Consider the following 144,179-nt stretch of genomic DNA (forward strand, 5'->3'; position numbering starts at 1 on the left):
TATGCAAATCAGGGGGTTGGGCTGATACAAAAAAAACAAGAGAGAGAGAAAATGAGACTTGAAATACAATTTAAATATCAAAACCATGATGCTTTATCTAAGACTCTTTCTTGTAGGGAGCAAATGGACAACACATTTCAAATGTGGCCCAAAAGAGCATAATTCTAAATGTTATGATTTATTTTTTATTGTTGGATTTGCCCTAATTCTTGCCTAAGTGTTTGGGGGAGGTAGGCTCAAGAGCAGCTCAAGAAGTAGAGGAAACTCAAAAAGAGGTTTTTGATTGTTTACGTATTGCCTATGAAATTCATAAAACCTCGGTTATTTAGCCCCTTCAGGGCTGCCTTTGACAAATCCCCTCTAGGCCTCAGGCCTCCTGGGGGTGGGCCCGGCTCTGAGCTTCAGGGGAGGTCCTACTGTGGTGTCTAAAGAATGTTCTCATAGGAAAGTGCAGGTCCCTAGAAGGCACAGTCCCTCCCCACCTCTGGGCAGTTCTCCAGCTCTGACTCTCACCGAGGCAACACCCACCGGGTGGCTCCTTGATGCCAGGGCTCCAGGCACCAAAAGGCTCTGGAGGAAGTGGCCATGGCAAGGTCTGCAATAGGGTATCAGATGCTGTCCTGGTTCTCTGGGGCCTCAGAGTGAACAGCACTTCCATTCTCCAGTCCTCACACTGTCCTGCTCTTGGCCTCAAGTCCAGGAGGTGAGAGCTGCTGTCTCCCTAAAGACCCAGCACCCCCACTTGCAGCTCTGTGAGACTGGTTTGGGAACTCCAAAAAGGCCCCTATGCTGTTTCACTCCCACTCTTGAGTTAGCCAGAACTGCAGGGAGATGGATTTATTAGTCCCATACAAAACATCCCCACAACTAACTATTCTTCCCGAGGCATTTATGACTTCCCTTAAAAAATTAGTTAGCTCAACAGAGTTGCCTGATGCTTGATTTTCAGTCTGATTTGCATATGAGACAATGACTCATCTTAAAACCAACCTTTTAAAGCCACATGGAATCCTTCATATCACTGGAAAGAGGAAAGGGACACTTTGTGAGAAATTAGTAAAGTCCTTTCTTCCCTTTGCCTGTAAGAGTCAACACTTTACATCTTTAACCTTCACTTGTAATTGCCCCTCAGGTGCAGTATCGGCTCCTGCTGTCTTTCTAATACTTGGGGATGCTCTGTGACCTAAAAAGACCCCTCACAAGGTGAGATGACATGTCATTACAGACTGTAATTTCTACTGAGAACTAACAGACATCTGGAAGGAAGTAACTTTATGAGCCAGAAAATTAAAGAACTCATTTCCAGCCTTGTCTATGCTTTCCCAGAGCCAGGATCCATGCCACTATTTTCTGCAAAGTCAAAAAGCAAATAAGGTATTGATTAAACATAAGAGAAAAGAGACTCTGGTAGTAAATACTTACCAAGAAAGTTTGAACGCTTAGTCTGGAGGGTGAAAATGAAATCGCTTTTCCCATAATTATTGCTTTCCCACCCTGTGCTCTTGTATATTGGTGCAAGAAGTTCATTCAGTGGTTTTTAAAACAAGGGCAGTGTTACAACCCTAGGCAGAGCATTGTTCTAGAACAGTGAAATATATGAAGAGAAGCATGCCACGGGAAAGAATTCCTTACAACCAATTAATTCATCCTGGTAAATTGTTTCCTACTAAATGAAAGACCTTTTGGATTCTCACTCAGAAATTAGGCGGACATTTTCATTTTGCATAGACAGACAATTAATTCATAGATTATTTAATATTAATTTACACCAACAATTGCCTGTAAGCTTCAATTAAAATATCCTGAAAAACTCATTACCCATCAACCTATCTTATAATGAATATGTCATATCTTATTTAGAAAGAATAAATGAACATCAGTACAAAAGGTAATTGCTTTTTCTAAGCATCAGAATTCAGCTTGGGTCGTAACAATCGTGTTCTTGAGGGTTGTAGAAACTGAAGGCTCGTCAAGATAGGCACCCAAAAAAGTCTCCTATAGTCATGTGATAAATATTTGTGTTTCTGGCATAATAATAAAATCCATATTCTTATTTCTGGCGTGAATTGTTTGTTTGTGACAAACCTCATTCTGACCCAATGGCTAAAGGAAAAGATAGAATGGGGGACAGGGATTAAACTAACTCAAAGAGGTCCATAAACTGAAAAATAGTAAGTCACTGACCTAGAGAAGATGTTTTAGAGGAAAAAGGTAGGACCTCTAGAAGCATTGTGGCATGGTGGTTAAGAACACAGGGTTTGTCTTCAGAGGCCTGGGTTTGTATTCTACTTCTTTCTTACAGAACTATAGCTTTTCTTGTTAAGGACCTGCATCATTTATGGTAATGCTAGCTGTGTAACAAAAATATTTGATACAATATAATTGCTCTAACATAATCATGGTTTATTTCTCACTCCTGTAACTGTCTGAGGCAAATCCTGCTGGATAGCAGGCTGATCTCCTCATGCAGTAGCCTCGGGGACCCAGACTCCTTCCATATTGTGGCTCTGCCATCCTCAAGTTCTCCTGATTGCAGCTGATATAAGGAGAAAGCATGGAGAAGGCAAACACCTTCTTCAAAGGCTTGGCTGGAATTAAGGCATGTCACCCCCCCTCACGTTCTATTTATGAAAATCAGTCATGAGTCACATCTAAATTCAAGGGGATGGTGGGAGAAAAATATAGTACCTGTTTAGCCACTTCCCAGGGACAACTCAATAACTGTGAACATGGTGGGGAGGCATGGATTTTAGCAGATGGCTAGCCATATCTGTTATAGGGCTGTTTAATTAGAGATGGTGTGAAAAGAAAGTCTTTGGACTGTAGATAAAAAATTTGAAGAGACATGGGACCTAAGGAAGAGTCAACAAGTCATGGGGGATCAAACTTGAGAACAGCGAGATTAAACCTGAGGGAATATCAGGCTGAGAGGCTCATCCCTCATCTGTGAGGAGCTGCATAAAGAGTGCCACCTGTTAACAGAAGTGTCAAAAAGGCAGGTCCCAATGATTACAGAGTTTTTCTTCAGGAGAAGACTGCCTGGTTCTGCGCTGAGGGCTATGGTTACAAAGGTAGCTGCTTAGGTTTGCCTCTCCCCTCAAACAGGAAACAGAGAAAAATCTGTATTCAACAGACAGTTGCATCAAGGAAGTGACATCATACTCTTTAAAGATGAAAATGAGTTTGTGTGTCAGATGGGGGGAGGGGGTTGGGTCCAATATTTTTGCAAAGAAATAGAACTTCCTGGCAATGCCTTCACCTGGTCTTCCCTACCTTAATTAGCTCTCTGTACTCTGAAGTATCTAAATATAATTCCAAGTGAGGATTAAAGAAGAAATGAGGTTATCATAGAATAAAATCCCAAGTAGATGTAAGTACAAGCATATTTATTGCATCACTGTTTCATGGCAGAAATCTGGAAAGACCCTTAATGCCCATCATTAAAGGAAACAGCTGAATAAAGTATGTTCCATCATACTGGGGATGATTTTACAGCTGTTAAAAAATGACTCAGATCAGTATGGACTCCCCTGGAAGGGTGTCCATGGACAGAGCAGGTTGCAAAGCACTGTGTTTTATGTGATCCTGTCTTTGTATAAACAAATTGAAACACAAAACCTTATTGGCTGCATCTGTTTGTAAAAGCATGAAGAAAGGTGTGTGAGAATACATTCTGAGTTTTAATGTTGATATTTGGAAGAGTGATAGGACTTGAAGATTGATGTTATTTTTTCCTTAAGCATCTGTTTTGTAAATTAATGATTAATAAACAAGAAAAAACCCTATGAGTTAAATCTCAGAAACTGTTAAAATACAGAATCCTTCCTTCACCCAAATCCTGATCATTTATTTATTTCAACAATTATTTAGTGAGGATCTGCTGGGTGCCAGCTGCTTTCATGGGCACTATTTTATTCAATCTTTAGAATAATTTCTGAACAGCTTGTTTTCAGGTGGTAAAATACAGCTGTAGTAACTTGCTCAAAGTCATTTCACTAGGAAGATTGTGGAGTTAGCTTTTGTGCCCATCCCTTCTGCCCAGAGCCTGTCACTCTCTCACCTCATTCTCTTCAAACCTGGAATCGAGGAGGCCCTGTTTTTTAGGCCAGGCAGTCTAGCATTCTAACTAAGCCTGGTTAAGGGTCTTAGTTTGTGTGGAAGGGTGGTCTAGTGCAGATGGGAATCCTGCTGTGAATAATCCCAGTCCTCGCCAAAGAACCTAAGCAATAGGACCAGAAAGACCCAATTTTGAAAGAATTCCCTTGGAGGTGAGTCACATCTCTGCTGGGGCAGAGGACTATGAAAGGGACATCGGACACCGAATAATCTCCTTTGAGGGTCTCGGGGTGTGGGAGAACTGCTCTACTTTCAGCTGGCTCTGACCCGGAGATGTTTCCAGGCGCCCTTGTGGCTCTAGTTATGATTTTGGGCTTCAAACAACTGAAGAGTTTAGAGGCCATGGATTTCTTCAGAACACATTTCCCACATTTCTAGCCAGAGAGATTGCATTACTGAAGACAAAGAGAAAACTCATTTCTAAATTTTTGTCAAAATTCGCAATTCTAACAAGGATTTATACAATTAAGTCTTATTGAGCTGAGATTTAGCGTCAGAACTCCAGGTTGTGGATGTCACTGGAGGAGGTTTTCAGGTTACACCACTACTCATAGTTGGGCACAAGCATTTTTCATAGCACTCTCCCCAGAAGTCCAAATTAATTAGAAAAAAACTAGATACATCTTAATTAGAAAAAAACTAGATACTGAAAAAATGGTTAAAGAATAGCTAAAAAGGAAGAAAGTCTAAGGTCGTTCTCAGCATTAGTATTACCTAAGGACCTTAAAAAAAATCCCGATGCCCAGGCCATATCCTGGACCAATTAAATCAGTATCTGTGGGGGTGGGCCCCAGGCCCCCAGGGGTTACTAAGTTGCTCAGGTGATTCCACTGCGCAGCTAACGATGAAAATCACCAACCAATGTTCTCACCGAGCTGAAGCAGCACAGCTCCAGGAGCGGGGTCTGGATTCTCGGCTGGGATCCATCCAGATGACTCACAGCTGGTGTAGGACTTACGGCTCAGTTAGAGATCTCTGGGTGGAGAGGACTGTGGGCCCCACCCTTTAGCTCCCGCACAATAGCCAACTCATAAAATCGAAAATGTATTTATGAGCTGCTTTATTTTTTTCCATATGAAGATAACTTGATTGAGGCCCATAAAAATATTAGTGTTACAATTAAGATTGTAGAAGACTATGAAAATTGGCAACTCTTTATTACGATTACTTAAAATATCTAGCCGGGTGTTTTTAAGAAAGGGAAGTGTAGACAGTTGTCTCAGCTTCTATTTTCAGGCTACACCAGGTGGTCTGTGGGTGGTTCTCAATGTTGATCACTCATCTCAGCTTTAGTTTATGTTCCTTAACACCTGCATGGATGTTGTTGCATTAAATTGATTTTCTGAAGCTCTATGTATTGGGGAATCATCTGTAATCTATTTCCTTAGACCTGGCATTTTTCCTGAGACCAATAGAAGTGGTTAAAATTTGCACAAAATTCCCGGCGGGGAATTGAGTTGAGGAAGCGTGACAAGGGAAGAAATACAGCCCGTGTGAGGCTTGCTAGTGAGAAAAAAGACGTATCATATGAAACAAAGTTTTAATTTTTATTTTACATATTTATACATAAAACTTTCAAAGAACCCTCTGAATCCAACAGAATGTTAATAACACATCTAAAAATGAACTTCAGGTAGTCAACATTCACAAAATGTTGAAAACTGATTAAAATATACATTATTACGGAGAGCTACTTCACTACGAGGCAGGCATGTATTTCTGACTTTATAGCACCGTCACAGTTCTTTAAAACTACAGTGAAGAATGAAAGTAGTTGATGGTAAATACTGCTCCAACTTAAAACCTCTAAACAAAAAACCAAAAACCCTCTTTGAATAACCACGAGTTGTGATGGTGTAAGTACAGCACTGTACATTTTTGTAACAATATTTTATTAAAATGCCTGATATTTAGTGGCACAGTAAAAAAATTAAAATAAATTAAGAAGCTAAGGCCAGAAAACTGCCCTGCTTGAATGCTGTGGCGTGAGGTGGCCGGCTTATCTAGAGTACTGGGCTCAGGAGTCACGAAAAGCGGGGGTGGGGGGTGAGGCTTCTCTGAAGCTCGTGGGCTCTCTATGAAGATGTTTCCCTTTCCGAGGAGGCTGGACGTGTTGCCCTTGGGCTCCTCCACCAGCCCAGGGACGAGTGGCGTGGGACACCGAGGGCCACGGTACCACATTCCAGACAAAGCCACAGGAAAGATCAACAAAGCTGTCAGTCTGAGCAATGTAGGGGGAGTGAAAATTTCTATTTTTCAGGTTAAATGGCTTGGACAGAGACACGATGAACAGGACTGCTCTACATGTGGCCTGTGCCAATGGCTGTCCAGGGGCGGTCACTCTCCCTCCTAGCTGACAGAAAATGCCTGTTGAACCCGTGGCCAGGGAAACGGCAGCTCTGGTTAAGGCCGCAACGGCAGGAAGAGGAATGGGCAGCTGCCCTGCTAGACCACGGGCTGGTCCAAGAGTGATGGGCATCGACGGCGGCACTGCCCTCCACGAGGCTGCCACTGGTCAAAATACAGCTCTGGTGGCAAAGCTGCTTTCACACGAGGCAAATATTGAAGCGAGAAACAAGGATGACCTCACACCGCTTTCACTTGCTGTAGAGGAACAGAGAGCAAGCGGTGGAGTTTTTATTAACTAGAGGTGCAAAAGTCGATCAGATGGAAAGCAGCGACCAACTAACTTATAATGAAGGCTTAAAAAGTGTCCAGAAAGTAGCAATCTTGATCTATAGGTACCTATCTAACGCGAGTATCAAGAAAAACAAAGTCAAGGACAGTGAATTTGAACAGCAGGATGCTGAAGACTCTGAGAACATGCTGCCGTTTCTGGGATTTCCAGCAACCCTGGAAATGATTCATGGCCTATATCAGGCAAGGAGGGCTCCAAGATGAAGGGCTCTCTTATGAAATTAATTCTCCTGCTCGGAGTTTAACTTTGTGTAGCACTTACTCTTAAAATTTAGTAGTGATCTACCTATCGTGTTATGTTTGTAACGGAAAATTTGTCTCTTTTATTGTATGACTCCTTTTACATGAAATTTCCAGAATAAGTGAATCCGTAGAGACAGAAATCAGACAGTTGGTTGCCAGGGACTGCGGCAGGGGGAATGGGGTTGCCTTTTGGGGTGATGCAATGTTTTGGAACTAGATAGAGGTGATCACTGCACAACCTTGTAAATGTACCAAATGCTACTGAATTTTTCACTTTAAAATGGTTAATTTTATGTTTGGTGAGCTTTACTCACTAAAAAAAGAATACTGTCAAAACAATCAATCAACCAATCAATCAAATTAAGATCATGTTTTAAAACAATCCAATGGGCTCATTTAAAACATGTCTCCTGGTAAAGGTTACATTGTTGGCTTGGGATTTTTCTTGTTTCTTGAGATGGGCCTGTGCTGCTGTGGGTTTCCCTCTTGGGACTGTTTTCACTGTGTCTCATGGATTTTGGGTTGTCGTGTTCTTATTTTCATTTGTCTTGAGGTATCTTTTTTAAAAAAAAAAATGTTTTTATTGATTTTAGAGAGAGGGGGAAGAGACAGGGAGAGAGAGACATCAATTGGCCACCTCCTGCACTGCACACCCTTGGGATTAAGTCCGCAACCCGGGCATGTGTCCTGACCAGGAATTGAACTCTGCAACCTCTTGATTGATGGGATGACACTCAACCAACTGAGCCACACTAGCCAGGGCTCAAGGCACCGTTTGATTTCTTCCTTGATCTCACTGTTAGCCCATTCACTGTTTGGAAGCGTGTTATTTAGCCTCCACGTGTTTGTGTGTTTTTCAGTTTTGGTTTTTTTTAAAATTGATTTCTAGTTTCATGCCATTGTGTTGGGGGGGAGCACGGGGTGTGGAATGATTTCAATCTTTTTAAATTTACTGAAGCTTGTTTTGTGGCCTAACATGTGTTCTGTCTTGAGGGGCCTTCCCTGTGAACTTGAGGGGAATATGTGCCCTGCAATTTTGGGGTGATGCTTTGAAAATGTCAATTAAATTCATCTGGTAAAATATGAAAAAAAAAAAGAAGCAAAGGCTAATCACTGGACATTAAGCTTCAGACATTATCAATGACTAACACTGACATTTGTTTGTTTCTGCGCCACCTTGAGCAACAGCATTTTTACAACCACAGAAGCAAAACGAAGTCTAGCTTGTCCTCTGGCTGGATGGCTTCTGTTTACTTCGCAGGCATTTTCTCTGCCATGTGCTTCTGCTGACTTTCGGCATGTCTGCAAAATTAACAATACAACTGTTCAGTGCTAAGAATATCCAAGCTGTTCCAATCAACAGCTAAAACATCCTCCAAACTGAGGTCCAGTTACTCACAGTAAAATCAAGAGAACCAAGAAACAGTTCTTAATTCAAATGGATTTGCCTTCTTCAATTTTTATATTCTATGCATGATTCCTTTTATTTAATGAGTCACTAGATTAACTTGAGACTGGTTACAGCGCTGTGTTTAAAAATGAGGAGAGATAAGTCTCTGAGATCATTTATTCAACAAATATTCACTATGTCCCAGGCACTGCTCCTCACCCGAGGGGTGTGGTGGTGAGTAGACAGTGAGGTCTTTGTTCTCATGGAGCATACATTCCAAAGGAGAGAGGCAGGAAAGGAACAAATAGCTGACAAAGAGTGAGTAGACAGAAAATAAGTGCTAAGCAAAGAGTCAAAACAAGGGGGGTGTGACAGAAAGTAACTTCATGACTTTATCTAAACACACAGGCGCACACACAGACACACATATTAGCAAGGCTCCCAACAGAAATCGGAAGCCAGTAATCTACCGCCATTCTTACAAAAGTTAATGTCTTCCTAGCAAATGGCAGGCTTTTGTGAATGTAAACAACTTCCACATGTACATACTTCCCCCCTTCCAACAGTCCTGAGGGCATGGTCATGGCAGGAGGGTGGGGTAGGGTGCAGTGGCCCTTCATATTCATCCAGCCCTATTACAGCCTGTGAGCCCGAAGTCTGGCCATCCCAGCGCAGGGCCGGTGGAAGGGGGGAGGAATGGCCAAGCTGCTTCTATCACTTGAATGGGCACTAATTAAATATCCTCTCAGAAGATGGTAGGGTCTGAAGGCTGCAAGAGACAACTGCTTTGAAGAAAGACACTAGGAAATTATGGATTTGGCAAGAGAAAAGCATCTAAGGGTGTGACTTCCAGCTGTAGTCACAGGATGGGGCAGTCTGGTGTGCTGCCCTCATTTGGGTGCTCAGTGACGTCAAGCTGAACTCACTGGTTTTGTGCAGAATGTCTCATATCTATGGTACAGAAGACAAACCACAAATACTTTCAAAAATAGGGAAGTGACAATAGTGTCCTTGCCACATTCAACAGCCCACAAATAATTGGTGATATTCATTTAACACTAAAGGAACTCAAGAAAAAGATATCCTCTTTTCCTTAAAAAAAATAAAAAATAAAAATTAATGCTATTTAGCAGACCATCTCATGGCCTATTCATGTGTAGAAAAGAATCTTGATCATATTCATAAAGTAGCTCCTCGGCCTCTCTTAAACAAATTCAGTTCAAGAAATATTTTGATGCCTAGTGAGCTAAGATTCCACTACAGCTAATTAAATTCTAGTTCTTATAGCAGTTTTAAAATATGTATGTGTGTGTGCATGCGTGTGAACACGCATGTGTCTGCACACACAGAGCAAGGGTTTTTTTCTGAGAGAGAAAGAAAGAACAGACAGGATATTGTTTTGGGAAATACTGAAAACTGGGTATTATTTTGAGACATACATACAAGGGTGAAAATATACTATACAACCCAGCAATCCCACTTCTGAGTATTTATCTGAAGAAAATGAGAACATTAATTCAAAAAGATATATGCACCCCTATGTTCACTGCGGCATTACTTACAATAGCCAAGATCTGGAAGCAACCTAGGTGTCCATCAATAGATGAATGGATAAAGATGTGGTATATGCATGTGCGCACGAAAGTGCACGCGCACACACACACATACGCGCGCACACACACATACACAGAGGAATATTATGCAGCAATAAAAAAGAATAAAATCTTGCCATATGTGACAACATGGATGAATCGAGAGGCTAATATGCTAAGTGAAATAAGCCAGACAGAGAAAGACAAATACCATATGGTTTCATTTACATGTGGAATCTAAAAACGAAACGAAACAAACAAATAAAACAAAAATAGACGAATAGAAACAGAGACCAAAGGGATGGTTACCAGAAGGGATGGGGTTGGGTGGATGGAGAAAAGAGGAAGGGGAGTGTAGTTAACGATATTTTGATAAGTTTACACGGCGACAGACGATTACTAGAATTAGTGGGGTTATCACATTGTAAGGTATAAAAATGTCAAATCACTACATTGTACACATGAAACTAATATAACCAATATAAGATTGTATACCAACTCTACCTACATAATAATCAATTTTAAAAAGGGTGAATTTCATTAAAATTTTAAATGAAGGAGGGAAAAGGGTTTCTGTCCATACGACTAAAAGATCCTCATCAACTATTTATATGAAAGCCTCACAAAGACTCCTTTTTACTAACAATCATTATCGAGGACCTACTATGTACCTGGCAGTCCCTGTCTTGAGCTATGGGGATACGGCAATGAATGAGCATGGCGCCGTCTCTGCTTTCAGGGGCTTTACAGTCAGGTCGGGACAGACAGCAGAGGACGCAGCACGTGATGAGGCTCCACGCGCGAGGGGTGCCATACTGCCAGGAACACGGGGAAAAGCGTCCTGCCTCATCGCTGGGGAGTCAGGGCGCCCCTCCCCAAAGAGGCATCATACAAACCAGTGGTCCTCATTTGGCTGCACACTGAAATCATCTGGGAGCTTTAAAAACTCCTAATGCCCAGGCCACTCCATGGAATAATTAAATTAGAATCTCGGGGGGTGAGACCCAGGCATCAATGCTTTATAAAGGTCCCCGGGGGTTCCAGGGTGCAGCCAAATCTGAGAACCGCTGATCTGCACTGCCCTCTGGATGGGAGGAGTTGGACAGGTGAGGGGAAGAGGTGACAAGACTTCAGCAGCCCTTCAGCCACACTCTCAGCCCACTCGGATCTGGCTGCAAAGCTCTGGGACTGCTACCTTTAGGGACGCTTAAGCATCCTCCCTTTTCCCCATGAGCAAAATTAAAATTCTGCAGCCAGGAATGGACATAGAAACTTCTCCCTACCTCCTCCAATTTATAGGGTGCCTCCAACACCTTTAAATTAGTGACTCCTCTCCTTTTAACCCCATGGTTCCATCTGCCCTGTTTCCCATGATTACCATCAGAAAGGTATAGACAAAAAATACACTACTATCCTAAGTAATAACTTAATCCTTTGAGAGAAGGGAGGAGCCTCGCAATATCCTCCTTGCGAGTAAAGCCATTGCTGCTTTGAGGGGCAGAGCAGATCATAGAATTCATCAGAAAGTTCACATCTTTTTCAAGGATGCAGGTCCTGGCTGTATATTTCACTACTCATTTCCCGTAATCTTAATACCTGTATGCAAATATCTTAGACTAACAAAAAGCGATGTATCTTATACTTGGTGTAGTGCCTAAATACATCTGTAGATGGCAATAATAATATTTGAGTGTTATTGAGATTTGAGTGTTATTGAGATCTGAGTGTTATTTCAGATGTAGGCAAATATGCTAAGAAGGTGTGAGAAGGCCTCCTGGTTTTCTGTTTTGTCTTTCTGTTAGGGGTGAGGCAGTGTAATATTCAAAGCATACAAAACAGAGCGCTGCCCATAGGTAGGTCTTTAAAAAAAAGCCTAAACGTAGTTCTGTGACATTTATTTAGTTATCAAAACTATTTTATAACATTTGCATTTAGAAAAGTATTTTTCCCAGCATTCCACAATGAGAAGGGGTCCTGAGAGCATTTTCACCACATACGTTTTCTAGCTTCTTTAGGATGGTTGTGGATCACATGTTTAATGCCTTATGTTATTGTGACAAATAGTGTTCTTTCCTTCCTCGGGGAACCTCCTGCTCTCTGAATGCCGTTTCTGGGATTAATAGTAATTGTTGTCTCCTGGTTTAAAGACTTCAAATAAACTGTCTCTGAAAAGGTGCCAAAGTAAATGCGAGATACTAGGAATGCTTGTAGTATTTCATGTACTTTCTGTCCTTATGGTGAGAGGCTTTTCTACAAGGAAAACTAACAAATGCAAGATCTTGACCAGCATTAGCCTAGTTTCCTTGTTCCCTAGGGAAGAACTCTTTACCTCTTCACAGAGAGGCACTTGGAGCCAGGCCTGGCTGGATATTCAAGTCCTGGTAGAGTTTCCCTCTGGTGAGAGCAATCTGGTGGCACTGGTACTGTGGAAAGATGCCAGTGTTCCTGCCTTCTGGGCACAGCAGATGCGATCAAAAGTCGGGTCACGTAACAGCGAGTGCCATTCTGTGGCACCCACCACGTGGTGGCTCATCAGCTGGAAACCCGCCAGCATGGAATGGCTTTGAGCCAACCCCCTGGGGCCAGTCCCTCAGGATAAGGTCTTCCTGGGCCAGAATGGCTGAGCTGAGTTGGGTGCCCTGTAAGATGTTTGAATGCCCTGACGACCCATTACGAGAGGGTGGTTGTAAGAAGCAATGCGTTTGGAAAGGAGTTTTGGCCACTTCCCCTCCATTTAAACGGCAGGGTTTAGGTGAACAACTCATGGAAGGAAAGGAGGGAGTTCTCTAGAGTTCGCGCTTGCCCTAATTATTAAACTTCAGACCACCCCGGGTTTCTAGGGTTCTTTGGAAAGGGTGAAACATCACCAACCTGGTCAAGTCTTCGATGTCCACCAGCATGGCATCTTGTTCTGTGTGCAGCTCATCTCGGATAAGCAGCAGCTGGACCAGCTCTTCATTCAAGCCTGGGGGGGAGTGAAGAGAGCACTTAGAAATAGAAAAGACTGCATCCAAGTCAGCATGGGTAACTATTTCTGGGCATATGTACCACAGATATCTATCTATCTATCTATCTATCTATCTATCTATCTATCTATCTATCTATCTATCTATCTATCTATCATCTATCATCTATCTAATCATCTATCATCTATCATCATCTATCATCTATCTATCAATCATTTTTTGTTAAAATTTAAAATTCTTGTATTAGCTTCTCATAAGCTTAGAGGAAGCCATCAATTTGAGAACATGACCACTCTGCATAATTATAAGAGCACTGGAAGGAAAGGAGTGAAGTACAGAGGATTTCCAAATACTGTACATTCACATCAGAGTGGGAAAAGAAATTGCTCACGATTAGGGAAACAGTTTGTTAGAAAAAGCGGGGTTTTGTTTTGAAGAGGTGTGAACAAAAATGTCTGGGGTTTATTAAGTTTTCCACCGTCCCTGCCACTCTGAGAGTCGGAGGGGCTGTGGCGCCTGACAGGCCCCATTAGACGCCCAGCTAAGGAGGAAGGCGCCTCGGGGATGCTCCGAACCTTCCCAAGGCCCAGGGAAGGAGCAGCCCTGAGTGCAGGCTGTTCTAGGAAAAAGTATTAGCTCCAGACACTGGAAAGCCAGGCTGTAAGCCCTGAAGAAATAGCCCCTGAAGTCTCTGGACAACAGGTGCCAAGGCAAATATTCCTGAGGACTTGTCTTGGGAATGAAACAGACACATTTCTCATCTTCTTGAAATCAGCGCACTGGGTCAGTATGGCTTCTGCCTCAAAAATGATGAACAAGCAAAGGGCTCTCTCTTGCGTTTTCCCCTCGGTTCAGCTACGAATTAAAGCTTTTAAATCTGGACACATGCAGGAGAACACTCAGTTAGCGAGAGCTCTGGACCCGGGAACCAAAGAAAGGAAGTGGGCAAGTACTCAGCCAGGTCCCCCTTGGGAATGCTTCCAGAGATCCTGACTTCAAATGATGCATTTGTCTGCCTTTTCTTCAGGCTAGTTTCCAATTTAAAAAAGGGGGGGGGGGGACCATACAAAGAGGTCTAAAACATCATCTACCCCTGAAAAGGACGAGATGGCAATTTTATTATTTAAAAATCGAAGCAAGATGTTTTGGTGGTAAAATATCACTTGACAGAATAAACACTCCTAGTAGTTTATTCTCAACTAAATGAAAATGTAGTATAATTTTTAGAAATCCACTGAATCTGTGGTTTCTTAATTAAATGTTAAATTCTTTCTCTTTATTTTTATTAAAATTTTATTATTAAAATTTTTTAATATTGACATTATTGCAGACTTCCCCCATTCCCACCACCCCTTTGCCTACCTCCCCCTCCCTCCCCCTCCCCTGGCCTTCACCACACTACTGTCCGTGTCTATACGGTATGCATATGTGTTCATTAGCTAATCCTTTCACCTACTTCTTCCAGTCACCCCAACCCCCGCGCCTCTGGCTCCTGACAGTCTGTTCCATGTATCCATGCTTCCTGTTCCATTTTGTTCATCAGTTTATTTTGCTCATTGGATTCCACATATTATATTAGTGAGATCATATGGTATTTGTCTTCCTCTGGCTAGCTTATTTTGCAGAGAAAAGAATTCTTTATCGCTTTTGGATTTTAAAACAACATTGAATGTATTAACTTGACATTAAAGATGTCCAATTCTATTTTCTCCAGTGTGTTCTAGGGGTAGCTTTTTATATGAGTACTCAGTAGAGTGCCTGCAGCATGCATAGGAATCTTCCCCCCATATGAAGTTTTTAACTTTTTATTACGGAAAATTTCACACTGATACAAAAGCACAAAGCACGGTTTAAGAATGTCCCATGCTTCCAAACAGCTTCAACTAGCCAATTCTGACTCACCTATCTCCCCTTCTCCTTCTGGATTATGTTAAAGCAAATTCTAGGCACTATACTATTTCATCTGTCAGTGCTTCAGTATGTTTTTCTAAAGATAGGGCTCCTTTAAAAAAATTACCATAACCACAATACCCTCCATCGTATCTGAATAAATAAATAAATCTTTAATAAAACATTTAGTCAGTGTTCCAATTTTCCCACTTGGCTCCTAAAAATGCTTCTTATAGTTGGTTTGTCTGAATGTATTTGGTTGGCATATCTCTTAGGTGGCTTTATCTTTAAGTGATATGATTTTAACAAATCACGTGTGCCAGAGGGCTGGTGAGCCCATCTGGCCTAACCACACTGCCCAAGTGGGCACGCTCTCTCTTTCACCGGGCTGACCTCCTCTGTACCTGCAATTGAGGCGAGTGAGTGCCACTCACTCACTGCCCCTCTGCACTGCACTTATTCCGGGGCAAACAGGTCTGTATTTCCTCACCCGGTAATTTTCACATACTGGTCCTATCTACTCTCACCACCTGGAGTACCATAAATAAGTCAAATTTGATCTGATGACCTAAAATGAATGTATGTACCAATAAAATTGAGGGTATAATTGTATAACAAATGACCTGTAACTACTAAATTGCATTCTAGAAACAAGCCAAATACATTCCAAGCACTTGCTAATTAAAATAAATATAAAGGAACTAATTTTGAAAAATTCTTAAAGTTTCTGAGTTTTTCAAAGTAATAAGAGAGACAGAGAGATTTCGATTCTCCTCTTTTCCTTGCAAGTACAAAGGAGGAGCCCAATGAAACGCTGTACGGAGAACTGAGTCAAGGAAATGGTGCTACCCATTGCATTTCCCATTTATTATTCCATTTCAAGCACGCCTTATACTTACTTTCTATCTGCGAATGGAGATCATTGACTATCACTTGTAGCTGCCCAATAGTCATGTCCCTCAGGTCAGCGGGCTTTAAACTCCTTTTCATCAAGCATTCGCTTATATGAGGCATGTGTGGCAGCTGTGAATACAGAGGGGAAGAGATGGAGGTGTGAGCAGAGCAGCAAGTACACTGAGCCTAAGAACCAATTTCCCCTTACAAGACTCCCCTCATTCGCCCACTTTCTGGGTTTAAAAGCTTCCCTAGTCTGACTTTCCCACTGCGAGGCCCTACACGCCACACTGTCTAAAACACTATCGGCATCAAAATGCTACACTACTCAAATCAAAAGCTTTCAGGCTGGTTCTTAGCACAGGCTGTGACAACCATGAGTCAATTGTTATATCTGCAAATGAATTACCAGGGAACTCAAATAATATTGAAGCCATGGATGAAATTAACAATATCAGCTATTTATTCATTTATGCCATGCTACAAGCACTGTGCTATGTGCTTCCAGTGCTTTGTTCACGGAATTCTCACAATCATGCTCTGACACAGGTGTTATTGTTTATTCCCATTTTATAGATGAGAAAACTGAGATTTATGCAACTTGTCCAGAAACCCGCAGTAGGTCAGTGGCAGAGCTAGACTTAAACTCCAAAGTGCTAGGCTCTTAACCCACTATGCGAGACTGTCTTCGTTGAAAGGTGGGAATGAGAGCTACAGCAGTAGTGAGTTTGCCACAACCAACAGGTTCTTAAACTGAGATTGCTTTAAAGGAATTTAAACACTCCCATGACGGCTAATATTGCCTCTAAGAAACACAGCAGATACGAATCAAGAGCAAAGTTTACTTTTGTGAAATCTGTTGCTTATGTATCTTTCAGTGATACAACAGAAAGGAAAAAGAAACACGTATTTCTCAATGACAGTACTTCTTACGAACTGCCTTGGAGAAACCCAAGTTTGCATAACTCTGGTAAAGGACAGGGACAGCGTCAACCATGCGCAGCCACTAGGCACACCGCTTGCATTTCAGCGTTTGCTGCTTACGAGATCAGCGACGGGAGACTTTTTCCTGTTCTGTTTTTCCACTTCTACTTGCATTTTGGCCATGGGTTTGGCCATGGCGAGGGCCATTTTGGCTTCAGCTTGCAATTTCTTTTGCCTCGTGAGGAAATCCATATCATCTAGGGATTCAGACTCCTCTTCAGTAGTGTCTCTATCGGAATAGGAAGAGCTCTGTTTGCTCTGCAAAGACAAAAAGAGTGGCCCTGAGCTTTGTGTGCCCGGTACCATAGGGGAGAGGGGCTAGAACATTCCCCGAGCCCCCCGACACTCCCCTCCACCAACTCAGCTCATCGTCTGATCTGACCTGTACCAGTCTCAGACTGTGATTTTAGCACAAAGAGTAGCAGAAAAAATAAATAATAGGAAGCACAGATTTATGACAAACTTGAGACAGTTCTTTGATTCTTGTTCTCAAAAGACCAGACACAGCAAAATATTTAACCCAGAGCTAAGGCAGCGTGCTGCTCTCTGGAGTGGACAGGATCTCAGGGATCCAGTGACCAACAGTTTCCTTGGTAAGAAAACATGATTGGTTGGTGAGAAAAGTGATGCACAGACCTCACCAAGTGGCAAGAACTCCAGCCACAAGCTCCCACAATCAGAAAGCCATCTTTTATAATATGTGCGCAAGGAATGGGCGAGGAACACTGCACACGCTTGATCTTGTTGGTTTGTCTGAGCGACACCTCCACGCGCGAGCTTTCCCCTCGGCCCTGCCCCCATCCTTTTAAAATGTGTCCTGCTGTCTAAACCCAGCGGGGAAGGATTGGTATTTAGTATATTTCCCTTTAAAAATTTTTTTAGAGCACATGTGATTTCTCTTATGGTTTAATATGAAAATAGCTGCTAACTCTAACAGAGCTTAGGTATCCTTGCTGTATCACAGCTTTGATTTTTCAGTCACTGTCAAATTTTAGGAGAATGCCACGTCAAGAAATGCAGAGAGACTTCTCTCTTTAAATCTCTGTAATGTTTGTTCCTGATAACAACAGAAAAGAAGCCAAATGGCCAGGAAAGCACATACACTGAGCTTCAGCGGCAGCTTGTGGACTCACCATGGGCGACAAGGGGGTGTCCAAGCTGGTTTCAGTCTTACTGTCATCCGCATCGCTGTCCTTGTCACTGCCGCTGTCGTTGACAAAGCAGATCTGCAGGTTCATCCCACTCTGCAGGCTGGGCAGAAGCAAAGAGAACACGCGTCCGCTCACTATGTGTGATCTGGCCGCACCCAATAGAACTGTCTGGTTTTGCTAGTGAAAAGCAGTTTTATGTATCTTTCACATGGAGAAGTGAGTGACCAGGATTACTCCTAACTCATCAGTGATAACACACTAGAGGATAACAGTGATCACTTGATAACTTGATAAAGATAAAATCATAATTTTTACTAATATTGCATTAGTTTTTCCCCATACTAATTTCATGTTAAGTGAACAATAATTTAAGGCCATATGTTATAGCACCCAGCACAACACCAAACACATAGTTGATGCTCAATAGAAATGTACTGAGCCTGGCCGGGTGTGGCTCAGTGGTTGAGCATCGACTTAGGATCCAGGAGATCGTGGTTCGATTCGTGGTCAGGGCACACACCCGGGCTGTGGGCTCGATCTCCAGTCCGGGGCGTGCAGGAGGCAGCCGATCAATGACTCTCTCGTCATTGATGTTTCTATCTCTCCCTCTCTTCCTCTCCCTTCCTCTCTCTGAAATCAATAAAGATATATTTATTAAAAAAAATGTGTTGAGTCATTGACTGTATATTCCTGTCAATGATGAATGGGGTCCTCAGCAAATGAAGCTGTATAGTGTCATTTGGTGTCCTGTCCCATGGGACAGTCCAGGGACCCCAGACCATGGCTCTCTGAAGACTCCCTTTCCCCCTCAAATAGACAGAATAGGGTCATCTGAAGGAAAATTTTATTTAAAGCAGTTGCCAATAGCCAACCAAGGGAGCTCATTTATATCATTTAAGAAAAAAACACACCATGGGTTCACCCTAGAGAAATGTAAGGTAACCCCAAACCCAGTCAGACAGGGACAACCTGTGGACACAGTGTGGTTCTGCAGGCCACCTTGTGCACTCAGAGCCTCAGGTGGAGCTTTCTTGGGAGCTCATTGTGTTTGTGGCAGATCCTGAAGCTCCAGGAGTGATGCTGCTAGAAATGGGGTCACAAAGGGTCACCCAGTGGTGTATGTGCTGTATACCAGGACAGACAGGGAACCTAGTTCTTTGTTCTGACCTCTCTTGAAGTTAAACACATTTCACTGCTGTTTGGTGATGGAGAGTTTTTAAAGAAGTCTTAGCATCCCTAGTAACCCTGGCCTGTGTGTAATAGTAGAGAAAAAAAAGGTATTAGGGGCTCCTAAGCAGCACGGATCGTGGGCTTATCTAAACCAGGTTTAGGAGAGTAGATACCAATGGCTCAGCATTATTACTTCACAGGGAGAAAGGCAAAGAACAACTCCCCTGACAGCAGACATTTGAATTTTGAGTTTTTAGAAATTCCAATGGATAGGGATGCTTTCTACACAATTACTCAGATGACTCATATAAAGCGCTTCTTTGAAAATTATACAGAACCTAGAAAAAGAAATCTACTGATTTAACACAGGCACCAGCATTGTTACGTGTATCTACTGCCACCTATTGCTCACTTCTGTAATCAGTGAAAATCCAGCTTATTTCCCCAGTAAGAAAACTCTGCCTTTCCCTCAGGAGGCCCAGTTCTGTTCCCTTCCTGCCCTCGAGTGCCCCAAGGACAGCCAGGCCTAGGGCTGGGTGCAGAAGCCAACAGGTGCTGTGTGATGAGCTCAGGGTGCTTGCATGCAGTCGGACTTGGGTTCTGAATCCTCACTTATCCCTAGGCACATTACTCTATGACCCTCAGTTTCCTCATCTGTAAAATGGGGTGAATAAGTCAGTGTTTTGTAGGAAGAATGAAAAGAGCTGAGAGCTGGGCACAGGGCAGGCGCTCTGTGCATGTTAATTACCCTCCTTCCTCTACTTTCTGAAGGCCTAGACAAAGGAACACAGAATTTTAATAGGGATGTGACTTTGCAAAGGGCGCTCTAGAGCGTGGTACAGCAACTCTCTGATGCATGCTCAGCTCTGACAGGGTCTGTGAGCTGTCCTAACTCTGTTAGGCAGCTTCTTCCACTGGAATTTTTTTCCTGGAGACATCTAATATGTTTAAGTTACCCTTAATCCCATATAAATTATTTTAAAACTTATTATCTGTAGTTGGTCAGAAGAACACCCCAGTATCAACCCATGATGAATAATACAACTCAAGGTCAATGGATTGGAAGATAATGGGAAATAAAATTGTAAATTAAAAAGACATATTTTAAAGACATATTTAAAAATAAAAAGACATTTTTAATTAAACCTAATTCAAATTTAAGATTATGTAGCATTTTCTATTTATTGAATAACTAAAGCTTTGAAAAGAAGAGTCTGGCCACTGGGTACACAGATTATAAAAATATAAAATAACCCATGATATGGCTGGAAAATAAGATTTAAAACATCTGAAGATATATATTCTGAAGAAAGTCTGATCATAAATTCTATTGTTCTGCCCCCAAACTGAACTTTGCCATAGGATCAACTCAGACCTAAATCAACCATCCCAAACAATGTTTCTAACTCAGGAAAGGCAAAGGGAAAGAAGGGGGGAGGGTTAGCAATCAGAGTGAAATGAAAAAACACCTCAGGCAGAAATTCAGAAAATCGCCTTAGCACCACATTATCACCGTGGGAAACCAAACCGAGCTTCTTATAGGGTGAGACTTATAATTCCTTATAGCGGTAATCACAAGAATGTTGCTCTCAGGAAAAGGAAATTATATGACATAACAGCTAATAGTTCACAGGGGATTTTTGAAAAGACATCTTAAAACGGACTCAAGTTTCAAAAAGGATTTGTTTGCCTTTAGCCTTTAAGCAGGTTTTAAGATGAAGGTGGCTTTGGGGGAAATCCAATCATAGCTTCCGAGCGGCGGCCTGGCTGTGGGGTGAGCAGGGCCACCCGGTGCTGCTGAAGGCCTGTGTCCAGGGTCAAGTTCGATAACCGCCGTCCTGGCCCCTTCTGGCCTGGGGAGGCATGGCCGAACTGAGGCTCACTCCTGGAACCTGGGGTCCCTGGTCTCTGTCCCTCACACCATGGTGCATCCACCCAGCCTCACTCACAACCAGGCTACACAGCCTTATGGAATCCAAGCTGCTGGGGGTCTAATTTGTCTGGATCTCCTAAGCAGCCTGAGGTGAAAACAAAACACAACCCTCATCCTGTTAATTAGCCATATAATTTAAGGTACCCAAGTCAAGGTTACGTGATGTTTCCAGTGGCATTTGGCAGAGCATTGCCTGCAGAAGGCTGCTGGGCTCCTGCCTCGCCCGTGGACTTTTTGTTTAGAAAGGTCTGAGTCCTGGTTCTCCCAGAAACCTCTTCTTATGCACCACGAGGCAGTGAAAAACCACAGTGTCGACCAGGATTTGTCATGAAGAAAGAATGTGAGAACACGAGCTCTGGACAAGTTCTAGATGTCCCATGTGTGACGGCATCTCTGTGGAATGTGCTGAGGTGGGTTGATAAACTATAAAATACCCTCTCCACCCCCCAAACCTGCATCTTCCTCTTCTTTTCCCTACTGACTGTTCCATATTGACTTTTATCACGAGTTACAGAGATACCAATGACTATTTTTTTTAAAAAAAGGCAAAGATTTTGCTTCCTAATATTTGTTATTGTGAAAATACAGTTATTTCTCACTTTACTTTAGTGGGGTTGTGTTAACTTTCTTTGCTACGGGCTGTGTGATGCATAAGGTTATAATCTGACTTTTTAAAAAGGGGTGGCATTCATATAACAGGTGAGACTATTGCTGGTCCAACACATATCATCACACACACACGAAAGACCTGTAATGACTTTTATAGCTATATTAAGAGAGAAAGGGATGTTTAACTGTTCATTCATTCGATGATCAGGCAATAACATCTCTGCAAACGCCATGGCTCCAATAGACTAGTGCAGAGTAGCTACTGTCCCCTTGGCCAGGGCACACTCTTCCTAGCTTGCTACAGTCCCGCTTATGGCCTTTTATCTGGGCTACTCGACTCATTTATGTTTACATCTGGCTCCTGAAGACATTTTATAGCTCACGACCCCTGTACTAAGTGGATGCACAGTAGTAGTGGAACTAAGAGCAACAGAAACTAGGTCTTCTAACAGGTACCAATGCCTGGGTCACTAGATCACAATGTGCAAATAGAAGGGTGGAATATACAGGGCACTGGAAGACAACTGAAAAACCCCCCAGCGCTTAGTAGACACTCCCCCTTACATATGAGAAAAGACATACTTTAGTAACCTGGGCATGAATGATAAGGCGTTAGCCAGAAGAGTGCGTGAGCAGGGCGGTGCAGGAAAGGAGGGCCTGGTGAAGTGGGGGTGGGGGGGTAAATGCAGGGGAGGGGCGGAAAGCCAAGCCCCAAGCAGTCATGTGCCCAGAGTCATTAAGGGTAGTTTCAAACTATGTGCTAAAGAGAGGAGCAGGGGAAAGGGGAACGGCATGTCTCTTTGTGGCCCGTCCTGACCCCACATCTTACGAGGCTCAGGCTTCCTCTGCAGAAGCTGAGAGGCGGCTGCAGTGGTGCTGACCCGTGGATGGCCCTCTCCGGTGTTCTCCTCCTGGTCCCGCACATACTCGCTTTTTCTGCTCCGTTTCTGAAGGTTAGCTCTGGATCCTTCCATCTGCACATGTTCACATGGTGGCGGGTAGGCATCCAACACCACATGCCACAGAACCTCTCCTTAAGAGACTACAGGGACAGGGGAACTAGCAGTCACCAGCTTCTCTCCAGTGAAGCACCAGCCCGTCTCCTAACCCGCTTCTCCAGAGAACTATAAATATCGCATTCCTCAGACAGCTGCTGGGTCTAATTCCACATCAGTGTCCGGTTCCTTCACGAATCGCTACTTGCACGTAATTGAATTTGGAATGATAGGATCTTAATGTTGGAAAAATGCATTTTCACCAGAACTGGTTTTTTTCGCATTAACTGAAAACCAGAATGCATGAGGCTTCTTCTTCTAGGCACCAAACGTGGCCTACTCTCATCCCGATGGAAGCCTACCAATTCCTAAGCAACCTACATTCTGAAATAAAGAACGACCATTTTTGAGCATCTACTGTGTCAGGCACTTTACAGTTACCTCTGATGCTCAGATACACATAAAGTAAGTATTCCGACCTCCATCTTACATACGAGAAAACTAAAGCTCAGAGGTTCAATTATACAGGGTCACAAAACTCGTATTTTACTCTGGAACTAAAGTCTTTCTTGGGAGGGTGGGGCACTTTAAGAAGAACAGAATAAATTCATGAATGGAAGGGAAAATGAGAAGATGAAAAAAGCAAGCAAAACAAAAAACTGGAAACAACTCCAAAGTCTAAGAGATGAATTAAGCACACTCTGGTGAAATATATGAAGGGCCATTATGCAGCTGGTAAAAATATATGACAGTAGAAAATTATGAATATGGGCCAATGCTCATGATATGCTAAAAGAACAGTCTATACAGTAGCTCTAGTATGGTGTCAACTTTGTAAACAAAAATGTGGAGATGTATGCACCGAAAAGTAAATATACCTAGGTATTTCTGGGTTGAAGTAATTGAATTGATTTAAAGTTTTTCTCTTTTGAGTGCTTCTGAGTTGCCAAGGGTGGGCATTTAGCAGGAATTAAAAAAAGAAAAAGGGAGAAAACGGGTGGGTTGATTAGAGCTTATGTGTCAGAGAAAAGGTGAGTGGGGCTGAATGTGTGACAGCTGGGACAGGATGGCTGTCTCTCTGATTCAGATGGTGTCTTTGCAGGGACCATGACTCACAGATGAGTCAGGCCGGGCCTTTGTTTCTGGTAGGGTGCTGGGTGCTGGGAGATTGTCTTGGAGGGCAGCAAGAAACACGATTTCTTTCTTATAAGTGAACGTTTCTGTGGATGGGCTCTTTGATTTAACTGCTGACACCCTTCTCAATCCCAATCTCCTGCCTGGACCTGCAGGAGATAGCAGATTCTAGGGTAACTGATATACATTTACCTGTTTGTCTTTTTCAAGCCAGCCCACCTATTTATTCCCCTCAGCCCAGCCAGAGCTGGAGAAATGCTTGTCCCCTCCAGACCTGGGATACTGTTCCCGTGGCTGGGGTAAACTTATGGCAGTCGGACAGTCAGTGCCCAGGTTTTGTGAAAATGGCAACGTCCTTCAATCTCACGAGCTGAACACTGCCTCCACCACTTCTTATGCTCATGTTTAAAAAAGTGTTGGGGCTGCCATTGAGGCTTGGCTGCACAGTAGGCTTTCTCTCCAAGGCACTCTCTTTCGTGATTTCATTTGTGGCCATTCGAATTCTCCGCGGTCATCACATCATCACAAAGAAGGCGGCGGAGGAACTGAACCGCCTGCTTCTGAGGAGCGCGGTTATGCACGTTCTGTCATCTTTAAAATCAGGATGCGCCTCACGATCTCGGCCGCCCAGGCAGCTGGTGGCAGTTCTGCTCCACTGAACTGTAACCCCGCCGGCCAACAAACCAGTTAAGGACCGGTGAGGAAGAGGCCGGCCCTGGGAGTTGACCGAATGTCTTCTGATGGGAACAACAAAGCTCCAGCACCACAACCTGCCGACCGAAGACAGTGGCTCAGAAGGTGAGGCCCAGTGCCCTGACCGTACACGGTGACAGTGAGGCGAGGGACAAAGACAGACAACTCTGACGGAACATGCTTCAATGAGAATTGGACCCCGAATGTGAAAAGGGTTTTGGACTAACACAACCAAGAGATTTCACTTTCTTCTTTTTTTGTATGCATAAAAGTATACATCCAAATGAATCTAAAAAGACTCTTTCAATAACAAAAATAAAAATTCCAAGTGTAAGGAGGCATGTGTCATCAGTTAACTGGCAGTGGTTTTTAATGCGTGTGATAATCTGAATAGGACTAACCTGAGGGGCACAGGACACTTTATAGGATTGAAGGAGGAGATTATGTTAAACCTCCAGATGACACGGCTCACCCAAAGTCAGCAAGTGCTTTTGTAGACTCTCAAAGGAGCCCAGGCTTGACGTGAGCAGCGTATGTCCAGACACATGTGTGGGAGCATGTCCAAGGGGAGTGCAAACTGCAGAAATAAAGTCGTGACAACTTGTCAAAGATGATGCACCAATGAAAAATCATTCCCGGAAGCTCTTTTAATTAAACATTCAGCTGTCCGCTGGAGCCATTTTTTAAATACGAAATGCAGCCCTGTGGCCTTTTTCTTCCTGCCTCCCACCCTTTCCCAATAGCTCCGATGATGAGTTCTCACTGGTGGTTTAAAAAAAAATTCATCAGACAGGGTACAGCTGGTTGTGCCTCTAGCAAGATGTCAAATTTCGCTTGCACAAAATTAATTGCACCTAATTAAACTGGGGTCACTGGCATTATTATAAAGCGAGGCTATTTATTAGACAAAGAAAATTTCTTAAATACCAATTTGCTTTTCTTTCAGGTTTGGGAAAGAGAAGAATTGGTTATATAATTAAATTTGTTTTGCCATTTTAATCTTATTGATCCTCAAAAGATCCACTTCAAATCTTGCTTCGCTTATAAAATTGTGTAACATTTTAGATTACTAGAGGTAATCCTTGGAGGAAAACATAAAAAAATGTCAGGTTTTCTGTAGATTACCCGATGACTTTTCAAATAATGTTAAAAAAAGAATCTGCAAACTTCCATTTGCAAAGACGCGTACCTTGGGATTACTAATACAAAGGGTTTCGAAGCAAATTATTAGTATACATGTGTGAGATCAATATGAAATTTAAAACATATGTTGCATGTAATAAATAGGCTGCTATAGTATGCAACTATTACTGCAAGAAAGATGCCACAGAAAGCAAATCTCCTTGCGACAAAACAGGACAACCTCTTTCCTCACCCATGCTGGGTCTACATGACCATTCTGCCTACTTCTTCCAGAAGTTATGCAAAGATTATTACAATTAGAGACAGAAGGATGATTCATTTTCCTGGCAAAATGATGGTGGTTGGACCTGTAAATCAGTGGCAGATTATATACACATTCCCAGCTCCTCACAGTCAAGGTTCCTGTGAATCTAATTTCTTTAAAGGCCTCTAGATCAGTGTTATCTGTCCAGTTGATACAACTCCCTAGGCTACGGTGTCCCTGTCCCCCAACCCAAACACCAAAGGAGGTGCTGGGTACCTATTATTGGTGGTGTCTCACTTTTTACCAGTAAACCTGTAAGAATAAGAACGGTATGTGTTTTGTTTTGATTTGGGGATGCTGGAATGGTTGAGATAAATAAACAGTAATCACTATTCAAACCAGCTGCTCAAAAGCTCTCTGGGGAATTTCTGCTTTTCATAATATTCACAGTATTTGGAGAGAAGAGTATAGCCTATTCTAGGTGACACCATCCCATCACACACTTCACGAAAAAGGCGGTTATTAGAGAATATTTATATGTGTATGCATGGAAATAAAATGTCTTGGGGTGAGGTAAGGAGAGAGGTGAGAGCTGGGTTAGTCTGCAGTTGCTCTGAGATGGAGAGTGAGGACGGGGGAGAGTTTTCCATGAATGTCAGAGGAGGTAGTAATGTGTGACCAGTGAAGGATTCCCTAGATGTCTCTCACCGGCGGCCACTCTGCCTAGTGTTCTCGTAGCAGCCTAGCCAGACTCCATTCCTTTCACAACATGAAGCTTTATAAACCCAGAATCCAAAATATAATGCTGATTCAAGATTAATGTGTCCAATAAAAATATTTTACAGAAAATTATATTCATAATAAAAGGAATATTTACTTTTTAAGAACATAATTATACCTAATATTTCTTTGAAACCTTATTTCAAACATAGGTAATTCATTTTTCTCATTTCCTTCTAAGCTTTTAAAAGCTTTTTGATGAAACATTTTTAAATAGAAAAAAATGACAAAGGTCATACAGTCTCAGTTTGAAAAGCTGATTGTGTGCGAATGAGCGAATTTTGAAGGAAAAAGTGGCACTTCCTGTATTTGCCACATTTCAGTATAAGTCAAATTTAATTAGTTATGAAGCAACATCAAAAATTCTTTTGCTACAGTATTAGGCATGAAATATCTTTATGGGATTACTGTAAGCCTAGCTTACATTTAACAGCGTGTCACTCTTAAAAAGTGCTTTAGGAGATACCAATTAGAAAAATTCAGTGGGGTTAACGGAGAAGGACTTCTACTCACAGGAACAGCTTAAACACACCTTCCTGGAAGACCCTCAGGCCACTTCATAATTTCTCACATAATGTGTGTATGAAGTTAATTTTTACAGGTGAATGCACATCCTTTAAAATATGTAAACGGAACTCCATTCTTTTGCCAAAGACCCCACTTACTTGGGTAGTTAGTTCCTGCCTTAAAAGTAAGCTCAGCACTTCAGAGTTCACTATTCAGCCAATTAATTTGAAGTCCTCAGCCTCTTTAAAACTGAGCACTGAGCTCTTCACAGTACATTCATATGAGATTTACCTGGTTCTGATTATTTAGCTAATTCAACACATGTGCCCTGGTACACTTTTTGAGCACTATGGTAACCTCCAAGTTCTAATATCCCTCAAGTATTTTTGTAAGTAAGAGGTGAGGTATTTCTAGCTCAATGGAGACTTTCAGGGATTATAATACATTAGAAAAAAATTAATTCTAACAGGGATGGGGAATGTGGGTTACACAAATGCAAGTGAACATTTCCTAGGGCTTTTCTCCTACATTACGACTGATGAGGGGAAATGATAGTCTTTGCAGACTTTAAATTTACAGCAATAAAGAGATATTTCTTAGAAACACTGTCATTATTAATCATCATCCTAAGAGGTATCCAAAAAGTCATCATGTTCTCACAGAGGATGATCTCATCCCAGCATGTGGAGATGAAAACATCTCAAAGAACAGGATATAAATAATCTTCCTTATGGCGAGTCAACAAGTGTAGCTTGTTCTGAGCTACTGTGACATACATGTGTTTAGATATCTGTGCCTCCAAAGGGGGTAGATGACTCAGTGATTGCCAAGTTTTGCTCGGCCAGAAGAGTTTCAGGTGGGCTCTGGGGGCTTGTAGGGGAGGGAGGGAGAAGGGCAGTGCAGGGGAAGTGATGGGGGAGGCACTTTCCAGGCAGGTTATCCCAGTCCCCCTCCTTCAGTCCCCCAGAACCAGACAAGGACCACTTTGTTTTACAGAGTTTCCGCGCAGGCTTTTATTGGAGAAGATATTTCTTTTATCATTTCACTTATATGTGGAATCTAAAGAACAAAATAAACAAAATAGAAACAGACTCATAGGTACAGAGAACTGACTGACAGCTGACAGGGGAGAAGTGTTGGGGGGGCTGGGTGAAAAAGGTGAAGGGATTAAGAAGTACAAACGTGCAGTTACGGAATAGTCACAGAGACGTAAATTATAGCATAGGAAATGCAGTCAATAATATTGTAATAACTATGTATGGGCCAGGTGGGCACTAGAAATACCGGGGATCACTCTGTAAAGTGCAGGACGGACTAACCACTATGCTATACATCTGAAACTGATACAGAATAACACTGAATGTAAACTGTGATTGAAAAATTAAAAAAATAAAAAATAAAAACCTTCATCAGACTTCTACTTCAACATGGCATACTGAACACAGCTATTTATCTCATCTCTCTTTTGAAATCCTACTAAAATAATACTGAAGGAAGAAAAAAGGTATAAGCCCACACAAAGAAATTGGAAGAGAAGACACATAAGAGAGTTTGAAAAAATTTTGGAAGGTAAAATGTAGATGGATGAGAGGTATTTGACAATACCTGACAGGACTATCTAGACCCTCTATTTGCCCTGCTCATCTGTGGCCCTACGGCCCCCAGGATTAGGAAGTTCATCATCTTCAGAGGTTGAATTAGAGGAGCTCTGGACTGGGGCACAGTCAGGCACAGCTGAGGGGCAATAAAGGGCCTTTCTGACACAAGAGAATTAAGTGAAATTCTACATGCTGAACCTTCGATTATTCTTTGCTAAAGTCTACTTTTTTTTTTGGTAGATGATATTGTTTAAAAATCTCAAGAATGTACAGGCAACTTTATCAGAAATAACAGGAGAGTAGAGAAATAACAGGAGTGACGATAACGAAGTGACTGGATATAAGACCACTCTACAAAGTTAGTTGCACGCATTTCTGTTCACCAGCAGCAAACGAGAAAGCATTATCAAAGAGAATTTAAGATAAAACCAGAATATCAAATATCTAGAAATAAATATAATAAAAAAATGTACATTGCTCATAGGCATGGAACTTGTTGCAACCACTTTGGAAAAACAGATTGGCCTTATCTTCTAAATGAACATTCACCTATTTTCGTAGTAATTCCATTCCTAGGTCTACACAAAAGAGAAACTCTTGCATACAGAGAGCAAAAGACACGTACAAGCACGTTTATCAGCAGCCTTGTTACAAGAGTGAGCCTTTGGAACAACCCAATGACACCATCAGAAGACTGGCAGAATAAACTGATTATATTCACACAGTGAGATATTACATAGCAGTCAAAATCATGGACCAGGGAAAAGAAAATGGGACAATTTTAAATTCAGGACAAACAACATAACTTTTCAAGTAATCGTAGTTTACAACATGGTTCAGTATGAATAATATATGACCTGTAAACATTGAATAGTTATTTAACCCCAAATTGTGAAATAACTATGAGGAGAAGAGGGTTTGGAATATATAGATATGTCTGTGAGAGGGCTATAAAAGAGAGTTAAATCCCAAATTTCTACAGTAGGTGGTCAAAAGATGGTTATTTAAAAGTAAATGCTAAGAAGATATGCATTTTACTTAGAGATATGTAAGGTATATACCAGAGGAAACAGCCAAAGAATTAAAAATTTTCTGGCGCATGAGACAAGGATAGAGAGAGATGGGACGAGACGGTTACTTTTATTTCATGCTGTTCCATACCTTGCAGTTTTTATTAATTCCATTTCACTCTCACGGCCATATGTGTGCATGAGTATGTGTATGTATCCATCTCTATCTCTATCTATCTAACTAACTTTGATTTAAAAAAATAAAAATCTCTCACTTGGACTAGATAGATTCGACATTGCTGAGCAGAGAAATGCAGTTTCTAGAAGAAAACTTTTCGGTGCTTTGGGGAACATTAGAGAGCAGTAGCAGAAACCTATAAGGCTACATGGTCCAATCCCTTCATTTTACGAAAGTGAGGAAACTGAGGCATAACAGAACTAAGTAAATTGTTACAGTCTCAAAATTCGAAGCTCACTGAGATTAATCCTCAGGTCTCCTGGTGCCTAGCCTCTTCCTGCCACACCCCACTGTGGGGAAACAGGCGCTTCTACAGCAAAGGGAAAGGCTGGCCTCCAGTTCTGGCACGGCAGACACATGAAGAGAGCAAGGGAATGAGCTGATGCCTTAACTCTGCATGGCCGAGCTGCGGCTCCTGCCCCGACGGGCCAACTCACCCGCAGTGCCCCCAAATGGGCATGGCACGTGAGCGTGTGTGCTTTCTGATTGTTGCTGATTTAGACGAATCTCTAAGGATCAGACTGACGTACAAGGTGTACTGAAAGCCAGATAGATATAAATATATATTAAAGTGCCTAATTCCAAGCCTCACATGAAGGCGAGAGTGGAAATCTATTGGTTGAATAAGTGTGTAAGTGCTATCATGTGTCTCCCATACCTGGCCTAACATGGTAAATATACCTAGTATTTATACAGGGAGTATTTATTCTTAGAGAGCCCAGAGGAAGACACAGCCATTCTGACCAGAAATAGACATTTGGGGAGGCATCAAGGCAATGCTGATGGGGCTTCAGTTATTACCACCGTTATTAAAACAAAGTTCTATGTGTTTAATCACTTGGAATACCTATATTCATAATAGTTAATTTTTGAGACTGTCTATACCCGCAGTAAGCAAAGTGTACACCTATGGACAGGTAGCCCAGGCATTAGCTGGGAGCCTGTTAGAAATGTGGCATCTTGAGCCCCACCCAGGCCTAAGGACTCAGAATCAGCACCAGCATTTTAACAAAATCCCCAGGTGTTTCACATGCATACTAAAGTTTGAGAAGTTCTGGTCAACAGCCTTATTTTCCAGGTAAAATTATAATTTTAATATATTTTAATTGGACTTGGAAGCTATGCAAATAGCTGAAGATATCCTCAAATACCAATAAATGAGCAATGATACCTTGAAATAAATTAAGATAAAGAAAAACCACCCAGAGGACAGGTTCAGCTGTGTAATAAACATCAAATGATCAAAGTGGGAACTGTATTTCTCAGTTACGGAATCCACTGCCATCAAATGGAACAGAGGGGTGATGCTGGATGCTTTGGGACTGCTTAATGGGAAACCTGGTGGTCTGCCACACTTCTCTTAGCATCAGCCAGCTTGCTGTGGGGTGTGCCTTGATTCCCCCATCACAGTACAAAATCAGAACTGTGTCTAGAAAAAATATGAAATATAGAAATCTGACCTCAGGTGGCTGGGCACTTGGGCCAAAAAAAACCCCAAAACTAAAACCCAAAAAAACAAACCCAACAAATGGGGAGAGGTCTGTCCAGAATCCAAATAAAGTTGATAGTATTATGAACAAGAAAAATACTCAAGTATTTAAAGGATATCTTTTATTAAACGTGTAGTCAGATGACAAAACCCATTAGGTACACATATCAGAAAATCAATTCAAAAGAGCACTCACCGAGAGGAAAGGCTTGGCTTCCCACTTTTGCTGCAGCTGGTATAAATTCCTGGGCCATCATCAAAGAAGCTCCCGAGTGCCAACTTCTGTCGGATAGATTCTCTCTCATTTTTCTGTGCCTAAAATTTCAGGAAAATAAAAAATGCCGATAAGCGGGCAGATAGATCACAACCATAGGCAGTCTAACTGCTAAATTTCTTAGAACTGTAACATTAGATGAAAAATAAATACATAGGCCACAGAAACGAGCATCTGAATTATTAAGAGCTGGAATTAAACCAGTCTCTCCTGGTTCCACCTCTGTGAGCAATTTCAGCTCTTCAGAGCCCTTTATAATCGTTAGTCTAGGAAATCACCATTGTAGTACTAAACTATTTTCACCAGCATAGAACTAGATTCCCTGGAGCTGTAATCTTTCTTCTTACCTGCTAGATATGACAAAGTAAAGCTGTGGAGGGCAAGCATTTTGTCCTAAATCAAATTGCTTTTATTCCAAATGTGGTCTTTCCCTAGATCCTGTCTTCTCTCTTCCTTGCATCAGCCCTTCAGCCCACTTTCTCTATGGCAAGAACATTAATTCATTCAATCCATGTGCACTGAACCTCTATGAGATGGCAGGTGCCACACTATAACATGGGAACAGAACTCTGGACGGATGGACAGACATAGCCTTTGCTGCCACCATGCTCTCAAGTCTTGATGGGGACCACTGTTTCTGTTCAAGAGTTGTCCTGATCTCACCAGGTTTAGAATATGAGATACCCTAACATACTGTGTGGGAGAGCTGGGGAATTCTAACTGAACCCATCTGTTTCATATTTTGAAGGGAAGTCGGGCCGGTGTGCATAGCAAAGGGTCTGGTAAACGACACTACTGAGATAATTTGGGTATGTTTACAACACTTGGCTTCCCATAAAAGTCCCATAAAAACTCACCATGCTGAACTTTTAAATCCTTTAAACAACAGGAGAGAAGATTAGGAATGATTTCTTTAGTTAAAAATAAAACAACTACAAAAACAAACATCATGAGCTGGAAATCCTGGGGTGAGGATGAGATTCTGGTTTTCTGTTTTGTGGGGTGACGACGCCTGTGAGCAGCATCATTTTATGTTCTGAGCAGGGGGCTGAAGACTATGCTGAGCAAATTAGGTTACAAAACCCAGCTCACAAGACTGTGTGTGGCTACAGAAGGCACAGTGGCCCACTGATGCTTCCAGTAGGAGGTTCTGGAGCCACGTCTGCTGCCACCACACAGGACCCAGGAGTTGCAGTGAAAGGTCTGAGGCATCATCTGAGCATCAGTGTGTCAGAGTGACGGCCTACACAACCTGTTGGGAGGGAGGGCTAAAAATGGCTTCATTTCACCCCTAGTGGAGGGCAGTGCACTACAGGTTAAGGCTGCTCTAACATGGTAGTTACTAGTCACACATGGCTATTTACATTCAATTAAAAATTAATTAAAATAAAAATTTCATTTCCTCCGTCATGCTGGCTACATCTGAAGAGCCCCACAGCCACAGGTGGAGAGCACAGAATAAATACACGACAGAGCAGTACCGCTAAGCCAGTGCTCCCAACTGCCAGCCTCAACAGGCTGCGTCAGAATTTCCCGCAGAGGCTAAAATACACACTCCTCAGCCTTTTGGCTAAGATTGCGTGTAAAACACACATCCCTGGGCTCTAGGACCAGATATATCACTTCAATAGGTTTGAGAAGTTCTAATTCAAGGAAAGCTCATATTTATTCTCTATTTTTCTAATCTTTTTAAATCCTTGAACACTATAGGCATTATTTCAACATTCACACTTAGTGACTACAAATACAAATCTATCATCCATCCATCCATCCATCCATCCATCCATCCATCCATCCATCCATCCCCCCATTTTGGCATATAGTAAGGGAACCACGTCATACTAAAATATACAGTGTGTGTGTGTGATATTATAATTTATAAGAAATATATATGTGGTCTTTGTCCACAGTTCCTGACTCACAGCTCCTGAAACTCTTGCAGTTTCCTAAGTGATGAGAAAGATACAGGTGTATAGTTATGTGAATGAGGTGACTTTTGCAAAGTACCTAAGGATGGGGGCTGGTTGCCAGGAGAACCGACAATGTGACTGGAGTGTTGGAGCTTTCAGTCTCCATGCCCCACCTCCGGGGATGGGGGCTGGAGAGCTTCTGGGCTGGTGAACACGTGGAGATGTGGGGAGAGTGGGGCACCTAGAGAGGACATTGAAGCTCTGTGCCCCTTCCCGCATACCTTGCCCTACGTCTCCCTTCATCCAGCTGTTCCTGAGTCATCTCCTCTCCCAGTAAACTAGTGTTGTAATATGTAACATGTTCCTCTGAATCCTGTGAGCCATTCTAGGAAATTAATTGAACCCAAGGAGGGGGCTGTGGGAACCTTTGATTTATGACCATTCGGTCAACACCTGGACTTGCAATTGGCATTCTGAGTTGGGCTTGCAACTGGCATCTGAAGTGTGTGTGGGGGTGGGGTGGGGGTGGGGTGTCTTGTGGGACTGAACCCATATCCTATAGAATCTGATGCTATCTCCAGGCAGACAGGATGGAATTGAGTTAAATTCTTGGCACCCTGCTGGTGTCCAGAATCACTTGTTGGTGCAGGAGGACTCCCCCACACTGGAATTGCTGGGAACCTTAATTTAGTGTATAATACAGCCACAAAGTGAAAGGCTACTTCTGCATAATTACAGCTGTGATGCTGATTTCATGTGGCTTACTGGGCCCTGAGCCCTGAGAAAGTAACCATGAGGCTGTAGGGGGAAGCCAGAATGCCTTTAATTTCATTAAGCACTTGTGACTGCACTGCTGGGAACCTTACTTAAAGAAGCCTGCTTTCCCAAACATGCAGGATCCTATCACTTGACATCTTTATTTAAAATAAATTCATTTCAAAACCCCAAAATCTGCCTCGCAGACTGAAATCTAGTCAGTGAGCCTATTTCTTAATCCACAATAGACGATGTCCTCCAGTCAGAAAACTGCTGAATGGAATTGAGTACTCAAATATAAAATGGGCAGGTAACAACAGGGGCATTAATGACTAATGTTCGACGTTAGCCTGGGTTCTGGAAGAGGTTTCATTTAAAGAAGACACCTATCCCAGGTGTGAATGTGTGAACATACCCTTGATTCCATGTCCATCTTTTCTGATCTACTTGGCACACCAGAGCTATAGATGTTGGAGAAGGCCTTAAGAAAAATTCTATTTACACAAATTGCAATTTCCTATACTTAAATACCGCATTAACAGCTGGAAGAGGGCTGTTCCGTAACACACAGTCTTCTACCCTTCTCTCTCTCTCTCTCTCGATCCCACTGAACGAGTCGAGAGGAGTATAAGGAATATAAAGGTCACCCAAGGGCCACCGCTTAGACACACATCACTGCTAACATCCTGGCATATTGCTTTCGAGTTTTCCATCTGATGTGTGTATTTTTTTCTTTTTATAAAACTGAGATCATATTGTTCACTATATTTTGAGAATTCCCCTCATATCACTTAGAATCCTTTAAAAACAATTTTTAAGGGCTGTCTATCATTCTATCCTATGTTATCCAGGTAGGCTGCATCCAATTAAAAGCAACATAAGTTAGCATTTTTACATAAATCCCTGCCCACATGTCTGATTATTTCCTCAGGATAAGTTTCTGGAAGTGGAATTACCAGATCAGCTGGGTGTGAACATTTGCTGAGGCTCCTGACACATTCTGTCACATTGCTCCAGAGAAAGCTGTTCCAATTTACATGCCCACCAGGAACGGAAAAGGGCACAGCTTTCTCTACATCCTGCTAACACTGAGTCTTTTCACTTAAAAAACTGCTGTCACTTTAAATTTGATAGGATTCTTTCAAAAAGTATTCTTTTTGTTTTCTTTACCAGTGAGATTAAATATTTAAATATTTTTAGTTACAGTACTTGCTTTTCTCTGAGTTTACTTACTCCTAGCTTTCCGTATTTTTCTATAAAGGCCTGAGAGTTTTGAAAATTTTACATAAAGGTACTAGCCCTTTTGAGTTTTAAGTCTATTATGAAGTTTAAGTCTATAGCTTGCTCCCTCTGTCCTGTCTTGGATGGCTTTGTGCTTGCAACGTCCCGTCCAGTCCAGAGGTAAAGGACCTCATTTGATATTGGAGGAATAAATGAGCGAATTTATGTAAACTCCTTAGCAGCTGTACCTGGCCCATGCTAATGTAAATCTGCCATAAACGGGAGTTACTGTGACCAAGGCCTCATCACAACCACAGATATTTATAACGCAGACACCCTCTCATCAGAGCTGGTCTCCTTGACACCACTGCTCACTCTTCCTTCTGGAACAAATGTGACTCCCCTTTCAAGTAATTATGATTCAACTGACTAGTAAATAGTTTTTCTCTTAAAATTCACCCACTGGAACCTAATTTCCTTTTGGTTGCCCATGTGCTGTGTGTGTGTGGTTCCAAAGTTCATTTGTTCTCTAAGGAATTACACCTGCAAGGAAATTATGTCTTCCAACACCCCCAAAGCCCAAAGATGCCCCAGGGTGAGGGACAGCGAGGTATCGGATATGGGAGAGGCTGGCTCAAAACTACACTGTTTGGCTGTGTTTATGACAAGGGGAGCCCCGTCCACTCCTACAGCGGCCTTGGGAAGTACCCTCGTGAAACACCTGAAATTGGTTATCGCCAGCAAAAGAGCAACTGAGGAACAGTGGCTCATCATTACGAGACAGAAAAGCCATTCAAGACCAAGATGAGAACAAAAATGTGCTTAGAAAGGCAGTTTTTGTCCTCGCCTGTCGCTGAATTCCCTCCTGCCACCCCCTGTGCCTGGGCAGATAAGGCTCACAATGGCTTTCGGGGGCGCCACGTGGGCCACTATCTCAGGACACAGACGTGGAACACTTTCAGACCCCAGCACCAGGCCCAGCCTTCCCCGTGGCATCATTCTCTGCCGCGATTCCCCAAACTTGACAAGAACAATGAGAGGTGTTTGGTAAAGAAATAAAGAGCAAAAGGTTCTGCTCTGGGTAGATATCGTCCATTGCCAAATGTAGTGTGTCCCCAAGTCCCTTCCACCCTTTCTTCAGGATGTGCATGTACCCACCCCTTTCCCTTACACACGAATACTGTTCCCAAGCCCCTCGTCTGGTCCTCCCTTCATCCCTCTGCCCAGCTCACCTTGCTAGCAGCATCTCAGTGACTCTGGTCTCTGGGGAGGGACAGCCTAGTCTTTCACATGCTAATCTGCACATATACTTACAGTCTGACTATTGAGTATCTTCTGCCTTCTAAAATTTATTTGACAATCTGTATAGTTTTGTGGGGACAGCTGCGGGGCCACTAGGGTTCTCAGGAACACAGTCCAGGAAATAACATTCTAAACCTAAACCTAAAGCCAGCTGGTGCTCAGGACACTGCAAACAGCTGCTTCCTTCTGGCTCCTGCACAGATGACGAAGCCCATGTAGCCGGAAAGGGCGTGTCTGACCAAGAGGAAGAGGGTCCCTAAACCACCCAAAGGAGGAAGAAGCTTGGCCCAGAACATCAGGGGATCTGACTGATGCAAATGGCACCGAGGTGCTGCAGCACTAAAGCAGATGAAAGCTTCGGAGCAACAACACTCAGCCTGGACGGGATGGGGTGTTGGAAAGGGGAGTAGGAGAAAGGAAACCGTTTCTTCCAATCTCCTGCCTTCCATCCCTTCCCTGGGTTGATCTCCCCCTCCTCCCAGCTCCATTTGTTTCTTACTTTTACTGGTTATTGGATGTACTTGCTTTTCAATGTTGTCTCAGTACTCAATCCATCACTAACCCTGGAAGACATCACTTCTAGCATTCTCCCTTCTGCACTGCTAAACTGTTACCTGGTCAGTGCTTGTCACACATCAGGATGCATATCAACGACATGGGGGTAACACTTTCCACCAATGGGAAAAAGGACAACAACGTGCCATTGAGGAAAATCTTCCTAACGACTGGGCTGCATTATTCCACAAGCCGATAAATACTCGGGTCTCCCACAGCCCATAAAGCAACTCAGGACGCTAGGAGGTTGCTGTGACACAGGTGTGCCAGGTAGAGAACGGCACAGGTGGGCACACACACAAAGTGGCTCTCTCTTTTTAAAATTTTTAAAATCTGTAGTTCTCAAACTCTGTTAAGCATGAGAATTGCTGGAGGGCTTGTACAAACATAGACTATTTTTCTGACTCAGAAGATCTGGGGTGGTGCTGTGAGAGTGCATTTCAAACAAGTTCCCAGATGCTGCTCATGCTGCTGGTCCAGACACTTTGAGAGCCACGGCTTTGACCAACTGAACAGACCAAGCAGCTAGATAAAACAGAGCTGGTTCTTATTCAACTGAGCACGAATCGTTCCATGTGGAATGGCCAGACTCTGCATCCAGGTGGGTTTCATTTGAAGCCGTCTGGCCTCTGCCAAGGCCTTGCCAGGATGCCCGTTTTGAAGCAATTAATGATCCCCTGGCTTCAGTGCAATCCACTGCCTAGTGATATCTGCCATCATCACCATTAGCAGCACCCACTGGGGAATGCAGCTGGGATTCTGGAGCCCCCTGTGGAAAAGTACTCTCTTTCTCCAGAAAAATGACAGTCACTCTCTCCACAGCTTGTAAGAAAGGCAACTTGACTCTAACATTCAGAGGTCACGTTCCGGCATGGAGGAGGCCTTTTAAACATGAGGAACAGGAAGCACACAACTCATTTGTTCATGAGGCAAATATTCTTTAAAACAGAAAACTCAAAAAGAAAACCCAAATATACTGGAGGTACTTTCTCATTGTTTTCTCACTTGAAACCACCATGGGTTTGTCACAAGATCAAGATATAAAAAGAGCATTTTATAAGAAAGTAAGTCCTATGCTTTAGAATGGCACATGCATAATTATTTGCATTGTGCAGGTTATATTTCAAGTTCTTGCACCTTATTTTATCCCTTGGGAAGATTTTGATGACTAGCGGAAACGTAAGTTGAATAACCTAGAATCTTCCCAGGCAAACACTGAATGGATAGTAATCCTGGACACTCTTTTCAGTTTGTGTTTCTGCTGTTTTCCATTTAACACACTAAACAGCCCAGAAAGGTTTCCTGAAACGCTCCTGAAATCGTTCAGCTTTGCATCCTTGAACCGATGTGCCCAAACAAGTCCTCGGGACCAGAAGTCAGGCCGGACTGCTGGCCAGCGCTGAGACCTGGCTTCGGCTCGCTCGGCATCAGTGCTCAAGGGAGACCTGGCTTTGGAAACCCAAAGTTCAGGATGGGCGCCCAAGGGGAAGGACTCTAGGACATGTTTTACCTGAGAACGGGCTGACACCAAAAGTGCTGGGATGCCAGTGAAGGGAATGGAGATGTTTGCTTACAATTATTCATTAACCCTGAGGATGGTTTTGCCTATTGGATGCGTTCCCTGTCCTCATGCTCCAGGGACCATGTGAACAGAGGCAGGCAGATAGAAGTGCTGTTGTACAGGGTCCCTAAGACTTGAATACTCTAATTGTTAAGGACCAGAGCAAAGGCGTTTAACAAACACCCAAGCCAGGGCTGAAGTTTCAGTAGCCACTTACTGGCTGAATGGGGACTCTGGTGAGGGTAAAGGAGCCTGAGGCACAGTCCACAAAGATGATTATTGTAGTGCCAGTGTTTCAATGCTCAATCCTAAAGGGACGCCACTGAAAACTCAAGTTTTCCTCCTTGTGAGCAGCAGGTCCCAAACGTGAACTGCTGGGAGCACCTTGGGCTCTTTCTAGTCCTCACATGACCGCCTACAGAGGCTGCTTTTTCCAACAGCACACTGTTATCTGAGAACTCTATTTTTAACAGGTGCACTTCAGAGGTCTGCAAAACCATCGCAGTCATTCAGTGTCACTGTCAGAACACAACAGTCTAAAACACCTACTGGATGGTTATGAAACAGCCAAACCATCAACCGCCAGGAAGCTGGTGTCCCCAATTTCCCATGTCAGGGTGGACTCAGGGTCTGGGAGAGCAAGGCACAGGCATGGGACCAGAAAGGAGAGCAGGAGGCTGGAGCAGGGGAATTGGGGTCAAGAAAACCCAAGATCGCATCTTGACTCTGACGTTTCCTAGTGTAAGTTACAGAAACTCTTTAAGCCCCTTTTCTTTTTCTGAAAAAAGGGATGACACTACTACCTACCTTTTAGGTTGTGTTAAGGATCAAATAAAATGCCATACAGAAAGCAGTTGGCATGGTACCTGGCCCAGAGAGAAACTTATTCAACAGTGGCTGTTAATATTAAAGGGAGGGATGGCAAAGCGGGTGAGAAGAGTGGAGAAGGGACTAAGGAGAGCCAGAAATATCCAGAACAGGCAAATCCATAAAGACAGGAAATAGATCAATGAGTGTACAGGGAGGGGAGAATTGGGAATAACTGCCGATGGATACAGTCTTTCTTTGGGGGTGATGAAAATATTTTGGAATTAGATAGCAGTAGTTTGCACAACCTTATAAAATCTCCAACCCATCTAAATTTGAAATGGTGAATTTTATCGTCTGTGAATTGTATCTCATATATTACGGTAGATGAATTCTATATCAATTGAACAATATACCACACACACATTTTTTGTTATGTGTGTGGTTTATTATTTTTATTGAGATATAATTCACATACCACATACCCAGAAAGTCTAGTTACTTGAAACAACCCATTCCCTGACCATGCTGGCGGACCGAGGTGCACAGGGTGATGTGATGGGAAGAACCCTGAAGGAGGGGCCCAGGCCTCATATTTATATCATCTAAGACCCACCAGGTCAGTTGCTCCCTTGAAAGAAAAGGAGAGCCTGGCTCAGAAAACAGTCCCCAGATGGCCGAGGGGGGGTAGGCTCAGGGTTCAGTAACGAAGCAGGGTCCTTCCAGTGCGTTCAGCCCTCAGACAGGAAGACGGGAGGGTTAACGGAGGTCGACGGCTGCTTTTCCTCAGTAATTGAGTGGGGAGGGCACAGCTCTTGTCTGGAATGGCAGCTGGCATTCTGTGTTCCTGTTTATTGCAGTTTATCTCAAGCAGTCATTGCCATTCACCTTTTAAAAAAAACATGAGGCGCAGCTGTGGCTTCATGTTAAATATTGTTCCTTCCAGCCTTTTAATTTTTTCACGGGCTCCCCCCTAATCTTTCACTATAATTGGATGCACAACACTAGAGACAGCGCCTCGGAGGAAGGAGCGCCAGCCTTCCCATCCTGGACCACACACGGCCTGTCCACAGCTCCATTCTTTACGCGAGACGCTTCCCTGGGTTTGCTCTGCTCTGGGACACAGTGGGAGCCAGCCTTCTCCGGAATTCTATGAAATTTTCTTGATTTCGTTTCTTTCTATCAGTGTAATTTGGATCTTTCCAGGCCCTGAGATGGCACAGGCTGCATGTTTTCTGGACTCACACTAGCTATCCGAACATCCATTCTTCCAGGCAGCAATGTCCACATCAGCTTATTTTGTTTGCATGCCCCTTTCCCCCATTCAGACTGTAAGCTCCTTGAGGGAAAGCCCAATCTCCCTTGGCGAGCTTGGCCGTGCACACAATGCCAGGGACACCGAGGGCTCTTGCTGGAGGAGTCAGGACCTAGACTTGCTCAGTGTGCTGTGTGGGTCTTTACCAGAGGGTCAGGGGTTGCTCAGAGCAAGGCAGGGCAATGATGACTGAACATTCACACCTCAGATTCTGCCAAGGTACAGGCCTTCCTTCCTAAATCTAAGATCTGTGTTGCTGAGTATAGTTTTACTACTGAATAAACCAGGGGCCCTTAATGAGACATCTTGCTTACCATCGGGACCTTCCCCAAGGAAAAGAAAGAGATGCCCACTCTCTTCCTTCCTCTGCCTGGGTAGAATCTACTTTTAGTTATTGGTAAATCACCTTTCCCCAATGGCTGTTTGCCTGACTTTATAACAATCTTGTAAAATAATCCCTACATGCATGTGGTATAGTGCAACTGGTACAGGAAATTCTGTTGTATCTAGGTAGGGGTATACCAATTTTCCAATTGCTTTTGATAACTAACTGACCTCATAGTCACAGGAGGTGAAAGAGCAATTATTAAAACTTTTTAAAAAATTTTAAACATTTAAAAAATAATCTATTTGTATATGTTTTCTGCATACACAATATATTTTTACAGTGATATGTGCATGTAACTTATGAGTAAAATACATGTATATTAGAGGCATGTGCTCAAAAACATTTTACTGATGGGTACAAGGTCAAAAAAGCCTGCAGACCACTGCCTGTGGCATCTAATTTAATTTTCTACTTAGTCAACCAAACAACAAAAACAAAACATTCGAGGAAAAAACTTAGAAATTAGAAGATTCCAATTAGGAAAAGCGATTTTTATACTAGGTAATTCTTTTCCTGGTCTTTGTGTTTTAAAGAAAACATATGTTGCCTTGTTTCAGTAGAAGTTCCTAATGAAATTACGACTAGTATTTTTTTTCAGCATAATGAAGCCTTCATAGTAAACATGATATGCATAAATTTGAAAGCATTTGCCGGAGAAGGTAGTTAAAAAGCTGAAACAAGAAGAGAACAACTCTCACGTTTAGGGTCCAGAACAACATAAACAGGCCTCTGGCATCCTCCTCATCTAGAGGTTTCATCTAGTGGTCCTTTGTACCTGACCTACTGGACACCAAGTCTCCTGAAATCGCAGGTGGCATTCCACTGCCTTAGTTAGATAAAAGCTCTCACAATGCAACTCTGTATTGTTGTTGTTGATGTTTTAAAGCTACTGGAGCCTTTCAAGTTTGTGGCTTTAGTCCGTGCTGTATCAGGTTGCCGCGTATCATCACTCACTCATTCCAGGCATCTGGGCTCTCACAGGTTCTAAGTAGAATAAAACTACAGTGGCCATTGCTTTGTTGTTATTGCCTGAGCAATGGTATGTCTTTCATTTTTCCTAAGTGCAAACTGACCTACGCTTTTCTATCTGAGAAACGGTTTGACAAAGAAAACCGAGAGCTGTCTTTTGGCCCTGGATGTAGGAGGCAGTGTGAGAGCTGTGCACTTGTTCCGGCTGGGTGACTGACCGGCTCTGATTGCTGTGTCCCAGGAGTCTGCTGCACTGCCACTTCCAGCAAGAGGGGACAGCTGAGAGGTGTTAGGGTTTCAGGACTCTGTGCACTTGCCACCTTGGGCACACTTCCCTCTTTGGGGATCACAAGGGACCAAACACACAGGGCAATATGGCAGGTCATTTAAATCTCTTTTACATATCTAAGTTTCAGCTTCTGGAGAAAGAACATAAATTATTCCGGACTGCTCTAAGAAATAAAGTATATACTCAAAATAACCCCTAAACTCACACACAATTATGCATATAAGATACAAACTGCCACATTTTACATTATTATATGTAAGGATCTATCAAGACAGAAACTTCTTTCTGTATCTCACTCTGGGGGAAAAAAGTTAGTGACACATTTGATCAAATTAAAAGTTTAGCAGCAAGTTTTACTGTTTTAGGTCCATGATAGAAGGCCCCTTATTTTTCGTCCTGTGCTGTGCTGTGACCTACATCTGACTTAGAGAATAGTAAGGGGGACAGACGTAGCATGTGTTTAGCCTTCTGCGGACAGACAAGCATATACTTGTCGTTTAATTTCATGACCTCACCCATATAACTAAAGCTATTTTTACTTGGGCCTCTTATTACTGGACAATTACCATATAAAACATTCCAAAAATATATCTATCGATTCAAAAGAAAAGGCAAGCAAAGAAGTAGTAGATACTGTACCAATTTTTTTAAACCCCACACTTCCCTTAGTAAAACTTAATTATTTTTCATTGTTGAAAAAGGCAAAATTAGAAAGATAGGTTAAACATCCTAGTAATTTTTAAGTGTAGGCAAACTGTTAACATGTCAATAATTTAAAAAAATTCCTCCTTTACATAAAAAGCCTGCCTAGCAACTAAATGTATAATAGAATTTTTTCAACTTCAGTGTAACAACATGTGTATTCCACTTAGTGCTAAAATATATTAATGAATACAAGCTGGGGAAAGCAGAAAGAAGAACTCTCCCAGCTCATGCATTCAATTCTGTGCATTTCAGCTTTCCTGAATATATTCCGGCAATGGCCACTGAGTGTGGAATTTGGCTACTACTCAACGGTGATCTTTCTCCCAGTTAGAAAAATGGTCCGATTGTTCACAAACAAAAGAACTCTCACCCCCTTACCTTTTTATAATTCCCCTCCATATCCAATGGGGATTCTTGACTGATGATGTCATCCATTCCATCACTGTCCAAATTCATCCTTTGACTCTTTAGAATTTTACTTGAGAAAGAACCTCTCATGAATTCTGATAGGCCGGGGTGCCAGTGGCTCAGGACCCCGATCACTGCTCATGCTGACGTGCAGAGCCAGCTCAGAGTCTGTGCCCGGCTGTGCCTGTCCTTGTCCTGCTCTGTCTCAGAGACACCACCCTGCCTGGCCTCCCTGGTCTGTCCTGTGCTCTGGCCCAGGGGCAGCTGCCGTTCTCCGAGGCCCACTCCGCACACTGTCGCTTGGTTTATTGAAAGTGCAGCCTTCCCACCATCTGCTGTCGCCTTCCCCGAAGGGTCCCGCTTGGATTCCTCTCCACGGTATCTCTCCTGTTCCCAACCAAGGAAGAGCTGATTCAACCGCCCAGCTCCCCAGGTCAGGGCTGGTCGTGGAGAGGAGCCCGGGGAGGAAACCGGCAACCTCACTCTGAACCCGGGGCAGAGTGGAGGGGATAAAAATAGCTGCAAACAACCGCGCCTCGCAGACCTCGCCAGTGAGTTAAAAGCCGGGTATCCCATGACAAAAAGAAAACAGTGTAATTTAAAGGCTAACCTGTAAGACAGATGTTTGCTTTTTCTTTTTTCTTTTTCCCATAACCAATCATTTCTTAGAATCAGATGGAAATGTCTCATCTTGTGGTAGAAGCCCCAGCACAAAGATGAAATTTATTTCCAACACAGGGAAGGACCCCTCCGCCCAAGGATCAGTGCTTTGTTCTATTAACGCAGTCAAGAGAAAGAGATCCATCAACTTTCCTCTAAAATTCAGCCAGTGGCGGGCTTTTTCACAAAAGAGAATGTTCCTTTCGGCTGCTCTCTTCAACCTTTTCCCAGGGCTTTTGGTTTCGTTTGCTGGCTTTACATGCAGGGAAGACCCACAGCTGGAGGGTGTTTGGGTGCAAGAAGCAGACAAACAACACACACACACACACACACACACACACACACACACACACGCTGAACAACTACCGCCAGACTAAAAAATATAGTCTCTGTTCACTTCTAAAAAATGAAGTTTCTGTTTGCAGAAGTGGGCGAAAGAGCTCAGAGGGCAAGCCTCCGCTTAACAACTCCAGCTCATCCTCTGACTCGCGCAGACAGAAAGCAGCAGATGTACTAGTTAATACGTCTTCCAATGTGAGTTCCTGACCAAGTTCAATGCTGTTACCAACACACTAGTCAAGCAAAAATGTCATTCAAGGTAGCCTTTTGGCATCTCGTCCTCTGTTGACACGCTAAAATTCTGTTGTCTATTTCTCTCCACAGTTTTTTTAAAAAATTCAGTTTGTTCAAGACTGGTGGCATGAGCCCGGCCGGGCGTGGCTCAGCGGTTGAGCATCGACCTAGGATCTAGGAGATCGGGGTTCGACTCCCGGTCAGGGCACATGCCCGGGTTGTGGGCTCGATCAATGACTCATCATTGATGTTTCTCTCTCTCTCCCTCTCCTTTCCTCTCTGAAATCAATAAAGATATATTTAAAAAAAAAGACTGGTGGCATGAATGTGTCTCGTATAGTGGAGTACAGCCCTACTTCTGCAAAGCAAATAATTTCCTCTGCAGCCCCTGTCCCAAATCCAAATCCTCCCGGAACTCCAGCGTCAGACCCCCTGCTGCCCACCACCACAGTGCCCGGGAGTGACTTGTATTTTTGTAGGCAGTACAATGACTAGTTGTGTCTCAAGAGCCACACTCGCACTTGGGCAGGGCTTCTCCCTAGCAGAGTTCTCCCTTGTCTTCCTCTCTTCCAGACCCCAGGACCTTCATGCTAAACATGGTTCCCACTATCTGCAAGCAAGGAACCCAAAACACCTCCCAGGGCTGAGAGGCAATGCTGGGTGCTGCCCCAATGTGGCTGTCCCAACACCGGAGAATTCGCCAATTGGGGTTACAATGAAGTATCTCTACCGTAGAGCATCATGTGTATATTAAATTCTGCCAAAGGAGGTGTCACTTAAAATGAAGGAAGCATGCATCTTATTACACGACATATATTAAAAACAATAATTACCCTTTACTGAGGGGTTGCTATGTGCCAGGCACTTTACATATGTGTCTCACACATGTCTTCAATCCTTACAATAACCCTTTAGATCAGATACTATCATCAACTGCATTTTATAGCCGAGTAAGAGCTCAGTGAAAGGAAGTAACTTGCCCACAGTGTGGCTGCTTGTGCATGGTCAGGCCAGAATTTGAACCTGGGCCCTCTGCTTCTGTGGCCCACAATCTAAAAGGGGGTGGGCGTGCCAGACCTCCTCCCACTGGCTGCCTTGGTAAGAAACAACTGCCCACACAAAAATAATCAGGCAGAGCTTTTAAAAATTACGATTTAATACAGAGAGAATTCTGGCAGCACTCCTGTAACAACATCCCATACTGAATGTCAATCGCGTATCTGGAGCACCCAGCATGTATCACCACTATCCTCTGCCAATTAGACGTCAAGAAAGAAAACGAGAGCGTCTTCCCGGACGATCGTGACCTAACATGCTGTGGAGTGACTCTTCTCTTCGAGTTCCCCACGGTGCGTTCAGCGCCACCACGGCTCCTTCCCAATGCCGTGGGGCTTCAAGGCTGCTTCCAGGGGCAGGCTTGGGTTTACTCATCTCGCTCCCCCCAGCAGCCTTAGTCACGCTAAGGGGACAGTGAAGAGCTGCTGAACAAATACGCGAATGCAGGAGAGAGGTGTGTGTTGCTTAAAATGTTTCCTTAAATGCTGTCCATGGTAGGAAATGTGGAGTTCACATTGCAGCTTCTCAACCGAGATTTTCTGTGGAAATCATGCACGTTCGAAGTTAAAAATGGGTCTGCTCTGGTGGAAGGAGGGGCGCTGGATTGCAGTCTCTGACCTCGGTTAGCATCCTAGTCCACCACTTAGCAGTCTACCACCCAGAGCTAACACGGATGACATTACACAAACCCAGAGATTACAGACTTTGTAAGATACATAGCACTGTAAGCCTAATTACTAATGCAGTTTTCCTTTCATTTTAACAGAGTGGGCTTAAATATATAGTTAAAATGACTGAACTCTATTAGCTACATGTATGTATACACATATTCAAATTCATATATGCAGTGATAATATATTGACTGTACACACACACACACACACACACACACACACACACACACACACTCTTTAATAATATATTATCTTTTGGAGAAGGGGACCTCGAAATTCAAGATGAAACTTCCCAGCTAACCAACTAAGAGAGTGCTGAAAACCATTCCCCTCCTCTACCCGCTATGCCTATTCTGGTCATAAGTGATTCTCTAACAAGCACTATATGGAGACAAGTGACAGGATATCCCCTCCTGAAACACGGACTCGAGAGCATGCAGGGTGGTCCCCAGCAGTGACGAATTTTCTCTGCACCCTCCCTTAAGAAGTGCTCAGCACACAGACAGGCTCAGCCCAGACCCTTTCCAGAAGGAGCCGTACCACGACTGTCTGGATGGCTTGTACCAGCTAAAATGTCGGATAATTTCCTATCATGTGGACTGACCTTCGATGCATTCTAGAGACTTGCTACTCAAAGCGTGTCCTCTGACAAGAGCATACACATGACCTGGGTGCTTACTGGAAATGAAAACTCTGAAGGTTCCCCTGCCCAGCCTATGGAACCAGAAAACGCAATTTTAAAAGAGCTCTTGGATTTTTGAATGCACCTTAAGTTTGAGAAGCACAGATCCAAGCCTTGAAAAAAATTACTATAAACCATTACCCTTTTACTTTAGATGTTTGGGATCAACACTGTAACTGATTTCACTCCCAAGAGGTCCAAATGGATACAGGAAAGGAAAAAGCAAGCACCTCACTGGAGATGAGCTGAAGGTTTTGCAGTAAGTAGCTACGTAACAAGGGGTAAGAGCCACTCATGTCCTTTCCACAGAGAATTCTCTCCGGTTCCTTCTCCACTGCCACCCTTTCCAAATGGACTCTGCTGGCTTAACATGGGCCCAGAGACTGACGCTATCCCTTAGAAAACATACACACGGCCATTTACAATCCCGAGGGCGAAAGGGCCTCTTCTCAAGCCCTCCCCTCCCCACCCCTGAAATTCAAGGACTAGAACAGAGCGCTTCAGTTTCCTGTCAAGCCATGACCTGAACGGCAAGGTGCATTGATCACGTGCGCTGATGCTTTTAAATCATCATTATCGGGCACTGGTGGAAATTATTGACTCTGAGAACACTGACCACATTACTGGGAAATCATTTACGCATTGCCAGAAGATATTCCTGTTCACAGATGGGAACTCTGGGTCATCCTGACTACGAAGCCTTCAGCATCCCACCGCCTTCCCTTTCGCCTGAGCATCCAAATTTCACTGCTATACAAACTGATACTTGAGTTGTAATCTTTTTTTCAAATTAATTTTTTTTTCTTCTGTGCCAAGTTCATTTACATTTGCTTTGCTTTCCAATTAAGGTACAATGGCAGCTAGATAAGCCATGAATATATGCAGGCGTTTATTAAATGGACTTTTCAGTGTATGTTAAAAAATTAAAATAATGGCATTGGGAGTGTGGGGTAGAGGAGATGGAAGTGTTGGGAGCAAACAGAGTGCCAAACATTCACCCATATTAAAAAGGTGAGGACCACAGACATAAATCTTTCCGCTCAACTGAAAACCTGAGTACAAGAAACTCAACTGCAGTCACTGTGGGGGCCACAGCATGGCTTCCAAAGGGGGCCGGTATGAAAGCCCTCATTACATTTCTCTGTGTTCTTAGCCTTCTTTCCCCATTAATGGCTCTCCTCTGCTGTCATTAGGCCTTTCTGAGAGTTGTTTTCTTCTGTATTCAAGCAGTCTTGTCAAAGTGCTTTCTATTTCAGGAAGCTCGGTAATTTCTGATGCTTTTAGATAGTGCACAGGAGAATTCTAAGTACACCAAGATTTCAAAGTTTCCCTTGGCATAGAGAATATAATAGGATATGGTTGTATTAATGCTGAGCTTCATGTGAAATTGTGTTTAGTTACCCAAGACTGTGTGTGTGTGTGTTTGTGTATGAGGTCTCTACTCTCCGAAAATCATGAATGCACTCATATGTACCAGGGAGATGTTCCCATTTCCTGTCCTCCCCCCAATCACCATCCTCTTTCCAAGAAAAAACACTAGATGTTTGGCTTAAAATAGGTGTTGCATATTTATTTCTTAAAGTCACTTGATGTCTGAATCCTGATGTCTGAGGCACCAAGCTCTACTTTAAATAGCAATGTCTGTGCTTCTACTAAATTTCTATTTCAGATCAGGTGTGTACTATAGCTCTGTTGAAAGGATTTTCTGCTTGTTTTCATTTGGGTACTTATGGCTATGCTCTCTTTGTGTTAAAACATATCAATCAGATTTTCAGATATTTTTCTTGGCTCAAAAGAAGTGCAGAATTATACATCCAGAATTATTTTCTTAATTTTTAAGGTGATGCGTCACTGCCTCCTCAGAAAAAAAGACTATCTCAGCAAGGCCAATGAAAACAAAGTATTCTCCAACACTACTGACTATGGGGGAAATGTTTCCAATAAAAAAACACACTATAGAATAAGACAGAAGATTGTTTCAATGAACTTAAATGTAAATGCCTATATCAAATAGTGCACTAAAATGCTTTGAAATTCCCTTTTCCATTAGGTCAATATATTTCTCCCTGCTATAAATTAAACCAGGCTTAAATTGGGCGGAATCTTAAATGAATTCAAATTTCATACCTTGTTTTCTCGTTCACAGGAAGAAGGGGTTGGGAAATGAACCCTTGCTTGGCCTGGTATCAATAGGGATAGAATACATTTCCTTTCCTTTGTTAACCATTAAATAATCCACTAGAATCTGGGCATGAAGGCTGTTTACTACTTTTTCTAGCAAGAATTTTGAAAACATCTTGGCGTACTACTTTAATTGAGACACTCCCTAATATTACCATTGCATGTCCATGTTCTGGGTATAACACTTTCACTGGGCTAAAACATCTTGCCCAAGAAAAATTTGGTGTTTCAGGAGGCAGTTAAGTTATCCCTCCCTACGGTGAAAAGATGTATTATAACTTTGCAAAATTCAACATATTAAAAAAGGCAGCTTGGATATGAGTGCTTGCCTCAACCTACCACAGGTATTTTGAAAAAGCGCTTGGGGACAGAGCAGGAGGGTCACCTTGGGAAAACTCTTGGGTGAAGGATTAGTAGGTATGGAGGGAGGTATATTCTTAACACAGTGCCTGCGGGAGGACTGGGATGTCTGTCTCATTCATTTTGCTCCTTGCACTATGCGCACTCCCTTCCCATTTTGGCAGGTGGGATGTTCGAAACGCTGGCACCTGGCCGAGAGGCTCACAAGCCAGGCCCGGGCGGCTGGGGTCAGCTCCACCAACTCCCTGCTGCAACGCACAGCAGCTTCTCTCTGGTAATATGACGGGAGACCCCGATCATGAGATCTCAGAACATCACCAACCGCAGAAAATGCAATTCAACCCAACAAACGTCTCTTGAACACATGCTCTGCGTGCAGGGCAGGAAACGGAAATAAGGCTCTTGTCTTCCAAGAAGTCTGTTGTCTCATGGGGGAGACAGACTTACACGTCACTAGCTGCAGATGGATTGTCACAGAGGTTAAAACCAAAGTGCCCCGAGGAGAACTTCAGACTGGGGACGAGAGGGGACGTTTCCCGACGAAGGTGACCTTTGAGCCTTGAAAGCTGCCTCAGCCTGCAATGGGTCTAAGCAGGTGGAGCGGGAGTGGGACACATTCCAGGCTGAGGCACTAAAGCAAAGAAACAGGAGTGATGGCCACGAGGGGCAGGAGTGTGGGATCTGGAGGCAGGACTGTTCCCGCCCAGGGTTCAGGCCACCGTTAGGCCTTCAAGGCCGCGCAAAGGGGCGGGGGCTGCATCCTAAGGAAATGGGGCAGCCGTCTAGATTTCTCCCCGCCTTCCTCAGGACCAGGTGTGTGGGGGAGGAAGCGTCTCTTTAAGCTCCCGACGGAGAAAAGAGATGAGAGTCATTCACGTATCACTTTACTTTTTTCCTTTCAAGTCTCCATTCCCACAGTAGCAAAGAATGTGAGGGAGTGATCTGTATCTGAGGGGGTCGCGAGAAAATTTAGGCAACGGAAAGAGCGGGATGAAAGCATGTCATTGTTTTTTATATACACACGAGTCCCCAAAACACCAACAGCTGGGAGAGAGGAGGAAATATTTGGGAGCTTTGAAGCAAAATGGACCCTCTGACCCCAACTTGCGCTGTCATGTTGACAACGTGTCCAAGCTCTCTCTCGGAGGCCGTTTAGAAGGGTTTGGTCTAAGGAGGCCGCCAGGCCCGAAGCTGCGGGCGAGGCTCTTTCCCGAAGAGGCTGGCTGCCGCCCAAGTCTGGAAAATGGAGGTCGGCGGCTCTGGCTCTCAGCACGGCTACAACTACAACGGAACGTGACAACACGCCTCAGCCATCCCCTCGCTAATGTGAATCCTGAGGGAGAAGAGTCCACGCGCGTAAGGCCAGCGTGAGAACCGCAAGAAACAGAAACACCGCAGAAGCACTGCCTGAGAATGTCTCTCTGATCAGCCCTCCTTGGGTTCGGTTGTTCTAAGCACAGGGCCTGCAAAGCATGTGCAACCGAGGTTTTCAGGCCCCTAGAAGCAGTGAAACTCTCTCCCAAAACAATCACCTCTTTGGAAAAGCAATATACAAGAATCAGTTGTCGTTCCCTATATTAGCAGCAAACCACGGCCGGCGAAGTAGGGCATGGTTTTCCTGGGCTGCTGCTCAACCTTCACTGAGCCCCTGGCTCTGCACCAGAGAAGAACCAGCTCGTAATTCACGGTGACTGGCTTGGTTATGCAGAAAGGCGGCCTCCAGCGGGGCCACACCAACTTTCATGCCAGGATGTTAACTAGGAAAAACCCCATTTCGCAGATGGGAAGAGTAACAAGAAATAAGGGGATAATTTGACCCACAATGAGAACTTGCAGGTTGATGGGGGGCGTGGGGAGAGAGAAGATGACTATCAAAACATAAGAAGCCATGATGCTATACCCTGGCCACGCAGCTCGGTTGGTTAAAGCATCATCCTGATACATAAAGGTTGCGGGTTCGATTCCCAGTCGGGGCACACACAAGACTCAACCAGTGAATGTATAAGTGGGAGGAACAGCAAATCAATATTTCACTCCTGTGCTCTCTCTCTCAAATCAATAAATAAAATTAAAAATAAACAAACCACAACACTACAGTAGTTTATATATAGTAGGCATATCCACCCATATTACTTGAGGGTTTGTTCTAAACCCTGGGAAAGCAGATGGATACAAATATGAAAATCACTGCCCTCGTAGAACTTCCATGGAGTGAGGGAAACAGCAAATATGCAAATAAATATGTACTCTGATAGATGGTAATGAGTGCCAACTATAAAAATAAATTACAGAAGTGTAACAGAAATGTTGGGACAGAATTGGGGGGTTGGAAGTTGACATAATGTCTAAAGAAGGCCTCCCTGAAGGTAACATCTGAGCAAAGACCTGAAGAAGGTGAGAATAAGCCATGGGGGATACTAACAGGAAAAACACAGAATGCCCAGCTGAACTTGAATATCCAATAAACAGTGAACAACTTTTTAGTATAATCGTGTCTCAAACACTGTAGGTGACTTGCTAAATCTGGCAACCCTACTCGGGGAAGCATATGCCAGTAGAAGGGACCAGACAGCTGGAGGGAGGGGAGTGATGGGAAGGGGGGAGGTGGGAGAGGACTCCAAGAGGAAACAGGGCCCTGGGAGGCCCAGACTTTTATTATGAGCAGAATTTTTAGAGAGATGACATACTCTGACTTGGGTTTTTAAAGATCCTTCGAGAGCAGGAAAAGCAAGACCAGTTAAAATGCCATTATTGCCCTAGCTGGTTTGGCTCAGCAGTTAAGAGCATTGGCCCGTGGACTGAGGGTTCTATTCTGGCCAAGGGCATGTACCTCGGCTGTGGGCTCAATCCCTGGCCCTGGTTGGTGCGAGAGTGGGAGGCAACCAATCGATGTGTCTCTCTCACATCGATGTTTCTATATCTCTCCCTCCCCTTCCACTTTCTCTGAACAGCAATGGAAAAAATATCCTTCGGTGAGGATTGGAAAAAAAAAAGAGGCCATTATTGCTGAAATGAAAATGACAACAATAACAACATAATGATAATATACATCCAGACATATACACCAAAATGAGAATGTAATCTTGGGGGGAATCACCCCTGAAGCCCCACTTATGACTCTCCATAAAGAAACGTTGGTATACAATTACGGGAGGAAAGGAATCAGTCCTAGAAATAATTCTATCTACTCACTAACAATGCTAACCTAGGGAAGTTGCTTTAACCCAAGATATAATCATCCTTAAAATAAAATAAAATAAAATAAATAAATAAATAAATAAATATGCCCTCATCCCAAAAGGGGAAGTTTCTGAAAAACATCAAACTGTTGACCTGATATCCTAACTGTGATAACATCAGGCCAAGGACTCAGAGAAACTGCCCTTTTTGAATCCAACCTCCTGTGGTGCCAGTTGGATTCTAAGACTGAGGATTCTAAGGGGGATTGAGGCCTTGCTTCCAGGTTCATGTTTTTGTCTTTGCCGAGTTAAGGATAAAAAAGGGAGAGCTTTCAAAAGAAGATACAGATGAAGGTATTTCTACCACAAAACCCATGGAGATGCAGAATCTATCAACTATGACTATGTGCCCAATACACTGAATTTATTGTGAATATGAGCCACAAATACTTTAAAACTATGAAACACACAGTGACAGTGTTACACGTTGTAGTCCATATAAAAGAAAATCAATCTCTCTTTCTTTGGAAAAGGCAGTAGGCTAACAACATCTCTCCTCTCCAGATGAAACTGCTGACATTTGACCAATTTTTGACCTATAAAAACAGTGATTTCGTGGTCAACCTAATGAAGAGATATAGGGGATAATCTTGGGAGTAGCTTGCCTTTCAAAAATTAAATTACATAGTTTCTCTGAAAAGAGAGAAGAAAAATTATCTTAATTACGATAGTCATGTAACCATCTGGAGCCTTGCCAGAAGTAGACTGGCTCTGCATAGATGTTGACACTCTCCACTCCCAAGCTCTGTATTATGTGTGAGGATTTAGTTGTTTCCTCAGCATCTTGACCCCTTTCTCTTTGGAAAGATTTCTGTGAATCACAAATCTTGATATGTGGGATCTACGGACCTAAATGTGCTATAAAGTGAAATACTCTAAAACAAGCCTACAGTTACAAAACTGCAATTATTAAGCAGAGAAAAAAGTGTATGAATATATTATACAGGACACTTGACTTACCCGAGAAACCACTGCCTTAAGTCTTGTGAAATGCACTGTTCTGCCTGCATACATTTACCACTGTGAAATCTGACCTCAGGAGAAACACCTGCTTGTCTCAGGTAACCTACCTCACACAAGGAAGAGGCATTGTTAAGTTAGAGAATTGGTCTCTCAGAGCTTCTAAACTCGGTCAGTTGAGAAAAACCTCAATATTAACTATCCAGGCCTTGGTTAGCCATGTCTGCTGCTGCAAGAAGCAATTTCTCTGAGAACATTCTCCCTGTCTGTTTACAGCGAGGATACTTTCCATGTTGCCTTGACAGCTGAAGTCGCGCAGGAAGGAGTTATTAACACTCTTGAACTGGTCTTTTGAAATCATCTAAGTGTTTAATGCAAAATTCCAGACAGCAAATTAGCACATGGATGAATATGCATTGCAAAACATTTCCTATTTGGAGTTTTTTATGCATGATGGTTGGTACCTTAATTCTTATTTACTAACCATTTAAAATAATTTATTAGTAAAAATAAGTTTGGAAAGACAAGCGCAACTTTAAACATCAAGCGTATGCTGGCGGATATTTGAAAATTTTTAGGCTCATCCATTACTTCCTATTTACATAATTTCCTTCAAGACCATCCTAAAAACTGGATGGGAAGCAACTCACATCCTATGCAATGAGCAAACCTCATATTCTTCGATGTGATCTACGAAAATCTGACCAGATTTTCCTCCTCTGAAGCCCCTTCAATTCAATTACAGTTCAAAACAGTTCCTCCTACTTGCAGACATACAGAACATGCAAAAGCAAAGATCGCCTCGGTGGATTTCACACAGGCTTTCAAAGGCCAAGGAAGCAGTGTTTTCTGCCCCATTAGTCCCAGAAAACCTAATTACAATTCAGGCAGTGCCTGCGATGAAGGCCGGGGGCGGAGAGGATGGCGTACCCCTAACGCCCGGGCAGAGGCAACCTGCTGCTCCGCGAGGGGAAGGCCGCCCTGCCGGGGATGCGGCCCGCGAGGGGCTCGCCTCCTACCTGGTAGCAGCAGCTCTCCTGATGCACCATCGCGGCGCATCCTAGGGCGCAGACCCCGACGCCGGGCTGCGGGGCGGCGCTCCCCGCGGGGGGGGATGGATGCTGCGGCGGGGCCAACCTGCGCGGCCGCACCGCCGGCCCGGGCGCGGCGAGCGAGCGAGAGCGCGGCGGGCTCGGCTCCCTCGGCGGAAAGCGGCGGCGAGGCTCCCAAACATGGAGCTGCAGCCGGCTGGGGGCGGGGAGCGCATCACCCGCACGATCAGCCAATTATAGGCGAGGCACAAAGAGAGGGCTCGTCGGGGGCTGGGTGACCTTCTGCGGCTGCAGGAAGGCAGTTAACGGCTGGGGGAACGTTGGAGCCCCCGCTCGCGGGGAAAGGCCCGCGAGGGAGCGGGACGGACACGCGAGTCAAGGCTGCAGGTGGACACTGCCGAGCCCCGGCATCACCCTTCCCGCCCGGCCCGCAGAGGCTGCCTGCAGGCTGCCCATGGAAAAGGGCCTCAGGATCAGCGCAGAACTTCTCCCCTGCGCCAGGGAAAGCGACCCCTCTGCACGCTGACGCCGAAAGGACGCCTGCTGGGCTGGCTTTTTTGAACTGTTTGGTCAACTTCATAGCTAAAGGAAGGGTCTTCGTTCTTCAAAAAATATTATTTTGTAATTCTGGAGATTCCCCACTGATTACTGGCTCTTACCTGCTTTTTAAGTCAAACAGAAATAAGATGAAATAATCCTATAGCTTTTTGTTTTGGGGGGCCAGAGCTTATTAAAGTCAGTATCATTCACTAAATGAAAATAAAACTAAATTGCAAGTTTTTTAAAGTAAGGCTTTGGGTGTGTGTTTGTGTATATCTCGATGGCTGGCTGTCTGTCTCTATATTCTACATAGTACCAATGCTGTGACTTCAATATATAGACTCCCCCAATATAACACATATGCTCCTAGAAGCCAACCACTGTACTTAACACACAGTAATGGAAAGAACTCTGGACTTGCGGATAGTAAGCAAAGGAAATACGAGTTGGACCATACATGTCTCTGGGTAATAAAAGATCCAATTTCTGAACTGCTTCAGGGCCTTCCTAGGGTTTTAGGATTTATAAAAAGCAATAAATAGGCCTGCAAAGTTTTGAAGCTAATTTAATGATGGAAAATTAAGAAAATAAACGCAAATAAAATAAAATTTCCTTACTATTTTCCTCAGTGGCCATGGGCAATTTGTTTTGTCGTTTCCCAATAAAATGGCCCTGACCACATAACAGTACTCAATAAAAACTTGACTGAACTTAAATCAATCAATTTTGTAAAAAATTCAATAGGGATATTTTAAAAAATATATGTTTTTATTGATTTCAGAGAGAGGAAGGGAGAGGGAGAAAGAGGTAGAAACATCAATGATGAGAATCATCAGCAGGCTGCCTCCTGCATGCCCCCTACTGGGGATTGAGTCCGCAACCTGGGCATGTGCCCTGACGGGGTTTCGAACCGTGTGACCTCCAGGTTCATGGGTGGACCGATGCTCAACCACTGAACCACCCCGGGGGGAGGGATATTATTTTTAAGTGATGTTAATATATCTATCTATTTATCTTCTCAAAAACTCTTACTAATAACCACACAGTCTTCATTATGCTACTGATAGAGTAAAACAAGTACTTTTTGCCTGAGGAATGGAATCTACATGTTTGACAAGCTTTCATATCACGCTGTATCATCAGGGATGGTGAGAGTTTGTGTTAGGAATATTTGGTGATATATTTCTAGTGTATAACAATACCTCTGTTGCCTGGAAAGAGAAAAACCTATTTTTATAAATATTCTTAATTTTTTCTATTTGCGATTCAAACAGGAGGAAAATTGGCTACCTCAGTTCAAGTCCACTGACACGCTCACATGCATGGCGTCAGCCTTCCTGGTCAGGGGAGTGAAAGGTGGCAGGGAGGGCCCCAATGATGATCTCACAGGCTCGCGTTTCAGCACTGGCTGCACGGGGTTAAAGCAAAGTGCTCTGGAGATGTACCCAGCCGCTCCCAGCTCCTCTCCCTGGAACGCAGGAGAAAGGGCCCATAACATGTGCAGGACTTTGTAGGCCTGCTCGTTGGCCGTTGGCACAATGAAGACGCCTGAGTTAGATCATGAGGCTACTTAGATACAGGATGAAGAAAAGTGGACGGAAACTTTACAGAGAAAGGAAACAATACGCAATACACCCCCATCCCAACCTCCATGCTTTCCTATCGAGCTGTCCACACAGGACAGAGAGGGGCAGAGACGTCTGTGTGGAGTGCCTTGTTACACAACCACCTAGACGCAGGTTCTGGAATCCTAAGTATGTGCAAAGAAAAGTAGGCCAAGGCAAAGGCTTCTTTTGCAAGGTAGCAAATAAGATGAAATGGAAATCTTATGCCTAACGTAAAAGGCATAGTCCCAGCTTTCCAAGACAGAACAGCTTAACTTCAAAGGCCGTTCAAGCTTTACTCCAGTTACTACTTTGACAGTCTATGACCTTAAGACTCAGGAACATGCTTTCAATAGCCATACAAGGCCACTTCCTGGACTCTGTTCTCTTCTGAAAACTGAAGGCTCTGGGATATATTACATAAGCTCCTGAAGACATTTATCATGTGTTGTTTAAAAAAAAAAGCCTAAACATGATCCCACTCTTCACAGTTGCTGTTCCATAAATAGTGGAAGTGACTCAGAGGTGGCTCTGGGGAGAACAGATTTCTGATGATTGTATCCCAAATCCTGTCAAAAAAATCTTCTTAAGTCGTAATAAACAAGATTAAAAAAAGAAAGAAATATATCAAGCGAACTTCTTTTTGTAGTCATTCATTGGAAAGGACTTTGTGTTACAATTTAAGTTATGATTTGCTAGTACAAAAAACTTTAAACAGAGACCAGCTGTTCCAAGAACATTTAAGCTAGAATAATTTATTGAACTACAGTAATGTTTGTTATTTTTGAACTAAAAAATATTGATGAACTGTTTAAGTATGGCCTATGTAGCATGGAGATTCTTTTTTCTTCCCAAGTCCTCACAACTTCCCTTCCCATAAAAACTACTGGATTTCAGATTTAGGCAGGAACTCAAGAGAATAATTCTGGCAGTAGCATGTTAGGGGTGGAAGCCAGGTTATAAGTGGTTAAGAAGCTGAGGGACTGAGTAGAGAGTAGTTTGCAAAGTTTGTGGATGAATTAGAGTATTTGGGTGATAGCTTGAGCATGTGACAATTACAGAGTTTGTGGTTGTTACTGATTTTTAAGACAGGGGAGATCCAATGTATTTGTGGGCAGCAGGGAGGGAGCCAGCAAGAAGGAAGAAACTACCGATAGTGGGTGGAAAATAACTGAAAAGGCCAGATCCTGGCAAAGTGAGATTAGGAGCACATGATAGGAGCTCATTCAGCCTTAACTGGAATATGATAATCAAGTTAGAAGCCAATGTTGGGTAAGGAGGAGGTCACAGGGGAGAGGGGGAAGATGCAGGAGCACACATGGGTGACTACCCTTGATTGGGTCTTTGAAGGAGCAGTGATGCTATCAACCTCAAGGACAGGGATCAGAGAGGCTGGACCAGTGTGGGGGAAGCTTTTCCAGAGGTTTTATAGGGGATGTTGCTGTATTACTTGAGACTATTCAATTAATGCTATAGAAGAACAAGATAAACAAATGGGACGGATAAAACTTACAAGATGTGTTAAGTATAGGTGATGAATATATGGTAGCTTGTCAGACACAGGTAAAATGCATAGATGTGTTAGATTTAGACAATGAGGCGCAAGTAGACAGAGGCAGAATTCCTAAGATGTGTTAAGTATTGCAAAGTTAGTAACCTGGAGGCGTCAGACCTAGATCAAGCATGTGTATTGTGCATAAGAGCACGGAAAGTGATAGGAAGACTCAAGAATCCCCTAATGTTCATGGTACACTAAACAACCTGAAGCACACGAAGCACTCCACATTCATTAGACTATACTGCCTGCCCATTGGTGATACTTGTTCTAGCTCTCCGTGTCCTCTGCCCCCCAAAATATCCATAGCTGGTCATCAGGTGAGGGGGTAAGCTACAGAGGAAGCCAGAGGGATGTACCCCTGTGTCTCTGATAGAGCAAGTTGTGTGTCATTAGCAGACCCCTTCTGTCTAACTGGGCCTCCTTCCTCAAGCCTCAGCTCTCAGCAGGGAAGGTGGTTGGCACAAAGGCTGGCCAAATAAATACAAGATTCTACACTCCTGTACCATATCCTTAGTAGACTCTGGTGAGGGGGGGCAGGAAGAAGTTAGGGAAAAATCCCAACAAGTGGAATGAGGAGTAGGAGCCCACATCACAGGCCCATAAGCCACTAGGTCCTCTCACCAGAGCCCCCACCTCCACGCATGATCAAAGGGAAATAGTTTATGGCAAGAAACCCCCGTGGTGGCCACAGAAGTGAACGACAAGGACTGGCTAAAACCAGATCATTCCAAGACGGAGGAAAAATTGACCCAAAGCTCATCATACCATCATTATAATGAAAACTGACACAAGTAGGAGGGGGACCCAGTGGGACAACCACCGTGATACTTCCGGAATGGACCATGTAAGGAACAAGGCCTCCTCTCAACCAGAAGGCAAAGTCAGAATTGAGCACCACAAAGCTTAGAAACAACCCACCCTTGCGAACACATAAAAATCCCAAGAGCTGCCGACCATGGTGTGCAACTCGCTCGTGAGTTGGCCGGGCCCACTGGCCACAGACCTTTGCTTCTTTCACAGCAGCGCCTGTCCTGGCCCTCTTACTCCACCTGAGTAAAACCTGCTTCCGTTCTCACGCTGACTCATTCTTGAAATCTTTACTGCAGGAGTCAAGAGCCTGGAGGTTCCTGACACTCAAAAGGTCTGGACCCTGCTGGTTCAGGCCACCTCCGGGCACAGAACCGGTCCAGTGACACTGGGACCAACTCCAATTCCTGTGGAGTAGGGGTTTGCCTACACCACCAACCAATTCTTGGACACCAGCTGGGCGTCCTACAATTCAACTCAGTTCTGAGACTACCCGGAGAAGGCTCAGATTCCAGAGTCCACAGGGGAAGGGCTCAGGCTCAGGCCACAAGACTGTCCTCCCTCCCCACTTCAGATGCCAACTGCAAGTCCAGGTTGTCACCTGTGCTTCTATAACTCAGGACAAGCCAGATGAAAGAGATGCACAGGGCAAGGTGTGGGGGAAAGGGCACACGGTTTCTATGCTTCCTCTCCCAGCGTGCCACCCTTCCCAAATCTCCAACCCAGACGCTCTCTGAACCCCATCCTTCAGTTTTGACGGAGACTTCATTTCATGGGCACAACTGATTAAATCACTGGCTATGGGTGACAGATGCAACCTCCAGGCCCTCTCCTCTCCCCAGAGGTCTGGGGGGTGGGAATAAAAGTTCTCACCCTCTGATCATGTGGTTGGTTCCCTTGGCAACTAGCCCCCAAATTTAGGTGCCTCCCTAGAGTCACTTCATTAACATAACAAGTGACACTCTCACCAAGGAAATTCGGAGGGTTTTAGGAGCTCAGTGCCAGAAATATGGAGGAAGACCAAATCAGAATATCACACTCAGAATGCAGCTCGCTCCATCTCCTACCCTGGCCTCTTGATTTGCACTGACCTAATGAACTAGGACTTGAGCATCTTGATCTGGTCTGAGACTTCTGGGACAGTGCCTGGTAGTGAGCGTGGAAGCTACTATTGCTTCAAGGTCATTTCCCACAGAAAATGATGCTTGGTGTCAGGATATTCCCACAACTTCTCCCCACACACTCTGAGCCCCCAAAATGGGAAGTGAGAGACGGAAAAAAATAAGTTGTAATATTTTATCCTTATAATTATAAATAAGAAACTTACCTGAGAGTCTTATAAACTATGTAAATGGACTATTCTAACCCTGGTTATATTTGTGCTTATTAATTCAGATATTAAAATAACAGTTTCCTGAGCAAATTATTAGTGTGAATCAATTGGTTGTCACTCTTTCTTTTCTTTTCCTTTAAGGAGTAGAATCTGCTGTTAAAATGAAAACCAATATGCAAAACAACCAAAATTGTTTTTAATCAATATAAAATTATACTTAGTTCGATATACTATTTGCTTATTATATATCCTTTAATGAGAACATGAGGCTGTTTTGTTAAACACCAACAGTTGAAAATAGAACTTACAGAAGTCAGTTACAACCTTATTCCAACTGTACTTTTACATTTCTTTTTTTATTTTGTTTGTGCCACATCAAGAGAATCCTGTTTCACACAGATGAGTAGTTGGAAATGGTAACAGTCCTTTTGAATAGCTTATGCTGCAGTCTCCGGATATTCTTCATTAAGTATATCCAGAAGCTTGAAGACAAAGTAATAAGACATTTATTTCAAAATAGATTTACTAACATTATGTATCACTTGCTCACATTTCTTACTGTAAACAAGATAAGACAGAGTACCCCAGCCTACAATAGGCCACCCATCTAGAACCAGACCTTCTCACTTGATATGTTGGGCATTTACCCGTCACTGCAGGATCCACCTCTTAGGCTTGATGAGAAAATCTGCCAAACAGATGTGCCCAACCCTAACCTGGCATGGCACCGAGCTGGGGCTCCTGGACAACTCAGATCATTGGTCCTGCTGGGACATGCACCTGCCATGGTTTTCAGCAAGGCCAGTACAGAGCTCTCATGGTCCATGACACATTTACAAGATCAGTTTTGAGGGCTGTAAGAAACTTCTTAACCTGGCCAGACAAATAAATATGCCGATATCAAAAAGGGGGTGGAGAAAAATACTTTGCATAGATATGAGGGAATAAATCACTACAAACTGGACTGAAGTGGTATCTTCTTATCACAGCTTGACAGGACAGTTTCCCAAACGCCTAAAGTCTCCCAGGCAATCTTAGTTGTATCTATGTTCTGAATTATTTTCACCTCTCAGAACTTTTAATTTCCAATTTGATTTTGGGGGGTGGGGATTGAGGCCATGATGTTTAGCAGCTCATATAATAGGTGCAAATGAGCCTCTAAAAATACCTCCTGCAACCTTGGTTTCTACAGACACAGCCTGAAACCTGATGCGTCGGGCAGTGCTATAGCGGGCAGCCTCCCTCTCCCAGAATAATGAGATGGTTTATATTTCAATAGGATCTGCCAAAGTGCTTGTTTATTGGACACCGTCCTAGTCCTCTCCCCATAGTATTTTCTGGCCAATGCTGACTGAAATTCGCACACTGTAGAAAAATAGTAACTGACTGAAAGATAAAACCTGACTCATGGTTTCATCCCAAATTTATGTCAATATTTAAGGACCATTTCTTTTAGTCTCCATTTAGTCTCTGACTTTCGAGTCTGAGAGAGCAGTGGCAGAAAAAGTGAGGGTAGTATAACCTGCCAGGGTGAACAGGAGTCCAAATAAAAATGATCTGTCAAGAGAGGTCAAGCCAGAGCTAGCACAAGGGTGTGTGTGTGTGTGTGTAGAGGAAGAAGGGGGCACACCTCCCCTTCATTCCTCCAGGTTTTTTAGTAGCCCAGAAAGCCTCACCTGCCAATACAAATGCATTTAGCTAAAGCGATACTGGAATCCCCACGGGCAAAAAACACTATGTTCATTTCTCTGAGGTGGTGGTGGTTTATTTAAAACCAGATTATTTAGAGCTAGGAAAGGGGACTGACCCTCATCTTGAAGAAAGGTGACCTCTAGTGGACAACTGTGTTTTCAACCAGTTCAAACTGTGAATAGGATCAGGAAACAAAAATAATGTTACGCATATGGTCCATTGTTTGACATTTCAATGATATTTTAATATCAGTTATAAATATAAGTATATCTCTTACGCTACATTAACAAAAAGAGTATAAAGGTTCCACTAATGCTAGTACATCCAAAGTATTAATCTGGGCCGTCTTGATGGTTCTGAAATTCACAGAGCTGTGTACCAGGAGTCCTAGACCCGGGTTCTGGGCTCAACGGTGCCTCTTATTCAGTGTATTCTCCCGGGCAACTTCATACCTAAGGGCCTCTACTTCCTAATCTAAAAAATGGGTTGACTGATAAACAAACTGTCATCTCCCTGTTGCTCCCCTCTCCCCTTTTTCAGGCAGCTGATTTTTAAAATTTTAAAATCAAGTTTCTTTTATATAAGTTTTCCAAATAAGCAACAACAGCCAAAGCAAAACAAAACAAAATTAATATCATTACATACTAGCACTGAGTGAGTCAGCAAAAAACTATTGGACTTCAAATTAAGGTCTTCCTGAAATAAACGTAATGAATGTAAAGGCACTGATTTTTCTTTTCTTTTTACATTGACCATGGAAAAAAATATTTCCCAAACTAAACCCACTAGATAATCAGTTTATTATAAAATTTTATTTTATTATAAAAGAGCTATTTTTGAAAGATTTATTTCACAGAATAAAGCAAAATAATGATGAAAAGAAGGGAAACATAATAACATATGTAGTATATTTCTTCTGAAAACTATCTACTCATCAACTCATGTATTTCCCTAGTTCACCACCGAATTCAGGACAGAGCAGAATAATTTATGATTAAGCTCAACATAATCTCTAAGAAACTATTAAAATTCTTTAGTGGTCTTTAAATCTTTTTTTCCACCCTCAATATAAATGTAGTGTTGAAATGCTATTAGTTATAATGGGATTTAATACTTAAGAGCTTTCTCAGGTATATTCTCTAACCAGCTTTTCCAGGGCCAGTTAAGCAGCAATCTGGACCGCTTTTATTATCTTTTTCATTCTCACCCTCAAAAGAGGTGTTCAAATGATTTCAGTTGCTAAAGGGTAGGAGAGCAAACACTGGTCTAAAAAGTTTTCCGAAGTAGAATAAAAATGCCAGACTATCATTTAATAATTTCCTTAACTTGCTTGATCTTAAGGTTATTGAATTAAGAAAGTTTCTCATCTTTTAAAAATAAATTCTTTCCGAATATAAAGGCACTGGCAAGGAAGTTATACTACTCCAAACACATGAACTCCTTCTCAGAGGGGAGGGTTAAAATCAGTCATGGATAATTCATAAGCAGTAAAATTAACCTACAGATTAATACTAACTCTTCTAAAACTCCATAACAAACCAGTTTTCCTTTGAAAGGGCAGAGCCAGCCTCTTTCAGACACAAGCTGGGCCAACAAAATGTTCATTTATTGTAAGTGCTTGGGCTTTTTCATTATTTAATAAGAAACCGAGACAGATATTAAGTCCTTTAGTGGTTCCATGCCTTGCAGAGCACCTAGGTACTCACGCCAACACCTCCCGTCTCTCCCCGTCTGAGGTGACGCTAAGGGACAGTAGAGTTGGCTTGATTTCATTCTTGACATTCAGAGTAAAAGAAAAAACTAGCAAAATAAACATGACCCATTTTGCCCAAGTGCCAATGCTTCCTCCCTTCCTCTCATTGCCTCTGACTTCCAGTGTAACTGTGAGGAACAGTAGTAGCCAGCAGAAAAGACGCACATCTGCTCCGAGGGCAGCAGTGGAAACTCACACTGATGGTTTAAACTACTTGTGGTTTGTTTTGAGGTTTTTAAAATCAAATTGCCAAAGGACAGAAGTGATTTCTTCGGCAGAGCTGCCACTACAGCTGAGGCAATCAGACCTCTGACCCTAACTTCAGATGGCATGAATTTCTAAAACATCGTTGTAGAAGAAATTTAGCTCTTTCACTCACCCAGCTGTTCCTGATTGGATAGTTTTGATAGTTGCATGTTCCCTGATTTATTTCCCAAATTGATGTAAAAAAAAATTAAGCACTTGCAGCCTTAGTTATTCTTTGTGAATGAAAAATGTGTCTACTAACAACATAAATCAGATTATGTCACATCTTGGCTTAAAACTCCTTGCTGGTTTCCCACATTTAGGATAAAATCCTAAATCCCTGCAGGCCCTGATCTACCCTCCAGGCTTCTACTGCACCTCTCATACTCCTGCTCACTTAGCTCTGGGCACACTGGCTTCTGATCAGATTCCTAGAAAGGCCAAGATTGCTCCGCCTCAGGGCCTTCACATGAGTTGTTTCTCAAACTGAACATCCCTCCCTTTTCACTCCAGTCAATTCTCTTGCTTATAGTTGGAGGCCTTTCCTTAGCCCCTAGTCTAAATAATATCCTGCCTCAAATCCACTTAGCACACTGTTTTCTTTCTCAGGATTTAGCACAATTTGCACCTATCAGTTAATTTGTGGGATTTGTCATGTTGATTTGCTCCGGGATTGTATGCTCCATGAGAGAGCAAGGGCCATATCTGCCATGTCTACCATTGTACCTCCAGCATCTAGCACAGTGCTGGGCATAAAGTAGTTGCTCAGTAAATATTTGAATGAGTGAATGAAACTCATGAAGTTTTCTAATATCAGGGCTTTGGGATCCAGGGTAGGAGTGTGCCCACCACTAGCTGCTATTAGTTTAATTCACCAGTGCAGCCAAGCTGGCCAAGTGGTGATGTCCTCAACTCAGGACGGCGGGTGGGACCTCACCTGGACGACTCGGTGGCCGACGGCCAGCTTGTGAGCCAGGCAGTGAGGCCTCTGGCTTCATTTTCCTCCTTGCCGTGAACTGTGGCGTTGGCAGGCTCAGAGGGGCCCCTCGCAGGCTGCCTCGGGGGCACGACTAACTGTGCCAGCTGGACCCGAGGGCAAAACGACCATTCACAGCTCCCCATGGAAGCTTAACACTTACTAAACTGTGTCCACTAGGCCGCTGCCCCCAACTGCATACAAAATTAATTAAAAAGAAAAAGAAACAGCCCAGTGTTTGTTTCCCCTTCTCAGTTTGCTACCTCGTGTGATGGATTGTTGGTTCCCGAGGACAGTCTGGCAAAATAGCAAATAATCTGATACTGTCAACTGGTGCACTTCAAAAAAGAGGCTACAAAGTCAGAATTCTTCTATTTAAGGAATGGTAAAGTGTTCCAACTCATTTTCAAATCAAAAGACTAGGATGCAAAATAACCGGCAGGGAAGCGAACAGGGGTTTGTGAGACATGCTTTTAAATTTTCCCGCCTATCATGGAGGTTTAGGCTAGAGGGGGGAAAAAAGGCAAAAAAGGAAAAATGTAGCATGTTTGCTCTCTTAGACAAAGGAAAACAAGCAAATGAAAACGAGAGCTAAAAACAAACACCGACCTACAACGTAGGCTGTGGCTTTCCAAAAAGTATTCTAATGTTTGAAGAAGAAACGCTGGATGTGGCCTGAGTCCCTAATCCAAATGCTCCCTCTCTGTGGAAAGTACTTACTATTCCATAGTATGGCATCCCTGCCGCTTGTGGCTTCCACAGTAAGAGAATTACTGAAGCTTCCGTTCTCACTTGCTCTGTCTTAATGATACAATTAACACACTGATTTCAGGTCAAGAGCACAGGGGGTCCAGCACTGCTGAATCCAGAAAGCCCCCGAGGACGCCTCCCTTAGCACCAGTCACCGTAATCTGCGTTTGATGGCTCAGTCTGGGCAGGGACTTTGCTTCTGGACCGTGTGTGGAATGAGGCAGGTAAGCCCCCTCTCCCCAGGCCAATGACCATTCCGTCTGGAACGCATCCCTGGCCGACCTGCCCTGTGATCTCTCCTCCTGCCCAGGGCTACTGCTCGGATGCCCACACTGCAGGAAGCGGGTGTCTCCTGCGAAGACAAGAGAGTTCCTACACGCTTCAGTGCAAGAGCACTGGGTACTGCCTCGGTGTCTGACGCTTTCTTCATCAGCATTGTTTGAGGGTGAGTGAAATTTCCACACCCTTTCTGCACAGTCCCGTCCGACCTGAGCGTAATACACACGGGCTTTCTAAACACTCTTGCTGATTATTACTGAGCTGGTCGTCTGGCTTTAGGGTGTATGGCCCCAGTGGACCGCAGCTGCTGAAGATCTCACCACCAGATGAGTGCCAGGGGCCTGCCCTTCTTTTAAATTCAGGTTCTCGGACTGTGGCGCACTGTGGGTGTTGTGCATAAAAAGGGAAATGAGAACAATGAAGGCATTAGAGAGAGTCTGGAAGCCTGTTTCTGGGGACATTCAAAACCAAGGCTCAGAGGCTACGACTGGCTGACGTCCTGCACGTAGTAGAAGTACAGTGACAGAAGGACAGTGAGAAATTTAACTGGAAGGTGACAGGTTACACGCAATGCCTCTGTTGTCACAGAAAAGCTTTAGTTGCAAGGATGTATTAATCCAGCTGGTGCTTCACCATAGGGTCACATGGGTTAACTTAAATCTGATCTAATCAGCAGTAAGAAGGTTCTTTTTATAGTAATCCATGAGGAAAACAGGCCAAATTGTAGGCGTTTCTAAAAGTCAGCCAGAGAGGTACAGATATGGGCAAGCACCCAGAATGGCCACACAAAAGTGTGGGAATTACTTTACACCCAGCTAAGCACTTCTTAGAGTGATTTTCTTCCCCTAGAAACCAGACGCAATTCAGTGTCCATGTTGCTTTATATGACACTGAAGGTTATTAGAATCTTTTCAGTGCTGTTCTCGCTGATGACACCCCACTGCCTGCTTTCCTCTTTCAGACCTCACCAGCCATGCATGGCAATCATTCTTAATCCACAAAGAAAACTCTTTACCTGAGCATGGGTTATAGTCTTGATGTCCATGAGCTGCTGTCAGCCTAGTTTTATTCATCGTAGGTATTTTAAAAAAATTCTTTTTATCCTTGCCCAAGGGATATTGATTTTAGAGAGAGAGGAAGGGAGAAAAAGAAAGAAATACAGATGTGAGAGAAAAACATTGATCATTTCCTGCCTCTTGTACACACCCTGATGGGGGATCAAACAAGCAACCCAGGTATGCGCCCTGACCGGGAGTCCAACCCACAGCCTTTTGGTGTATAGGACGATGCTCCAACCAGCTGAGCCACCTGCCAGGGCCACCGTAGATATTTAATTCCTTCACTTGGTCCACACATATCCACTGAATACTTAAGATAAAGCATGCATGTTAATAGGTGCAAGGAATAGGAATGAAATGAGACACGTCCCCACTCTCAAGGTGCAGACAGACACATAAACAGGCAATTATGCTGTTTGTACATTACAGATTTGTACTATTTATACATGACATAATTATATCATTGGTTAGAGCACCTAACCCCATCTGGCAGAGAGAGGCATCAGGAAAGATTTTCTGGAGCAGGGGATGGCTGAGCTGAATTTCGGTGCTGATGAGGCTTTAACTAGGCAGGTTAAGGAAAAAGTGGGCAGGGTGGAGAACACATTTCAGGCAAAGAGTACAGCAAAATCAAAGGCATGGAAACTGGAAACAGCGTCCATTAGGCAGTCTAGCAGACTGGTTTTGCTGGAGCAAAGGGGATAGCAAGAAATGAGACCAGTGTTAAGAGGGACTGAGATGTGGGAGTCCTCTAATGCCAAATTTAGGAGTTTAGGCTTTACCCCGAGGAAGTCATTAAAGGGTTTGAGAAGGAGACCCACCTGGACAGGTAGACAGGTAGGTCAACTGAGGGAGAGACTTAAAGGGTGCGGGACTGGAGACAGAGACACAAAGGCCAAGTGAGAAAAGCTGTAGCGGTTGGGGTGATAGTTAAAAGCATTTGTAGAATTGGGGTGGTAGCTGCGATGGGGAGAGGACTGATTTGAGACACAGTTGAAAGGTAAAATGAGCAAGACTTGGTGACTGATTGGTTATAGGAAATGAAGACCAGGGAGGAGTCACATGTATGTTGGTGGAGGCCACCGCTATACTCTGAGGTCAAGACAGAGACTTAAGTTAGAGGAGACGATGATGAGTTAGTTTTGAACAACCTGCACTTGACATGGGTCATGTAATTTATTTAAATAATTTATTCTCACACTGTCTTCAAAAAGTAAAGGAATATATAAATTAAATTTAACTCTGGTCTAAAATAAAGGTAGCAAATGCTGTATTAATGGGCAACATCACTAACCTATTAGAGCACGCTTACTCACAGCCCAGACAGCTTCAGCATCCTTCTTAACACATTGCTCTGTCCCCCAAGGCAGCCACCGTATGTTTCAGCACAATATAGTGGCCACTACCAGTCCAATGGAAAGTGCAGGCATGTTTCCCCTAATCTAAAGGCTTGAGAGAGTTTCATTCTTTATAAGACACATGTCACGACTTGGAGGTATCCTTGAAGTGAATTATACCTTTCTAAATTTAGTAAGCAGGACCACACTGATCTTGTGCACAGAGTCATTGGGAAGTCTTAACATATTTCTGAGAGATTCTTAACTTAGTTTAAGGTCAAGGCAGGGCAGACCACAGTGATCAATAGAATCCAGTTTATCATTTATTAACTGCCTACTATGTGATAGGCCAGGGTTTCTCAATATGACTTCAGCAGGACACAAGCCTATTATATGCTCCTTGGAAGGTGTTGGGAATGAGGAAAGGTCTTCCTGATCAGTTAAGGTAAGATGATTTTGCTTACATTCCCCTCTCTAAGATCAAAGCACAGCAGCGTATTAAAGACTGAAAAATCCCACAGTAAAGACATCCATTTAACTGAGTTCAGTCCAGTATTATCCAGAGCTATTTTGGCCATGGAATCCCCCTATCACAAGACACCAATGAAATGCCCCGTAAATTAGGAATATTTCAGTCCTCAAAATACGCCCACTTTGTAAGTGAGGAACAGAAACACTAAAATCACACAGGTAGAAAGTTGGCAAGGGAGATCTTAAATCCAGATCTTCCCTTTCCAGCTTCAGGGCCCTTTTCACAGGATCACTGATGGATGGGTCAGTGGAAAAGGCCAGGGCTGACATATCTGGGTTACACATTCACTTCACAGATGCATGTCAGGCTCAGCCCCAATATCTTCACTGGGCAACATTTACAGCATGTGGGTCACCAGGGCTTTTGGGGGTATTCTCTCAAGGCTGGTATCTCATCTTGTCTTTCAGAGTACATGCCCAACAGCCCGCTTTTTCTAGGCATTTCAAAACAACTCTATTTTGTTTATTCTCTGCTATACCCTCGAGAGGAGTCCTGGCCCCTAGGCCTTTGTTCATGCTGTGTCTGCTGCCTGGAAACCTTAGAGATAATTTGGTGCAGGCTGGTCCCCCGAGAAGCACACTACGAGGTGGAGTCACCATCAGGAATTCACTGAAAGGTGCTCTGGGAATCAACACCTTTGATTGGGTTAGTATAATAGTTGATGATTTGTTAGAAGATGTTGGTTTGTTGGCTTTTATACATATGGTACTAACTGTAAAGCAAAGGTTCATTTGGGATGGATATGCCTATATTCTGTGTGCGATGCAATAATTCTGTTTTCTCAACACTTGCCTCTATTTTCCCCATGTGAAACCGATCATCATTTAAATACACCATGACATCATTTGAACTTCACATAAAAATATCACTTATGTATCTTAAATACACTTCTTTCCTTTAATTTCCCATTTTATGTGCCAATTGGACATATATCAGAATGTTAATTTCACAGATAGTACATAAAACAGTAACCTTAAAAACTAAGGAACAAAAGTATAAGACTTATACAATGAAAGCTATAAAATATTGCTGAGAGAAATTAAATAAGACCTAAGTAAATGGAAAGACATTCTATATTCATGAATTGGAAGATCCAATATTATTAAGATGGCAATTCTCCTTAAATTGATCTACAGATTCAACATAATTCCTATCAAAATTCCATTGGCAGAAATTGACAAACTGATCCTAAAATTTATATGGAAATGCAAAGGACCCAGAAAAGCCAAAGCAATCTGGAAAAAGAAAAAAGTTAGAGAACTTACACTTCCCAAATTCAAAGCACACTACAAAAATACATTAATCAAGAGAGTGTGGTACTGGCATACGGATAGACATATAGATAAATGGAACAGAACTGAGAATCCAGAAACCCCTACATTTATAATCCATGGATTTTTTTGACAAAGGTGCCAAGGTAATTTAATGGGGGAAAGGGCAGTCTTTTCATCAAATGGTGTGGGGACAACTGGATACCTGAATGTAAAAAGATGAATTTATATACTTAACTCATGTCATACACAAAAATGGACTTAAAATTGATCATAAACTAATGTCAGGGCTAAAACTATAAAAATTCTAAAAGAAATATAGAAGATCTTTTACGGCCTAGGGTTAGGTAGAGTTATTGAACACAACATCAAAAGCATGATCCATAAAAGGAAAAAATTAAAAAATCAAACTTCATAAAAAAATTAAACCTTTTGTGCTTTAAAAACAACCAACATAATAAAATGAAAAGATAAACTAGAGTCTGGGAGAAGATATGTGCCAATATTATTTCTGATAATGATTATATCCAGAATACATAAAGATCTCTTACAAATCAGTAAGATGGCAAATCAATTTTAAAATGGGCTAATAAGCCCATGAGAAGATGTTCAGCATCATTAATCATTAAGAAAATCCAAATTAAAAGACAAGATAATTATTGGTGAGAAGTGCTGATGGGAAGGTAAGATGGTGCAGCCACTTTGAAAATCACCTTGGCAATTTCCTAAAGATAAATTAAACCTAAATTTATGATCCTGCAATCCCACTCCATATTATCTACCCATGAGAAATGAAAACACATGTCTCACAAAGATGTATATGTGTTCACAGCAGCATTATTTATAATATCAAAAGAGTAGAAATGCTGCACATGTCCATCCACTGGTGAACAGATAAACAAAACACGGAATACCCATAGAATGGAATATAACTCAGCAATAAAGAGCGAACTACTGATACTGCGACAACCCGGACGAACCTCAAAAACAGTAAGCCAAGTAAAGAAGCCAGATGCAAAAGATTACATAGGTATGATCCCATTTATAGGAAATGCCCAGAAAAGGTGAATTTATAAGGGCAGAACGTAGATTATACTTGCCTAGGGTTGGGAGTGGAACTGGGAATTGACTATCAGTGGGCAGGTGGGGTCTTTGGAGGGTGATGAAACTTTTCTGAATTTGCATTGTGGTGATGTTCGCATAACTCTGAAAATTTACTAATCATCATTGAATTGTACACTTGAAACAGGTAAATTTTAGGATAAGGTAAGTTCTATCTCAATAAATCTATTTTAAAAACTAGGGAGCTTATTGTCCCCACATAATGAGGTGTCTACAGACAGCCAAGTCCAGGGTTGTTACGATGCTTCTCACAGTCATAGGGACCCAGACTCTTCCCATCGTCACCCATCTCTAGCACGTGCTCTTGCCTTCGTGGTCATAACCTGACCATTTTCCAGGCTAGAAAAAGAAGAACAGAGCGCAAAAGGCACCGGCCTGCTAAGTGAGCCACCTTTAAGGGTCTTTCTGGAAAGCCCCACCTAATAGCTCTCATATCTCACTGGCTACAACAGTGTCACGTGGCCACTCGTAACTGCAAGGGAGCCTGGGAAAGGCAGGAATACCACTACCTGCAGTCAGGCAGCGTCCCGTTAACAAGGAAGGAAGGAGGAGTGGAGGTGAGCGGAGCAGCCGGCAGCCGCGGCGGTGGAGAATGCTTCCTGGCGTCAGTGTAGACACACGCAGAACCAGCTTAGCTTACACAGCAGAGGCGTGCTCGGTGATCGGGCGATAATCCAGATGACCCAGAGTAGCTCATTATTAATGGTTTCTTCCTAAACGAAAACTAAAACAGAGTCTCAATGGAAACATGAGGGTTCCAGAGAAACTGTTACTCGGTTAAGAAACGCCAAACTGAACAAATGTTCATTGTTCGTATTTTATTTCCAAGACAACAACTCGAGAGCTGAGCCATTGAGGACAGTAGAAAGGGTCCCTGGGTTTGGAAATGTCTGGATTCAAAACTTGGCCATACCCTTTGGTAATTATGCCTTGGACAAAACCCTCAACTTATCCGAGACTCAGTTTCCTCCCCTGTACAAGGAGAACAGTAATACCTGCTCCAAAGGCTTATTTGGGGGCACTCAGCAAGACAGCAGGTGTAGAGCACTAGCCCGCACATTAGCCCCTCTTCATCAGGCAGGCTGCAGAGCGGCACGCGGTGCCTCAGACACCCACAAAGAGGGAGGCGGCCTGTTATTATTTTCTTGCCAAAATTAAACAGCTGTCTCAGAGCTCCCAAACCATGGTTTCCCCCACTGCCCAGGGTGAGGCTTTTTCTCAGGAGAATTCCTAATTAGGTATTATCTATTCAGCACACATACAAATTACAATGTGGGGTGGGGGAGGGGGGAGGGGAGAAGCAAACAAAACACAACAAAGTGCACACCGAAGACAAAGGTTAACCTGTGGAGAACAAACCTATAAAAGTACTCTGATTTTTGTACGCAGTGTTGTAACCTTCCTAATAGTTTGTCCCCCTTTTACGGAATCAGAGAGAGCACTTAGAAAAGCACACCAACCACACGCATGTACTTGGGCCATTTTTACAAGGCAGGGGCTGCGGCAAGTCCTTGTGAAAGCAGGTGCGCAGGCGGGTCCTGGCCCCAACCCCAGGCACCCATCACTTGCCCGTCACTTGATGGGGCCTCCACGGGGCCTCTCAGCACTTTCTCCCTGAAGCACGAATACAGCTTAACACAGGAGACGCTTCAAACTGGCTGATTGGGATTGGTTTGCAACTTTAGTAGCTTTTTAAGTCTCCGTTAAACATGGACTGAATAAAACCTGTATTTCCATAAGAACACTACAGTTCTCAACGGAAAAGAATGAATCCGAAGCAGAACTGGGAGATTTGTCAACTGGAAGCTAGAATATTTAGTATAATCTATTTTTATTCTCTACAAAATACTAAAATTATATTAATGATGATAGTAAACAGCATTTTACAGTAGTAAATAGACAACTTACAGGAAATAAACAGTATTTCCATTAATTAAGAGGCAAGAGCAGGCTGGCGAAACTGATGCGATACTTTAGGGTACAACGATACAGCTGGGTTTTCGAGTCACTCTGTATCGGTGATTTAATTCTGTCATATCCCATGTCCCAGCTGACCAGGACATTATGGTATCTACCTGCCCACTTTTCTTCTTCCCGTGGAAAGGGGAAGAGAGAGGTGGTGCGAGGCTCCTTCCCCAGAGGAACTCAGGCTGCTTGTCCCAGAGGGCCCCGGGCGGGAGCCGCTCTCTTTCTTTGGGGAGCTGTAGCCCAGCTGCCAAAAGGAACAGCTGTGGGGACTTCTACAGCTGGGGCTGCGGCTTCCCAGAACTCTCTCCCAGGCAGACTGGGAAACCCTGTCTGTCCTTCAATGCCCTCCACAGCTAACGGCAGTTCATTCCTACTTAGGGGTTTGCGCGAAATCTCCCATCCTGAGAGCTGTCACTCAGAATTGGATGCCAATTAAAAGCAAAATAACACAGAAACCTTTTTCTCTGTTTTCCTAAGAGTCATCCTATGGTATTTATCATGTTCCTGCCTTTCCTCTCCACCCCTGCCCCAAAGCATGGAACACAGGAAATGGTCCGTTACCCCAAATGCACAGACCAAGAAGGGCCCACTGAACACAGCTTCGCCCGCAGCTCAAAGCAGAGCTCCCACCATCAGCACTGGCTGACTGGGTTATAACAAAACTCCCTGCCCAACGAGTGCCTTCTCTGCTGCCCACCATGTGGTTGGTGGCTATTCCGCAACACAAAGTGTGTATTTTGGGTTGTTGGAATCATATACAGGGTGTCCCAAAAATGTATACACACTTTGAATAATTACAAAGGCAGAATACATTTCATTCTCCAAATGTAATAGAATCTACAGCTATCAGCTGTTCAAATGTGTATACATTTTTGGGGGGACACACTGTATATATGCACATTTTCCAAACACAATGTTTTTTTGTTTGTTTGTTTGTTTTTCTGTGAGTACAATTAGGCTGATATAGTTGATATTTATAAATGAAAGTAGTGGCTAGGGAAGGAGACAGGAAAACTGAGCAATGTCTGGGCTCTTCATTTACTCATACAAGTATTCACTAGGCATCCAGGTGCTCCAGTGTGAGGGGCTGGGGGCTTTGCACACGGGCCACGCCCTCAGAGAGCACACCCTCTGTCCAGGGAGGAAGACACGCTTTGGATAACTATTTACAGGTGTGACAAAGGTTACAGAGAATGCTCTGAGGGTACTGGTCTGCAAAGTCAGGGAAGGCCTGTGTACTAGGTCTTGAAGGGTCTTTGGAAGGTTTTTAATTAAGCTCATGCATTCATTAAAGCACTCCTAGAAGTTTCATTTTGCTCACACTCTCACTGTGTGTGAGGGGGTGGCACAGCTCTTGTGATTTTCATTTCGAAAGTTAACCCAAATCTCTGGATTCTCCGTCAATGCTGTATTCCAAACACTAGGGGTCAGCAGCCTTCCAAAAGTCGTGAGTCCAGCTAAGAGCCCTAGTTCTGGGGTGCTGCTAGGAGCAGGGAGGGGCTGACTCTCACAACAGGGAGTCTAATAGACACTGTGGATGCTTCCCCAAACCCCTCCCATTCTTTCAGTACAACCGTAACTTTTCTTTGGGTACCCTCAGCTGCTCTTGCAAGTCTAGGTGCCGGGGGAAGTTGATCTGGGGATGAGATTTCTGGCTCAGTCTAAGTTAATTTGCATTCTCTCACCCTGTTTCCACGTATTGGCTCAGGGATGAACACATGATCCTACTTAGACCATTAGAGATTGAGGAGAGATTTGCTGAGGATGACTGGGAAAGCAGTTTCCTTGCTTTTTAGAGAGCTCTTGTGACATCTATCTCTTCTGCTTCTTTCCTTACCCCATCCCCCATGAGGATGAAAAACCCCAAAGCCCCAGAGGTAGAGACAGTCACCTGGCAACCACCAGGTGTGGAGGGACAGCTATAAGATAAAGGTGACTGCAAAAAAAAAAAAAATTCCAAGCAAACAAATGAACTAACAAAACCCCCAGCAGCGTGGTGGAAGCAGACCTATGAAAAGCAAAAAACTGGGGAGAGCACAGGCCTTCAGCTCTTTGCTACTGACCTCACCTGCGCAGCCCTAAGCAGTCTACATCTTCACAGCTCTAAAATTTCCTACAGTTCATTGTATGGTTTTACCTACAGTCCATTAGTTCAGTAAGAAACCAATGAGAGGGTCGAAGGACCCTCATACAACTCCAGGTCTACTTTCCTTAGGCTACTAGACAAAAAGAAATATAGAAGGGATCCTTGTACCTTCTCATATTTTTCCACAGATGAGAGACTATGGTGATAAAGGGCATGAACTTTAGAGTCCATCAGACCCAAGTTCAAATTTCAGCCACTTCCTTTACTAGTTACATGATTTTATCTCTGAGCATCTATGTAAAATTGGGAATGAATAAAGTCTATGTCTCACAGTGGCTCTCAAGTTTAAGTGTAATAACAGATGTAATGAGCTTCGAGTTCAAAAGACAGCTGTTAGGATTATTTCAATATCCTTGGGAGAAAAGAGCAGTACCACAGAAAAGCAGCCAGCTCCCTAAGAACGTCTACATTATTTCCAATGTATACATCTACTCCCCCCTCCCCACAAGATTCCCTGGGTGAGGGTGTGCCGATGAGAGCAGATCCCAATAGCTTTGAAACCCATGTCCCTTCTGCAGAGCCTTCATCTGTGTCAGGCTGCTCAGACCTTCCAATGGAAGTCGCCGCAAGCTTCTGAAAGTAACTGCAGGTTTGGAGCTGGTGATCCACTAATGATGTAACTTTTCAGGTAGGTCCTATTGGGAGTGAAGCAGTGTGCAAAGGAGCTACTAAAAAAATAAAGGTTATTGGTCATCTTTGCTTTTCAAATACATACAGTATATACACGGGATCCTAAATATTTCTATCATTCCCTCAAAGGCAGGTAAACATTCAGGACCCACATCTGTGCATCTGTGCCAGGATTCTCGAACTAGGCAAAGGATACCTCAAGTACTCGGGAGCGGAGGCTGGGCAGGAGATATTTTCTCCGTTACATGGCTCTCTCTCTCTTACATTCTTCCCGTGGCAGACGACTAGCCCCCAGCACCTGTTCTCTCCCTCGCCTCTGCCGGCAGAGCACCCCTCCACCCCCACACCTCAGAGTGAGACTACACTTTCCAGGCTCCCTGCCCCCAGGAGTGTGCGGCCACAGCCATGCGACCACGTTCTGGCTCACTGATCTAAGCAAAGATTTCGTGCGTGATTTCTGGAGTGTTCTTAAAAAGGAAGGGGGATGTGTGTGCCCATCCTCCCTCCTGCTGGCTGGATGACAGTGTGATAACAGGTGTTTAAGCAGCCAGCCTGGACCACGTGGCAGAAAGCCATATATCAAAGATGCTGGGGCAGTGAGTGAAACAGAAAAAAATCTTCAGTCATCTTGAGGCTGCCTTATACTCCTGACCTCCACACTTCTTTTACACGCATGAGAAATAAAATTCTATCTGCACTGGTATTTTGGTGGTGTTTTTGTTACAGCTAAACCTAATCCAAACTGATACTTTCCTATATCCATCATTTATGTTTTCTCTGTTCATCTGTGATATCAGAACTGCAGTTTTTAATGTGAAACGCCCCTTAAGAAAGAGGTATGGATTCATCAGTCATTCCCACTATAGTCCCCAAATCCTACTCACATATTACAGAATGAATTCTACCCATGGTGTAACATCAGACATGGAGAGAAACAGATTTTCCTTTTTTTAAAACAAGAACAAAACCTTTTGTTTATTTCATAGAAAACCCTATCTATTTAAGATGACTGCTTTCTCCTCCTTTAGCTGGCAATTTTATAAAACGAAGACTATTTCCTTAGTGACACAAACTCTCAAATGCTTACTATCAGTTAAAAATAAAATACTTGTTCATTGCAAACGTCGATGAGATACAATGTAGTAAGAGACTGTACTCTGGGAGAAAGTCAGGGGCCTTGGCTTCAAGTCCAGGAGTACTTTTTGACTTTGTCACTTACTTGCAGTGTGACCTTGGTAAGTGATTTAACCCCTTACTAGTTCCAATTTCTTCGTCTATGCAATGAAACCTCATGAGGCTCCAACCAATCCCTCCTCCTGGCCGGCCTTACTGACCTTCTCTGCATGCCCCAACACTGTCCTGCGCACCCCTCCTTCCTGTCGCCCACCGGCCTGGGTGGCAAAGTCCTAAGTCTCCCATTAAGTCTCAGCTTAGGTCTTCCCTGCGATCTCATCTCCGCCCTTTATTCCTCACTGTGCTTCCTGTGCACCTGTGACAGCCCATGACACTGTGTCTGCCGGTCAGTCAACACTAGCAGGCTTGCCCGTCTTGTCACCTTGGTCACCTGTGTCCCTGGCACCCAACTCAGGAGGGCCGGGCACAAAGGAGGCAGTGAGGACTCTTACTGGATAAACTTGTTTTACTGTGCCATGCTCTTTGCAGTCCTCCGTTTCACGACCTCAGAGATGAGAAGCTGAGGTTCTGAGAGGTTAAGTCGCTGACCCCGGGTTAGGATGCGAACTGGAGCCGGCGCAGCCAGAGCAGCTCGCCGCATGCCTGCTGAGCGCCCTTGACGGTGTCTGCGCCTGTGACCTCAGGAGGAAAGAATGCCCGGGGACAGGAATTTCTGGTGGCTGCTCAAGGCTGCTCGGGCAGACATGCCGCAAGCCTCCCGGACACCGGAGGAAAGGAATGTAGGTCACACAAACTGCCCGGCCAGCGTCTCCCTCTATGACCCAACTTTCCTCATGGCACGTAGGAGGCCACAAGTGGGAGATAATTAAGTGGAAAATTCCAGGAGCTTTGTAGCTACCGTTAAAAACAAAAGCTCATGAGATCAAGGGGAAGGCTTTTAAAATCACTTTCTGTTTTAGCTCACGATCATTCTAATTCGAAAGTTCCGATTCTTCAGTGTGTTAAGAGCTAAGCAGGTATGGCAAACTGCTGTAGGACTCTGAAAATAAGCCTTGTTTGGCTGTTATGAAAATGGAGTAAAAGATGATAATGAAGGTAAGGAAAGACGACACCAATTATCAGTCAGGTATACACATCGCCACTTAATCCTCTAACAATCCTGTAAAGTAGGGACTATTAACACCCCCATTTTATAGATGTAGAAGCCGAGGCACAGAGAGGTCAAGTACTTTGCTCGAGGCCACGTAGCTAGAAGGACACAGTATTAGAACCCAGCCACGTGGCTCCAAAACCTGCTCTTAACCACTATCCAATGCCAGCTTTCTAGATTGTGTAATACTAATGTAAACAATACTTTCTAATAGTTAGACTTAACGCTTTTTAGAAAAATGTAGTACAGAATTAGTCTAACAGTATTTCAATAATAGTTATTTGTATCTTACAAATGTGTTGTCTACAATAAGAAACCTCATCTTTAAGGTAACAATGGAAGGGAAAAAAAGAGAAAATCCATTGGGGAAGAATCTGAAGGGAAGACTTAGGAAATAAGTGATGCAGGACTTCCACATTTTCACCTAAGAGAAATTTAAGGACATCTAATAAAATCAAGTTTTGCAATGGCCTGCTGAATACCTTATCAACTTATCAATACCATCCTGCAGAAAAGAGCGGTACCGTTGCCTCCCACCAATTTGGAGGACTGAAAAACTAGCCTTTCATGTCTATAATTTTGAAGGGTTTGAGGCTGAACAAGTAGGTGTGGGTGGCCTGAGCAGCAGAAAGCCAAAGACCGTACACAACAGGAAAAACCGGTTAGTCACAGAAAAACAGGTAACTCAGTAGTTGGTCATTTAAGTCCTTGTTCTAAATACATGATGTCATCTGGAAGAAAAACACTGTGGTGCCTGTCCAGAGAATGTCAGTCATTTCCCTCCCTGTCATACAGAGAGCATAGTTTTAGTTTTTCTCTCCCTTTCATGATTTTATGGCCTTGGTACACTCTCAGTGACTGTGACTATGACTTCACTTCTCCACAGTCAATGTAAGGCTTCTTTGTCACCAAAGCATTCTTATAGATCAGCACTTGGCTTTAGTACAATAACTCTCAATTTTGCATCCCAACTTATGTCCCAAATCAAACCTGCAAATCTCCTTTCACCATTATTATTACCTCACAAGCGTCACAGAAGAGAGGGAATCCTACATATTTAGTCTCTAACGCCAGCTTGATATCTTGGATAAGTTACTTAATATCTGTCTCATCTATAAATGGAATCAATAAAAGCTACTCCATTCAGTTGTTGGTATTATCTTAAGAAGTACAATTATTAGTGAGGAAATTGAAGTGAAGAGAGCAAGTGAATTTCCAAAGATCACTTACCTAGTGAATTGCTAAGACTGGCCTCCAAGCAGTCTGGCTCATGCCCACATTCTCAACTACTGGAAGTGGTCTTCCCAGTAGGAAATGAGCTGACTAAAGAAGCAACGGAAGTCTGTTGAGTTGCCAAGTGTCTAAGTTTGGTTCTGCCCTGCTCAAAGGCCACAGAGTCTTCAGCAGACAGTCTGGCAGAAGAATTGGGGTTTGAACTAGTGGACTTATTGCCCATGTCTATGTCCCAGATCTACAGACTTAGTCATGACTCCTTTCCAGAGCCCTTGACCTCTGCCATGCTCTCCTAGGTCTTCCCATTCTACTTCACTTCTACAAGACACAACTCAACATCACTTCTTCTGCGACAGCTGTTAGAGCCCTCCCAGGAACAACCAATTCATAATCTTTGTCGGTGGGTTCCAGGCACTGGAATTTTTAAGGGCACCACTGATCTTCTGCCCATCCTCCCAATGAGGAGCTAGGGTTGGAAACCACTGCTAGGAGCTTCCGCATCCTGTGGGCAGTTTTCTGCATCTCAACATCATCTTTTAGGTGAGACCTACCATTCTGTTAGAATTCTGATTTTTGGTCTCTCATGGGAGTAATTAATGATATTTATGCCATGAAGACTCCTTTGGAACTCTGGTGAAGTCTATTAATGCCTTTTCAGAACGATGTTTTCACATGTCTATAGTAAAAATATAAAATTACAAAGAAATCAGTTCTATTGAAATATAAATATATAGACCACTAGGGTTGAGTTCTTTGACCACTACCTTGAGGCCAGGAATCCAGTATTCTTTTGTCTAGGGGCCATATACACACTTGGTGCTCGGTAAATGCTTGTTGGAAGAACAAATTCAAGAGCAAGTCTTGAGAATCACTGTTTTTACAGCAGAAAAGTACCCTACCTGGGGGAAACTTTAGCAATACACCATTTCAGAGCCGATGAGATTTAAAAGCTATGCAATCTATTTCTGAAACAAGTTCTTAAGGTAAATTTAAAAATTGGTAGCCCTGTAAAAAATCAGTAAAATCAAATTCTGAACATGGGATCACCACTTCTGGCCTTTGCAAAATGTTCCTCTCTTGCTTATCAGAAATGGTAGAAAAGGGAAGCTGTAGCAAGCTCAAAATTTTCTGTACTCAAAAGAGAAAAATGGGAGAACTTGAGTATTTTTTTCTCCTGTGGTAGGCAGAATAATGGCCTCTCACAAATGGCCATCTCTTAATCCCCAGAACCTGTAATGATATTTCCTAATTTTTCAAAAGGGACTTTGTAGCTGCAATTAAGAGAAGGATTTTGGGATGAGATGATCCTGAATTATCTAGGTAAACCCAATGTCATCACAGAGGCCGCTGTAAGAGGGAGGCAGGTAGAGTCAGAGAAGATATGATGACAAAAGCAGAGGCAGGAATGTGGGGGCACAACTCAAGATGTGCAAGTAGCCTCCAGAAGCTGGAAAAGGCAAGGAAACATTTTCCTCTGGAGCCTCCAGAAGGAATCAGCCCTATCAACACTTGACTCCAGCCCTATAAGACCATTTCAGATATGTGGCCCCCGCAACTGTAAGATAATGAATATATGTTGTTTTAAGCCACCAAGTTTTTGGTAATTTGTTATAGCAGCAGTAGAAAACTCATACATCTGCCCATATCCAATAAGCAACAAAGTGGCAGATAGACACAATGTACGAGAAAATGCAAAGACATAAATTATTACCAATCACACAGAAGATAAGGAATCGGTATAAAGCTTGCCGAAAATCTAAACTCATTGAATTTTTTTTTCCTTCAAAAATGAAAATTTGTATTCTTGAAGAGATCCATTACTGCCTCTAGATGCAGCCCATATTGCAAATTTGTTGAAAAAATAAACACAAAGACTTAAACAATTAGTAATAATAATGTCTAAAAAGCCTACTAAAACTATAAATGATTATCAAAATAATACTAACAGCATGTTACCATTCATTGATGGAACACTTACTATGGCCCAGACACGATGTCAAGTGCTTTATCACATATAACCTTTTAACAACTCTGTGACACTAGCATTTATCCTCACATCATGGATGAAGAAACTGAGCAAGGGGGTAAGAAACCTAGTGGTGGAGGTGGAACTCAAAGCCAAGTCTGTCCTAGGCCCAAAGCTGTGGCATTTGAGAGGGCGGGGATTTGAGCTAAATCTGATACAAGAGAGGCATTATCCTTACCAACTCCATCATCCCTAGAAATGAACAAACAAAGGAACTGTTGCAAAAAGAGATGCCCTTGGAATTCTAATCTTTAGGAGAAAATGAGTCACTTTTTTCTACACACAAGACAGGCACACACAGATAAGAATGGTTACTATAAAGATGCGCTTTTACACACAAATGTAAACATGAATTAAAATGAAACCTTGAAAGTGAAATGAGACTATGCCACAGCATTCTATTCTCTGGGACACTTAAATGTGATAATAAGAATACACTGAGATTTTTGTTTCCTTCATTAATATAAAATCATTTCCTAATAACAACTGGTAAACAATCTGCAGGATAATCTAAATGGATTAACAAATTCCCTCCCTTGTTCCTTATAAATAAGAGACCCCTTTATCACTGTTTGTTATAGACTAACTGCATAAAACTGATAGTCAAGACCTGCACAGGAAGGATGGGAAACAAAGAAAGCCACAGGCCTCTGCTCCACAATGCTGAGGCTGAGACTTTGCAAACCATATTTCTCAGGCTCCTTTGCCACCTAGCTCCCTGTTAGATCCTGCCCATGGGTGGCACCAGGGGAGCCTGGCCAGTGGGAGGAGAGGGGGAATGTGCTTCATGAGGTCACTCCTCCGGCCACCGCAGAGAGCTCCAGTACTCGGGCAACCCTTCTGTGACCTGACTGCGGCTGCCACATGCCTTCAGGGATGCTCCCCAAGCACAGCTATGTTCCCCACTTCCCTGCCCTGTACCCAGCCACATGACCCTCCTCCAGGAAGACTCTGGCAACACCATCTCTCCCCTTTTGTTACTCTAACCCTAGGCGAGGTGGTTCTTGTAGTTACTAGTTTCTGTGTTACCTTGGTGTCCATTTTTTGCTTTTTCAACATTCCTTCATTTGTGTAACCAACTCCCTGTATTAAGTCTGCTCCCTGAAATTTGTAGAATGCTTTGTTTGTTGACTGAACCCTGGACTGATATAACAACAAAACTGGAAGGTTAAATACAAGAATCTACTTCTTATCTGCACTGAGGTCCACTTACAACCATCCAGAGGCAGTTCTAGGCCCACCCAGCCCCACGTGCTAAGCCTATTTGTTCAATTGTCTTTCACAAGGTCAAGGCAGGCTAGGTGTGAGGGGTTATGCAGACTCAGCCCACATTCTTATTTCTTAGGACCAGTTCTCTGCATCTGTCTTTATTCAAAAGGCCAAACTTCTCACGTTGAGGAAGGCCATTGTAGGATTCTAAAAGAACACTAAAACAAATGATATAAACATAACTTTTTTGCAACCTGATTTGGTTCAAAGGTCTTTATTAAGAAGGAATCCCATTCTTAATGTAAAATCTAGCACAGAAGAGGCCTATAGCCCAAGCTCAGGACTCTAATGGCTTCTAAGTGGACATGGAACATTCTGAAAATATGAAATGTATAAATGTTTTCAAAGTCAGTCCCCTTAATGTACAAAGAAAGATGGAAACAGTCTTTTAAAGGGCGATTGTAGCTTCACTCAAACTAAAACCAAGGGAGGAAATCTAACATATAAAGGGCACACATTAACGAATTCTAATGCAGCCCAAATTCCTCTCTCATAAAAGCAGTATATGTTACATCTAATGAAAAGTTACTATAAAAACTAAATTTTTAATGATTCACTAAAAGTATTTCCAATCTCTGTGGACTTTGAGCCCCACTGCTGAGTGGAGTTTGCAGAGAGAAACACTCTTTCATTGCAGCAAAAACCAAAGCTTTCCACTGAAAGCATCCATTCCCCAAACAATGGCGCTCTTACTCCACAACAAAGCCCAGGGATGGAAGGCCTTGGCCAGTGGACTCTGAGAATGTCACCGTCCCTGTGGTGGCCTGGGTGCAGCAGTCAGTCATCCCTCTCTCCGGCTCTGCAGCCTCAGCTCCTTATGCTTATTGCTGAGTGTTCCAAGGAGCCGCCGGGGAAGGATGTGGTTATTCTGCTCACTGTGCTTGTTTCGTCTTTATTATAAATCAATAAACTAACATTGATATTTTACACATCAGCTTGGTAATCTTGATTTATTTGGATCCACCGTGAGAAATAAAATAATCTTTCTTACGATTACAAAATCAGTTTCTGAGCTAGGAGGCTAAGGGGTAGACCCTGGATTGCATAGACCACTGATTCTCAGAGTGGGGTCCCCGGATCAGCTGATTACCCTGGGGCTCATTTAGACCCACAAATTCTTGGGCTCAACCCCAGACCTTCTGAATCAAGGGAGTGGAGGCCAGTATTCTGTTTTAACAAGCACTCCTGGGGGTTCTAATGCCTGCTCAAGTTGGAGAGCCACTAAATTGAAATGACAGAGTTCTTTGGGTGGGCGGCAGGGGGGCTGGGGGGGACTGATGGCTACTTTTATGGCAACTCGGCTAGACCTATGCCAAATTGTTTGGTCAAACCCAGTCTTGATGCTGCCATGAAGGTATGTTTTTGATGTGATTAATTTAAATCCATAGACTTTGAGTAAAGCAAATTACTCTCCACAATGTGAGTCAGCCTCATCCAAACAGTTGAAAGCCTTAAAGAGAAAAGATGAGGTTCCCTGAAGAGGAAGGAACTTGGCCTCCAGACTGCCTGTGGGCTCAAGACAACAGCATCAACTCTTCCAGAATTTCCAGGCTGCCAGCCTGCCCTCTAGGTTTCAGACTTGCCAGTCCTGACAAGAGCAAACTCCTTAAAATAAATCCCTGTTTCTTTCTCTTTCTCTGTCTCTCTCGATAGACACACACACACACACACTATTGGTTTTGTTTCTCTTAAGATCCTTGAGTAATACCAGGAGTTCATAGGTCTAAATGTATGTCTACACTGGGACTAGAATTGTTTTTTTTCAATACTATATGCTCAGTACTTGGCACACAGTAGGTCTCTCTATATTCCTTATGAATGTATGAAACTCATAGAGAAAGGGAAGTGGATAATTTGGCTGGCCCTGAGGACACCTCCACTGAATTCCTGCGAGCAATAAACCGCTCCTCAGGAATCTTCTGGGGAGTGTAGATAAACCAACAGGAAATCACGACCAGGAATAGTTTCCTGTTTGTGAGGTTAATTTCTTACAAGTGGAAGAACACCCAGCACTCAGCAGGCCATTCTTAAGGGCTGTTCTGTCATAGGACCTGCTGTTTAAATGCCATGAGCGTAGACTGCATCTTGTTTCTCATGCCTCGTGTCTAGAGCATGCTTTCAGAGTAGATTCTTATCAGACACTGTTTTTCTGGAAAGCATGGACTTGAAAACTTAATCTCAAATATTGTCTAGTTTAGCATCTGCCCCGATCCACTAAAGGATGCGCTTTCCTGAGTGCTGAGAACAGAACTCGGGGACAAGGACACTCCCCTTCACTTCCACGGTGTACACCTAGTGGGGGCAGCTGGAGGACAGAGGTAGGACTTAGCCTCCAGGCTAGAGGGACTATCCTCAACACAGGTCAAAAGTCATCTTGATTAGACAATTTGAACCCTCTTGGATGATAATTTTATCTGTCCCATGAAATCAGAAAAAGTAATTATTCAGCTAACTTTATCCATCCCCCTGCCAAAGCCCAAGTCAGGTCTCATCAGAGCCACGCCAGGTTTTCAGCGCTGGCTGATTCAGGCTGGCCGAGGGGAGCTGGCCCAAAGCAGTAGGTAGGCAAAGGCGGGCAGAAAGGGGGCGTAGGGCTGACCGACCCCTGGCTGATTCAGGCTGGCCAAGGGGAGCTGGCCCAAAGCAGTAGGTAGGCAAAGGCGGCAGAAAGGGGGTTTAGGGCTCACTGATCCCTCTTCCACACAGTGGTCAGTCCTTAGGTGGAATCTCTGAAAGCCCAGTTAAACCACAGAGGTGGTCTGGCGGAGGAGTGAAACACTAAGAACTAGTTTGTTGAATCTGCTCTCCATTCACTTAAATAATTTTTTTTTTTTAGGAAAGAGATTAGTCATTTCGCTATAAACCTGTTCAGCTCACTAAGTGCTTAGCCCGGGGCAGACCCTGGGGCAGGTCCAGGCCCGCTGACAGTCACCTAGCTTCTGTAGTCTGAACACATAGGCCTGAGCCAGGTGGGTGTGAAGGTGTGTGGGGTAAACAGGGACTGGAAAGTTAGAGGAAGGTGCCTCAGCAATCTCTAGTGTTTACAAAACAATCTATACCCCAAACAAACCAAACGAAAAGGGTTAGAGGCTGTGCAGAGGCTTATTACAATGAACCCAGGCGGGAGCCACTTTGAAAGAAATTCCAGGTATTTGCTGCAGAGTTTAAATGTCTTAAAATAAAAACAATTAGATCTATAATGAACCCTCTCAACAGGAAAAAATGGAATGAAAACTATTTTCTTTCAGAAACTAGCAAAAAACATCTCATTTTTCCCTGCTTTGAGGGAGAAATAACTAATTATGTATTTTAAATGGTCAGGCTGTTTAAAACAACAAAAAAGAAAATACACATACAACAAAACTATAGAAGATGTATTGAAACTTCCCAAGCAAATGAGTATCACAGAACTGAATCTGATGATTTCACATAAACCACGTAATCACTGTCAGAACAAGTGGTTCCAGGGACAGCTGGCTCTTTTGTTTCTGGAAGCAGCAGCCTGCAGTGGGTACCCTGGATGTTCTGTTAAAACTTCTAACGTCCTTTTTATTATTCAGATTGATTAGGAAAATACAAGGTATCCCAAAAACATGTATACACACTTTGAATAATTATTAATTCTAATGGGTTAAATCTGAAAAGAGACATCAATGGAGCTATCAGAAAAAAAGTGTATATACACATTTTTGGATACTCTGCCTATATTTTTCTTTCGACAGAGGTGGGTTGCTTTTTAAGAAATTACCTGTTTCAAATTACATTCTCCTATTGTAGCCCTCACATTTGACACCTCATGTACAACTCATGACTTGTGCAATCCCTGCTTCTCAGCAGCAAAAAACCATGGCCCTTCGGGATGGCTCTGTATTTACATTCCGCCTCACACCTCAGCATTTACCAGGGTGAGGCCGCTGGCTGTCAACTGCTGGCTCTTTGTCAATATTTAATCACTGTGCAGTTATGTAGGGAGCAGGAAACATTCCATCTCCCGATAACATGGCTTTAATATAAAAAAGCTTTCATTACATTTATGGAAGCATGCTTATGCTTTTTAGGAAAGCTATCAAATTGAGAAGATACACAACTGTTCTGATATAAAGTGTATTGCCGCTGGTAGGCATATAAAGTGAATAATACGTAATGGTAATTTTTTTAAGTATTACAAACCTTTGGCTCACTCTAGAACTTTTTTTTTTTTTTTTTGGAGAAGGTTGTTTACAGAAAAACCACACAATACTGGTCTATTTTATATCCTCTAGCCCTAGTTCAGTCTCTAAGTTATATAGCAAAGTAGCCATACTAAGGAGAAAATTCAGATTGGTTTTTGGACTTTTTAAAAATGTTTACAGTTTTGTTTTTGTTAGAGATTTATAAATAATTTCTCCAAGCCAGCCATCAGTCAAAAGAAATCATCAGTAGAAACTGATGGGAGACATCGACTGGACAGGGAGTCCAAGGCTCTGACCCCACGAAAACATTTTGTGCCTCTCCCTTAGCAAATGGCCCTCCTGACCAGCTGAGCACCTGAGCTGGAGACGGTGGCACCGTTTGAACAAGACCTGCAGAGCTCCACGGGAAAGGCTCTGGCGGTACTGACAGGGTCAAGAGGAAGGGAGGCTGCCGTGGACTTGAGTCTGGGAAGCAGACGGGAGCACTAAGGACTGCAAATGCCTCGGCTCAAAGGCACACGGCCCCCTCCGTTCCCTACGCTACCCAACAACCAGGGGGGCAGGGGACACGCGCTCAGCTGGATGACATGCGGCAGGAAACATTTCTCACTTGAAAGCTGCAAACCACAGTTGACATTCAACAGCTTTGCATTGCGGGTGGGTAGAGGGGAGGATTACCTTTCCCTCAGCTCATGCCGGTCATCGGTCATCGGTCCTGCAGTGACAGAGCAATTACCCTTTGGCTCCTCACCCCGACTCCTGGTCCAATCACAACTTGGATGGATGGGGGAAGGGAGGCGCTTCTTTCTCTAACCTCCTTGGACCTGTCTGTAAAGTGTTGGAGTTTCTGAAAGGAAGTCCCAGGTCAGGGTGCTCAAGGCTGGCATCAGGATGCCTGGCTTTCTGCCCCCCAATCCCGTCAGCATCCGGCACTTCAACATCTGAGCCACACCCGGGTTAGTGTGCCCAAGGCCTCAGGTAAAGCACAAACAGCTCATTAGGGCAAAGGCTGGGGCCTCTGTTTGAACATATGCCCAGCCTACAGCATCCAGGACACATGATCAGAAAAACTCATGACTCTTCAATTCCCTTAAATCAAAATACTCAAGAAGTTCCTGGAGCCTGAGAAATTTTTTTTATAACTACATAAAAATATTTTTTTATTTATGTCAAAAAATGTACCACTAACAGGCAAACTACAAACTGGGGAAATTTACCTGCAAAATACATGACTAAGAGTAACCTATTAAGAATTCTTACAAATTAGTAAGACAAGCATCTCAAGGGCAAAAGCCTCACTGAAGTAATTCACAAAATACACAATTAATAAAGAAAAATTTAAACAGACCAGGTTTTGCCTATCATGATGACGAAGAGAGGAGAAGAGAACATAGTCAATGGCAGTAAGCATGTAAAGGGCACTATACAAACTGCTGGCAAAATAACTGCCAAGCTTTTTGTTGGCGACATGATGATATATAACCTTTGGCCTTTCACATTTCTGAATTTCTTCTAAGAAAAGTAAAACTGTATAGAGAACTAGTTAGACTACTAGGGCCAATAATAAGAATAGGCTAAATAAATTATGGTAAATCCATTCAACGAAATACTGTGCACACATTAATGTTGCTGAAATACATGACACGGAAAAACAGTCAAATTTTTCAAAAGCCTTAAATGGAGGCTCTAAAACAGTGTAATCAGGGTGAGCAAGTTTTTGTATATATAAAATGTGTACTGAGAAAGTCTAAGAGGACAGACAGCAAAACATGATGAATGTTTTCCTTTTTATTTATCTGCATTTCTACAATGTGAATGAACTACCTGTATATTTTTGCTTGTTTGTTTTTAATAGGAATTAACAGAACTTGAGTTCAGTAGAAGAATCCTAATTTCAAAGCATCACAGTTTGAATTGAAATGAATCATTTCAGGTTAAAGGCACTTGTTTAAAATCAAACTTTGTCATTTTGCTAGGAACAATTTTTTGAGAATCCAGTGGTCATGTAAATGAGGAAGCAAACAGGCATAAAATGACAAGAGAACAATTGACAAAAGAACTGCAAGCTTTGTTCCAATGGCTATTGCAGTATAATGAGTAAAATGACAACCAAAAACACCTTTATTTTAGTCTTCAAAGAACAAACTGTTATTTTTCTTTTCAAGATAAACATGATTAACTCTAAAAATGGCACTTACAATGCCTCTTCAAAGCATTCCCCCTCAACGGGAAACTTCGCTTCACAGAACCCAGACACTGAAAGGTTTAGAAATAAATTTATATTTTGTTGTCATTATGAGACAAAGTAGAACCCAGCATAAGTCAAAGGAATCCTTCCTGGAGCCTGAGAAACTTAATATTAATTTACTACTGAATTCAAATACCTTCTTCCTAATAAATTCCCTAAAAGGTGCCATTCCCCACAGCACCCCAGTTCTCTGGATACAAGGAGATGGGGTGTCAAGAGAGCAGGAACGTACAACTGTATCTCTGAGCCTCTGCTCAACCAGAGGATCATTACGACCCCTTCAAGCAGGGCGAGTTGGCTTTTCTTTTTCTTTTTTGCAGGTTCTCAATAAATGTTTATTGCATAAATGAAAAAATGCATGTAGAAATGATAAATAGGTACTTTTGATAAAATCGATGAAAATTAACATCACTGATAAAAGTTAGCACCACATTTTTAATTAAAAAAATCTTTCGTGGAGGGTGAGTTTCTGGCTGAGCCTCACAGACTGGATGGGTCTGATTATTAGAAGTAAGTGCGGAGGTGGTGGTGGGGACCTTCAGAGCAGAGAGAAGAAACATAAAGCCATATAGTTATGTTCAAGTGAATTTCTAATTAATTAAAGTTTCCATTTCCCAAAAATTCTCCTACAGAATCACATGGAGGTATAAGTAGATATTATATATCGAGAGATTACAGATATTCAGACATGGCTATAGCTATTAGCAATCATAAGCAGTTACTGTGTGATAAGTCAGAGGCTAAATTCCAAATATTTGGTGCAGCAGTTTCTAACCAAAAGTGGAAAGCACTGGCTCTGTGATTCCACCACAAGCTCAGTTTCCTCGTCTGTAAAATGGGAGTCAGAGCATCTACCTCACCCCACTGTGCGCATTAGGCCCAATCGATGGAAAGGAGACAGCTCAGCGCCTTCCCAGAGCAGGAACTCAATAAGAAATAGCTGTTATTATTATCTTGAAAACAGGTTTAGTTCTCACAGCATCATGGCCCTTCAGCAGCACCTGCTACACGTGTGCTCACGGGACCTATGTCAGCTCCTCCACTTGACTGCAAGCTCCATGAGGGCAGGAAGCTCCGTGACATGACCAGGAGCTCCATGTGAGCCTCTGTTCACCTTTACCCTTCATGCCTAGCACGCAGTAGGCATTCAATATGTATTTACAGACTCAATAAAGCTATGGAGAAAAGTAATGACATATATTAAGGAAATCTTTTGCAGACATTACTTTGTGGACCTTTGTGACTTTGCTTGTAAGCTTCATTCACATAAGCAGTTTAAAAACATAGCTCGAAAGTGAGTTCAGAAAGTTTACCCTTTGGACACTCAGAGACGCACTACATTTAGACTACATAACAACACAGTTTCTACAAAATAAGAAATGGTTGGAAGACCATCTTTAATTCACATTAAAAACACAAGATTCATACCATAACACTAGTTGTTTTTATCCCAATAATCATAAGGAGGCTTGTACTACTATTCTGGGCTAGGCCTGATTCCAGAAATTGCTGATAACCACCACTTCCTTAGACAAAGTCTCAGCTGAAACAAGAGGACACATCTGGACTGTCATCAGAGGGTAACCCCTGTGACTGAGGCTAAAAGCTGACATTTCATCTCAGTATTTGAATTTTGGTATTAACACCACCAGCCACAGGCTGAATCCCTATGTGGCCCAGTTAGCTTTGATCCTTTCCAAGGTCATAGATGACACCCTTAGTCCTGCCCAGTCATCCCATAAGTGGGTACCAGGGGTGACAGGGGCAGGGGAGCAGAGTGAAGGCGTGTGGACTAGATGCCCTGGGCAGATGGGTCATGAGATCTCTGTGTAGGATGTCAGTGTGGTATGTTCTACCTAGGACACCTTCAGGGTCTCTTTCACTGTGTGCATTCATTTCTTCACCTGTGGAATGAAAGGGCTTGGACCAGGTGAGCCCTACGGTCCAGTCCACCTTTGATATTCAGTGATTCTGTGAAGACTCAAAACACCTTCAAGACTTCTATTTAGTGATATGAGGCCTACAACTGTCATGTATGAACTTGAGCCGTAAGTCTAGAGAGTGCCTGCTGTTAACAGTGAGGGTTCCTGATTTAAAAGCAAAAAAACCAACACTGATTTTAAACTCATAGAATCAACAGGCAATAGACATAGAGAAGCAACTGGAAACGTGGGGAAATCCATGGAGGTCCAGAAGCAGAGCTATGAAGGGCCTCCGACTGTTCCTGAGGGCCTTGCAGCGAGGGCTCTAGACCCCAAGTCCTGGTGGGGGAGGGGGGTAGGGCAGAGCTCTTACAGCTGTGGCAGAGCCAGAGGAGGGAGAATCTGGGGCTGAGGTTCCCAAAACATGAGTCAGCCACTTATAATTACCCTCCCCCCAAAATCACACACAGCAAAGGAAGGTAATGCCCTAAAAGGAACCTGGGAGGAAGGGTAATTCCTGCTGGGTGCAAAACCCATGAACATCCCCTACAGAAGGAAGAACCTAAGAGTACAGAGGTCAGTGATGCCCATGTGTCCCCTCCTGGAGCACAGCCTCCCAGGAACACCAAGAGACTACATATATTGAAGCAGCTACTTAAAACATGTTGGTCTAGAAAGCACAGTTTTCAATATGATTATATGGGTTTTGCTAAAAGAAGCCATTTAGATAGTAGTATCATGATCCACAATATATCAAACATGTAATTAGTGAAGGAATTCTGGGAAATGTTAACAAGCCTTAAGAGGAAATCACTGATCCTGTCAGCCAAACCAGGCCACACGCAAAAGCAGAGATGAGTAACCGGGAAACCCTCTCTATGGGAATTCACTGAGTCATGGGGACATCCTCCTGTTGCTGACAAAACTATGCCTTGGGTCCATTCGTAGTTTAGTTTTTCAAATTTGGGTCACTCAATCAGTCAACAAAGAGTGAACATCCCGATATGTCAGTTTCCTTTCCTTTTCCTCTCCTGCAAGTCTCAAACCTCCTCAGAATTTCTAAGCCGTGACATCTCCCAAATGTGTTCCTCACGGATTAGCACTCATTTTTAAATTTTTAATCCTTACCCGAGGATATGTTTATTGAATTGAGAGAGAGAGGAAGAGAGAGAGAGAGAGAAACATTGATGTGAGAGAAACATCTATTGGTTGCCTCCTATAAGGGTCCCAACCCAGGATTGAACCTGCAACCTTTTGGCACACAGGACGACTCTCCAACCGAGTCACCCAACCGGGGCTCATTTTACATCTTGAGTGGCATTTATCCCTCAGGTCACTCACAGCTCTTTGTAGTCAACTGGAACTTACTCCCTTCTGTTACAACTTTCATACCACACACTCAGAGCCTCTGCAATCCCACCAGAAACAGAACTTAGAAGTTGAACTAAGCTGAACAGCTGCTCCTGAGTTAAAAAACCACCAAATAAATAACATTCTAAAGGACGGTGACAGCATGTGGCTGTCCACGAAAGCAGAGAGTGGGCGAGCATGTAGTTTATTTCTACACTTGGGGGCTCACAACACAGCCCCTCACTCCCGCCTTCTTGGTTAGAGGAGTTGCTCCCTCTACAGGCAGTGTGCTGTGCTCCTTTCTCCCTGCCTCTCCTTCTGCCTCTTCTCTTTTTAAAAATGTTTTTTATTTTTAGAGAGAAAGAGAGGAAGGGAGAGGGAGAGAAACATCAATGAGATAAGAGAATCACTGATCAGCTGCACGCCCCCTGCTGGGGATTGGGCCCACAACCCGGGCAATGTGCCCTGACCAGGAATTGAACCGGTGACCTCTCGGTGCATGGGATGACCCCCAATCAACTGAGCCAAATTGGCCAGGGCTCTTCTGCCCCTTCTTTACAGACGCTTTCCCCACAGGGGCAGCTACCCTTTCTGCATAGGAGGGGCCCAGGGATGGCAATCTGACGGGAAGAGGGGCTAGGAGACTTGTCTTCAAAGTGCATTTACAAAGCAAGCTCACTAGCAGAAATTTTGCTCACATTTTACATTTGCTTGAAGGGCTTTGTGGGGGCGTGATGGAGAACACAGTGAAACTCTCCAGTTTCTCTTCAAGCTACAGTCTGTGAGGATACATTACTTATTACCTATAGTTTTAACACAACCTTTTAATTTTAAAAGCTAATATAAATCCAAATAAAATGTCCTTTAGGAAATACTATTGTGCCAATATTCATTTCTTAGTTTTGACAAATGTACCACAGTTAGAAGAAATGTTAACATTAGGGGAAGTTGATGAAGGATATTTGGAAACTCTGTAATGTGTTTGTAACTTTTTGGTAAATTTAAAGTTATTCCAAAATAAAAAGTTTTGTGCTTTTTTTTAAAAAGGGAAGTGAACAATGTTTTCTATTTTTTAAAGGAAAATGAAAAAACATCCTGAACTTGTCTTGTTTGTTTGAAATCTATGCTGACTTTGTACTTAGAGCCAGTAATTCTCAAGAGGAAATAAATATAACTTTCCAACATCTATAATTTCAACAGGCCCCATTCAATATTAATGTAGTAACGGCAATTAAATAAAATCTCAATATGATTCAGCAATATTGAAGTTTCATTAGATGCCATATAACAACAAGACATTTTTATCAAAATTCACCCCTCCACCACCCTTGGGAATTAAAATGTTCCCAGGTGAGTTTCCAGCATATAAAAGAACTGAAGCCACGTATCATGCAGTGTGTGTGTGTGTGTATTTATGGCTAAGATAACTTGCTCTTAAAAAGACCTTCATTATTCATAAATAATGAAAAATAAATCACGATACATTTCCTTGAATCCAAATAACAAGTCAATTTTTGAACTGGTTTGAAGATGAAAGAGACAAGTAAATTCTAAGAAATGGGATGTCAATAAGAATTAAGTGAAATAGAGTAAGTTGTGTAAGGTAGCGCTTACTTTTTCCCTGGATGTTATTGTTTCAAATTAAACACTTGAAAAGAGGAGGGAAGCTACTGTGGTGTCAGTAAATACCAACACTCCATGAGTTTTCTTTCCTAAAATCTCTATTTCTAGAATCTCACCAGACCTCTCAGCAAGCCACCCCCAACTTGCCCCACCTCATCCCCACTTCAGTTAACTCATTTAACAACCTCTTTGGGTCTCAGTTTTCTCATCTATAAAATGAGGAGATTGGGTTGAGTGTGGGATAAGAAACTGGTGGCCCATAGGCCATGTTTTGATCCACAGATTTGTTTTTCAGCCCCCAAATTATGTGTTTATTTAAAGTTACTTGCCAAAATTCCATATTGAAGACATTTCTCATCAAACCATGGCCTGGGTCTTAGGATTCTCCTGACATATCAGAGGGCTGTGACTATATTCTGGCATGGTGACAGGTCAGCCAGTATGGAAGAACAGCTGTCGTCCTCCTGGTCACCACAGTCTTACTCCAGCCTGGCCCACTGCTCTCATTAGACCTCCATGGCCTCTGCAAGCATCTGGTTTTGCCATCCTTGCCACCCTTCCAGCTCTACGATTCTGATTCCCAGGGTCAATGTTTACTAGAAAAGGAGAGTTTTAATTATGCTTCCAGTGCCCTGGGGTCTTACTCACGTGGTAGTACAAGCACAACAATGGTGTATTTACTTTGCTGAGCATTCCCGTATGAAACACAGGAACAGTAAGTCTAATGCTGAAACTGCCAGACCACAGTAGGGTAGGTATTCAAAAGCCTTCAAATGACTGCTGCCTGCAGGTCTTCTGGAATGAGAGCTTCCTTCAAGGGCTATTTGGGTCAGACTGCGGAGCCACTATAGGCTGCGTAACTACTAACAGGAGATCACTGGTTACATAATTTAAGTATTCAAAAATAAAATCCCGGTGGTCTTCTTACTCCCTACAGAACCAATTTTAGAGTGGAAATAAAAAGAACAAAGCACTTAAGATGCAACTACTCACAAAATGTCAGATCAAGTCAAAATGGACCAAAAATTATGTGAGATGGCACAAAGGAAAAAAATTGTAATTTCCATAAGTGGCATAATTTTTAACTACTGGTGCCATGAGGAGAAAAACAGAAGGCTAAACTGGTTTTGAAACTATTTGAAAACATGTTCTTTTTATAGGAGTAGAGATTAGCCTTTAGGTTCTTTTCTAAGAAGACACTGTGCCAGGTTCCCACAGCGCCGGGCCCTTCTTATTTTGGAAATAAGTTTAATACTCTTTCCTGGATGGGGAAAAGGGGATACAAGCTATTAAGCTGCTGGACTTGACATTAAAAATGCCCCAGCATTTCATAACACAGCAGCTCTTTGGGTTTTGTTTTTATTTTTTAATGCTCTAACCTCAAATCTAAATTTACCACACGGCTGAAAGTCTTAGGAATGACGAGGAAATTACCTCATTCCTTTAAACTTTTTTAAAGACAGCAGAGTTCTTTCCCTATATGGCAAACCAAGAAGAAAGCAGAATCCAGGCACATTAATTTAGTAGCTGCCACAAACTACTGTTGTTTTGCCTGGGCATGTCTACAACCTGTTTGTGAGCAAGTGGATGCTGGCCACAGCTAGTCGGCCAGGGAGAGTGCCTGTCGTCCTCTCTCTGTCACCATGAGGGGGCCTGGCAAGGAGCCTTGGCCACCAGAGGTGCCCAGCACTAATGAGTCACCTTCTTATGGGCTTTGAATTGGTTCTGTATGCACACAGGTAAACCTGCATAGGAGTAGAAGCAGAAACAGAGGCAGGCTGAGGACCACGGGGTGGGGGTGGGGGTGGGGGTGGGGGGTAGGGAGGATCCTAGAGGAGGAGGCAATGGGGTGCTCTTCTGAGGGGTTAAGAGGAGGATCAGGTGGGCCGGTGTGCGCCACGCCAGCGGAGGTGCTGCCTGGACCTGGCCGCCGGGCTGTGGGGTGAGCTGTCTTCTGCCCTTCCTCACGCACCCTGAAAACAAGCCCAGCCCACTGACAGACACAGCATCGCCTGGAAAAATCCAACCCACACACTTTCTTGCTAGAAGCTTTTAGTAATCCTTTGTATAAAAAAAAAAAAAACAACCAAGTCCATGAATAACTCAGACATTTATTTCTACAAGGAAGAGTTTTGAAGGATCAATCTTCTCTATTAGGACATGGGCAATAAAACCCTCTGGAATTGATGAATTTGTAGAAATCAGCTGCCCACTAATGCATTGCTTCTTGTAATCCATAAAAATGGAAGCTTTTTCTTTTTTTGGTATACTATGCTAATATTCCAAGGAAGAGATTCACAATCTCTTTCATGAACCATAAATACTAAGGAGAGACTAAGAAATGGAAGGGGGAAAAGAACACCATGATATTGCTGATGATGGATATACCAAAAAAGGTCATTCAGCTACAAATAAATATAAAATATTGGGGTGGAGATGTAGGGCTATCTGTGAAATGTACAGATACAAGTGGCAATTATTAGGAAATCAGATATACAAACCAGACTAAAGAAAACTGATAACTCTTTTACCTTCCAGTAAGCTTTGCTTTGATACAACCTCACGTCAGTTAGATGTAACTAAAAGATATTTTATGAGTGCTTTAGAAAAACCATCAACCCTGCGCTGAACAAACACTGATCAAGTGCATTCCTATCACCTGGGCCTAGCCTAAACCACCACCTTCTGAATTATATACACTTTGTAGAGAACTTACCACAAAAGTAGGAAAAATGGGAATAACCTAAAATGACACAAAAAATATTGAAAAACAGGTCCTGAGGTGAGAATAAAATTAGGTTGAGTGCATGCATGAACAAAAACAGAGAAAGACAAGTGACAAAGACTGGTGATAGAACATGCTTGACATAATTATTTGACAAATATAGCCCGGCTGGGCATGGCTCAGCGGTTGAGCATCGACCTAGGATCCAGGAGATCGGGGTTCGATTCCCGGTCAGGGCACATGCCCGGGTTGCAGGCTAGGCAGCTGATCAATGACTCTCTCATCATTGATGTTTCTATCTCTCTCTCTCCCCCTCCTTTCCTCTCTCTGAAATCAATAAAGATATGTTTTAAAAAAATTATTTAACAAATATATAAGGAGAATAACATTCCTCACAAAAACAAAACAAAGGAAATAAGCAAACCAAGAGCATCTGAAACAATGAGAGCTCTTACAGATCTGGTGAGACTTAAGTGAAGGACAGTGACAATTACAACTGTCCTGGACCTGATAAGAAAAATTAGTGATGACCTAGCTCTACAGACTTAATTGGGAAACTCAGAAACACCACATGGGGAACATAAAAACCCAAGCCATCACCTTTCCTGATGTCCATTTTCTGTGCCTTGCTCTCACCCATTTTCTAACAAAGTCAGGTGTCCCAATGAGACTATTGTATGGGCTGTTTCTGAACTCCACAAGTATCTTCTGGATTTTGTCAGTTCCCCTTTTTGAGGGGCTTATAATAAAATATTCACTTGAAACTCTGTCTAGATGGAAGAAATCTGTTTCTACTTGTGGGGCAAACAACACAGAGATCCTTCCTCCTCTATCTTTCTGAATTGGGCACCCCCACATAGCCCTGACAGTCAATGGATGGACTTTGTAAATGGAAGTGATGTGCAGAAAGGCACCTGAACCCTGGCTGCTGCTTTCTCTGCCTCCTACAACTCAGTTGGCTCCTTGCAAAGTTCTCAAGAGCCAGTCAACAGTCGTCCCCTAGCCCTGGGACAGGGGAAGGCTGTTGCCCAGTGCTGGAAGGCAGGGTGGACAGCCTGGAAAAGCTGTTTAGTGGTGAGAAAAGAGCAATGACAAATAAAAAATAAAATAAAAAATCTGTCAACCCAGGGAGAGGACTGTTCTGTTGGTAGAAATATACACAGTGATGAGGCTGAAGTCTGAATGGAAGAAAGCAATTTTATAATTGTTTGACAACATGGGTTTAAAAATGAAAATGAGAAACAGAAAATTGAAAACTTTTCCACCAAGTGATAAAAATTAGAATCCACTTTCACTTTTGAAGATCTTAAATAATGAGACTGGACCTGTCCTCCAAATTAAGTTTTAAAAACGGCAGCAGTAGCTGAAGAGGGCAGAGCTCTTGAAAAGTGGAAACAGTGATTCAGGGGCCTGGAGGCTGGGTCAGGCCTGGGCTGTGGAAGTTGAGTGAAGTTTAATCTCCATAGACCTGTTTCCTCCTTTGGAAATGGTGGTGAGGGTTTGATGAAATGACCCCTCAGATCCTTTCTATCTTTAAAATCCTATTACTTTTCTACTAAAACTGCTCAATTTCATAATTGACACTTGAATGTCCACAGAAGTCGTGTGCAAAATAATCTCCCAGCCACTGACAGTATAAAGCGTCATCTGTCCTAACAGCTCAAGGAGCATAAAGCAGCTAAAGAAAAGCATTTGCAAGAGCCCTTTTTGTTAAAATACTTAGGACTGAATTTCAAAAGTAAGAGAACAAAACCATTCATGTCTTCAGGGGGCAAAGGTCCAGCAGTAAAAACAAATTTATATTTTAAAATGCAAATGCAATGTTACAGAGTTTAGACAAGCTTTTAAGAAAGGAGCTAGAATTACTATTATTAGCACTAATATGAAACTTCAGAGTGTAGCAGTTTTGAGTAAATTTTAAAACTAAAGGGTGTTACAAAATACATTAACTGACCATAAATAAGCATTCCTCAGGAAATGCCCAAGCCTATGTTATGTATGTCTTTGATGGAGAGGAGGGTAGATAGCAGACATACCCACAAAAAGATAGCCTAGAATATAAGACAATGCCACTGAAAGTGCCTGGAACCAGAGCCAAAATTGACAGGTTTGGTCTGAGTTTTGTCAGGCATGAGACTTTAGGCAAATCCCTGAACCTCGCTGGGTCTCGGTTTTCTAATCTCTAAAATGGGAATAATAACTGCCTTGTCCAATTTCCAGGTGTTATGAGGAGCAAATGTGATAATGAACACGGAAACATTCAAAACCAGAAAGCCTTTTAAAACCCAAGTATGAGGAAGTGGCACACAGTGGAACAGAAGTCTGAGGTTGTTCAGAGCTGAGATGATCGGGTACAGCGTCCCCAAAGAGGAGGGGCTGTGGGTGCGAGCAGGCCTGGGAGAAACAAATGCGAGGCGGTGGAGACACAGTAGCAACAGCGCCTGACCCCGCGACTCGCAAGGGGCTCGTGCTGGGCCTTCCCTAGTGGAACAATGCCAGGCGACAGACCTGGAGTCACAAATGCAGGCAGAGCCAGAAAGGAATGGAGCAAGGCCAAGGTGTCGAAGGTGAGACGTCCAGAGGGCTCAGCAAATACCTGATGAGGACGCATCTGCATCCACTTGCCACATATGCACCCTGAAAACTTTCTTCAGGGCGTTTTAAAGCACCGCCCCACTACATGCAAGCCAATTGGTAGGCAAAGATTTCACTGAATCCACTACATTTCAAAAGGCTGTTCAACAAGAAGGTGAATCATCTGATGGTGCTTTATTACATACAACCCCAGAACTGCGGTTTATCTGAAACCTATTTTTTAAACCAAATCATATTTCTTTGAAGTCTTGAGTACACCTGAATGGATAAAGCAGCCTTGCAGCTCTTAAACAACATAAATTAGAAAAGCAGGCAAAGATGTCAATAAACATTTCAAGGAGAAGGGTCAAAGCACAGAATACATTAAGCGCTGGTAATTTCTGATTATGGTAAAAAACAAACAAACAAACAACACAAAATGATTTTATCACTGCCACGTAATGCTCTCTAACGACCAGGAATAAGTGATAACTGCATACCACACAGAATGTTTTCACTGCTGGGTCCCAGGCTGCCGAATCACATCGCTTATTAAACTTATAAACTTTACTATATTTTGTAGGAGTAATAAAGGCCTCTTAACTCAGTCTATAAAAAGGGAATTCATGTAATTTAAATATAGCCCAAGTAAACAAATACTTAGCTATTCAAGCTTTTTTAGTGTCATTGACGGGGAAGGAGAACTGGGTTGTAATTCGCACAGAATAATACATGAAAATAACCTGTAATTAGTACCATTCTAGGAAGAAAGGTAGGTAATTTAACGTTTGATACTAGTTAATGGTATAAACAAGTAAAAGACAAATTATTTTCAAGTGCTTTAGAAATAACTTCATCAGGAGAATCTTTCAATTAACATGTCAATTAAAAATTTTCTTACCCTCTCATTAAATGGGGGAAATGCACCTGTCACTGGCACTAAAATATAATAAAACTGGAATTAAAACGTGTGCCCGACTGGGTGTGGCTAAGCGTTTGAGCGTTGACCTAGGATCCAGGCGATCGGGGTACGATTCCCGGTCAGGGCACAGGCCCTGGTTTCGGGCTCGATCCCCAGTTGGGGGCCTGCAGGAGGCAGCCAATCAATGACTCTCTCATCATTGATGTTTCTATCTCTCTCTCCCTCTCCTTTCCTCTCTCTGAAATCAATAAAGATATATTAAAAAACAACAACAAAAAAACCATGTAGGGTCTACAGCTAAAACTCTTCTCTAATTTAAAAACAAGTCCTTTCCTTTTTGAACAATGGGTGGAATGACTTTGGCTGCATGGAAGATGCGGTCCAGGTGCTTTCGCATTGTTTTAAGAGAGAGGGCAGCAGCCAGCCCAGTCACCTGAAGGGAGGTGTCCTGCAAGGCCCAAGGACGCACACGGGGTAGAGCAACCAGTGGGAGAGAAAGCCAAGGTTATAGTGACTGAATTAAGAATCATGGCGATGGCAATGTAAAACGGTACAACTTCTCTGGAAAACAGGCAACTTTCTAAACAGTTAAATACACACCTACTATATGATCCAACCGTTCCACTCCCAGGTATTTCTCCAAGAGAAATGAAAGAATATATCTCTACAAAGACTTCTATGTGAATGTTCATAGCACTTTTATTTGTAATAGACAAAAACTAGAAACAACTCAAATGTCCATCAATCGGGGAATAGGGTATAACCATGAGATGGATCACTATCTAGCAACGGAAAGTATGGAGCTATAAACATACGCAGTAACACAGATGAACTGCAAAATAATTATAGGCTGAGTGAAAGAAGCCCCACAAAAACTGAGTATGTATTACATGATTCCACTTATAGTCATTTCAGAAAAAGCAAGCTAACCTAGAGTGATAGACTAAGACCAGTGGTTGCCAACGGACAGGACTGGGGGAATTACAAAGGGGTACAAGGACACTTTCTGGGCTGAGAGATATGTTCATTATCTTGATTTTAGCAATGGTTTCACAAGTGTACACATGTCAAAACTCACCAGATTGTACAAGAAAAAGAAAAGAAAAAAGAATCCACAGGAGAGAGTTATGGGAGAAAAAATGGAAGTGAGTTTCCAGAGACAAAACAGGCTAAACACAGACCACAGATCCTGAAGGAGAGAAAAGAGTGTGGAAAGATCACCGAGAGAAAGAGGTAAAATTATATTCCATTTAAGACAAGGATTGAGGCAGTGGGCACACCCACCGCACTTGGTGATGTGTGGGAAGCCCCTTGAGAGAGAGAGTGACGCTCTGACAAACTGAGGTCCCGGAGAAGCAGGAGAAAGGAGAACCCCTGGTTTCCCTCAGGACTCTCCAAGCCAGCTCACCGGAGTCGGAGTAGGCAGGGAGATGAGAGCTTGGGATGGGTACAAGCACATGGGAGCCCAACGCCCTTACATTCGCCTCCCTGGTTCTAAACCTGACCTCAAAAGCCCAATACCCAGCATCCGTCTTTACTCCATAACTGTGGCTGTGTGTGGCCCTTGAGCATTTACACACTTGAGGTGACACAGGCCCAGGGCAGGACTGTGAGAAACACGTGGATACCAGATGAGCAAGGGCTGGCCAACTGCAGGGGTGCTTCTGGGAGGAGTTCTGCTTGCTGGGGTGAATGTCCCCTCCTCCCAACCTGCATCAGGCATTTGGTCCAGGCACAGTGGAGCTACTGGGGAAAAGGCAGTGAAACCAAGTAACCTCACTGCCCTCAAGGCTCTGATCTCAAGGGGGGGGGGGGGGGGTTGGGACATCAAAGAGGGGTTTGGGTTGCCCCAGGTAATGTGGGTTTGCCTCGGAGCAGCAGCCAGCTCTGAGAAGACAGCAGCAAGTTAGGTCACTGAAGTGTTTCCTTCAGAACTCCTCTGGCACCTCCGTGCTCTGACATCAACATTTCCTGGTGGCATCCAACTTCATGCCCCTCCACTGGCACCTGGCATCCAGGGAGAGATTAGCTGCTTAAACCCTTCGAGAAGAAAAGGTCGGCCCTAGGTTTCAGAGCCCACCTAAGCAGTGTGAGTTTATTTTTAATCTGCCTCTAATTTTCCCTGATTGCCAACACGTTTTTGAAACCTCAGTCTTTCCTTCTGAGTGTATTACTACAGCCGAGAGAGAGAAAGGAGACCTGGGCAGGGCGTGAGAAGATCCGCACTCTGTCACGGTTTTGCTCTGCAGAACTCAACGTTGTTCCATTAAAACAAACCCAAACCAAACCCTGTCTATGAGAAGAGACACGAAAGTAACGGATTCCGGTTGTTTCTTAGTTTACTTCTATCCTTAATATCAAGGAAGCGGAAGAAGGGACTAGTCATCAGGAAACCCTTTAAGTTACTTCAGTAGGTGGGAGCTCTTTCCTTTTATTTCACATTATTTTAAGCATGAAAAGAGAAAAACTAGGCTGGTGTCAGCAGAAAGGACAAAACCGCTTTTAAAGGTCTCTCTGGGACCTTAGAGAAATCACTGAACAACTCTGGGCCTCAGTTTTCTCAATTGTAAAGTGAAAGGGGTGGTTTAGGTCTGTGGTGTGTGGGTCGTGTAAGTCCTTCATTCATTCATTCCGTTGATAAATTTGAGAGTGTAGTTCCATGTGGACAGATGTATATCCCAGGCAGGGTCGCAGGTTACAGCAATGAAAAGATAGGCAAGAACCCTGCACTCCAATTCAATTCTAGAGAGGCTAAACATGAAGGCGATCTAAACAAGGTAATGTCAGGTAGTGATAAGCCTTAAGAAAATGCACCAGGAGTGCCTGGGTGGGGCGGAGTGCCTTCCTTTACTTAGGGAGTATGGTCGGGGACAGCTGCTCCGGGAAGGTGGGAGTTGAATGGTCTGGAATGATGACAAGTTCTCAGCCACTTGATTCCTAAAGAGAATGGACAAGAGCCCTGAGGTGGGAATAAGCTTACGTGGTTCCCTTCACAGGGGAAAGAAAACCTTCTCCCCCTTTCTCATGTATACCCCTCTTCCCAGTAGTCCGTAATTTCATTTATACACACTTTTTAAAGAGTAGCAAAAATATCATTTGATTACAACTACTCCTTCAAAGACAGGCTTCTCTTCTATGTAACTCCTTTGTTATTCCCAAATTTCTGTCCTCATGGTTATAAATTCTCCCACTTATTCCAGGGTTTTCCAAACTGTTATGATAGCAATCCATAATGAGAAAGAAATCCTACATTGTGACCCAGTGTATACATGAAATTGAAACAAAAGTTATAAAAAGCCAAGCTGACCATGAGCAATGCTCTATAGTACATTCTATTGTATTTCATTTTTCTTAAATGCTAAGGTGATTTCAAAGGTAACTTACTTTGAAAAACACTAATCTAAACTAACATTAGCTAGTAATTTTGTTCAAAAACAAACCAAAACATGGAAAAACTCAAAATTAAACAACCTCAAAGGCCATCTCCCCTCCCCCTATTTCTGTACTCATACTTGTTTTAAAGCATTAAAACCCAAATTTCTCTGACTTGTGGAGGAAATGCCCAGAAGGGACATTTTCAGGAGGGTTGGGAGTGGTGTGGGGGAAGGAGAGGAACCCCAATATGCAAATTGTTCACTAGGTGAGGACAATTTGCCTTTGGCTTCAAAGATTGCCCAAGAAGGAAAGATTCACACAAAGTCTTCACAAACACAAGAGGGGTGTGTGTGTTGGCAGAGGAGAAGCTGTCAGCAAGCCATTAAATTTTAAGTGCCCAGAGGGGTCTGTCTGCATGTCTACCTCCCCTCTCCACAATTCCAGATCCACGTGGACAGATATGTAACTGCAGCACTGAGAACCATACCTCAGATTTAGCATATAACACAAGGGGTGCTCAATTACATTTTAATAACTTTTGAATAATGGAGCTCATTGTCACCATCAAATCCTAACTTCACCTGTTATTACATTTTCCTGGAATCTATAAATGTCACACAATAGTAACGAAAACTTATCTTCAGGTCACTGTTTAAGTCCAGGGGGGCTTAATGAGGCCTTTTTCTCAAGCACTAAGCAAGAAAAGGCTGTTTTCTATTGCAAGGTACAAGAGCTACATTGGCTGTAGTAGGATTCCATGTCTGCCAGTGGCCGTGGTAAACCTGGGATTAAAACGAGTGTGTTAATTTAATAGGTAGATTCTCAAGGGACACTAACCAGTGGGGTCTGTCAGCTAAGGGCTCTCTCTGATGGAAACCGTGCCAATTTCTCTGTGAAACGCAGTTACCATCCTCACCCCTGAAGTCAGAAGTGCATGCACCCAATTTCCAGTAGCCCCAGGGCCCTGGAGCCGAAAAATTACACCTGCAAGCAAGCATTTTCCCACACTGCCACACAGCTGCCACCACAGAAAGCAGCTCATTTCAGCTGTGCCCTTCAGCCCCATTTAGGGACATCATTAATGACTTCAAATTACAACTGTTGCTTTATCTCAAAACAGTGATAAATAGGGGAGGCTACATCCATGACGCTTTCTTTTAAATCATTTATCTGCTCTCCTCTCAGGGGCACAAAAGATGTTGAGACAAGTCCGACCCTGTGAAAGCTTCTTATAATTGCAGCCCTCTCTCCCCCTCCCCCCCACTCCAGCACCCCTCCCTCTCTGGATTTCCTGCACGGAGGCGGTGACCGCGGGTGAGGAACTGCAAGAGGCTCCTTTTTAAAACAAGGAGGATTCATCGGAGAGCGACCGAGTCAGGCGACCGAGGCTCAAACGCCGTCGTCATACTAGCAGACCATTCACAGGATTCCCCCAGGTCAACAGCAGGCCGGGTTTCAGAAAGGAAGAGTCTTGGAGGAGGGTGGCCACCCATTCAAACCCGGAGCATGCCGACACGCGAGATGGAGCCAGCCCTGCTGCCAGCCCAGAGGTGCGGGCCGGCGAGCGGTGCGTGCGCACAGGGCAGCCCGCAGGGTGAGACGTCAGTAGCAGCCAAGGGGGACCCCCCACGGTTGACAAAGCCACAACTATTACCACTTCACGTATCACCCGCAGGCACTGGCTGCGGTGCCAAAATCTCCCCGGATTTATTTTCAGACAAGTGACTCAACCTCGTCTCCCTAAGTAATTCCATTAAAATGAGTCGCCGGTTCCACTGACCCGACTTCCCGCGGCTGCCCGGCCGCCCCTCCCTGCACCCCACCCACCCTGCAAACCCAGACAGCTCCCAGACGCGCGACGTACCCCCTGCGAGCGGAAGGCGGGCGCCCGCGCCCGGCCCGGCCTCGGGGGAGGAGGGATGGGGCCGCGGGCACGCGGGCGGGCGGCGCGCGGGGCGGGCGCGGGCCGTGTACGCGTGTGTGCGCGCGTGGGCACGCACCGCGGCCAACTTACTGAGGTGGAGTTGGTCCTCCCCAGGCCCTGGTTCCGCACCTCCTGCTCCTGGAACTGCAGCCCGGCCAGATGCTTCTCCAGCGCCTCCCAGTCCATTGGGGGCACCGGGGGCTCCTCCGGGACGCACGTCCCGCCGTCCGTGGGCTGAAGGCAGAGGCCCCCCGCCGCCGGGCCCCGGCCGCCGCGCCGGCCCCCCGCCGGCTGGGGCTTCTGGACCGCCCGGCGGGGGCCTCGGGAACCGCTCGGCCAGCCGGCCACCACCACGTTGCCATTGTGCCTGAGGTCCTGGGGGTCGTGCGGGTGGAGGTTGCCGTTGGGTACGGGGGGCGGCATGGCGGTGGCGGTCCCCCTGCCCCCGCCGCCGCCGCGGGTCCTGGCGCTCACGCCCCCCGGCTCCCGGGCGGGACAGCGGCCATCCCGGCACCCGCGTTCGTCGTGCTCGTCCTCCGGTTCCTCCTCCTCGCCGTCCTCCGGCGCCCACTCATCAATCACCTTCTTCTGGTACACCGGGAAGGGCTCCTCATAGTCCTCCAGGGCAGACACCAAGTCCAGGCTGCCCCCCGGCGACGGCGAGGATTTGCACTCGGAGCAAGGGGTCACTTTGGTGGAGTTGGACTGCGAACTGGCGCGGCTGCTGCTGCTGCTGCTGCTGCCGGCGTCGCTGCCTAGATCCATCCCATCCTCTCGGTAGTCCTGGGGGGAGGAGGCAGAGAGGGTGAGCCGCGGGGTCGAGCGCGCTCCGGCCGCCCGCCGCCCGCCGCCCACGCCCCGGCCCGGCGCCCCGCGCCCGGCTGGCTGGAGGTGCGCCCCGCCGGCGGCCTGGGGGCGGAGGCCGGCACCAGCCTGAGGCATCCCTTACGCTACTCCCTCCCCTGCCACCGCCAGACTTCCTCCGGGTAACTAACCCTCAAATCAGCAAAGGGGGTGCCCAACCACCGGCGCGCACACTTTCCTTGAGAGGGGCCGCGGGGCGCGCAAGGACTTTGTTTTAACCATTTTGCGCCAGGCGCGCCCCAGCTCCCCGCCCCGAGGATTCTCCGAGAACCAGACACTTTCCCAGAGAATTATAATTCCCTGGGGGCGGGGACTGCGAAGAGGGTGGGCGGATACTAAACTCGCACCGCGCTCCACGCGCCCAGACCACCTCCCAGCCGGCCGCGCCCCGCCCCGGAGGGCGGAGAGGAGCGGGACTCGGCCGGCCAGCCCCGCCGTACTTTCTAAGGAGCCGCGGGCGGCTCCGGGGTGGGACTCCCGCCTCCCCGCCTCCCCGCCTCTCGGCCCGCTCCTCCGCCGCGCGCCCGAGGGCTCGGGGTAGGTGGGCGCCGAGGGCTCCGGCCGAACGGGGCGGTCCCTGCTGCCCCCAGAGGTGTGCGGGGCCCGGGCGCGGCGGCGGCCTGCGGGGGGAGGACGCGCCCTGCCGGCGCGGAGCCGGTCCCGCCGACCGAGCATGCCCAGAGGATGCCGGGCGCGGCTCGGTCCGCTCTCCCGGTTTTCGCGGCAGCAGACGGGCGGGAGGCCGGGCGGGGATGGGGTCGGCGTGGCCGCGAAAAGGCCGAAGGAAGGGGGCGCGGGGTGTTGGGGGCGCAGACCCAGCCGATTAGAAGGGGCGGCGCCCTGGAGCGGCTGGTGAATTTTAACCCCCAGGCACCCTCGTATTTCCTGCGCGCGCCCCTGGCCCTCTGCGGAGCTGGTCATCCCGCTTAAGCCTCCAGACACCCGTAGCGCGGGCCCGAAGCCTCCTAACCCACGCGGAAGTCCCCGAGCGACCCCGAAGGGCCTCCCTCCTCCACGCGCGCACATACACAAGCCCATGTGGGAGCCCGCGTGACGTGTGCGCCGCGGGCGTGCACCATCATTTCCCTTCCACCTTCCTCCTAGCCGCTTCCTCTCCACCCTGCGCGCCGCCCGTCGCCTGGCCGTCCCCCCTTCCAAGTTCAGGTTGTGGGTGGGACCTGTTGCTTTCGCTCAGTTTCCTTCCCTCCCGGCTGCCAGCTGAGCACGACGCCGTCAGAGAGGCGTGTGCGTGGGGCATGGAGGCGTAAGTGTGGGATGGGACTGACCTGGCATGGGAGACGAGAATCTGTTTGGGTGAGCCTCCGAAGCCCCCTTTGGCCACTTCCAATCAAGGAGACATTCAAGGAAAGGAAGAAAAGACTATCCGGTGACATGCTCCTGGCAGGCTTGATGGTTTTGCTTCTTTCAATTTTTTTAGGAAACAACCCTATGCTGGGCTTTTCAACTAGATGGAGGGGGTTGGGGGGAATCCTTTCACAGTGTATACATATATCAAATCACCATGGTGTACACTTTAAATATCTTACAATTTGGGGGGGGGGGGTAGAGGAAAAAGAGAAACAGCAATTAATTTTACAATGGATTGAGGAAAACCAGTTCCCTCAACTTCCAGATTTGGGCATGTTACTAATTATTCCCAGTGAATCTTAGCCTGGAGCAGGCCACTGCCTGGCTTGGCACAGTCCGGATGCCAGATAGAGGACCTGAATACTTAGGATTCTTCAGTAGGGAGTGGCTGCTGCCCTGACATTTCTTCTAGGTCCTAATGGGGACTTGGTGTAGACCCTTTGTTTAAGTGATCTCAGTGAAGTGAGGCTCTTTCCTCTCCTAGGTAGGCCTGAGCCAGGGAAGATAAGCTAATCTCCCGACCTTTCTGGAAACAGCAATTTTACAAATAACAGGAAAAGGGGCCTTCTGTTCTGGAGCTCTTTACTGGACTGATTATAACTTAGAATGTCTTTTACGGTAAGGTCTGTAAAGAGCCTGCCTTGTGCTCCAAATATGGTTTGATTTTGAGGTTGCTGCAGAGCCCTGGGTCAGCTGGCTGCCCCACTGTAGGATGGAGGTGGCCCTAGAGTGTTCAGTGATGTGGACAGAAAGCATTGTGTGCTGGGAACCAGGTAGCTGCTTTTCAAGTCACCAGGTGACTTGGCAAGGCTTAGGTCAGAAAAAGCTCCCTGTTCTGTGGCAGGACACAGGTAGACAGGTAAGTATTGATCAACTCAGGTGATAAGGAGACTTGTGGTCCCAGTCCAATTTTCAAACATTGGAACCTCCTCAGCCATTCACCCAGACGTCCTCCTGGGCTCCAGCTCACCCCACTGCTGCCCAGATGGTCTGTGTTCGAGGAATGCAAAATAGGGCCTTAGGAAAACATTTGGCAAGGTGAATATGCTGCCAAACATGCATGGCATTTCCAAGCCAAATGTAAACGTCTTTTAATTATCTGTCCTTTTAAATTATTTTTTGACCAGATATTCTGGATCAGATGGGAAACTACCAGGTTTTCTTTCTTTTCTCTTCATGCAAGGTACCTGGCTAGCCCAGTTTCCATTCTGTTTCCAGCTTTCCCTCGCGTGCCAAGAACCATCCCACTTTGGAACAGGAAGCCCTGCCAACTCCTAGGCCGGCAACAGTCTCCAGATACGTCCAGCAGGATGGAGAGATGATTTGCAAAGTGATTGAAAGGTCCTATCTTCCTGTTTACATAAAGTCTCAAGTTAGGGGTTAGGAGCTTGCAGACTTAGATTTGTCCCCTGCAGCCTAACTTCAGAGTAAAGTGGGAGTCATCCCAGACCAGCACCTTCCTTCATCAATCACCAAGTTCTGTCCCTCTCAAATACCCACTGCCCTCACCATGGTCTAGACCCTGTGTCCTGAAATGACTGAACATTCTCTCAACTATCTCTGCCCATTCTCCTCAAGCAGTCAAGAGAGGGCTTTCTCAAATGCAAATCTAAGCAAGTCTCTCCCAGGCTTCATTAACCTCTCCCCCTCCCCAAGACTCCTCATTGCCCTTGAAGGAACTGCTTCCTGCCCAACTTCTCCCAACTTCTTTTGGAAAATTTCTGTTTATCCTTTAAACAGATTAAATGTCACCTCTTCTTGGAAGGCTTCCCTGATTCTCTATACTTGCCCAATGGAGTCAGGTTACCTTCCCAAGTTTCTATGACACTCGTTGCACTTGTCACATATGCTGTACAGAGGTTGCTGTTTAATAGCTTGTTTTCTACTACTAAAGAAAACCGTTTTATATCAAGACCCAGGCCACACATACATATAAAAACATATGTAACTGAAAAAAAGTTTTATAAACTCTTATTTTATAAAGTCCCATCCTACTTCATTTAAAACAAAATCTAGTCATACCTTATTACATTGATTCATAACCCTTAAATGGGTCAGGGCTCTTACTGTGAAAAAATACTCTAAATTCCATGTAGGGCGGGGCCATATCTACCTTGTTCATGGTAACTGGAATGGAATAGGAGCTTCATCAATATTTGTTGCTAGAATTATTAATTATAATAACATTTAATTCATTTACTCCTCAAAAACCCTACGAAGAAACTCTCATTCCCATTTATAAGTGAGGATGCTGAAGACAGTGAGGCTAAGTAACTTGCATAATGTCAAAAAGCTGAGAGGCCAGGTGGCAGAGCTAGGATTTGAACCTGGGTCGTCTGGCTTCATCATCCTTGCTCGTAGTCACTCAGCTAAAGTTCAGTATCCCTTGGCCCAGATGCATGTGGGTGAATTTATCCGGCAAAACTGTCGGAAGGGTCTCCTTGCAGCAACCTCAAACTCCTCCCGCCTCCTGCCCTGCAGCGGCTCCTTGGGCGGCATTTGTGTCTATGCAGAGAAGAAGGCAGCTGGCAAGAGCAGCTGTTCTCTCGTGCTCACATGTGCTCGACCTCCTCAACTGTCAACAAGTTCGGCGGCATTCGGCGGGTTGGGAGACTTCATCGTGCAAAGGCAGGGTACAGACAGCTCAGAAAATGAAATTTCACGTTGTTATGAACTGCATGCTTTAAGTTCCCCCCTACAGAAATCCTTTAAGAAGGGAGCCACCATGAACTTGGGTTCATTTTTGTCATGGATAGGAAACTGCAGAAACTGCAGGAAAACTCAAAGGGCAAGGACGACAGCACGTTCCTCAGAGGCCAGTGCTGTTTGTGGGATTTTGATCTGTAAAGACAACATGAGAAAAGACATGACTGAAATGTTGAAATCATAAGGAGTAAAATAGGTTGGAAACAGATTTATTTGCAAAATTCCCAAATGAATCCTGAGGTTATTAGTCCTAATGCTGAACTTTTTCTAAGTTGTGGCATTTAGAGTAACAAAGAAATGGCTGGCAGTGGGGGTTGTATTTCATCTTTATTGCGCGAATTACATGCAAGTCACATGCAGTGTGCAGATGCTCTCCTGTTTCATCACCTGAATGTAGCTACGTGGGAATACTTAACAGCACCGTGGGCAAAGAGTCCTGGGTGTAGAACATCTGGGCTTAGTTCGCAGGCCTCTCTCACCAGCTTTGTGACCTCAGTTTCCTCACGAAGGAGGCTGGACTTCATGATCATGATGCTAAGCAAATAGTAAGAATAAACTGAGAGAATGAATGAATAAGTGAATGAACTAAAGGCTTATTCCAGCTAAAAGACCCCTGGGATTTCATCCTAGATACTAGGGGATATATAGTATAAAAAGTCTCTGAATTGTTTCATCACCTTCCTTATTGTTTCCTACACTAACTCAAAACTAAGGTCTCTCTCGATTAGGCAGGTTGAATGCTTGGTATTTTCTGCTTTATGTAGAGCCAATGGGTTGATCTTAATTTATTGGTCTGTATGTATAGATACTTTGTCAACGAAAGAAGGAGAAGAATTATACTTTAGGTGTATATAGAGGATCCATCTCCAGAGCTCTACTTTAATGAAGGGGGAAAAAAAAACCTTTAAAAAACATTAACATCTTAAATGTTTTGATTCTCTAGCAAACCATGAGTTTGCATTTCTTTCCTACGATTTCCTCAAAAAAAGTGAAAAGGCAAAATCTAGGCAACATCGGCCCATAAAGGGTAGCTCCAATGACCTACTTCCTAGACCTGAAACCAGGACACTTGGCTTGACAGATACTATAGTGCTTGCAGAACCCAGGTGAATGTATCTTCGAAATGAAGATTACCCTGAAAACTCTGCAGGCAGTGGTAAGGCAACTCTAACTGCAGCAAAGGGACAGTGTCTTTATCAGAGAAAAGCCACGTAGAGGGTGTCAGTCAGGACCTCAACATATTGCCACGCAGAATGTGCCCTGTGCAGTGCCAGGAGGACTCTGGACTGCATCACAGGTCCCTGCCAGGAGGGACAACCCGGCACCATTCTCATAGATGTAATTTAATGTAAAGGACACACCCAGAGTTGTGCTGTGCACAGTCTGCACAACAGTCCACAGAGACTCTCGGAATTCCATTGGTAGGAAACTTGTTCCTGTTGATAAGGTTGGAAGAGGAAGGCTGCTGTTCTTTTCCTAATAAAGCCAAACCTCAGATTGGACAGTATTGACAAAAATTCAACTTATCAAAACTCTCCCAGTCTTTCTTTTTCTAGAAGTTTTCCATCATATTCCACTTCCCTTAAGTTCCTAGCAGTTCTTGAAAATGCAAGTCTGTAAGCAACTCTGAATTCATTTTTGAGCTTCATTGAAGGGTATGAATGACATAAAAGGACATTTAGGAAGACCTGGGAAAGCTGGTAGATGCATGGCATGATTTCAGGGAAGCATTAGAAGTGGTAAGTCCATGTACATGTCACTCCAACACAAGATGGGCTACCTCAGAAATCGCGTGCCTTGTACTTAATGTCTCAGGCTCGCCAAAGAGGACATCCTCACAGGACACTCTAGGAAGTGGAAACTCTGTTCTGGTGATTTGTTGACACAACTTTGGAAGCATTATAAAATCAGAAAATAGCTCTGGCATTGTCAGCACAGTACAAGCAGCAGGAATGCATCTGGAAGGGAAAGAGGCAGCTTGGTGGAACAGAAGTGACCGTCCAGGGCTCTGCCTTTGACTAGCTCTGCACTTACGGGCAAGACAGTCCCGGCAGCTCTTTGGGCTATTGGCCTCATCAGGAAAGGAGAGTTGTATGAAATTTTCAGATGCCTCCAAGGTCTGTTAGGGGAGGTAAATGAGTCAAGCAGGGAGCGTTGGCAACAGGGAGTTCCAGGGTGAGTCACCGAGCCACTGAACAGCACAGCACAAAGGCATCCGTATTAAAATTCAGAACAAAAAGCAGATTGACCCTCAACTTATCCCTGGATCACCACTTGGACCTCTGCTCCCAGCTCTAGATGCCCACAGTAGTAGTTAGTACCCAGACAGTAGACTGATAGGCTACTGAGAGCAGGTAGGGAGGGTGTGTGCTGGGGAGGGGTCAGGAAAAGTGCTGATCAGCTGAAGGGGGAGGGAAGGGCTTTATAGGCAGAGGGAACATCTTGAACAGAGGTTCTGAGGCTGGAAAAAGCTGAGCACAGTTGGGTAGGTGAAAGGAAACCACGAGGTTGGAGCAAGAGAGTAAGGGCAAAAGTGGCGAGAGGAGTGGTTGCCATTAAGATATTACTCCTAACCGCCACTTACGGGCCGTAAAAGCAGGTTGACATTTTTAGAAACTTTCTCCATGGTGGAGACTTGCAAAGGGGACAGAAAAACAGAGCAGAACAGGAATGGAAACAAAGAGACCAATTAGGAAGCAAATATAGTAAGTAGTGGAGCAAAGATGAATGTGGTTTAGGAGGGACGGGGGAGACGGAGAGAAATAGAAACATTAAAGATACATGTGAGTGGTAGAACCACCAGGCCCTGGGAACTGAATAGAGGGCAGTGGGCAGAGAGGGAGGGAGACGCCACTGATAGTTTGCAGTGTGTAGCATCAGCAACTTAGTGGAAAGGTGGTGCCTCCTTCCTGACACGGGCAAGAAGGAGGAGCGGGGTTTGGCAGGGGAGCAGAAAGAAGGAAGACATGGAATCCTTGGACATTTTCTATTGGAGATGGTATAAGACATACAAGTGGAGATGACAAGTAAGTACTTGAATGTGTAGGTCTGGAGCTTGGAAAGACAGATACGGGGCTGGGGATATAAATATGGGCATCACAGCACATAGATGGCATTTGAAATCTTGGGTGTAAGAGACTCATCTGGAGACAGATATAAAGAGTAAGAGGAACAGGCCAAGTTTCTAGCCCCGAGGAACTCTGTCACTTGCAGATGTTGAAGAAGAATGAGTTTGTAAGAAAGACAAAGAACAGAATGGGGGAGACAACAGTTAAGTCTTTAAAAAAAGTCTAGCCTAAGGACACAGAAATGAAGATCTAGATTTATGCATAAAGATGCTCACTGTGGCATTTACAATAGTGAAAAATTAGCTTCAACCTAAATGTCAAAAAATGGGAAGATGTTTAAATAAATTGTGACATATTCATTCTGTGAAATAAATGCAGTCAAATGAGATGTTTTTGAAAATTATAACATGAAATGAATAAAAGAGGGTATACTATTATACATACAAAGTGATCCACACTTTAAAAATTAAATGGGTATGCCTAAAAAAAGATGTAGCCAAATGTTAACAGAGCTTAACTATGGATGATAAGATTGCAGGTGATTTTTTTTTTGGTTTTACCTTTGTATCTACTTGTGTTTTTCAGTTTATTCACAATAATCACAAAATAGGTGGTAATATTTTTATGAAATGGAATAAATCATGCATATTTATTTTACTTAAAATGAATGATTCTGAATTTGTTGAAGAGTTCCATCAAAAATAATTGTTTGGATGAGTGAGAATCTATTTATATAAATTCTGTGATATAGCCTGTCATAAAACAAATAATTTTATGGTTCCATAAATCACTTACTAACTTTAAGTTTTTGAATATCAGGTTTTCTTTCAGAATATAGATTGAGCCAGCACACTTCTGAAAACAGTTTGGGGTTATAATGGACTGAACCAGGGGTTGGCTAACTTTTTCTATAAAGGCCTAAATAAGACATATTTTCAGCTTTATGGGTCATACAGTCTCTTGCGTATTTTTTTTTTTTTTTTAATTTTTAAGCAATGATTTTAAAAACTCTTAACTCTCAAGCCATCCAGAAACACGTTGCCATCTGGATTTGGCCCACAGACCCATTTGCTGACCTCTAGACTGAAGGATGAATACATAAGAACAATGCTCAGCTACTTTTTCATTAAAATCTAACATAACAGTGGGATTGTAGGTAGGTGAATCTTTGATTATTAGAGTACAAGAACCAGTCTGGATCTATTTTCAACAGGAAACAGAGTAAGTGGAGAAGTTCTAAAGAGCAAACTTTTATAAAAAGGTTTATATTTTAATGGAAAATCGATCCTATTCAATATGTCAAGAAGTTGATATCTTTCACCCAAAAAGTAAAAGCTAAAGGAAAATTTATTTATTTGTAAAATGAAGGATCTTTTCATATGTCTTCTATATTAATTTTAGATGTTTGGTATTATGAGGGGAGTGTTGTTATATGCAAGAATCTATTCACTTGTTCATACCAGGAACCTGGGAGCCACCCTTGTTCCCCTCTCTGCGTTTCCCTCCCACCTCCAAACCCCCTCCATCATCAGATGTACTTGGCGCTGTTAGTGCTCCAAGCAGATTCCTGTTCCTGGCGGCTACACCCACCGCCAGCTGCCGAGAGTGTTGGCTACAAAAGCCCACAGCATCCTCTGTGGCGCAATTTATTCCTCCGCCTTCAACAGGACAAGGATAGACCATCCGATCCATATCCTACCCGGCATTTCTCGCTCCTTACCCTGCTTCTCTCACTTGCTTACCTGTCTGTCCCTCAATAAACCACCTGCACGCAAATCCCTGTCTCAGGCTCTGCTTCTAGGGGACCTGACCTGGGATAGCAAGTCCCAGGGATTCTACTTCCTAAATATATTTAGTTTTCTGACCATTATCTCTGCTTGGAGAAAGGATGGTGAACCAGGTTATGCTTAGAATTTTATCCTAATCTATGAATACTTTTCAAAATTTAGTGTATGATGTCAATAACTTTCATTAATACCAGGAAATAAGTCTTATAAAATATGCAACAATGTTCTGATAAACAAAAACATCCACAAGGATAAACAAGAACTTGCAAGAGATTTAGCTTTCAATTGGCACTACGATACAGAATTATTGCTAGCATTAATAGTACCAGTGAGTGGAAACAGTGCAGCTCCAATATAATCAATTTTGCTAATTGTTACTGATTATATATTTTAAATTATACCAATAACTAATAGCCTATAAATAATCTATTATAAGACCTTCCCTTTTATTATACTGTAATAGGTTCATTGATGCTTAATATGATGTGGCTATTTGCTGACTCTGAAGAATACCTTTATTAGGATATGCATATGTGTTCAGTTTATCTTCTCAATTACACCTGCATTGAACCTGTAAAATTAAGTTTGCAAAAACAGGCTCTGTGCAAGCAGTGGAGCCTGTATGACTTGTGACCTCCTGCTCTATTGCACTGTAGTTAATGATTCACAATAACCTTCAAGCATAAGCACCGAGTAAATCAAAGGGTTCTGGATGGCTCTCGGGGAAATGTTGCACACAGCGCCCAGCAGTCCAAGACTGGACCTAGCACAGGTGGGAGCTGAACCATGGTGCACGCAAACCCACTGCAATAGCCAGGGAGATGGTGTACAAAAGCACAGCGTTTCCCAACGGAAGCTCAACAGTTTCCCCAGCTCCATCGAAAGTAATTCTCTTATACGTTTCTCTTCTGGAAGTAGGAAATTAGACACTTCAGTACTTTCTCAAGGAAACGCATTTTGCTTCAGGTTATTTATAATTATTTTCAAGTGGTAAGTCTATTATGAAAAACAAAGCAGACCATTCTTTGGCTTGACAATCACTGAAACTAGTGTTTAGTTAGCTATCATTAGTAAATAAATTAGCTAGTAACAGATGAAAATATTCCATTTCTCTCCTTATTTCTTGGAGAATGGGTTAAGAACAAAACAAAACAGAAACTTCTGAGCATGCTTTTATTTAAATAGAGGTAAGTCCAGACTATTATAATACCTATAACAAGTCTACTTCCTGGGAATTTCCTTTCACTCTCATATACTTCTTCAACCTGAGCAGAGGCATAACTGCCCAAACTCCTCTCCTTGGCACAGTGGAGGGACAAGCTCTGTCTCAGGGGGGATCTGGGCACAGTGCTGGAGGGCGGTGGGGTTGGCCTGAGCCGGCAGGTAGGGCCAAGGGGCAGTACCTGGGCCTTGGCAATAAGGCCACATCACAATCATTTGGCTGTCTCCAGGATTTGGCCATACTATATTCCACCTCCACTCTACTTACGTGATATTTTTCTTTAAATCAACTCATTTTTAAGTTAAATTCATCCAAAACCAAAATGTTATGCCACTATGATAAATGAAATAAAAGTATTATCTGCTAAAATAGAAGTGGAGTGCACGTATACTACATTTCAACAACTTTAAGACACACTTTAAAAAATAATTTTAACGCCTCTGAAATTGGGATGTGTTTTTGAATCAATGGCATCTTACAATTATAATTGACAACATCTCTGTTATTCTTAGAAACACATAAAATGAGGATGTGTTTTATATATCAGTGGTATATTAGATTTGATAAAATATAGTGAATTCTATAAAAACAAAGTTATTGAAATTTCAAAAATATAAAATAAAAATGCCAAACAAAAAAATGGAGTAAATCAAATTGACTTATGAAACGTGTGGCTGGAAATAAGTTTCTTATTGAGAAGAAGGGAACTCACTTACCCAAATAGCTAGATATTCGACAAAGCATAGGGTCCACATCAAGGAGACAGATTTGTCCATTTTTGTATAACCCACGCTCAAATCTGAACTCACACGAGGATGTGGTTGGACAGCTCAGAAGATATTTAACTATTCTGTTATATATAAGTGTGTGTGTGTATATATATATATACATTTAAAGCAACTTCCAGAAGTGACGTTTCAACATCATCACTGAGTAAAACAGAGGCACCTGTGGAATTCAGTGTGGGAGTCCTTCCCTCACAGTGTGATTCTTGCTCTCTGCTTCCAATGGGCATGGCCAAAGGCTGAGTTACAGAGGGTTTGGGACATTTATGAATATGCCTGAGCACCTCACTCCTGATTTATGAGGTCCAGGTAAGGCTGATTACCATGGCACTACCTACATTTGTCTCATCCTAAGAAATATTCTCTGTGAAATCACAGGCTTTATGTGCTCATTCCCCTCCCCCTGCTGAATATATAAGAATGTAAATAGAAGACTGTCAAAGACATTTGTTTGAGTATCATTTAAAAAGTATTGTGTACCCCACTCTGGATGAAACACCAAGTAGGAAGAATCAGCAGAGATAGGGATAACTGGGTTACAGCTAGAGTGAGATGGGTCAGGTAGGTTGAGGAGGGTAGTTAGGAGGCAACTAGAGAGGCTGCCCAGGACCAAGGGCACTGACTCGGTCTACTGGAGCAGGCCCTTGGGTAGGAAGATGCTGCCTTAAGGAGATAACAGCATTCATTTATCCATTCCTCTGTTCATTCAGTTATTCATTCAAATACCTACTATGTGCCAGGCACTGGGTGGGATTCTGGGGAGAAAGAATTAAAAGAGGTCAAAGAGTTCATGGTCTACAAAGGAAACAAAGAATATCACTGATTACAATTAGGTTTCAAAGTATTAGGGTGGGTATAGTCTGAGAGTGCTATGAAGAAAGGTAGAGAAGGGGGCATTTAACTCAGTATGGACAACTCGGAGAAGCCTTCCAAGGGGAGTGATGCTTGACTTGAGTCTGAGATATAAACAAAAGTTGCTAAAGTCTCCCAAAGCAAAATGACAGAGAGCCATTCCAATCTTAGGGAACAGTATGGTCAAAAGTTTGGAGGTATGAGAAGGCATGGTCTTAACCACAAATGAAGGATGCTTGGTATAGCTGGAAAAGAGCAGGAATACCTGAGGGTGGTAAGGGAAGACGCTGGAAATGGTAGGAAAGCAAGAGCTGGATGTGAAGGATTCTGAACTTGAATTTTAACTTGAAATTGATGGGGAGACCTAAAGGATTTAAAGCCAGAAATGGCTGGATTATATGTTTTATGTGTTGACTGATATTGAGAAAAAGTAAATTCTGTAACAAAACATAACCTGAGGTCTTAGCCACAGTGCTAGACAGGCAGCATATAGAGATCTGCATCATTTTTAAATGGTTTGAAGTCTAATCAATGGATAACTGGCTGCTGAGAGGGAGTGAAAGTGATGGTGGCCAGCATGGCGGATGTGAGGCATTGGATCAACCACGTATCAGCTCAATAAAATCTCCCAGGTGAGAAGAAGAGTTTGGGAGGAAAGGAAGAGGAAAAGCAAGTGCTAAGCTCTGCAGTGAGTGCAGAGCAATGGCTGAACCGCTGATACATGACGACGACCAGGGCAGCTGGAGGATGATGGAATTCCCTTTCTCTAAGTCCTAAGTCAATTCACAGGCTCAACTTTATATCTACATTTATGGGAGGTTTCTAAAAAATAACTTTATATTATAGAAACACTCCAAATATCTACATAATTGAATATGGCATTGAGCCCCCATGTGCCTGTTACAAAACTCTGGCAAGGATCAACCCAAGGTAGTCTCATTTCACCTGTAACCCTCCTACTCCCCTCACCCCCACTCGATTACTTTGAAGCAAATCCTAAACATCATATCATTTTAAGACGATGGTCTTTATTCTCAATCTAAAACTGTGTCAAAATTATAGAATGTGATGAACCATGTACTGCTGCTACTTAGAAAAACACTGAAAATTAACGAATATAGGAGCAAAGTCTACTCTCTAATAAAGAGACATTAAAAATAAGACAACATGAAATGATGATCAGTTATTTGGAGAAAGGGTCAACAGAACAATTTATAAATAACACTAGTCTGGTGAACAAGGTTACCAGCAAAATCCTGTGACATGAATTAAACTAATGAGGTTAAGTATATGATCAGGAAACAGGAAAATTTAATTAAAAATGTGTAAACTAAAGCATCAAAGAAATAAGCTCTGAAATAACTATTAGACCAGAAAGAAAAACCTGAAAGCAGAAAGAGACCTGGGCTGATGGTGGGATGGGGAAGCAAATTAAGCATCAATTATAATACAGTCCAGCCCATTTAAAAGAGATCCCAATTAATTCCTTCATTCGGTAATTACTGAGCACCTGCCGTGCACAGGGTACTGTTCTTGTCTCTGGAATATCACGTGCCTTTAGTAAACCACCTTTGCTGCTTAGAGAAGAGGTGGCAAAGACCAGGGGGCAAGTAGCTGCGTCTCCCTGATTCTGCCTGAACCCCATCCAGATTCTTTATTAAACACCTGGCTCCCTGAGAAATGGAGGCCACTGGAAGGGGTTCAAAGAGGTGGAACAGAAAATAATTAGAGGAAGAGATTGATTTTAACAGAAAGATCAAAGGAACCAAATACAGGGAGCTTGGCTAAGCGAGGGCTGAGGGGGAAAATGAGCTATTTGAGGCATGTAAAGAGCGAAGCAAATAAGAAGTATTGAGCTGGTGCACAGAGCGTCCTGGGGAGCCCGGGATGGAGAGCAACACAGGGAAAGGGGGCGAGCACAGGGCGAGGGCTCCCCTGGCTCAGCTCCGCTCGGCAGCCCCGCCGGACACATTCGGACCTACGCAGGCTCCCGTGCAAGGCCGCCTTGAGAGGAGGCGTTATTTTAAACTTTTCAACTTTGAACAGAAAGGTGTGCCAAGTCAGTCCTGCCCAGTCCTGCCCTGACAAGCAGGACCGGGTGGGGGGTGAAACTTATTTTCTCTCCAATGTAATTCATCGCTCCTCACTCCCATAAAGTGTTTTCCAGTGAAGGCAGAGAGATAAAGGGGGCCGGGGGGTGGGGAGGGAGGGACAGAGAGACAGAGGTAGAGACAGAGGGATGGAAAGAGACAGAGACAGAGAGAGGGATACCTGTACTGGCTCTATGGTTTATGTTTTAACTTTTCACTTAAGGTCTTATTGGCATTATTTTGGCAGCTTTTTTAGTTCTCGATCAGTTTCTCTCAGACCATGGGTCTTTATTTTTTGGCGGTAGTAAATTTATCTTTTTATTCTGAAATACATCATACATACCAAGCAGGGCATAAAAACATACACACAGCTTTGAAGAAGGATGATAAAATGACGCCAGCATGTCCTACCTCTCATTTTAAGTCAGATTATTCTGGTACCTTGGAAGCCTTCTGCGTGTTCCACCCTGACCACGTTTCTCTCTCTGCCCCTCTCTTCCAACCTCCAACATTATCCTAAAATTTAGCTCAACCCCTCGCCCGTCCTTATAGTTCTGCTGTAAGGTATTGTGGAAAGCTGCTCCATGGTACTGACGCCTCAGTATCCATCGGGTGTGGCCCAGAGATCTGCAGGGGGAGCTGGAGCTGCTCTAGGCCTCTCCTGCAAGCTCGTGCCCCAGGCCACAGCCTGCACCAGCAAATGTGAGCTCCTGGCATGACCTCCCGGGACCCCTTGTGACAGTCTCCCCCACCTCCCAGAGCCTTCCCCTTTTGTGCCCCTTAGATAAAATCCCAGCTCTTTTTGGTTTGAATCAGGTTTATTATTGTCATTAAACCTATAGTTGTATGATGCTCACAATGGTCCCTTCCTTGCTCGCCGGACAGCACTAGTAAGGATGAAAGGGGCTTCCTTTCGCAGTGGACAAAAATAGTAAAAATAATGGAGTTCGTGACACTGGCTACTCAAGCTGCAAACAGGGCTTAGAGTAGACAAATGGATGGAAGAACCACACATAGCACATCACCGTGATAAAGCTGCAGATGTGTGTCACCGTTTGCCTTGTAGACAATATTTTGGGAGAAATGCTCATTCAGTCTGCACTGGTGACTGCGCACTTTCGGGGCAGTGTCTCTCGGCCTCAGCCCACGCCGGTTCCCGTGGCCGCATCCTCCCAGCAGAGGGGCTGGGGCAAGGAAGAAGCACAATCAGCTCTGTTTCCCTTCTCCTTTTGAGTCCTTTCCTGAGCCGAAATCACTCGTGCACGGTCCTCCCCGATTAGGCCATAGCTCATCAAGCATTTGGCCACTGCCCAAAAGTTTTGATGCTGAATCCTATCTCAGTCTCTCGAACCCACGCTCCTGGAGCTGGGCCAGGACTGGATCTGTCCTGTCTGGGCCCCTTCGGCTGTTAGCCCCGCTCCCTCCCTCCCCCCAGCATCATACCAGTGATGCTTTATGTTTCGGGTGACTTGGCCAGGCAGGCTAGGGGTTCATCCCACACGGCCTCCCCAGGCTCTTTAAAATCCTCATTATGAGGCCATGGTGGTTTTGAATTTTAAATACGTGAACGGATCAAGGCTTAAGAAGACAATATGTGGTCAGTTTTAAACTTTCATATTTGGGCTTTTGTTTTTGTTTTCCCCTTGGGAACAGCTTAAAGAGGCATGAAGTCATGGAGTAAGGGATCTGGAAATTTTTACTCAGCAATTTCATATTAGCTCTTTACCAATATAAGACATTCCATAAAGGCTAGGTAAGACTAGTAGTTCTAGGATCCTGTGAAACTGCTGTGTCTCAGTGGAGATATAGTGTAGTAGAAACTGTGTTATCTGAAAATTATTGCTATAATATCTAAAATTCCCATCTCTTTCTCTCCCTCCCTCCCCTTCCCCCCCTCTCTAATTTTAAGAAGTCCAGGATCTTATGGGCAGAATATATGGCTCTTAGCAAAAGCTGGCTCTTGGATTGCTTGGGCTCATTCTCTATTTTTATATCTTCCCCATACATTCTTTCAACAACAAACATTTATGGAACATCTAATAAGTGTCAGGTGTCACGCTAAGCACTGGAGAGTCAAAGAAGAAAACTGGCATTGGTGCCTCCTTTCAGGGGAGCTTGAGAGCTAGTAGAGGGTGAGAGAGATGCAAAGAAAGAAACTCAGTAGTGTTCTAGGGTGCAGACGGGAATGTTTTCAGGAGCCAATGGGGACGACATGAAGAAAGGTATTAATTCAGAGCAGGAGACAGAAATAGGAGCTGACTGAGGTGGATGGTTTGGTTTATAAGAGGCTTTTAGGGGCAGTGAAAATCTGGAGCTCAATTATGAATTACAGCCTCCAAGCATATCAGAGTCTGAAAGAACTTTTGATCAACTCTACGTCTGAGGCCCAAGAAGGTGACCTTGTCCAATCTGCATGGCAAGTTGGTAGCTGGGGCAGGATTTCTAAATGCTCTTTCTTTCTCATGCACGATTCTGGTTTCCCCTTTTGGTGCTGGGCAGTGAAGTGGCCTGGGTCTTGCAGGACCACATCTGTGCCCAGAGATGAAGGCAGAGCTCCATCTTCTTTGTTTTTTACAGTTAAGGGAGACCAGTTGTTTTCTTCTTTTCTGGGAGTTTGATTTACGTAGATTGGGTGACGGGTTTTAAAATTTTAATTTGACTTTTTGGGATGGTCCTATCCGCTTTCTGTTTCTCTTCATCAGTTTCACCCAGAAATTGGAAGGCAGCCTGTGGGTCGGTGAGCAGTTGACTCCATCAGCTCTAGCTGGAAGCTGTGGCGTGTTGTTTTGCTTCACCTGCATCCTGTCTCCAGGGTTCCACTGCCGTCTGACCTGCTCTGCTCTCAGGATACAAGATTAAGGTGGGAAGACCCATCCACCGACCATCAGTGGAACCACCCACCAGTGTGGGGATGACCAGAAGCCAGCTGCCTCCTCTCTCCTCTTCTCCTGCGCCTCCCCTTCAGCTCAGTCTGGGGCCCAGGATGCTCCTCCCTCCAAGCCTGTGGGAAGTGGCTTCTTCTGCAGGTGGACTCTCAGGGCAGTCTGGGGACTACCTGCCGTGGGGGTGCAGTAAGAAGTGATGGTTATAAAGAGAGAGAAGACAGCAATGTGGGGATTCTCTAACATTTGGGGAACTGAATTGCCTTTGTGGGGGAGGAGCTGATGCACCTGAAAACTATTTGCAAGGCTTTAATGCTCAAGTAAAATTAGTCCTGAAATGGCTGCAATCTCTTCGAGAGATTTCGATGTTCACTTAATGTTCCTCTCTCAGCAGAATAAATGTAGGCTCGGTTCCTGTTACTCATGTGACTAGGCACCGGTTTTGTAAAACGATATATGTAGGCTAATTCCTATTGACCCTTCAGAGAGAGAAATCACATATTATTATTCAGGAAGCACATGTAATTTTATCTCTTTTTACAAGCCCAAATCAAATAGATTACCTTCCTGAGCTATGAACAACTTGAAATGCACACAGATCTGCAAGGTTAAAGAGCAAGAGGATAAGGGCTTGCATTTGAAAGAGCAAAGTCTTCTGTAATTTGCTGCCAGAAAGATTCTCTTAAATGAATACCAGTGGATTCTGAAACTGAAAAAATCTCTTGAGGAAAAAGAAAAAAGATAACATAGGGGTGTCATGGGAATCAACATTTTACATTTATCTAGCAGTCTTCTTCTTGAAGGTAGAAATATTTCCCAAAACCTTCACCATCACTCCCCCTGCCCATACCATCATCTCTACTCTGACGGCTGATACAACTGTCCGCTGAATTTCCCTGTTTTCACCTTTGTCCCTTTACAATTCACTCTCCACTCAGCAGCCAAAGTAATCTCTTAAAGCCTCCAACTCTCCAATAGCTTCCTGCTCTCAGGATAAAATTCAGACTTCTTACCCTGGCCTTAGAGGCTCTTAGGATTTCTCAAGAGACAATATCTGCAGGGCAGTATGAGTAGGAAAGTCTTCGGTGCATCCATCCCTGGTCCCTGCCCACTAAAAGCCAACAGTGCTCTGTCCTCAGCTCCAGCATTTTGCATCCAGATCACCACCTGCACATCTTCAAATACTCTCCAGGCAGGGGTAGGGGAGTGCATCACCCCCGGCCGAAAAAGCCGGCTAGTCCACTTGATCTGGCCTCTGCCTACCTTCAACCTCAGGACCTTTGCACAGGCTATTTTCTCTGCCTGGACTGCTTCAATCCCAGACTATCCCTGTTTGGCTCTTTTTCCACATTCAAGTCTTAGCTTAAATGTCACCTCCTCAGATAGTCCTTCCTTGACCACCCCATGTAAAACAGCAATGCGCACACACACACAGTCACTCTGTACATTTATTACTATGCACCTTTTTCTTCCCTGTTCACTTATTTATTGTCTGTCTCTCCTCCCTAGAATGTAAGTTCCATGAGAGCAGTCTATTTTGTTTGCTTCTCTAAGCCCAGTGCCCTGAGATACATTTTAAAAATACTTGTTGATTAAATAATAGATGCCATAAAGTTATATGTCACTTAATCACCTACATAACAAATGTTAGCAAGAAGCAGAAAAGCACTGTCAAATTCATTTTTCAGAAGACACTACAAGTAACAAATCCCACACTGAATATTAATGACGGGGGAGGGAGAAAACTGGAAATGTCATTACTTCCTTATTAAGTCACAGTGGATGATTTCAGTATAAGGCAATCCATTAGATAGGTCATGCTGAAGGACACATAACATACAAATCTATAATGGATATAATTCTCTTGTCCCCACCATTTTAAGGCGAAATGTCCTTGATGGTGACTACTAGCTATATACCAGTTGCACTTTATTTTACTTTACAGGTTATGATACTTTCTCAAATTTAGGCTCAAAAACTTAAGTTCGCCCTTCAGAGAAGGGGGAGAAAAAGGAAATACGTCATATTGTTCCCCAAATTTGAATACCCATCTCTCATCTGATTCTAGTAGCTATCCAATCTTGATGCCCGAACAGGGCACAGCAGGGGCCAGCAAGTACGTGGCACCCGCACTGCCCCCTCCACCCCCCACGTCCAGTGGGCGCAGCTTACCAACTCCAGAGCTCCCCCTTGCTGCGCACCAGCCCACCTGGGGCTCCAGGCAGCTGCTGCCAGGGACTCAGAGTTAGACGTCTATCTGCCAGCCCTGGAGTAGTGGAAAGAGCAAAGCCCGAGTCTGGATACCAGATCTGCTCCTTGTCACTTGTGACATCTTAGTTACTTAGCCTTATTCTGTTTGAGTTATGGTACCAAGCTCGCAGGGTTGCTGGGGACAATTGCAAATAATATACGTAAAGTGTTTAGCACATTGCTTGCTGCAATCAGAATCCAGTGAACACGGAACATATAACTGTGGTGAGCAGAAGGCTCTATTTCACCCCCAAGAATGGAGGAGGTGAGTGAGGTTGAGTGTTGGCCTAGAGGAGTGGTTCCCAAAGTGTGATCCCCAGACCACCTGCAAACTTGTCACAAATTGCAAATATCCAGGTCCCAGCCCAGACCTACAGATCAGGAACTCTGGGGAGGGGTCCCTGCACTGCATGAATAAGCCTTCCAGGTAATTCTAGCTTGGGAATCACTGCCGTGGAGAGGCGCGGGGTGAGGGAGAATAGCCGCGATGAAGTCATGGGAGGAGAATGCGTGCTCACCTGGTGATTAACCAGGCAGGACGCAAGGAGTGCAGGCTGCCCCCGCAGAGGCTGTGGCCACATCAGCACGCCCCGCCCCGCAGGCGGAACAGCAATTTGTCACAACATACAGGGCAGACCCAGAGCACGCTCAGAGAAAGTGGGCTTGTATTACACGGTCAGGCGAATTGAAGGCACAGCTTCCCAAATGCAGCCCCAGTGCAGCAAGAGAGCAGACTGAGCTTGAATGGCTCCTTCCCAGCGCAGACGGAGGTGGCCACCGCTCTTGGTTGTTTCAAGTGCCACTTTGACTGAAGGCAAGAAGCTGGTCTAGACACTTCCTCAAGCTTCCTCAGCTTGGTGATTTCATGAGTGAATCACCTGACAAGGTCAAGGTAAATAGTGGGGGGCGGGGGAGAAGGGGAGTCAAAGATGTGTCAAGAGCTGCAACCCCACCAGGATTTCTTTACTCCGGCGGTTCAACCTAGACCACTTGCTTCCCCCACTCCAGCTCTTCTGCTGGTGAACAGGACACACAAGTACTTCCCGCGGCGTCAATGGTTAAAACATATTATTAAAGAACATAATCGTTCCAAAGCCCCCGTGACTCAGCGGATTTCACGCCTGTTTCCGAAGTTAACCCCCTCAGCCAGATCTACGACCGACTTAGCACCTGCTTCTTTTTGGTTCCACCTAATTAGAAACTTAAATTTTTATTAAAAATTTAATTTACACATCCTTAGGCACATACTCATACTTGCAGATGTTCTGAAGGGTGTAGACAAGATCTAAGGTTAGTATCTGCTTATTAAAGTACAGGATCCAGCACAATTATTGGGCGCCTACACCGCCAACAGCCCCCCGTGTTTCCCACCCCGGGTGCGTAGTATCATCATTCCTTGAGGCAGACCACAGACCTGAGGCTCAGACACGGGAGGAGCGGGCCCAGAGGCCACAGCCACTTTAAGTGGCCAAGTGTGGGTTTTCTTTCAAAAGATTTTATTGACTTTTTGGGGTGACATTGGTTAATAAAGCTATCTAGGTTTCCAGTGCACGATTCTATAATCCATCAGCTGTGTAGTGCATTGTGTGTTCGCCACCCAAAGCCAAGCCAAGTGTGGGCTCTAAACCTCAGTCTCCAGGCAGGCGGTGCTAATCCGGTGACTAGAAGATTGGCCACGGGGGGGGGGGGGGGGGGGGGACCTGCCTGTACTTTATTTAAAAATGCAGCTCTCAGTTCCCAGCTGATGTATGCGCTACGATTTGTACTTCCTATGAAATGTTTCTGCTGCTGAAATTTATCACCAACTTTGTAAGCCGGTGGAGAGAATGTGTTCAGTTTAAAAGCGTGTCATACACAGCGCGTTGCAAGTATGACAAACCTGCTCTTAAAGCCACCTTCAGTAAACAGTGGAAACCCGACAGTAACACCAGTCTGTGCTTAAACACAGCTGTGCTACGAGATTTCACAGAAAGTAGCAACTGCTTATTACTGATTCACTTGCAAGAGGTGCCTTATAATAACAAAGAAAGGGCCTTTAAAAATGCTTTTTAAACTTACTTTTGGAACGACCACCTTTGTTGAGACTCTAGGATGGTTGACTATTGTTCTTCAAGCATATGGAATATTTTTATACCAGAGGAAACCAACCAACTGTGTCTCTGAACGCAAAATAACTGGAAGTGGGTTTGGTTTAAGAAGAACTTCCAAACAATGACCTGGCTAATAATTAGGAGTAGGTTTCCTAGGGAGGTGGGCCTCCTTTTTCTTTCTTTCTTTTTTTAGATTTTAGATTTATTTTGGGCTGTTTGCACATGTTTACAGAATATTTAGTTTACTCTAACAGATGACAAGACAGCTCCCCCTCAGTGAGATCCTGTCCCAAACATATTTGCTTTACTTATTTAGCAAGAGGATAACATTAAACATGGAAACTTTCAATTTTCGGTGCTGAATGGTGATCTACACAGGGCATCCTTCAAAAGCCACAACTAAGGATCCACCTAGATTTTTATGGGCATCCTGTCTTGAAGGAGGGTGAGAGGAGGGGCTGAGCTGTGGTTCTAAAGTTGTGCTCCTACCCAGCTAGTCTTGTTCTCAAAACTCAGTTTCTCCCCCAAGGAATGATACAGTCTCCTAAGTCGCAGAAAAAGAAAGGAATAAAAAATAACATTTACAGAAGCTCTACTGGGCTCTAGGTTCCTTTAATTCTAGTGACATTGTTAATTATTATTATTATGTTTTACAGGTAAGGAAACCGAGTTTCAGGCTGGCTGTGTAACTTGCCTAAGGTTATGAAATAAATGAAGGGACAGGAAATTTAACCCAGATCTTCTCAATTCCAGGTCCAGTTGAAAAAATCCATGCCCCTCCCCCCCCAAAAGAACAGTCCCTCCCACAAATGCACAATTTTAGTGGCGAGGAAACTGAGGCACAGATAAAATAAATAGCTTGCATGAAGTTATACAGTCAAATGCGACCGAGGGCCACCGTGTGAAATGTTCATGCAGTCACATCTTTTTTCTTTTAAATGCCTTGATTTAGCTTATGAAAGATCACAGTATGTTACTTTTCGAGACTTTCCAGCTTTGGGGATGAGATTTTGTTTTTCTTGGCAGCATTCCTATTTGAAGGCAGTAAATCTGACACTGCTCTCTGGATTTAGCCTGATAGAAAATGAAGCAAAGTTATACCCACGCACTGTACAGTCTTCCAGATTGTAAATGCAGAAGTTAACTTTTTTCTCAGGGCATCGGCGATTCTGAATGGGTAAGGCCCAAGTGGAGTCCTGTGTGACTTTTAGAGTCAAGAACAGCTCTTTCTATTCAGTGAGCAATATCAGCACTTTGCCCACCCATCCGAAGTGAGAAGAGAGGGGCCCTTGCACTAACAACCCTCTGTTGATAAAACAAAACCCCTTTTCATGAGCATTCTGTCTTTAGAAAACAAGTGGATAGAGCACTTGTTAGTTAATAATAAAAAGAATTCTTCAGTGACTACTCAGATGAATGAATATTTTAAAGGCATGGAGTATGTAAGGAATTTTAATCCGCCTCTGTTTTCACTCCCCCTCCCCACCCCCCAACAACTGTAGAGAAACAACTGGCTTCTGAAGGATGAATGGCCCAGACTTGACCAGGAGGAAGACAACCCCAAGCCCTATAATTTAGCATCTCTTTTAAAATTCCTGGGCGAACTTCTTTTTCCGCTGTAGCTGATGAATGGGTTCAGTGAAAGGGCGTTGGATACATTGTAAAATGACCAGCAAGTGTTTCTCCTTCTAGCTATGCCCACCCCTTTCTAGTCTATCAATAACATCCCAACCCTAACTGTATCCATCTCAGCCTTTCAGAGACATGTCCTTCTGCTAGCACATCTTTACCTGTTAAAAAGTTCTATTAGTTCATTTCAAATTAATATCTTTGCAGGCTCCAGGCCACAGTAGCAAAGAAATCAGGCAACTGAATTTGTAAATGACAGAGCAATAATCAGCTTAAATGAGATTTCCTCCAGCCCTTTCTTGTTAATGACACACAATTTCTCTGAGAGAGCTCTCTTCTCTGCGGGTGGTACTGTGGGGATACCAGAGATGCGTTTCTACAGTCCCAGTCTCACTCATTTATTTAGCCTCCTACTGCAATAGGCACCCTCACGCCCACCCCGCTCTGTGCAAACCAGCCAGGCTGCACGGAGGGTTAAGGCTGCAGCCTTCCCCGCCAGCAGAAGCTGCAAACATTCCCGCGTACTTTCTCAGCTGCAGCGAGCCCTGTAGCTCCAGCTCCTGCAAAGCATTCAGCACTTGCAGGAACATTATTTCTTCCCGGCTGTGTTTGGTTTAAACTTGCATCTGAGCAGCTTCTATAGCTCGGGGGTCTAAACTAACCCCTGCAGGGTCTTACCTGGAGTCTGCTCCTCTCTCCCTGCTGAGCTGGCCTCCCCTGCCCTGCCCTGGAATGCCCCAGGGCCTCTGCAACCTTGCAGCCTTCTCCCTGCTGGAAGTTAGAAGCATCTTCACCGGCTGCATCACTGCACATTTCCCTAGTAACCTTGTTTTTTCCTTCAACTCAAACTTCTTCAAGCAACGACCCTGACCTTCACTAGCCTTCTATAAGAGCATTTCCAACCGGCCAGGAGATGAGAGGGATTGTAGAGGGCGAACTGGGGAGAGAGGTTTGGAAGCTCACCTGCACAGCTGCAAGGACCAGACGTAGGATGGGGCTGCCCGCAAACTTCCCAGGGACCGTCTGCAGCCGAGTCTCTTGGCCTTAAAGGGACAGGGCGCCTTTCACCATATAAGGAAGACAGCTTCCCGGGTCTGCTTTTGAAACCTGGTCAAGCAAACCAGCGCCTTCCTTCTGTTGGTATTGCTGAGGCTTGAGCCTTCTGGGGGAATCTGGAAGCTGTCAGTCCCAGAGGTTCTGTACATAGTAGGCAGTTTAATACCTGCTGGATAAGGCCCGAGAATGGTGTTTTGCAGGCTCTTTTCAAAGGTCAGAAAACCCTTTCTATGGGGCTTGTCGCCCTGCAGAAGGGATTTAGGGTGACTGGGAAGTCTTCCTTAGCTCCTGCTACTGTTTCAGGTCTGGCTTCCTGAAACACAGTGATCCCCTCGTCTCAGAGAGGAAAGGCAGCTTGACTCCCCTTCTCCCCACGTTGAGACAAAGGAGAGAAGACTGGAGAGCGGGAAAGCTTGTGGCGTGAGATTTGGGTTTTTAAGACATATCAGCAGTGCCCCTTGAAAGCCAGCGAAGTGGAGATGATTTTGTTATTTCAGCTGGCAGCGGCCCTTCCTGAGCGGATGAACAGGCTGTGCTCTACCAAGGCCATTTCCACTGCCGGGCACCCCGTCTGGGCCCCCTGGGCAGGAGCCCACAGCTGAAGGTGGAGGATGGCTTTTACCTTCCGAGAGGCAGGGGTGAGACTGTGGTTTAGCAGAGCAAACATTGTCTGTTAATGACATTCAAATGAAAGTCTGGCCCGTTGGTTTGGGGTGGATAGAAGCAATTATAAAATGTTAGACTCTAAGAAAAAAGTAGAGCTTAATTTAGTTATCACTTGGCTGGTCACACACTGTTTTCTTCACTGCCAACTGCATATCGTCTCTTTATTGCCTAGCTAACTATGCAATCACTTTATATCCACTAGTATTTATTTTTCATAATATCACATTTCCTTCAAGGGCAGAGGTTAAAGGACTTTCTTTGAAAGGTAATCATTGTGATAAACTCTTTGACCCAGCAATCTGATTCCTAGGAATCTAATCTTAGGAAATGATTAAACAGAAGCAAAATATTATATAAATGCAGATGTGCACTGCACCGCTATTTTTGATGGCAAAAACGAGAACTGACTTAAAGGCTCCGAAGTCATTTATACATCATTATTAATAGCTCCCATTTATTGACTGCTCACCATGTCACTATTCTAAGAAGTTTACACAAATTAACTCATTTAATCATGACAAATCATGTGGTAGGAATTGTCATCACCCCCATTTTATGGACCAGAAAACTAAGGAAGAGAGGTTAAGAAACCTGCACTTCATTTGAAGTGTTTTGACACCAGCACTTACAGGTCTTAGCATCGTTCCATTGTCTCTTCAGGGCTTACTGACATTATAAAAAGGGATAGATAGATTAACAAAATTAATAAAATGGCCTCAACCAGCCATTTAAAATAATAATTATTAAAACTATGCAATACCTGAAATAGCGTGGCAGCAGGAAAAGAGTAAGACCAAATATGAGATGAACTGAGTCCATAAAAGAAGCCGTAGGCATGAGTTGGGGACAGAACATTGTGGACATCAATCATTCAGAGAGTCACCAGAGTCAGAGGCAACTCAATGGTATGTCAGACACATACAGATGAAAATACGCTTATGATATTAACTTAACTGAGAGAAGCAGATATAAAATATTTATGATCACAACTAGCTAAATATAAGACATAAAAAGCAATATGCAAAAGTGAAAATACTTGTGTAATAGTGTTGAACTATGATATTTCTCTAAAATTATCTGAAATGTTATTTATTGTTTTATTTAGAAATGAACAAAAATTTAATCCTTGATACAAAAACTTCACCCTTCACGTTCTTACTGCTCTTAGCTTTTCTGTCCTGCTTGAGGTCTCTACCAATGCTATAGGCCTAGATTAGTGAGTGTCACGAGGTTCTCTAAATGGTGCCATTATCCCAGGGGAGTTCTCTGCCAGCAGGGTGACTCACTAATTGGGGGTGGGGCATGAATGGGCCACACACTGCACACCTGCACAACTATTTATTTACCCTTGAACTGACTGTACATCAAAGTGATATCTGACAATGTCCATTTTCACATAATATATTATGATTTGTAGACCTGGTAAAGATAAAGTGTTATGTGATAGTGATTTTCTGGAAAGGTGCGTCACCAAAATTTTTTCTAATGTGGAAAGGATCCCAGCAAGGGATTCTAAATCTGAAAATGTTTATCAGTAAACAAACAGGTACATCTCAGGTGATGAGCTTATTCTATGAATAAAGGAGAAAGTTGTGGTATAAATTAACTATTAATTAAAAAGTTATAGGTAATGCCTAAAGCTGTTGAGAGTTATTAAATTAATGCATTTATATCTTATAGGGTATGGCAAAATCAAAGAAGTTAAGCTATAAAAAGCAAACTGAACACTTGCAACAGGAGGTATTAATATGTTTATAGCCTTTGACTCAATAATCGCATTTTCTTCTCTAAAATTATTTCAGAGATTTTTTTCTCATGGGAAAAGAGAGAGGAAAGGGAGAGGAAACCATGTGATTTCAAATGAATGAGTCAATAAATTGAGATTTTACTAAACTTAACAAAATGTTTAAAGGAAAGTAATAGCTTTTTTGCCTGATAAAATGTTAACTGTGTAAATTAAAATGTATAAAGATATAAGTTGACCCAATTTATTTAATATTTTTAAAACTAAATATATATTATGTATATTACTAATTTTGGAAAACAAAAAGAATATAACAAAAACCAACTAAACAAAATGCACTAAGCATCAGTTTACTACAGTGATTATTAATTCTCTTGGGGTCATAAATCCTTGCAGGTTACGGTGAGAGGCATGAGTAAAGATATAGCATTTTATGTGTTATTATTAAGCTCATTTTTAAGGTTAAATATATGCTTAGGTCATTGTTTCCCTTTTTTGCACATTTACATTTATTTTATAGGGCTTACAAACTTTTAAAAAATACACAGGTGCCAATTGTTAAAAGCGTAAAAAGTAAAAAGGGAAAGTTCCCCCCAGAGGTACCTGGGGGTAGCTGTTAGGGGTATAACGCGGCCACAGGGACCAGAAGCCAATACGCACAAGCTGCAGAATGGGACACGCAGCAGTGATGCTAGTGGCTTAGGAGAGCTCGGGCCGTGAGGAGTGTGCGGAAGGCCGGGGAGCCAGGGCTGCTAGTGACCCGCTCGCTGGCACTCAGGCCCGTCAGACCCCCCCCCCCCCCCCCCGGGAGGCACCGGGAGCCGCAGGCCTCGCTGGGAGCCAGTGAGTGAAACCACCTTGCTCAGGCTTCTACTGTTTATACCTGGACATTTCCTCCCCGACATTTTCTATGCTTACACAAAAAACGACATAGATGGTTCAGCAGTTTAATTTTTAACTTAAAACACTGTCATGAACATCTTTTTATGTTGTATGTGGATTTTCTGCATTCCCTTTAACTGTGGGCTATTTAGCTGCACCAAAATTTACTAACCATCTTCCTGCTGATGAGTCTTGGTTTCCATTTTTTGTTATTCTAACTATTTATTCACACTCTAAATAGCAGGTGCTACGCAGGAAAATACTTTGTAGTTGTGCTCTCCATGCCACGCCTCTCTCCCCGCACACGGCTACTCGGGCGCGTGGCGTGGCGAGAATTTCTCTAGGGTGCCGGTAGAGGTTGACTGGCTGCGTAGATGGGAATGCTGGTTTACATTTTAATAGATACGGTTCAGTTGAACAAGTACTCTTTTTTTAGGTCTATGCTTTTTACTGTTTAAAAACAACCATTTTTTTCCCTCTTGAAAAACTAAGACATACACATAGTAAAAACATCAGATGGCATAAAAGAGATATATGGTAAAAAGGTAAGTCTTTTTTACCCTATTTCCTATTCTTCCTCCCTAATGGCAAGGCTTCTTGGGTGCTCTTAGAATGTGTGTGTGTGTGTGTGTCTACACAAATGACATCATAATATATCTATATATGCTTGTGTATATCTATATGTCTGTGTTATATCTATATATACACACACATATATATATTTCATTTGTGTATGTGTACATATATACATGTATATATATATTTCTGCACCTTGGTCTTTTTCTTTAACAGTGTATCTTAGAGATCATTCCACATCCAGGCCTGTAGATCTCCCCCTTTTTAAAAAAACAACATGATATCACAATGGTATCCTCTGGGAACACACCTTAATTTAACCAATCTCCCGTTGACTGCATTCAGACTGTTTGCAGGCTATTGCAACTATAATGAATATCTTTATTTTCCACATGTTATTGGCATTACATTCAATCAATAATTTAATTTCAAGAAAGTTGGCATCTTTATAACAGTTAAGTTTTAGTATGAACATAGGGAATGCCATTTTATTCTTCCAATATTCAGTCATATACATCCTGCATGGTTATTATTTTTAACTGTAAGGCATTTTACACTTCTAAGAACGCTCTTAAATGAGAATTTTCTCATTATATTTTCTAACTTATTCTTATATCGAAAAGCTATTGGTTATTGCATTTTATAACCAGTTTTCCTACTGGATTATCTTGTCATTTCCAATAGTTTTCATGTGGCTCTCTTTTAGCGATGTAACTATATCATATGTAAATAGTTATTTTGGCTCATATTTTTAAATTGTTTATACATTTTTTTCTTTTATCTAATTGGGTAGCACTTAAACAATATTAGTTAAATATGCAAACAATATTGTTTTTTCCTCACTTGAATAAAAAATCTTTTTTGTATTTCACCATTAATCAAGATGCCGCCTTAGAAAAAATTAGAATAAATGGATAATTCCTCACCACTATAAAAATAATTTATGTATAAAATTTTGTTTACTGAGAGTTCACCTGGAACAAGTTTATTTTTAATGACTAAACACAGTAGCTCAAACACCCCCTGACTTGATTGCCAGGGATGATTCTCCCTCTAACTGTCCCTTGGCTATTTCTCTGGTTTTCCAGGTGCTCTCAGAGGCCCGCTCAAGTACACCCGAGGCAGGCAGGGCCTCTCTGGTTCTCTCTACCCCGCGTCCTGACCGCACGTGACTTTCAAGGGATGCTTCTGAGCCCAGCTGTCCCCTGCTGGTGGCTGATCCCATTCTGGCCTTACCCGGGATGAGAGGGAAAGGGGAACTCTTCTCGTATCCCTCCAACCGACATGAGACAGATTCTCCTCTTTATTTCACAAGAGCTGGTACAAGGATAAAACACAACAAGACACGTAAAAGTCGGACGTGAACGAGAGAGAAATAGGACAGCACAGCCCAGGCCGGCCTGAGGCTCCTCTGTGGGGCCTGTACCCACCTCGGCCTCCAGCTGCCTCCAGATGTCAAGAGAACCTCGCCTGACCTCTTGGGCTTTGGACAGCACCGATTTACTCCAGCCACAAAGAGGGGAAAGGTAACCTCTGACAGACGTGCAAGGCCCGCCTCCGAGGCCTTCTCCTCTGCCCGGGATTAACTTTGAGAAAGAGCCATTTCCTCCTGGTGTGACTTCGCGCACTTGGGAACTGGCACCAGGTGGAGGCCTCTTTCCTCTTAGGCTGCAGGTTGCCTTCCTTTCAAAGGCTGTCATTTTGTATCTGGTGATCCACGGGTGTGACCCGGCCTGAGAGGGAAGAGTCAGGGATTCCCTGGAGGAAGGACTGACCAGAGCACGGTGCCGGGTGCAGGAGTGTGAACAGAGGCTTGCTAATGCGTTCACTATCATGAACTCTTTGCTAGCAGCTCATTTCGTGTGACGTTATGAGCCAATGGGCACCCCACGGTTTGCCCTGCCCCAGCCCCACACTAGCCCAGGACACCGAAGCCCAATCTAATTCCTTCCTGTAGGAAACTTGATTCTTTTTGTAAAATAAGATCCTTCAGTTCTTCAAGCCCCTGATTGCTTTGTTTGAGCTCTTTTTTACTGAATAAGTACATGGATAATACTGGTATTTGGGGGCTTGTTTTCTGTCCCTTGTGCATCCATGCTCCTTCTGAGGGTGGGAACGCAGTCATTCTTTGGCAAAATTTGTTGAAAGTCTTTAACATCCTGAGGTGCATTCAGAACTCTGGGGATACAGCAATGGACAAAAGGGACCAAGTCTCAACGTTCACGGAGCTCATGTTCTTGTGGGAGACAGACCAACAAAGAAATATAAGAGAAAAAGTCAGGGAGGGGTAAAGTCTGTGATGAAGATAAAATAGGAAATGGGAGGGGGGTGACGGGGCACTGGCCAAGAAAGCACTTTCTGAATTCTTGACTTTAATGCTGGTCACATCTTGCTTCTTAGTTCCTGCCGCAGATCACCTGGCAAACGGTTGGTGCTCTTAAATATTATAGAATCGCTAGTTTGATGATGTTTTGAAACCTGGCAAAAATCTTTTCCATAGCTTTTAATTTCATTCGTTCAAGAGAGTAGAATTTGATTTTTAATCTCCAAATCAGATGGCACTCAATGGCCTTTCCATGTAAGCTTCCCCGCCTGCATTTCTAGCATACTGCCAGTCGTCACTCACACCAGTTACAAAAAGAGCAAACACAGAAACAAAGTGACCTCAAATTCCCGTCAAGAAACACCTGCTACCCAAGGAGTTGGCATTATCCTCAGACACTCTCTCCTCGGGCCATTTCGGAGACTCCCTGGTTGTGCTGTGTCAGGGCCTGCAGCTGGGAAAAGGCACGGAGGCCTTTCTGGGTGCTGTTAGGCCGGAGCCGAGAGGAGCTGCAAGGAGCTGTTCTAGGGGACAGCAAGGTTAGCACTGCCTGTCCCCATGAGCTCTTTCACTCGCAGTCAAGGTCAATGGGCTTTTGAGGAAGGAGAGCTAGGCTCCTATCCGAAACTGCCATCTTCGGCAGTCAAAAAGACCGGTTGCTTTAGATGATTCTGGAAAGTGGTAGGATGTTTATTTAGCCGGGAGGGTGGCTCCATAAGATCCACTGATGAGCCAGGCAGCAAGCATTCAGCCACCTCAGGGCGAAAGGCTTGCACCCGACACTTGCATCCGACGGCAGCCTCACGCCAAGCTCAGCAGGCCGGGCCCACTGTGGGTCTGTTGTCACCTTGACACATGAACTCTGCCGGGAAACGGTTCTGTGCTGGAACTCTCCATCTTTGGGCTCCTTGGGAAGTGGGTGCCATGGCAGCTGCAAATCCAGCACAGCAGAAGCAGCTTCACTAACTATTTTTCTTTCGCGTTAGTTTTTGATAATGAAATCAAACTGGGTGGGAGTTTTCCTAATGAGTGTAGGAAACTGGGCTTCAACATTTTTGTTCACCGTCTCCTAAAGGAATTTTGAAACACTGTGCCTTCCTTCAGTTTCATGTTGCAATGTTAAAATATTTATCAAAAGCTTGATTAGTAGTAAAGGATACCATTTATAGTCTGTTGTAAATATTGGCCTTTTAATGTGATTAAACAGCTCGTTATATACAATGCAATATACTATAGTAATTTGATACCTGCCATCACCCACTAGGTAAGAATTGCAAATTTTACGTCTTTTTGTTTTCACCTCGAATTCTTATTTCCATTTTTCCCCACAGAATTTTTTCCTAATAAAGTGTTTTTACGGGTTTAAGAGTATTTGATTATCTACTTTATTATACTTCTTTATAAAAATAAAGTGAAATTATTATTTTTTCTTACCTGTAGCCATAGGACTGTTAAAAAAAAAAAATCCATCCGAATTGAGTTGTCGTTACAGTTATTATTGGGAGTACCTGTGGCAGGGACAATGCTGTGTCCACTGCACCTTCTCCCTGGAGGTGCAGGAAGTTCGTATTTCTTGGTTTCCCGTTGGGAGTATGAGCAGAGAGGGTGTATTGTTTCCTGTCCTAGGCAGGTAAGAGAGGGTTGAGTTCTAATCCACCCCCCTGTGCCTCCCCACCCTCCTTTCCCTTGTCGCCCCCCTTGGAAGCTTGGAACCCTGAGACGCAGAGATGCAAGACGGAAGCAGTTACCTGGGGTAATCGAGGCCCCCTCTGGCAAGAGTCCCCAAGGAGACCCTCCTCTGCACCAGACTGTGACGTGAATGAGCAACAAGCTTCTGTTGAAACTTTAAGCCATTAGAGTTTCAGGTAAGTTGTTACTGTGAGGTAGCTCACACTATGCTGATAAATATATGGCAAAGCTGATCAAAACAACATGGATATATTACAACCTTTGATAGGAAGAAACCAGAGCCCAGCATGTGAGGAGCCAGCAAGAAGCGAGGTATTTGCAAACCACACACTGAATCTACTGGAACCTTGATCTTGGACTTCCTAGTTTCCAGAACTATGAGAAAAAAAAATGTTTTATTGTTGTTTAAGCCACCTAGTGTATGGTATTTTGTTGTAGTAGCCCACACTGATTAAGACAGAAAAAATATATGTCCAACCTTTAGTGGTAGAGATATTTGGATAGTGGAATTACAGACTATTTCTAATTTCTTCTCTTCATGAAAAACCTTTTTCTAAGTTAATTAGTATACATATAAAAGTATTTTCATAAGAAAAGCAACATTAAGTTTCAGGGGTAGTTCTCCAGTACCTAAGACAACTGAAAAGAAACAAATTAGAACTTAAATTCTAGATGAACTAAGGTCAAAGACTCAGACAAGAGGCTGCAAAATATTTAGCCAGTTCCTGGAGCACTGGACTTACATGGCTTTGGCAATGAGCAGCAGCAGGTTCTAATTGCTAGCACGGGGAGAGGAACTCTTTCTGCTCCCCACTTTCCTCCAGGAGTATGAATGTGAACTCTGAGTCTTCAGTAATATGCTACTATTTCTATATGAAGACACGTAGTTTAGGGAAAAGGGAACTGGACTCAGAAATAGAGGACCCAGATCTGGTCTGATGGTGCACTAGTTGAGTTATCTTAATGAAGTTACTCAACTTCTTTGAGCCTCTTTGGACATAATAATAGGTAATTTACTTTCCTTATATGTTTGTTATGACAACTAAATGAGAGCATATGTGAAAGTCCTTGAAAAATGATATTCTTGTAAACATGTATGTGTGTGCACACACACTCACAAGCTGCTCTCTCTCTATACACATACATGCGCACACATGCTATATATTACAAATATCTCAAATGTATACATAAGACAGTTGTGGTGATAAAAATTAGAAGCTTAAATTCCTGAGGTGACCTTGGCTAAATGTAAATAAAAGTTATAGCTCACTGTGGATTTGATGAGATGCCGTGAGAAGGACATGTCTTGTTGACCCAAGTGCTTTGAAAAGTGCTGACTATTTTCCTTTTTATTGGCTAAGAAAGAGAAGGTTAGAGAATATTTATTTTGTGGTGAAAACAGGAGCACAGCAAGCAAGGAACACTGTTAAAAGACAAGCTAGGGGAACAAAGGTCTTATTTAAATTTAAATATTTGCCTACAGTGTTTTAGACTATAATAAATCATAGCTTCTCTCTTTTAATGTTTACTGAGAAAAGGAAGCCACTCTCTAAGATATTCAAATATTAGCAATAAATATGACCATTAACCATAAAGTTTGAGGTTACCACAAGGTTTGTAAAACATGTCTGATATAGGAAATTGTATTTGTTCATTTGGCTATAAACAGTATTATAGGAAATTATATTTGTTCCCAGGCTGAATATAAACCCTCTGCTTTGGAGAGTTAGCCTACTCTTCAGTCAATAGACTCACTAGCCCAATTAAACCCCCATGACATATATCAGATAACTTTGCAAAGGAGTCCAAACACTTCAAACACTTGGCTCTAGCTTTCTCTCGGTAGACCAGCTGAAACAAAGGGTGCTTCCAGAAGATCCAACTTCAAACACAGTGATGTCTGATTTATTTCACAATGTTATTTGACATTACATCTGGGGAGTTAGCAGGAAATGAGAGGAGAAAAACGAACTTTTACTGTATGAACATGCGTAGTTGGAATATTATTTTATCAAGCATGTACTACTTTTGTAATAATTAGTATAATTTTAAGTGTTTTGAACATAGCCCAGCACTATGCAAACGGCTATTCCTGTGCAGGCTGGGGGAGGGGCAGGCCCTGACCGCCTCTCCTTCCAAGTGCTGAAGTGGACCAAACCACCCTCCAGTTGCTCGCCATGAAGCTGAAGCTATTCACAAATGCATTTTATTGACTCCCACATCATTGGCCTCCCGCTAGTTTTCTTAAAATTGATTTAATTACCAGCATTAAAAAGCTCAGGTGAGTTTTACATAAAAATACAATATGGTGAATTAAATAGATGATGACCCTGTATACAGTCCACATGCTCCCCTTTCCCCACCCCCCCAAAGCTTGGGCTGCTAAAAACAACTTTACTAAGCTGGGCATCCAGAAGTGACCTAGCTTTTGCTCTGGCCAATCAGATCACTCAAGTGACATTTCAAAGACAGAGGCCCCGCTGCCCCGGGGCTTTGAGTGTTTCTGGAGCAGCATCTGTCACCAGCTTTGTGGAAGTCCAGGTGAAGTCACGTCTTTCAAGCTGCTGTTGTTTTGTTGCCAGTGTGGACCTAACAGGTGGGGTACACAGCCTGGAGCCAACAGTGGCAGAGTCGGTAGCTCCCTCGTGTCTATCTGGTTCTTAGAACAATTCAGAGGACATGTCCCACCTCCCTGGCTGAGGCAGAGGTGACAGCTTCCTGGGGGGTGGGCTCTTCATTGTTTTTCTGGCCATTCAGCCCAAAGCCACCTAATTCCCTGTTCCAAGCCCTTTGCCCTTCGCGCTTAAAATAGCTCGAGTGGTTTCTGTTTTCTGTAGCTAACGCTAATACACAGGAAAAATGAGACCTAGCAACATCCGCCCGGCTTGGGCTATGGCAACTACAGGCTGGTAACGAGCAGCCGGCTCAAGGCTGCAGGGATCCTACCGTCCCTGAGTGCGCCCCCGACTGGAGGCCGTTCGTCAAATGCAGTTTTCATTGTATTTGTAGTGTGTGTGTTTTTAAGAGACGTCTCACTTTCCTTAGTTATTTAACCGCCCTGCACCCTGAAGGATTTGAGTTTGCCACCCCACTAATACTTACCTAAAGCTCAGTTGAAAACATTTTTTGATTTCTTAAAGGATGCATTCTTCCAATTTGAATATACTCCCAAATGCCCCCAAATCAAAACCAGAAAGCGGCACACCCAAAATGCATTTGGTCCCTGATTGAACTGTTCTTACCCAACTACGAAACTAGTTGTTTTATTAAACTTAAGGATGTTGTTGACTAAATTGTAATGTCACATCTATGAGGACATAGCACACAGGTCTTTTTCAAATCAAGTTTCATCTTATAATCATGTAACAGATCACATTTTGCTTTTTGCATTGGCTGTTAGAAAGGTAGGGCCAAAGGCCACCTGAGTGGCTGACTTCTCGCAGTGTACGTGACCTCAGGCACGTATGTGTGTACTAACCTTACTTCTGACTGGGTCTCATTGCTACTACCCTGGTTTTCTCTTCACCCAGATTTTTTCATGTATTAAAAAAAAATCCTATTGTATGTACTATGTTTGAAACCCAGTTTATTTTATATTTCATTTATTTTTATTTTTATTTTCCTTTTTATTTAATTATTGGGATGGCTCTGGTTAACAAAATTATATAGGTTTCAGGTGCACAATTCCACAACACATCATCTGTAGTGTTCGCCACCCCAATTCAAGTCTCCTTCTATCACCATTTATCCCCCTTTTACCCTCTTCAACCTTCCTCCACCCACCCCAACCCCTCCACCCCCCGCAATCACCACGCTATTGTCTGTGTCCATGAGTTTTTCTCTCTTTTTCCTTTTTTGCTCAATCCCTCCACCACCACCCAGCTCCTTCCTCCCAACAGCTGTCAGCCTGCTCTCTGTCTATGAGTCTCTCACTATTTCGCTTGTTAGTTCATTTTGTTTATTGGATTCCACATATGGGTGAAATCATATGGTACTTGTCTTTCTCTGACGGGCTTATTTCACTCAGCATAATGCTCTCCAGGTCCATCTATTGAAACTCATTTTAAATTCTTCTTGTGCTACGGTGGAGAATGAATAAATATTTAAATAAACTGTCTTCACTTCCCCTGCTCTATTCCTTTTATTATGTCTAACAGATACCTGTTCCTCAGTTCTCTCTGACTTCATGTGCTTGGGCATGTATTTCTGCAAATATATTAACAGATCAAGACTATTTATGGGTGTGCTCGGGATTTTGCAATCTAACAATAACAACCTTTTAGCAAAAGCCAAGTAAAAACGCCAGGAACTACAGACTTCTTTTATACCAAACGAAAGACTTAGTCTTTTGGGGAAGCAATTAATTATACTTCTTTTGATGATATAAGCCCAGGAAATATCCAGCATCTAATTTAAGCTAACCTGGTTTTTCTTTTTTAGTTAAACATTTTATTTTGAGATAATTATAATTCACATGTTGTTGTAGGAACAATATGAGCAATCTTGTGTACCTTGTACCTTTTACTCATTTTCTCCCAATGGTAATAATCTTGTAAAACTACAGTACACTACCACATCTAAAATACTGATGTCAGTACGGTCACCACACAGAACATTCCATCACCACAGGAAGCTCTTCTGCGGCCCTCTTATGGCCACACGGAACCCAAATGGTCCTGGGCAGTCTTCTGACTTGACCAGCTGCTCCATCTCCACACCTGCTGGTCCCCTTTGGGAGGGCTGAGGGCTGGTGGCTTGACTCTTCATTTAATCTCTCTCTATTCCTGTGTCATGATCTCTGGGGTCCCTCAAGGTGTCCCTTTGACTCTCATATGCCTGCTTCAGAGTCTCAAAGCTGAACATGTGCCATTCTGTTTTATTCTCAATCCAATTATACTACTCTCCTTGAGATGACGCAATCACATAAAAGAGAGTTGGAAAAAGAAAAGCGCGAGATTCATTTTTAAAGATATTATCTTGTTATAATTGCACTACTGCTGCATCCTACCTGTTTGTGTGCCATTGATTCTTTTGGCCT

The 144,179-nt window shown here is 43.6% G+C and overlaps 1 protein-coding gene across 3 annotated transcripts; it reads right to left on the minus strand.

Annotated features, from left to right (window-relative positions):
- Positions 1-5,642: 5,642 nt before the first annotated feature.
- On the minus strand, positions 5,643-107,681 carry SCHIP1 (schwannomin interacting protein 1). Of its 3 annotated transcripts, XM_087818346.1 has the most exons (8): positions 107,608-107,681; positions 106,703-107,395; positions 31,663-31,781; positions 17,906-18,023; positions 16,833-17,030; positions 15,794-15,917; positions 12,910-13,003; positions 5,643-8,358 (listed from the first exon to the last, which is right to left on the minus strand). In XM_087818346.1, exons 2-8 carry the CDS (start codon positions 107,375-107,377, stop codon positions 8,307-8,309), a joined length of 1,380 nt encoding a protein of 459 aa, XP_087674472.1. In that variant the 5' UTR covers positions 107,378-107,395; positions 107,608-107,681; the 3' UTR covers positions 5,643-8,306. The 3 variants fall into 3 exon arrangements, with proteins under 3 accessions (XP_087674472.1, XP_087674471.1, XP_016071184.2); XM_087818345.1 differs by lacking the exon at positions 107,608-107,681 and having other exon boundaries at positions 106,703-107,554; XM_016215698.2 differs by lacking the exons at positions 106,703-107,395; positions 107,608-107,681 and adding an exon at positions 43,897-44,115.
- Between the last annotated feature and the right edge of the window lie 36,498 nt (positions 107,682-144,179).

This window comes from Miniopterus natalensis, chromosome 6 (genome assembly GCF_054644295.1).
Source record: "Miniopterus natalensis isolate mMinNat1 chromosome 6, mMinNat1.hap1, whole genome shotgun sequence".
In the NCBI taxonomy this organism is placed as follows: domain Eukaryota; kingdom Metazoa; phylum Chordata; class Mammalia; order Chiroptera; family Miniopteridae; genus Miniopterus; species Miniopterus natalensis.

Bases quoted from the DNA above. Each gene is read 5' to 3' on its own strand.
- SCHIP1 (XM_087818345.1), bottom strand. From the start codon at position 107,554: ATGCCTCAGGCTGGTGCCGGCCTCCGCCCCCAGGCCGCCGGCGGGGCG. The intron at 17,031-17,905 runs GTGAGTCCACAA...TTGTCTTTGCAG, and splicing joins ACACCCCCTTGTCGCCCATG to AGCAAACAGAGCTCTTCCTA. The intron at 13,004-15,793 runs GTAAGTATAAGG...ACTCCCCCCCAG, and splicing joins TCTCCATTCGCAGATAGAAA to GCTTGAATGAAGAGCTGGTC.